This window comes from Solanum dulcamara, chromosome 8 (genome assembly GCF_947179165.1).
Source record: "Solanum dulcamara chromosome 8, daSolDulc1.2, whole genome shotgun sequence".
NCBI lineage: Eukaryota > Viridiplantae > Streptophyta > Magnoliopsida > Solanales > Solanaceae > Solanum > Solanum dulcamara.
The window spans coordinates 59,028,980-59,173,158 of NC_077244.1; the positions used below are offsets into that span (position 1 = coordinate 59,028,980).

At 34.6% G+C, this 144,179-nt stretch overlaps 6 protein-coding genes and 1 non-coding gene across 7 annotated transcripts; 4 read left to right on the forward strand and 3 right to left on the reverse strand.

Annotated features, from left to right (window-relative positions):
• Positions 1-58,137: 58,137 nt before the first annotated feature.
• LOC129900877 (uncharacterized) lies at positions 58,138-63,999 on the reverse strand. The gene is made up of 4 exons (XM_055975952.1): positions 63,439-63,999; positions 62,711-62,860; positions 58,866-59,180; positions 58,138-58,735 (listed from the first exon to the last, which is right to left on the reverse strand). Exons 1-4 carry the CDS (start codon positions 63,907-63,909, stop codon positions 58,325-58,327), a joined length of 1,347 nt encoding a protein of 448 aa, XP_055831927.1. The 5' UTR covers positions 63,910-63,999; the 3' UTR covers positions 58,138-58,324.
• A 13,388-nt stretch (positions 64,000-77,387) lies between these two features.
• Positions 77,388-82,811, forward strand: LOC129900515 (F-box protein SKIP16). The gene is made up of 5 exons (XM_055975503.1): positions 77,388-77,770; positions 78,691-79,413; positions 79,521-79,739; positions 81,179-81,285; positions 82,482-82,811. Exons 1-5 carry the CDS (start codon positions 77,567-77,569, stop codon positions 82,558-82,560), a joined length of 1,332 nt encoding a protein of 443 aa, XP_055831478.1. The 5' UTR covers positions 77,388-77,566; the 3' UTR covers positions 82,561-82,811.
• On the forward strand, positions 81,929-82,030 carry LOC129901946 (U6 spliceosomal RNA). The gene has a single exon (XR_008770021.1). It is a non-coding gene; the product is annotated as a U6 spliceosomal RNA (small nuclear RNA).
• Positions 82,812-86,593: 3,782 nt separating the features above from the next.
• Positions 86,594-93,686, forward strand: LOC129900857 (probable transcription factor PosF21). Its single transcript, XM_055975936.1, has 5 exons — positions 86,594-86,808; positions 87,107-88,151; positions 91,373-91,505; positions 91,818-91,902; positions 92,995-93,686. Exons 2-5 carry the CDS (start codon positions 87,460-87,462, stop codon positions 93,396-93,398), a joined length of 1,314 nt encoding a protein of 437 aa, XP_055831911.1. The 5' UTR covers positions 86,594-86,808; positions 87,107-87,459; the 3' UTR covers positions 93,399-93,686.
• Positions 93,687-98,110: 4,424 nt separating this feature from the next.
• On the forward strand, positions 98,111-105,599 carry LOC129901657 (protein ENHANCED DISEASE RESISTANCE 2-like). The gene is made up of 3 exons (XM_055976903.1): positions 98,111-98,215; positions 100,757-101,719; positions 105,119-105,599. Coding segments are annotated over exons 2-3 (948 nt in total). The 5' UTR covers positions 98,111-98,215; positions 100,757-100,772; the 3' UTR covers positions 105,120-105,599.
• A 1,810-nt stretch (positions 105,600-107,409) lies between these two features.
• On the reverse strand, positions 107,410-109,187 carry LOC129901373 (RHOMBOID-like protein 13). Its single transcript, XM_055976525.1, has 2 exons — positions 109,061-109,187; positions 107,410-108,791 (listed from the first exon to the last, which is right to left on the reverse strand). The coding sequence occupies exon 2, from the start codon at positions 108,662-108,664 to the stop codon at positions 107,849-107,851; it is 816 nt and encodes a 271-aa protein (XP_055832500.1). The 5' UTR covers positions 108,665-108,791; positions 109,061-109,187; the 3' UTR covers positions 107,410-107,848.
• Positions 109,188-115,876: 6,689 nt separating this feature from the next.
• Positions 115,877-117,528, reverse strand: LOC129899498 (endochitinase PR4-like). The gene is made up of 2 exons (XM_055974489.1): positions 117,055-117,528; positions 115,877-116,446 (listed from the first exon to the last, which is right to left on the reverse strand). Exons 1-2 carry the CDS (start codon positions 117,494-117,496, stop codon positions 116,034-116,036), a joined length of 855 nt encoding a protein of 284 aa, XP_055830464.1. The 5' UTR covers positions 117,497-117,528; the 3' UTR covers positions 115,877-116,033.
• Positions 117,529-144,179: the final 26,651 nt, after the last annotated feature.

The following is a 144,179-nucleotide window of genomic DNA, read 5'->3' on the forward strand; positions in this document are numbered from 1 at the left end:
ACATGCATCATTTCATTGTATTGCATTGCATTGCACCTTTCTGCTTGATCTGCTAGTGTTTCCTACCACACTCTAGGCTATCATTTAGAGTGTTGAGGTAGCTGTTACATTCATCTAGCGGACACCTCTTACTCTTTTATTATGTTTTAGTCCTATTCTAGAGACAAAGACATTGTGACTGTATTTCCTTTCATATTTTGACAATGTATTAGTGGCTTGTACACGTGACAACTAGTCTTGGGGAATTTTGAGATTATTTACTTGTTTTTGACTAAATTAAGCCTTGATTTTTCTCATTTACTTCCGTATTTACTTTCCGTTGGGTTTTAGGTTGACTTATTTTGGTGGGTTGCGATGAGTGCCATCACACCTAGATTCAGTTCGTGACAAAGTCCTATCATGTCAGGGCAATAATTTGGGAAACATCTGACTTTAACGGTTCATCCTCTCCTATGTTTGGCGACGTAGTTATTGGGTTTGAGTTATTACTTACTCTTACCTAATTCGGTGTTCGATACTCCTCCCAAGACTCAAGCTCATACGACAATCAATCCAACTCAAACCAAATCAGTAAGTTTCTTTTGGACTCTTTTCAACTCATTCGTTCTATCAAATCAATCCTTTTAACCAATCAATTTCCCAATCATTCTCAAATATTTAGTTAAGAGAGAATTTAGACAATCATTTATGACAACATTCAGAACTATCAATTCGTCATCACCATCAATAATATCATTATTCTCACATTACAATCACAATCAAACATTCACAGTTCAAGTCTTTTGACTCAATCTTAAGGTGTATACAATTCAATATCAATCAACATGCTACTAGGGCTTAAGTAAACAAGTAGTTCAAATCATGAGTTCAAGGAATTTATTTGTAGGAATCCATATTTCATCAATAAATAGTAACAACATGTATATTTTTAAGACAAGAATTTCTCAAGAAACACAATCATGGAGACTCAATCCGTACACAATCAATCTATCAGAATCATGTGCACATGGAGGAATAGAATCTATGTTTTAGTTCAACCCTTACATACCTAGACACGAAGAGAAATTCAAGAACTCAAAGACCTTTCTTGAAGAACTTGAACCCTAGCCTTTCTCCTTTTCTCTACTCCTCACTCTCAAATAATCTAAGTGTTAATCAGAGTATTATATGTACAATTTACTAATAAGGAACTTAATTTAGTCATAAAACGTCAAGATTTTGATCTAAGATGGATGGAAAAAGACCAATTTACCCTCATTAAAATCATGAAGTTTGTCGCCTACGAGTTATCATTACGACTCGTAGAAATGTCTACGGGTCTCTATCTTCAGTCGTGGAATTGGGATGGAAAATGTTGGGGCCTACGACTCATATCTAAGAGTCATCAAAGACTCGATGAGTCGTAGACTCAACTCATCCTACAAGTCCTTGAAAATCAGAGAAAACTAAGTCTCTGAACTTTTCATACGAGTCATTATTATGACTCGTAGACTCTTTGACGGGTCGTCAACTTGACTTGTAGAAGTGACATTCAGGGTTTGGAATTTGGCTAAGTGTCAGGTGATTCTACGAGTTATTTCTACTACTCGTGATCCTTTCTACAGTTCGTCTTGTCAACTTGTGGTCAAAGTACTAAGGCTTCTATTTTTCAAAAGTCAAGCGCAACTTTACGACTCATTCTTAGAGCCATTAATGTCTTTACAAGTCGTAACGTCAATTCGTAGGAAGGCTTTTAAATTTCAAAATGCCACTAAGTATTGGGAGGATTAGCGAGTCGTCTCTACGACTCGTAGAAACCTTTACAAATCGTAAAGGACATTCATGGTCCTCAAACTCAGTTTTCTTCCTGAACTTTTCTCATCGTCATTGAGCCTAGTTTAGGGTAGGATAATACGGGGTGTTACAAGAATGTCGATTTTGGTGTGGTAGCATAGTTCATTTGCATTCATGTAGTTTCAATGAATTATGAGGACCAGTTTGGAGAAAACTCCACTTTAGCTTTGTATTAATTATGTGTTGACTTGTAGCCGTTTTCATCACACAAGATCCATTACAAAATATTTATACTTTATATGTAAGATATGTTTTACACATATAAATAAGTGGAATTTTCATAAATAGCTTAGTCCTAAAACTTAATTGGTCGAAATAGCTATTATTTAGGTAATTTCATTTCGTAATTGTAGCTATCACATCTGTTTGTATAATTCTCTACCAATATACAAATTCATTTGTATAATTCTCTGGCAATATACAAACAGAGTAAGCATATGTAAATTCTATATTTATATATTTTAGAAAGTTGAATTTTCATAAATAGCTTAGTCCTAAAAATTAATAGGTCGAAATAGCTATTGTTTAGGTAATTAGATTTCGTAACTGTAGCTATAACAGTTGTTTGTATAATTCGCATATTCGTTGGTATAATTCGCTTCCAATATACAATCATTTTGTATAATTCGCTGTTACTATACAATAAGGTAAGTATATACAAATTTTGTATTTATATATTTTAGAAATTTTTCAGAACTTATTCAAATCGAATGTATCAACATTATAATTATATACATGCTAGGGTAAGCATATAGAAATTTTGGATTTATTCAATTAGGATAACCTGAATTTGTACAAATAAATTCTGAATTTATATAATTGGGAGCTTAATTATACAAATTCTGGATAACTATAGCTATGTGGATTAATTACTGGAAAAGGTTAGTGGTGAGTAGGAATTAACTAAAACTATAGCTATGTATATTAATTAACTAGTATATGTTTGCTAGTTCGTGTCATTTATTTTCCCAATAAGGTGGATTTTTCATAAATAGCTTAACCCTAAAACTTAATAGGTCAAAATAACTATTGTTTAGCACCTTTGCAAAGTCTAAAACTTAATAAAATTCATGAAATATTTCGTACATTTGCAAAGTCTAAGTTTGTACGTCGATGTTATCTCTGTGTAGTTGCTCTACGTACGTGGAATTATTATTAAAAATATATGTATTTTTTGACATAAGCTAATAGATCATATGTATCGGTACAGTTACCAACCATAAAATTAACAGACACGCACAAAAATTAGCTCCAACACTTGAGAAATTATTTTTTCTAATTGTCTTTATCAATGAAAGTGTATCAAAAAAAAAGTCTTAAACTAACAAGTATCAGTGATTTAGTGGTAGAATAATACCTGGGCGTCAAGTGGTTGATATTATCCCTCCCGGACCACAACTTTTTTGTTTAGGTACTAACCTCAATTGCATTTTCAAAGGGTACATTTTATAATTCTGTAATTTAAGAAAATTGATGAATTGGATTTTGTCATTTTTACAAAATATATCGAATTCGTTGATTTTTTAAAAAATCTCCTTGCCAATTAACCAATGGACTCTGCCGATCTCTTATGAGGTACTTGTATTATTCTTTTTTGTCAATTGTCACTTGTAGTCATTAAGAATCATTGCAAAAAATGTTGTATTTAGCTATGAATTTGTTTCGTGGCAAATAGTTAACTACAAATTTTAAGTCGTCACTATTTAACACCTTGCATATTTTGTGACAAATCTTTGTTGTCACTAAATCACAAGTTGCTTAGAGACAATAAAATAATTCTCACTAATTATTTATATTATTAGTGAAGAATATTAATGTAACAATTAAATATAAACTTTTATAGCTAAAGCTTATACCATTTAACTACAAACTCTAATTTGTCGCTATTGTAACAATATATTTTTAAACATGAAATTTGTTTGAGTCCAAAAATTAATTAATTTTAAGACACAAAATAATTTGTCACAAATCACATCATTAGCGATGAAATAGCGTGTCATCGATAACTCTAAATTCGTGGCTAATTGTATTCAATAAGTGGCTCCAATTTATTTTTTGGTGGGAAACTTTAGTAGACAAAACTTTGCTACGAAATTTTATATTTTGTCACTAAAAGTATGTGTCTTATATATTTAAACATGAAATATAATTTTTGTCACTAAAAATAAATAATTAGTGACAAATTTCATGTCGTAGCTAATAAATTCGTAGCTATATATCATATTTATTGTAGTGCGATGTTTTGTGAATGGAACGTCTTTCTTTAGGTTTTCTTATCATATTTGAGAAGGAGAAGATGAGGTAGTTTAGAAGAGATGATTATGTTAATCCAAATTTATAAGTGGTCACATTTTTTTAGATTGGATCTATAAAGCAGCTTCTAGGTATGTGCGTGGCAAGTGCCCTATGTAATTTTTATTAGATTCGTTAGAACAATTAAATTCTACCAAAACATGTGTTACATGTTAATGTTGATCTTACATTTTTTTGATATAGATGAAACGCCCTAGTCGCATATATGTCTTGCATTTTTCTTTTGGTACAAGTATTTCTCATTCATGCATGTTAATAACTCACAAAATATTTTCAGGGGCAAAATAAATGTGTTGTGTTAGTTGTATTTAATGATTTAATTTAGCAGGATTCTCCTAAAAATGGTACTTAATTTAGCATACCCTCCTAAACAGGGGATTTGTAGGACCCTTCTGAACATGGGATTTAGTTTAGCAGGCTCTCTTGAAAAATGGGATTAGCAGGACTCTCCAGGAATATGAGACTTAATTTAGCAAGAATCTCCTGGAAAATGAGATTTAATTTAGCAGGACCCTCCTAGAGAATAGGATTAGCAAGACCCTTTTTAAAAAGGGGAATTAATTTTGAACAAACCTCCTGGAAAATGGGATTTAGTTTAGCAGGTCCCTCCTGAAAAATGGGATTTAATAGGACCCTTGTAGAAAATAAGATTTAATTTAGTAGGTTCCACTTGGAAAATAGAATTTAGCAGAACCTTCCTAGAAAATGAAATTTAGTAGGACCCTCTTAGAAAATGGAAATCAATTTAGCAGTACCCTCTAGGAAAAAATGTTAGCAGGACCCTCCAAGAAAATGATACTTAATTTAGCAAACCCTCCTAGAAAATGAGATTTAATTTAGTGGGACCCTCCTGGAAAATGAGATTTAACAGGTCCCTCCATGAAAATGGAATTTAACAGGACCCTCGTAGAAAATGGGATTTAATTTAGTAGGACCTCCTAGAAAATGGGATTATCAGGACCCTACTAGAAAATGAGAAGAGCAAGACCCTCCTTTGAAATGAGATTTAGTTTAGTAGAACCCTCCTGGAAAAAGTTTAGTAGGACCTTCTTGGAAAATGGAAATAGTAGGACCCTCCTGAAAAATAAGATATAGTAACCAGGACCCTCGTGAAAAATGTGATTTAGTTTAGCCGGATTCTCTTGGAAACTAGGTTTGGCAGGACCCTCTTAGAAAATGAGATTTAGAAAGCCCCTCTCCTAAAACTAGACCCTCCTAAGAAATGGGATTAGCAGGACTCTCCTAGAAAATAGAATGCAACAGGACCCTTTTGGAAAATGAATTTATTGTAGCAGGACCCTCTTGAAAATTTGGATTACTCGGACTCTCTTAGAAAATGAGATTTAATTTTGTAGGACCCTCCTGGAAAATAGGATTAGCAAGACCTCCTGAAAAATGGGATTTAGGAGGACCCTCCTAGAAAATAGAATTAATAGGCCCCTCCTGAAAAAATAGAATTTAGCAGGACCCTCTTGGAAAAAAAGGGATTAGTGGGATCTGAAAAAGGACATTTAGCAGGACCCTCCTAAAAATGGGATTAACAGGAGCTCCTTGAAGATGGAATTTAACAGGACTCTCTTGAAAAATGGGATTTAGCAGGATTCTCTTGAAAAATGGGATTAGCACGACCCTCTTGAAAAATGGGATTAGTAGAATCCTCCTAAAAAATGAGATTTAATAGGACCCTCCTAGAAGATGGGATTAGCAAGACCCTTCTAGAAAATAGGACTTAATTTAGCAGGACCTTCTTGGAAAATGAAATTAGCAAGACCTTCATGAAAAGTGAGACTTAATTTAGTAGGACCCTTTTGGAAAATGGGATTAGCAAGACCATCTTGGAAAATAAGACATAAATTATTAGGACCCTCCTAGAAAATAGGATTAGCAAGACCTCCTAAAAGGTGGGACTTAATTTAGTAGGACCCTCTTGGAAAATGGGATTATCAGGACCCTTCTAGAAAATGGGACTAGCAAGACCCTCCTGGAAAATGGGATTTTGTTTAGCAGGACCCTCGTGAATAATATGAATTAGTTTAACATAACTCTATAAAGAATGGAGTTTAGTTTTTGTAATCAAAATCCATGTGGCTGCGTTGCAACAAAGCTCGAGTGCCACTCAAAGCTTCGATATACAATATAAGCACCATCTTTGATTCATATTCACAAAACTTTACTTATTTAAACTAGGAAAAAAATTGTTCAATTATTGTTGTTTGCTTTGATATTAGGAACCCCTATAGGGAAGAAGGAAAATCCACATTTCAAGCTTAAGAGCTCGTTGAAGAACAAAGTCAACATTCTATATTAAGTAGCAGGAGCCCACCTGAAGTATGGGGTTCACTTTCAACTTTAGATCAAAATGCCTATCTCATCACTTGGCAAGAAATGAAGATTCAATAAAAGTTACATAGATAGGATCTTGTACTTGTATTTTCTTCTTGTTTTTTATCTTTCATTTTAATGTAACAATCGTAGCCTCGACGAGACCTCATTCAACCTCAAACTTATCTCATCATTCTATCTTCTTGAACTACACCTGACTTGATTTGCTTATAACCCAGGATGCTGTCCAAAATCAGGACTCGGTCACATCTTTACTTCTCTTTTCAAAAATGATCAGGTCAAAACTTGTCTGGTTGTCTTCTTCTTTGTCTGAAAACTCTTCATGTTTCCAGTCAAAAGGGCAATGTGTTTATATTTAGTTTTAAATATCTATTTTTAATCTAATATTTATTTCAATTTTAATTTAATTTTTTGGTATATTTTACTTCTGTTTTTTAATGTAATCACCCATTAAAGCTTGGGTGAGCTTTTATTTCTTAATAGAAATCAAAACAGGAGTGGGGCATAACCTAACCTCCTTAGGAAAAAACAAGGATGAAAAGACATCCCTTTACATAAAAGGGGAAGTTTTTGGCTTTGCTATGTACCAAAGTTCCCCTATCATATGAGTTCAACTAATAAAAAAATTGTCTTATCATATTTAAAACTTCCATATGATTTGGTGTATCATCCTACTATACAAAAAGTTTTTTTGGTCTCCATATTTACAAGAGCACCTACTCTTCCATAGTTCCCAGATAACCAACATTGGGATTACATGAACCACCATTTTACGAATTCCGTTTTTAGCTTCCATATTCCACCAAGTATTTAGGAGAGTTATGATGGTAGAAATCTGATGGAATATGCCCAGCGATCTTCCAAAAAAACTCCAAAGATATTCAGCAGCCTCACCTTCTACAAAGACATGTTGAATGGTCTCTGTTGTGGAATCTCGACAACAATAGCAGAGCGATGTAAGTTGATTATGTTGGCTTCTATGTTTGTTTAAAACTTCATCAAAAGGAATTCTTTCTTTTAGTATCTTCCAAGTATGAAAATATAACTTAAATAGGAGATGTTTAGTCCAACATTTCTTCATCATATCATTTTTTGCCTTTTGATCCTGGTCTTCATCCACGCTGACCTATTAGAAAAACAACTATCATTAGTAGGATTCCATATAGGAATATCATTTCTATCATTTTTTAGCAATTCTGATAGAACTTATATGGTGCACAAATTATTCTGGGAAAAGGTTATTGAGTTTTTCAATATTCCATGTCCCATTACATATAAACGCAGCCACTTGAAGTTTACCACATTTGGTAATATTATCAAAATAACTAGACAAAGGACCAAGTCATGTCCAGTTATCCCACCAAAAACTACTATTTCCCTTATGAATATCCCAAATAATACTATTCTCAGCATCTTGTTTGATCTTCATAAGTTTCTACCATTCATGGGATTGCCCTGATCTCCCTTTCTTTGAAAACAACATGCCCTCTAGTGCAATACTTTGCTTTAAGAAATTTAGACCAAAGTGAATCCATGGTTCTAAAATTTCACCATCTCTTTGTAGCTAGAGTATTGCACATATCCAGCAACTTTCTTATTCCAACCCATCTTTCTTCCACTAGAAAGCTCAAATTTTTCCAAGACACCCAATGTTGCTTGGTTTTTCAATGGAGGATCTCCAGAAATACCTAGAAAAATATTTCTCCAAGAGGGCAAAAGTCCCTTTAGGAGGACACACAGCAACAAAAATGTGAGTTGGGATAGCCTGAAGAACATGTTTAATCAAAATTATTCTACCACTATAGAACGATAACTTACCCTGCCAACCTCTGAGCCTATTTAACATTTTGCCAATGTAACTATTTTTTTTACCAATATAAAGAGGGAAACCTAAATATGTGAGGGGAATTTTTTCTATGAAACCAGTGAGGAGCCTGAGTCTATTGATTCTATAAGTAGACACTTTAGAATTAATATGAAAGAAGCTTTTCGTACCATTAACCAGTTGACTAGAGTTTATCTCATACTTCTTGATAAACTTCATAATGAGATTAATAGAATCTGAGTTACCACTGCTTAAAATAATAAAATCACCAGCATATGCTAAGTGGTTAATGCAAGGTCTATTAGGATTCATGGAAAAAGGAATAAACTTATCATTGGTAATTAACTTGTTAAGCATCCTAGATAGGACCCAAGAGGCTATGATAAAAAGGGAAAGGGATAAAGGATTCCCTTATTTCAGACCTTATTTTGAGTTAAAAATCCAGTTCTGGTACCATTTATGATAATGGAGTACCAAGCACCTAAAACAAGTCTCCAAATCAGATTAATAAAAAAATTAGCAAAACTTTTAAAACAACCAACAAAAAGTCCCAAAATAATCTATCATATGCTTTAGTCGTATCAAGTTTAATAACAACATTATAACCCTTGTTAGGATGGGAGATGCCATGAATGATCTCTTGGGCCAATAACACATTGTCTGTGATAGACCTCCCATTGACAAATCCACTCTGATTATCAGAAATAAGTTTTGGCAATAGAGTATTCACTTGTAATGACCTTGAGGGTCATTTTTAGAAATTTGTATGAAATTACCATTTTATCCCTACTGTTAGTGCTCCTGAGTATTATTTGTTCAATTTTATATGGTTGAATATGTTAAAGTCTTAATAGTTGGTGAATTGAGAAAATTCTTGAGTTTGATAAAGTTAAGATGTTAAAATATGGTTTTCAGTACCAAGCAGAGCTACGGGTCTCAGAACAAAATTCCGTCAGTTCCATCAGCTCTGGAATATGGAAATTAGACTAGAAGAGTCGTCAGAATTAGATTTGGGGTTGATATGTGAATTTGATGTCTCAATTTGAAAAGTTTAGTTTTAAATAAGCTAAGATTGACTTTGGTCAAAAAATTGAGTTCAGATTTCGGGTCAAGGAGATCTCAAATTCAAAATTTGATAGTTCCATTGAGTCCAGAACATCAAATTTAGTAGGAGTGCATATTTGATTTTTGTGTACGGGATTCCAAATGAAACCCGAGGGCCCATTCGAGGATTTTTCTTAAAAGTTGGACTATTATATGGTGCAGTCATATTTCCTTTTCCACATTCGGAGAGTGTTTCCGCATTTACTGAGTACGATTGTTCCTTTCTCCGCGTTCGCAAAGTGTGTCCGCATTCGTGGTTACAACCTTTTCCTTCTCCGCTGTAACACCTCTCAAAATTTTTCCAAAGATTCGGACCCTTCTTGTGTTGGGGAGGGGTCGAACCCGAGTATTTTGAAGTATATTCGTGAATTAAGATAAGTCTCTAAGGGACTAAGCAGTGTTAGAGGTGATGTGTGGTCACCAAGGACCCCTAGGACCAAGCTAAGACCAAGAAGGTTCGTCGTAGCTAAGTTTTAGGACGAGTTTGTTTGAGGAGTCGACTTCTAACGACCTTATCTTTTGAGAGATGGAAATATAGGTGGCCCACAACCTATTAAATTAAAGGTCGTCGAGTCTTCTTTCCAACGCCACCAAGAATGTAAATTTTGGAGTTCGGAGTCGAAAGATATGGCGATCCTAAGATGAACGAGCACAACAGAGATTTTCAGGCCTGGGGTTCAACTACTGGAAATCTGGGCTTGGCGCCGTAGTGGCGCGACGCGCCACTATCGCGCCAGGAACATGCCTCAGTAGTTTGTCCCCTAGCGCGACGCGCCGCTAAAAGTTGTGCAGGGTTTTTCAGGCCAAATTTCCAGAACCTAGAAAATATGGCCTTGGTGCTATAAGGGTACGACGCGCCACTATCGCGCCAGAAATATGCCTCAGTAGTTTGGTCTCTGGCGCGGCGCGTCACTACGAGGTGTGCAAGTTTTAGGCGTAATTGGCCTAGCGCTGCAATGGCGCGACGCGCCACTATCGCGCCAGGTGCGTTTTTACCTATTTTTCATAACTTTTGAGGAGGGGCAATTTGGGAGCTTACCCCTGATTATATATATGTTACCCTTGGTCTTTTGGGAACACATTTTGCAGCCTCACTCTCTCTCTAAAAAGCCCTAGGAGCTTTTCTCTCTCTCTCTTCTTCTTCTCCATTTCCAACAAAAAGAATCCAAGAGCTTCAAGATTTGAGTCCTCCATTGAAGACCCAACCACAAGGTTTTCTTCAAGTCTTCACTAAGGTATGTAAGGCTGTCCAAAATATGGGCTAAGTCCACCCATGTGCCCTACTCTTGCTTTGAGGTTAGATGTCCATGAAAAATGGAGTTTCTTGGTGTGGTTCATGTTTGAATGAGTTTTGTCCCCTATTTATTTAATGCCATATGTATTGATGTTGTTGAGCTAAGAAATTCCTAAAACCTTCATATTAGTATGAGTTGATGGAGATGACTTGTTATTATGTTTTGTTGATCTCTTTAGCCAAGTGATTATGTTGCTTAAGTCATTTTCCTTAAATGTGTTATTCTACTTGAATTATTGAGCTAAAGTCATAGAGTTGTGATGAGTCTTGAGGAGATGTCATAAATGCTTACCTAAATGAGGCTTGATTGAGTTAATTGGAGGATAGAATTGACGAGTGGACAAGGTCCTAAATGAGACTTGCCATTATGACTTAAATTGAGTTAATAATGAGGATAGAGTTGATGAGTGGGAAATGTTCCACATGAAACTAGCTGCGAGGGCTTGTTTGAGATGATTGGAGGGAGTCTAATGAGCATAGAGTCATAAGAGGAGTATCGAGCACCAAAGCGGGTAAGAGTATAGTCCATACTCGAACCCTAGAAACTATGCCGCCAACGTAGGTAGGGATGGAACCGTTAAAGTCGGATGCTTCCCATAGGATCAAACCATTAAAGTCGGATGTTTCCCATTTTATTGTCTTGAAATGATAGGACTTGACTAATCGATGGTATCCATGATTAGGGAGGAGTTCATGCCCTGGCAAGGTATGGACGGACGTGGAAACAACGTCTGATTGTTGTACTATCACCGGCTCATAGGGGATGGTTGTCGGTTAAGAGAAACTCCCATTTAGGCCTTGATAGTGCTCCGTGTTAGTTGAGTTAAGTGGCTTATGAGTTAGTCCTTTTTAAACTATTCTTGTTGGACTTAGGACATTTGAGTGAGTTGTCATTTATATATGTATGAGTTGAGATCCTGAGTTGATATTGATGTTTTCTTAATGTGGTTTCATCCGGCCATTTTACATACTCTTACATTCCATGTACTGACGCCATTTGGCCTGCATCATTTCATGATGTAGAGACAGGTACTAGAGATCATCAATCGGAGCTCTATTGAAGATCCACATACACTTCCAGCTAGTTGGTGAGTCCTCCTAGTTCCCGGAGGATATTGAGCCTTCTTGTACAGTTTTGTTTTCATTTCTTTTATTTTTATTGTTGGTAGCCATGGACTTGTCATTGGCACCTTTTAGACTTGGATAGAGGCTTCATAGACTGGAGTATGGGGAGGTTGAACGGTTAATTCGAGAAGTCTTATTATAATTGTTATTGAGTTGATGAATGCTTGGCCTTCAGCCTTCGTATTGCAAATAGTATTCCATTAATTGAGTTTCCGCTAAGAAAATGTGATTGAATAAATGTGTGACTGGACCAGGTGGTTCGCTTAGAGGTCAGAAATGGCCTTCAGGTGCCGATTACGTCTAGGGTACCCTCCCGGGACGTGACAAACATGGTATCAGAGCCCAGAGTTCAAGTGTCCTAGGGAGTCTATGAAGCCGTGTCTAGTAGAGTCTTGCTTATGGGTGTGTTGTGCACCACACTTATAATTAGGAGGCTATGAGACATTAGGAATTGTTTCACTTCTTTCATACTCTGAATTCGTGCGATGGAGTTAAACTCTATGAAACTTCTCTTCTAATTCGTGCGTTTATACATTACAGATAATGCCTCCTAAACGTACCGCTAGCTAAAGGAATGTTGATAATGCAGGGATGCCACAGTCAGAGGTACGCCCAGCAAGGGCTAGAGGACGACCTGCGAGATATGCGGAGACACCTCAAGTGCCTGCTACTCCGCCTGCACTCAAGTCAGAGGCAGAATTCCGAGGGGCGATTGTCATGCTCACTCAATTAATGGCTGCCTGGAATGGTAACCAAAGTTTGCCGGCTCTCAGCTCTAGTTCCCAGGAGCCATCTGCTGCCACTAGAATTAGAGACTTTCTGAGGATGAATCCACCAGCATTCACGGGTTCTAAGGTTGATGAAGATCCCCAAAACTTTATTGATGAGATGTGGAAGATTCTGAAAGCTATGCATGCTATGGAAATTGAGGGGATCGAGTTGGTGTCTTATCAACTCAAAGATGTGGCAACTATTTGGTATAACCAATGGGAATAAGGTAGGGGTGAGGATGCTGAACCTGCTAGGTGGGATGAATTTGAGGGAGCCTTTCTTGACCACTTCTTTCCTCGAGAATTGAGGGAAGCGAAAGTAGAGGAGTTTGTAAATCTGAAACAAGAAGGCATGACTGTTAAGGAGTATAGCCTGAAGTTCATCCAGTTATCCAGGTATGCTCCAGAAATGATCCCAGATGTGAGGTCGAAGATGAGGAAGTTCATCTCCGGATTAGGGAGGCATGTGAAGAAGGAGTGCAAAGCAGCATTATTGATCTCAGATATGGATATTTCCAGATTAATGGTGTATACCTAACAGGTGGAGGAGGAGAAAAGAAAAAAGACAAAGAAGAGCACATGAGCAAGAAGGTAAAATCAGCAGGCCAGGAGAGTAAACAGAGGCAAAACAAGGGCAACAGGTCCTTCTTCCAAAAGAGGCCTTCCAACTATGCCTCATCTACCGCCAGTGCACCTATGCCGCAGAATAGGTTTGATCGGCAGGGTCAGAGTCGCCTGAATTTCAGACCCCAGGGCTCTCAATCCCAGGCCAGTGTAAGTCAAGGTACAAGGGGGAAGCCACCATGCGGCAAGTGTGGTAGGCTCCACTTGGGAGAATGCAGAGCAGGAAGAGTTGGTTGTTATAAATGCAGCCAAATAGACCATTTTCAGAGGGAGTGTCCAACAGGGGGAAACAGAGTCTAGCATTCTACCACCGCACCGCTGGCTAGGGGTAATCAGAGGGGCACTACTTCAGGTACGAGTGGAGGTACAAACCGCCTATATGTCATGGGTAGTCGCCAAGATTAGGAGAACTCTCTAAACGTCGTGACGGGTATGATTCGAGTTTCTTCTCTTAATGATTATGTGTTGATGGATCCAGGTGCCACCCTATCTTTTGTGACTCCTTATGTGGCTAGTAAATTTAATAAAGTTCCTGAATATCTTCGTGATCCCTTTTGCGTAGCTACTCCTATCGGTGATTCTGTCTTAGCTGAAAGAATTTATAGAGGTTGCACTGTGTCGATCCATCACAGGGACACCTTGGCCGACCTAGTTGAGTTGGACATGGTCGATTTTGATGTTATTCTTGGCATGGACTGGCTTTATATCTGTTATGCCTCTATTGATTGTAGAACTCAGGTTGTCAAATTCAAATTCCCAAATGAAGTTATCATAGAGTGGAGGGGTAGTCCTGTTATACCTAAGGGTAAGTTTATTTCATACCTTAGGTCCAGGAAGCTAATCTCAAAAGGGTGTGTTTATCACATTGTCCGAGTGAAAGATGACAGTATTGAGTCTCCATCCCTTGAGTCAGTTCCGATTGTCAATGAGTTTCCGGATGTCTTTCCTGAAGATCTGCCTGGAGTCCCTCCTGATAGGGAGATTGACTTTGGGATCGATATTCTTCCTGATACCCAGCCTATCTCGATTCCTCCATATAGAATGGCCCCAACTGAGTTAAGAGAATTGAAGGAGCAGTTGAAGGACTTATTAGATAAGAGATTTATTAGGCCGAGTGTCTCACTATGGGGAGCTCCGGTCCTATTTGTTCGAAAGAAAGATGGGTCCCTTAGAATGTGTATTGACTACAGGCAGATGAATAAGGTCACCGTAAAGAACAAATACCCTCTCCCCAGAATAGATGATTTATTTGATCAACTTCAGGGTGCCACGTGTTTCTCAAAGATAGACTTAAGATCCTGTTACCACCAGTTGAAGGTGAGAGAATGTGATATTCCGAAGACTACTTTCTGGACTCGTTATGGCCACTTTGAATTTTTGGTCATGTCCTTTGGGTTAACAAATGCCCCCGCAGCTTTTATGTATATCATGAACAGAGTGTTTAAACCATATCTCGATATGTTTGTGATTGTATTCATAGATGATATTTTGGTCTACTCCAAGAATGAAGAGGAGCACGCCCATCATCTTAGAATCGTCTTACAGACTTTGAGAAAGCAGGTATTGTATGCAAAGTTCTCCAAATGTGAATTTTGGCTTGCATCAGTGGCTTTCTTAGGCCACATCGTATCTAGAGATGGTATTCAGGTTGACGTTCAAAAGATTGAAGTTGTGAAGAATTGGACCAGACCCACATCCCCGATGGAGATAAGAAGCTTCTTGGATTTGGCTGGCTATTATCCAAGGTTTGTAGAGGGATTCTCATCCATATCATCACCATTGACTAAGCTGACTCAAAAGAAGGCTTAAGTTCCAATGGTCCGATGCTTGTGAGGAGAGTTTCCAGAAATTGAAGGTCAAGCTAACCACTGCTCCTGTTCTAACTTTGCCCGATGGAACAGAGGGCTTTGTGGTTTATTGTGATGCATCCAAAATTGGTTTGGGTTGTGTGTTGATGCAAAGGAGGAAGGTGATAGCATATGCTTCCAGACAACTTAAGGTTCATGAGAGAAATTACCTAACTCATGACCTTAAGCTGGCGGCTATGGTGTTCGCGCTTAAAATTTGGCGCCACTACTTGTATGGAGTGCATGTTGATGTATTCACCGATCACAAGAGCCTGCAATACGTCTTTAGCCAGAAGGAACTCAACCTGAGGCAAAGGAGATGGCTTGAGCTACCCAAGGACTACGACATGAGCATCCTCTACAACCCAGGTAAAGCTAATGTTGTTGCTGATGCTCTTAGCAGGTTGTCTATGGGTAGCACTGCCCACGTGGAGGAAGGAAAGATCGAATTGGCAAAGGAGGTACACAGATTAGCCCGATTGGGAGTTCATCTGGAAGAGAACAATGAAGGTGGAGTTACGGTTCTGGATGGGTCTACATCCTCACTTGTGGCAGAGGTAAAGGAGAAGCAAGACCAAGATCCCATCCTTCTCCAATTGAAGGGAGTCGTTCACAAACAAGAGGTTATGGTTTTTACCCAAGGGGGAGATGGTGTATTGCGGTACTAAAATAGATAGTGTGTGCTAGATGTCGATGATGTTTGAGAGAGGATTATGGCCGAAGCGCATAGTTCTAGATACTCTATTCATCCGGGCTCTACAAAAATGTACCATGACTTGAGGGAAATCTATTAATGGAGTGGGATAAAGAGAGATATTGCAGAATTCATTTCCAAATGCTCAAATTGTCAACAAGTAAAGGCTAAGCATCAAAGGCCTTGTGGTTAAGCTCAAAATATAGAAATTCCAGAATGGAAGTAGCAGATGATCAACATGGACTTTATCACAGGTCTACTGAGGTCCCGAAAGCAACATGATTCCATTTGGGTGATTGTGGATAGAATGACGAAATCAGCTCACTTCTTGGCGGTTAAGACTACTGACACCGCAGAAGATTATGCAAGGTTGTACGTTCGGGATATTGTCAGACTGCATGGGGTTCCCTTGTCTATTATCTCAGATAGAGGAGCTCAATTCACTTCCCAATTTTGGAAGTCCTTTCAGAGGGGATTGGGTTCGAAGGTGAATTTGAGTACGTCCTTCCATCCCCAGACAGATGGCCAAGCAGAGCGCACCATTCAGACATTGGAAGATATGTTGAGGGCATGTGTGCTTGACTTCAAGGAGAATTGGGACGACCACTTACCCCTCATAGAATTTGCATATAACAATAGCTATCATGCAAGCATTCAAATGGCTCCTTATGAGGCCTTGTATGGGAGGAGGTGTAGATCGCCCATTGGGTGGTTTGAAGTTGGCGAAGCCGAGTTGATTGGGCCCGATTTTGTCCATCAAGCCATGGAGAAGGTGCGAGTCATTCAAGAGAGTCTAAAGACAGCCCAAAGTCGCCAGAAATCTTACACCGACGTGAGGAGGAGAGACTTAGAGTTTAAGGTGGGCGATTGGGTATACTTGAAAGTGTCGCCCATGAAGGGCGTCATGAGGTTTGGAAAGAAGGGGAAACTTAGTCCTCGATACATTGGTCCTTACAAAATTTTGAGATGGATTGGGAGTGTTGCTTATGAGTTGGAGTTACCCTCAGAGCTAGCTTCTATTCATCCGGTGTTCCACGTTTCGATGTTGAAAAAGTGCTTGGGCGATCCCTCGTTGGTAGTCCCTATTGATAGCGTTGGAATTAAGGATAGCTCATCCAATGAAGAAGCTTCGGTCCAAATTCTTGATCGCTAAATTCCCAAATTGAGGAACAAAGAGGTCGCCTCAGTCAAGGTCCTGTGGAGGAATCAATTTGTTGAGGAAGCCACATGGGAAGCGGAGGAAGCCATGAGATCTAAATATCCACATCTATTCGTGCCTACCAATGAGAATGTTGAAGGTAATGCCCATTTCCTTGATTTGAATTAATTTATGCATTTTGAGTCTTGATTGATAATTGATTGAGAATTTGATTGATTGAATGACTGAGTTTTGATTGTGATTTGCACCCCGAGTCTATTCTTGATTTCTCGTCATTCGAGGACGAATGATCCCAAGAGGGAGATAATGTAACACCCCTCAAAAATTTTCCAAAGTTTCGGACCCTTCTTGTATTCGAGAGGGGTCGAACCCGAGGATTTTGAAGTATATTCGTGAATTAAGATGAGTCTATGAGAGACTGAGCAGTGTTAGAGGTGATGTGGGGTAACCAAGGACCCCTAGGACCAAGCTAAGACCAAAAAGGTTCGTCGTGGCTAAGGGATGAATATGCCCCTCCTACCCAGTCTCAGCCCCACTTTCAGTCGCTCGTATGGAGTAGTACCTAGCTTTCATTCGCATTCGAAGAAGGGTGGGAGGTACCTATGACAACACTACAGCTCTAGTACCTCCTTCCACTACCCTTGAGGTAAAGATGCTCCACCGCCAGTTGCGATAGGAGAAAAAGAAGAACATAGAGAGGGATTGTTTGATGGACAAGATATGGAAGACTATCAAGGTGATCTTCTCTTGCGTCGCTCCCCAGAGGAAACTCCCCAGGCTTGATCCGGTGGATTTCAAGTAGTTCCTTTTTCTGAATAAGGTCTTGATAGGAGAGTACACCTCGGAGGAGCTTGACTCGAATGATAACACTCCCCCTCCCTCTAGGTAGAAATACTTTTTTTGATTTGGGTTTGCCCTGTTTAGGCATGTAACAAACAATATTTCTATTTCCTAGATAATTTTCTTATGTTCTTGCAAGCACGCGGATGCTAGAATTTTTAAATTTTTGTAGCCGATAATGAATGTTAGACTACTTATAACTTACTATTCCACTGCCGAGCACTGATTGGAATATGAGAATTAGCCAATATACAATTCGGAGTCAATAGGAAGAACAGGAGAGATAGAGCTGAGATTCTGTCTGTCCCTATACCGCTCTGGCAGGAGATTTCTCGCCCTCACAGGATTATCCCGCCCCAGCGGTCTTGACAAGGCCAGTTTCTAGGAAACCATTTCCTGGGAGTTCTCCCCATTCCTAGGATTCTTTATTGACCCCAGGGTCATGATTTAGCCAGAACCTAACTTTGCTAGTTAAATTCAGCGAAGTATATCCTAGAGTCGAACCCAGCACTACACATACAAGAGATTTTACCCATTATCTTGTCATAACAACTGCATACCTCAAAAATATGCCTACTAATCATATTACGGATTATCATTAGACCATTGTGTTCCACTAGCATGACTCTTTTTCTATCAGAAGTTCATGAGACATCAAGTAATTATATCTCCTGTGATTTAAAAATCCCAATAAGTGCATTTCACACATGGACAATTATTCAGGCAACATCTAGCACATCGGCACATTATATTATACCCACAAGCAGACTTCAGACATCATATTATTCATATCAATACACCTCACACGCTGTCAGTCAGACATGTAACACTCTGCACATAATCACAATTCAAAGCTACACTACACAAGCAAGTCAAAATTATTAAATTAATTCGCGTCATGGATGATCAATAGTTAATCATCTATGCATTTATCAGCCTCTAAGGCCAGATATCAATTGGAACCTTGTGGGTTCCAATTTCTCCTACTTGTATCCCTTCATCCGCGACAACAACATCAAATTTACTTCGTTGAGATACCAATAAGAGTCCAAAAATACTAATTAGACTCAAGCCATGCCGCAAGTGACAACCGCCCGAAAGAAGAGAAGAAATAGAAGAACTTCCTAAAATGCTTCATAGCTTCTCGAGGATTAGATGTGGACATCAACACACCAATCTGTAAGAGTCTATTCCATACTTCTCTTATATTGGGGGAGTAACCTGGGATCTTATACTAATTTATCATGACCCAATCCACCGGGCTATGTTGTCACCCACTCTAATGCCTAAATAGGATAACCCTCAATTCCAAACTGATTAAATTGTGCGGAAGTTTAAAAAAATACCATTAATAGCCTAGAAAGTAGTGAAGTCACTGTAAATTAATTTAAAACTCCATGGTTGATTACAAGAAATTGAGTTAAACAAAACTAGGATTTGAACTTCTAAAATAACTAACACCCCCAAAGATCTAGTCTAAATAGGTACCGGAGCTACTAAGATAGAGTATGTACAAAATAACCAATGACACAGCTCCACCATAAAGAAGGAAGAGTATAAGTTGTTGAGGACCGTCTTCGTCTTCACCTATCAAACATCATTGACTCTACAACAATATTATACCTAGTGGCATAGTAAGAGTAGTATCTATACAAAAACAACACGTAGTAGTAGGCATGATCGGTCAACTTGATACCCACCGCATAATATAGAGGAATACACAAAGATAAAACATGCACTTAAAGAAATGCACCGCCAACCTTCTATGCACAACTCTTACCACTCCCAATAACCTCCCAATGTTTTTCAAGCCTAACACTTGTCCCTTCTAGGCTACCAACTCTAATACAGATCCTGGCCTAGCCCTTCTATCACATAAAGGAGTTCTCAAGATACACATTACCACAAGTATGTTATGCTAACCTTCTAGACTCACAAGACCACGTGCCAACAACGCATCCCTTAACCCCGCTTCCACTGCACAACAAGGCTTTACCAACCTTTCTAGAATAAATTATCTTCACAAGATAGAACCTAGTCACTCCATCACCACCCCCTCTAACACTTTTGACCCTCACTATCACTCACAACAACATAATCACAACCTAATTGAATTCTAAGTCACTAATTTCCAACTTAACAACACACCAACTACTCTCCATTCAACCATATGCAATCTCACACCTATATCCATGAAATACAATAGACAGCCATAATATAGTCAAATAGATAATATGCAATCATATCACAAATATAGAATCACTTGAACTTCTAGTCCTTAATCTAAATCATTTTACAGAATGGGAAAGATTAAGAGCCCGTTTGGATTGGCTTTAAGTTGGTCAAAACCAACTTAAAGCCCCTTTTCAGCTTTTGGACGTGTTTGCCTAATGCTAACTTTAAGCCAGAAAGTTCTTAAAGTCAGTCAAAAATGAAAAGTTAGGATTCCTAACTTTTTTTTTCTAAATGCTTAAAGTCATTTTCTTTGACCATGGAAATTACTTTTATATCCTTTATATTTTAACTAAATTCCCAAACTACCCTTTTTATTCTTTTAACCCTAAAATTCACATAATTTTCCTCATTTAAGCACTTTTATCCAAACACTCAACTGCTTATTTATAAAAATAACTTTCAGCAATTTAAAGTTCTAAAAGCACTTCATACATAAAAGTTACTTTTTTTAAGCCCATCCAAACGGGCTCTAAATATTGTTATGTCAATCCTTCAGTCCTTACACATGTAATCACATTATTTCACGAAATGACAGTTACCAAATAGTTCTTTATAGAACCATTAACACACACTTGATCCTCTCATGAAAACCACACATAAATCGTTAGTGTGTCAGAATGTGAAATCCAATCCAATAATGTGTTAGAAAGTGATACCCGATCCAATAATATGTTGGAATGTGACATACAATTTAATAATGGGTTGAAAGGTGACACTCGATCATATATGCATCGAAATGTAACACCCAATACAATTAATCACAACCAAATTCAAAATCATAATTAAAATAAACAGTCTCACGTAGTTACATAGCCAATTAATAGGTTCATAGTATACAATTTTCAACATTTATACAATTTCCCACATTTAGTCATTTCATTAGGTTCACTATTGGTTCTCCTATTCTCATGCAGGCATACACTCAATGGGGTAGTGAATAGGCATTAATAACATAGATGGGAGAAAACAAACATCACCCACCCCTAATTCACGAGATAATTCTTCCTCATGCAGTATACATCAAATTTATTAGCTAACATCACAAATATAACTATCCATACTCTGTGCCCGAAGTCCTAAACTTAAAATCTCCTGTCAATTACCCTTATATTAAGCGATGGGAACAAGTTTTAAGCTACTAAATTAAGAAAACCTAGTCTGCCTGGGCACCAAGCAGCTATAGAGAGGTATTGTAGCTTCAATCCTAGCTTTAGAACGATGGACAGTGGGAGCATGCATGAAATTCAACCACCGTAGTTTTTGTCCTTCCTAGGTAACGACTGTTTGGGTCGTTATAGTAACACCCGATCCAATCAACCACAATCACAATTATAATGAATAGCCTCACATAGTTACAACCATCAACTAATAGGTTTATTGCATGTAATTGATCACAAGCAGTCATTTCATTAGGTTCATTTTATCTTTCCCTATTCACATACATACATGCATACAATGGAGCAATTAACAGGCATGTAGGACATAGATGCAAAAACAAACCATCACTACCTTGAAACTAATCCTGAATGTTCTTACAAGACTTGAGCCTTACCTTTCAAAGTCTCTCATCTTTTTCTTGGTCTAAAACAAGTAATTAATACAAAGGATCATTAATTATGGCCTAATTTACTCGGATCATAACAAAATACTAAACCTTGGCCAAACTCATAATCCTAATTTCCAACTAGGGATTTTCCCATGATTAATTTTAAACTAAAACCCTCCCCAAGGATTACTAGCAAAGATTCTAGGTTCTAAGAATTAAAATACGAATTAAGGAAGTAATTAACTGACCTTTTGCGCGAGAATTTATGGAAAATTGAAAAGAAACTACCCTAGGTCATCTTTTAGCTCTCAAGAATGAAGTTCACATAAATATAATGTTATAATGTTTTGGGACTTTTTCGTATTTAAGTCGCGACTATCCCGCCATGGTGGGCCCTATCCTGCCACAACAGCCTAGCCCTAGTAAGATTAATCCCGCCCCGATAGTTTGAACGGGAATAGAACCTCAAAATTTATTTCCCAAGCTCCTATTTTGCCACATGCCCCCAAACCATGATGTTCTAAATTCAACCCTTCACATCAAGATCAATTGTGGAAGTTCTACTCGCTCGAATTTGATTCCGTAAAGTATTATCGACTCATTATTGTCTTGTATTGTCTATCAACTGAAGTGATCAAACTCAAAATTAAATCCCCCATCCATTACCATACTACCCTAGACCTCACCTGACTCAGATTTCATCCAAGTCTAGCCTAGGCTCAAAATTTCTAAGCCACTACTCAGAAGTTTTCTGGCCCAAATTCCTCCCCTGTTGGTTTATCCATAATGATGGGAATAGGTCGTTATGATAGATACCAATTTATCCATCACTCGTCCTTGAGTGACAAACTAGGATAAAGCAAGAATAGAGTAGTACTCGAATCGTCAAACAATTGAAGATACTTATCTTGCATGTCCTTCTCGTCTTCCCAAGTAGATTCCTCCACTAGACGATGCTTCTGTTGAACTTTCACTAATTTAAAATCTTTGGGTCTCAGCTTCCGTACATCGCAATCTAGAATTGCAACTGGTTCTTCCTTATACCGAAGATCTTTGTCTAACAAACCTGAGTCTCACTTGATGATATAATGTCCATCCCCATGGTACTTACTCAACATGGATAAATGTAATACAAGATAGACTCTAGATAGGCTAGGAGGTAAAGCCAACCTATAAGCCACTGGCCCTACACAGTCAACGATCTCAAAGGGGACAATGTAGAAAGAACTGAACTTGTGTTTCTTATAGAATATCATTAGCCCCTTAATGGGTGACACTTTAAAAAGGACTTGTTCACCAGCCTGAAATGCCATGTCCCTTACCATACAATCGGTAGTCTCCTTTTGTTGACTCCGTGCTTCTAGAAGCTTGTCTTAGATGCTTCTTACCTTATACTGGGCATCCTTTACGAATTCGATCACCAAAGGTTGAACATGACTTTGTGTTTGAGGTTCCTTATGACCCGAAACCACATCCAATACACTTCAAATTCCTATGAAAAGACTTAATATCCACGCACAACTTAGAAGTCATAGGGTTCTGACCTATATTCATACGAAGAATGGTTCGCATCTTAGCTTAAAAATTTTCTGGGTGTTACATCTGGCCTAGGCTCAAAATTTTCAAATCACTACTCAAACATTTTTTGGCCCTAATTCCTCCCCCGTTGATTTATCCATAACGATGGAAAGAGGTCTTTACAAGAAGTCTATACTTTCTCCGTACACCTAAAATAAAAGAACTAGCCAAATGAGATTTGCGATAAAATAAGTAGATGCGTAAAAAATAGAAAGAAGATATATTGATGATACAAAGTATATGAAATATAATTATTGTTTCCATAAATCTGAAATGTTTTTCTTTGCAACATCTATGCATCTGGTATTTAGTTCCTTCCCAACCAAGTGTGATTGCTGTATTTAACTAGTTAATTGAAACAAGTCACCTCAATAGACAAGGCAAATTATCTTTTCTCAAAATTGTAGATAAGTAGTCATACAAATCAAAGGGTTCATTGATTGTGTAGTTAATTATATGTTCTTTCTAGTTTTGACAAAGATCTTAATTTACATCTAAGATATTTTAGATCCAAATCTAACACATGAGAGATATTTGAAAAAGGTCATTTTTTAAAAATGTAATATATGAGACTGCCTCAAACATGTAAGGCCACCAAAATCATGATTTGTGCAAATAAACATGTCAGACCACCACAGTAATACCATAAAATTTTCTAAGCTAAAACTCGAACCTTTGTCCATATGCATTTAGGCTCATACTGGATGACTCCTACTTGCGCATGGCTGTTAAGATCAATTCCTAAGTGTGGAAAGTATTTTGGAGATGAATTAAGGTCATAAGAATCCTCTAGTAAAAATTTGAGTTTAAAATTTCCTTACAAATTGAGTTCCGATGCATTATTTTACATGGGTCAAATTTAAACAAGCATACCTCTTATAATATGAAGAGGTATGTGTCCCATAATCTATCTAATTAAAGGTCTTTGAGACTTCTTTCCAACGCCGCGCCAACCTCTCATCAATTTGTTATCCAATTCGAAAGTTATTATCATTTTAGTTTTGTTAGACATTGTGTCTTAGACGTGTGTTTTGCTGGCGTTGAACAATTCTAAATCGGAGAAACACCGGTTGAGGAAAAAATTAAAAGGTTTTATATTTTGAACATGTGTTTTCCTGGCATTGAACAATTTCGGATAGGCATTTCACCGGTTGAAATGCCCACCGATTGGACATCGAGAAATCTGTTATGTTGGAAAAGACGGTTTAAAATTAATTTCAACTTTTAGTGAAAAAATCAATTTTAGAAAAATAAGAGTCGCCACTTAATATTTTAAAGAAATTAAGAAAAACTTAATTTAAAAGACTTTAATAGATTTAAGTCTTAAAAATTAGAGAAAATTGATAAGGGTTCAAATTTCCACTTTGAAAAGGTGTTAGCACTCAAAATGGCCGCTAACGTGCGGTTATCCGACGATTTAAAAATTATTTGACTAATTTTAGAAAATAACTTGTAAATAGTAAAGATAAATATGTTTAATTGAGTAATAAATCAACTCGAAATACTGGGATAATTTATCAAGAAAATATACTCTATTAAATGACTAAGTAAAGGAATTTTAAATATATTTAAAGAGAAGTAGTATATCTAATATATTTTAATTAAATTAAAAGCGATTAAAACTTTGATTAAACAAGGAAAATCACTTGAGCCATTTAGGGAGAAATCAATTTAGAGAAAGACACTTTAAATTCAATTGATTTGAAAGAACATCAACTTAAAACCTTTAAGATAATTTGGAAGAAAATTTGATTTGTCAAAATGTCTAAATAAAAGAAAATACTTAAATGAAATCATTTTTAAAGAATAAATTAACAGAAAAAATGATTTCTCTTTTAGGAGAGTTCAATTAAGTTAAACCAAACTGAATCAACTTCTACGCATGTATAAATAAAAATAATTAATTAAATAAATTATTGCAACCCGAATTAAATATAAATGAATAAAGTATGAAAATTTGGCTCAACGCTTAGTTTCTGTACGTCTGAACTAAGTTATTCGGTCACCTGCATTTTGGGCCTTAGGCTCAATTCCATTGTATATTGCGGATGTATATACTCCATTTATCAGAGTATATAGCATTATTTTCATGTAAATTAGACTGTATATACACCAAATATTGCCTATTTTCAACTCCAGAAACCTATAAATCAGCATCCCTTTTCATTTTTTTAAGAGGATGAGTCGGAAAAAAAAGGGTATTTGGGCTCTGTGGCTATTTTCGGGTGACTTAGACAACAAATTTGAGGGCGATGAACTCCTTGAACCCACCAAGAAATGAGCGAAAGAACTTTAAAAAAAATCGAAAATCCGAGACTCAAATTTTTGTGATTTGTTTTTCTCCTTCTAATTTTTTTGTTGTAGTATTTTGTTCTTGCTTTTTTTGTGTGTGTGTTCTTCTTGTATGTTTTTGAATGTTGATGAATATTTTTTCTTTGATATTATTGTTCATCCCTTTTTTTGATGAAGAGGGTGAAGGGATTTTTAAAAAAAGAGTGAGGTTGGAGGGAGTAATGATAAGGTTAGGGATTAATGATGGGTTTGGTGGGATGAAAAGGGGAAAAGGAAAAAGGAAAAGGAAAAGGGTGGGATAGAAGAATGATGATGTTTGGAAATTTAGAAGGAAAAAAAAAGAGGTTTAAGTGGGATTGTGGGGTGGAAAAGAAAAAGGAAGAAAGGGGTGGAGTTAGTATTGTATAAGTATAATATATATGTATTGTAGTAAGTTAGTGTTGGGCCAAAATTATTATAGGAATTAGGCTTGGTGTATAGGTGTTAGTATGTTGTAGTAGTGTAGGTTATTATTGTTATTGGGCTTGTAAAGAGTAGGATAAGAACATTGGTTGGGATGACTTTGGGCCCGAATTTTGGCTAAAAATGACTTGAAATTTGGTTAACGCTGTAGTGAAAAAAAATGGTTAGATTTGTAAGGAAAAATGGTCAAACGAAAATTGATAACTTAGCCAATTAAGCTTAACAAAATAACCAAATTGATTTAATTGTGAATTCAGCTAGAAATAAGATAAAACGAATCGACAATAATTTATTAACGAACTTCTTAATTCTAACGAAATGAATTAATTAACTCAGTTATAAATTAATTAATTTAAAAAATATAAGCTACTAATTTATGAAACAATAAAATTAAATTATTTTTTTAATCATTTATGAATATCTATAGAAATGAATAATTATATAGAAAATTATATAGAACTATATATAGATCATTAAAAATTATAAGAATGACAAAAATTTCTTTAAAAATACACTTAAAAATATTTTGGTACTTTATAAAAGTAATTACTTCAGATTGTTTAAAATTGAAGAAGCTCAATAACTAATATACGTTTGTGGAGGGTCAAAACTGGGCGTGAACAACTGTCCATTTCTTTCGGTAAAGTCGATGAAATAGATCCTGGATAAAGAAAATTGACAAAACTAATTTTGACCGACTATATTTTTATCATCCATAAAATGGTTTGGTATGAACTTTGGGAATTATGGCCGGACCCCGGTATCAAAATTTCTACAATCTCATGCTATATGAGAATTCACATCACTTGTAGTTCAAGACACTTGATTTGGTGCATGAGTTTGAAAGAATACAAAAGCTATTGTGGTGTCGAATTATGGAGAAACCAGAATGCTCGGAAATGTGATAAGGAAGTTGGAGTACAGTCAAGTTTTCAACATCGAGCTTGCCTACATATCTATAAACATGGGAATTAGACTATTTGTAGTTTGACTCAATTGGTTGAAAAGGAAATCTTTTACGCTAAGATAACCTTCAGTTGGGAGGAGTGACAAATAAATCGAGTATGAATAAGAGGCTTGCAACCTCTTAGACATGAATATGGTGCCCTTCACACCCATAACTAACAACTTACATGGACATAATTTCAATAGCTCTTGGTGCATTGTCACTCGGATTAGAAAGTTACTTTCGGTGAGCGTCGAAGTTTTTCGGATGTGAAATTGAAACTGATAAACCTTAAAGAAATACCCACATGCCTTATAATAGGGGTGTGGTTTGATTGTGGTGGAATTCGCCCCTCAACTTGTGTCCTAAGTGTTTGATACTCCTCTTCGGACTATGTCTCAGTTCGCTACATCCCTTTTGATGTCGTTCGCACTTGTGGTTTGTTTAATAATTCATCCTCTTGGATGCTCTCGACAAATACTAAGATAAACATCATTAGTAGAAATTGTAATTAAAATTAGGAAAGTAGTGTTTTCACTATGATGGCATGTCAACCTCATCCGATTCTGTCATAGAACAAACAAGACACACTTTCAAAATTGAGATGATTTATAATATATTTCCTGAATGTCAGTCTCCTTCAGTTTTGATGCAATATATGTTGATTTTATAGATGCAATATGATGATAGTTTTTGGCAATATAGTATGATGATGATGACTTTTTCGGAAATGATATAATGATAGCCCTTTCGGCAATGATATAATGATGGCCCTTTTGGGAATGATATGATAATGACCCTCTTGGCAATGATATGATAATGTCCCTCTCGACAATGATATAATGATGGCCCTTTCGACAATAATATAATGATGGCCCTTTCGGCAATGATATATAATGACCCTCTTGGCAAATGATATCACCACTTTCGGTAATATAATATGAATGGCCCTCTTGGCAATGATATGATAATGGCCCTCTCGCCAATGATATAATGATGGCCCTTTTGGCAATGATATATTAATGACCCTCTTGGCAAATGATATCACCACTTTCGATAATATAATATGAATAACCCTCTGGTAATAAATACGATAATAGTGACTCATTAGTAGGAATGATGATGCTCCATTGATAGGATGATGATTCTCCATTGGTAAGATGATGTTGATCCATTGATAGGGCGATGTTATTCTATTGATAGGATATAAATTGATTTTCCATCGATAAGATATAAATGTGTGTCCATAGGTAGGACAAATGGAGATCCATTGATAAGATGATGGTATTCCATCGGTAGGATAATGATATTCCATCGGTAGGATGTACGTTGCTCCATTGATAGGATATAAAATGATCCATTGGTAGGATGATGATTCATTGGTATGATATATGCTAAAATGAATGCATGTCCATTGGTAAGATCTATAAGAATGATCCATCGGTAGGATATAAATGTGTGTCCATTGGTAGGACCACTAAAGATGATTCATCGGTCAGATATAAATGCATATCCATCGGTAGGACGAATAAAGATGATCTATCGGTAGGATGATAATGATATTCCATCGGTGGGACATTTGTTGTTACATTGGTAGGATGATAATGATATTCCATTGGTGGGACATTTGTTGTTACATCGGTAGGATAATGATGTTCCATTGGTAGGATATAAATATTTGTCTATCGGTAGGATGAATAAACCTCAATTTGCAGGATGATGATAATCCATTGGTACGATGTATGTTGATCCATCCATAGGATATATGTACATGTCCATCAGTAGGAAGAATAAAGATGATCCATCAGTAGGATGATAATGATATTCCATCGGTGGTACATTTGTTGCTCCATTGGTAGGATAATGATTTTCCATCGGTATGATATAAATGTGTGTCCATCGGTAGGATGAATTGACATCCATTGGAAGGATGATGATAATCCATCGGTAGGATGTATGTTGATCCATCGATAGGATATATATGCATGTCCATCGGTAGGACGATTAAAGATGATCCATTAGTAGGATATAAATACATGTCCATTGGTAGGATATTTTGGCAAGTTGCACTTCAAACCCTCTTTAATGTTTAAAGAAACTTTCGTATGCCCGTCAGACGTCTTTAGCTCTGGAAAATACAATTTGATGTCATTATAGATGCCTGCATGTCTTGAAAGTGACTTTTTGTCTATTCCTGATCACTTCAACATTAGTATGCAAATATCATCCTCATTTTTGAACACTTTATATTCGTTGTGGATCATGGTTTGCTGGAGATTTATGAGGCATTTGTTTCTCATATTTTGAATTACTTAAAACTTCAATGACCTTTCCTATATCCATAGAAAAATTATCAATTTTGGGAAGTTTTTATTCCTTTGACTTCTCCGTATTTTTGAGTGGAGAGATATGATGATATTTCGTCATCCTTATAAACCTGCATTCACAAAAAAAATTAGTCTTAATGAACTAATCTGCGTTGATTTCTCTGGTTGCTTGTTCCTTGTCTTGCTATCTTCGATTGCTTGCCCTGATTCTCCACTTCTCGGTAAATGTAAGACAAAAGTATATTTTATGAAAAATATTTGATATATTAAAAGCTTTTAAGAAATATGATTTTTTTAAAAAGAAATTTGGTAAAAGGCCATTGCCAAATATCATGTCACGCATATCTTAAATGAACGTCCTTGGTTTGAAGCTTTGAGCAAATTTGATAGCTCATTCAGAGAATTCTGAGGATCCTTCAGTCTCATTACATTCTTCGAACTCATAGTCGTTCGCTTTGTTTTGTTCATTCAGCTTGTGACATGACATGATACTGACAGGTTTTAGACTATTTTTTACTGAAATCATAAACAAAACTTGTTAAATAGCAAAGTGTATTTAAAGCAAATTTTCACAATAAAGGAGGCTTTATTTGAAATAATAAAATACAAACTTTGGCCATGGTCATGGACCAATTTTCCTTTTTTCAAAACACTACAATGGGAATTAAACCATAACGAGGTAAAAGTGACTAAAGGGTGATTTCGGGCATCATCCAGACTACCACCATTTTTAGAGATAACATAAAATCCGTCTTTGTCTATCCAGACGAGTGAGGAAGCAATAGAGGATTGGATGTCCAATTAGGCACTTGCTCCCTCGTCTCAGCATCTCATATGCTTCACGTCTTGATCATCACAACATCACTGACTCCTTCCCCTAGACCAACATTATTGTCACACTTTCGCACTGAAAAAGACTGGTACACATGAGGAAAAAAGGCTTTTTAAGATTGTCAGACTTGACTGCGACTATCGCCTTATCTGTATACCAATCTTTTCCTACTTCAATCATGTTAATAGTCACCCCTCCATGATTCGGCGGGGGATTATTATTGACATTGGGAACGGCAGTTTGATCTATCAGGTCTTGAATTTTCTTCTTCAGGTTGATACAGTCCTAGATGGTATGTCCAGCACCTCTAGAATGATACGCACAATAAATATCTGGTCCGTCAAGTTTCGAATAAACATTGATGTTCTTTGGATCAATTGTTTGTATCATACCAGCTGCTTTTAATCACTCAAAAAGCAGTGTTCTGCTCTCAGTCAATGGAGTAAAGACTCGACGAGGTTTATTCTCAAGGTTTGGGCGAGGAAGGTTGTCATTATTTTGTGGAGGTGGGGGTAGTTCAGAGGATTTTGGCGAGTAAGTATTGGTGTGTGGAATTTTGGGTATTGCGGAGTTAAGTAGACAAGAGGGGAATTTTGGTAGTGTGGAGCTGGGTAATTAGGAGGCAGAGTTTGGTAATTTGGTTGGATGTAGAAAATTGGGTAGGGGTTTTGTGGAGCTGGGTATAGATTTTGGAGGGTGAGGTTTTTCTGAAGCTAAAATTGGATGATCGATTTGTTCTTCTATCAGGCTCATGCGAAATAAAGAAAACATCTTCTTTTTTTCTTTTTGAACAAATCTGAAGATCCAGCTTGGACAGCCACACGGGCAATATTTTAAATCTTAAGACCGTCTTCGATAGTCTTACCTACTTAGACTACCTCAGCAAATTTTGTTCCCACGAGCAACAACATCCTATCATAATATTCAGGCTCTTGGATGCGTACAAAGACTTCGATAATCTATTTTTCAGTCACGGGAGGTCGAACTCTGGCAGCCTCTTTTCTCCAATGATAGGCATACTCTCGGTAGCTTTCATTAAACTTTTGTCTAATTCTTTCTAAAGAGTAACAATCGGGGACGATCTCTATTCACACCCAATTTTGACCCTCCACAACGCAAATTAGCTATTGAGTTTCTTTGAATTTCGAACATTTTTTAAATAATTAGCTTTTATAAAAACAAAGATATTTTCATGTTATTCTTAACTATTTTTATTTTTTTATATAAATTTTAGTATAATATACATATTTCTATATAACTGTATCTTTGATCTATTTATGTAGTTATTCGAAAATCATCTCAAAAATATTTTATTTTTAACTAAATACAATGTTAGTTAGGTTAGTTTAATTATAGTTTGCATTTTGAAAATTTTCATTTTTTCTAAAAAAAAAATCTCAATCCCCCACATTGAAAATTGTATAAAAATTTAAAGTTTTTGGAGCCTATATAAAGGCTCATATTCTTATTAAGAAGTGGGAGGTTTTTTAGCCACCCCAAACTTAGAAATTTTCTTAACTTGGCTAGGATTTTGGACTCTTGTCCCCAATTTAAAAGTTGTGAAAATTTCTAACATTCAATCTATATTTTTCTTCAAGGAAAATAGGAGATTGAAGTCGAAATTTAGACTAAGAACATTGTTCTTATAACATCGAACACACGAAGGTTCGAGTCTAAAGTTTTAATCTTTCTTTTTTTGTGGATTTGAATTTCGTCAAGCTCTTAGGTGGTGGTGAAGTTGTCTTCCGCTCATCGTCTTCAGTCTTGCTGCCCGGAAAGAGGTAAAATCTTTTTTCAACTTTATTTTATTTAATTATTTCATGTTTTATATTTAGTTAATTCATAGTCTTATTTTTTTTAGTTAGCATTTATTAAGAATAATTAGATTAATGATACATTTGTTTATAGTTAGCATGTGTTAGAATTAATTAGCTATCATGTGTTAGAATTATTTCATGAAAGATCTTAGTTTTATTCATTATTTTTCCAAATAGTTTTCTTTGACAATATAGATTTTCATGTTTTTAATTTCTTCTTTTAACATGATTTAGATAACAAAAATATGCTTAAAGTTATTATTCAATTAGAACTTTTATGGCCTAATTGATTTAATTCTTTCTTTAAAATTTAAGCTAGTATAGCGTATATACTAAATCTGTGTTCTTTAGTTACTTGAATATATTTCTTCTTTCCTTTCCTTTGTCCACATATATGCATGTTGTTAGTCACTTCTAGGATGTTCATCAATTTGATAACTTAAAATATCATGATATGTTCCTTGGTTTAGCTTAAAATAAGTAAATGCTAATGTAATTTTATTTTGATTCATGTGATATCAATTCGAGTCTATCTTTAGACCCCATCGTTGCATATCGTTGAGTTTTGAGTCTCCCATCATCTTGTTTGAATTGCTGAAAAGTTGATAAATGGAAAAAAAAGGTAATATTCATTATTTATATATTGATATTGGGCTATATACATAGAATACAGTTGGAAAACAATGTCCTATACACTGATATATAGTATCTATATAGTCTGGTATGCAAGAAAATAATTTTGTATACACTGATATATAGTATATATACAGGCTGATATACAGTGATATACAACAGATACAGGGAACAAACAGGTGGTATACTGTGTGTATACAGTTTGATATATAGAAATAAAGTTGTATACACTGTATACAGTATATATACATTCTGATATACAGTGTGTATATAGCTACGATATACAATGGAATTGTGCTTAAGCCCCAAAACGTAGATGGCCTAACAGCTTAGTCCAGGCGTAAAGAAACTAAGTGTCAGGCAATATTTTCATGTGTTATTTATTATTTACCATCCCCAGACCCTACGATGTGGGATTGCACTGGGTTGTTGTTGTTGTTGTTGTAATAATTTATTTACTTATGTTATTTATGCTTGCTTAGATATTAATTTTAATTTATTTTTAACTTAATTAGATTCCCCTAAAGATAAACCAATTCATTTTAATTTACTCTTTAGATGATTTTCTACCTTTACTTAGCCATTTGGTAAGCTTTACTTTTTTTATACATGTATATTACTTTAAATGTTTAAGTTTGATCATTTTTTTTCAAAAAATAATTTTAAAGTCTTCGTTTCCTTTTAAATTAATATTTTTAAAAGTTAATCAAATGATTTTTAAATCGTCGAATAACCGCGCGTTAGCGGCCACTTTGAATGCTCAACACCTTCTCAAAGTGGAAATAAGAATCTCTTGCTTTTTTCTCTAAATTTTTAAGACTTAAATCTGCTAAGGTCTTTTAAATTAAGTTTTCTTCATTTCTTTAAAAAATTAAGTGAAGAATCCTCTTTTCTAAAATTGATTTTTTCTCTATAAAATTGAAATTAATTTTAAACCGATATTTTTAGTCATAACAGAAATGGCAACTCCGCTGGAAAATTTAATAGGTTCTAACCATTAGATTTGATTACTTGACTATGTTTGTAATAATTTTTATTTATTTTTATTTGTTTAAATTTCACAAATTTTAACTGTTGCACTTCATGGCATTAAATTCCGTCAAATAACAAATAGTTTGCATTAGGATTAAGGACGGTTATGTAGCCACCTGCGGCTGTTCTTCAGAAAATAACCATTACTTCTTGAATTAATAAACGGGTAGTTGGTTCGTGGTCGTCCATCTCCGTTTATTATATTCAGCCCGGAGTTTGTCCGACTCGGATATCTAGTCTCTTTTCAAAACCCACTCTAGTCCACCGAGCGTAGAGAGAAACCAAAATCTTAATTTAGTGCATTGGTCTAAGACGATCCAATACCCAAGCGTATGGGGCCCATTAGAAATACCACATTGAGTCCAAAATGGCCCTCAACCTAAATGGACGATCATACATATGTGTTTAAATTTGAAGTTTGTATAAGTCGTTTAACAAACCATTGTCCCTCGGGGTTGAAAGTTTATTTTAATAGCTTAGTCTAGTCAAAGAAGGATCTTCACAAGCTACTACTTCATCATTAAAATGGGTCAATTTCTGTCCATTTAATCTTTTTTCACCATTGGTTAGTTTGTATTCAAACAAAGCAAAATTTATATGTTCAGTTCTTTGTGTGATATTTTGCATTAATTATTACGAACATGGACTAATACTTTGGCTTTTGAGTTATTCTTCTTTTTTAGGGAGAGACTAATTTATGTCGGAAATCAAATTTGCTTACTTCTCAAAGATCGAGGGTTTAACAAAGTTGATTATTTTTTCTTTTGTAGAGGCTATTATCAAAAAACATCTGCGATAAATGATTGGATCTCAATTTTGAGAGGTCGACACTCTCTTCCTAACTAAGAAGTTTTTTTTGTACATAGGAGAGACGATATTATTTCAAGAGAGGGAATCATGGCAATTCCAAATCTACTGCAACATTCAACCACAAACTTTAACCTTAATCTCTTTCAATTCTTTAATCTAAGAAAAATCATAATCCTTTCTCATATGGACCTTGCAGGGACAAAAGGTTCATGGGAAATAACGATTACCTTAAATTTCACAAGACACCAATACACAGCCTGAAAGATAAATCGGGGGAGTCTTTGACTATGAAGTCTTACTCCTATATGTTGTTACTTATTTTTTTATAATTGCTCCGCTTTCACACTTTTCTCATATATTTGCAAGAAAACTATCCCCGACAATAGTCGGGATGGTTATAACAATGTATGATTCTCTTGAATAGTTGGAAGAATTCAAGTCATAAGAGACAATCACCAAAAATAACACAACTAGTGATTCCTGCAAGAAATTGGAAGAACACACTAATGTATAATCTCTTAAGAATATCTGAAAAACAATACAACAATAGGTGTCCTCATCGATGGTTGAGAGAACACGAAACGTGTTGGGGAAAATAGGCAAAAGACACTCCCCAACTGAAGATGTCAACGAACACTAGACTTATAAGACGTCACTTTGAGTTTTTCTAAATCTTTAAATTATTTTATATATCATATCTGCAAGAACTACGCACACCTGATTCTCATCTCAGTGAGATACGTAGGCATCCCTTCTTGGGTTTGATATTTCTTTTTATATATATAATAACTTATGTACATATTTTAAGAGTCATATCTTCTTGATTGGGACGAATACAGTTAGGACATGCGAAATATTCAGTATGATGAAAATGATTGGGTTTGTGGTAAACCATAGCTTCTATTGGTATCTTTTATTTGTACTTTTGTGATGCTTGAAAATTCTCTTGCAGTCATTCAAGGTAAGACTAAAACCAACCTTATGGCTTCATGTGCATTGTGTGGTGAGCTTTAGATTAAAATTCAATTTCGTCGCACTATTGATCTAGAACTTAGCTAGAATGTTTGTTGAGGCAAAATCCTAAGTATATTTGGTTTGAGAAAGGATTGTAGGCCTTTTTTGACTCAATTTTTGCCTTTCAAAGCCTACCAAATAACATTAATCCCTAGTTTTTCCCACTTTGAGCCTAAAGCCCTTTCTTTGGACAACCACTTCTTAGCCCTTTCCTTTCTGAGTGCTTACATGCACTATCCCTTTTTTGGCCCAACCTCCTTGAGTGCACCGAAGACGTGCAAATTATAGAAGAAGATCCAACTTTGAAATTGCCAAAGGCAAAGGACGTAAAGTTAAAAAAGTAAAGACGACTTAAAAACAACTCTTACAAGGTCGATGTAACACAAAAAGGAAACTACTCCAACAAAAGAGGAGAAACCTCAAAAGGAAGGGGTGAAAAGAGAAAAAGCTCCAAAAAATAAAGACTTAAAAAGAAGTCAAAATCTAAGAAGGAGATAACAAAGAGGATCGGGCGCCAAAAGGCGTAATAATCATCAAAAACACAAATTCATTATGACGCTCAAGAAGAGATTAAATCACTTTTATCCCAAATAAATATCCTACCTGTCCTTAAGCCTACATTACAAGGCAATAACAAGCCCTACATGATCTCATTCCAAATATTCCCACATTAGTGGAAACTTACATGCAGGCCAAGCATATGGTATCACAGTTGCATGCATTGAACATTCTTGAGAGAGTGAGTGTACTTTGCAAAATTTCCTCAAATCAAACACTTTAGATATGTGTGAAATAGGACTTTCTTTATTGTAAGGGTACTTGAAACGTGAGAATTGGTATAATTCTAAACCTTTGTTGGAAGTAGGATGAAAAAAATCTTGTCGACCACTTAAGTATGTTTGAGGTACTACTTGAAGTTATAGGAATTACCTCGAAGTCAATCTCAGTTATAAGAAAGGAAATGAGAAATATATGAGAGAATCATACATTCCATAAGAATGTCAAAATTCTTTCTTCAGCGGCTCGAGATTTGTCAAGAATCTAACTGGGATAGAATTTTTGAGGAAGATCTCAAAAATTCTGTTAAGAATTGTCAGAAGTTCGGAGTCAACTCCAAATGATCTCCAACATTGCTAGAATGGAGCGAACATAAATTCAAGATGAGATCCACCGAGGCCTCGTATAAACTTTCATCAAAGAATGAGTCCCAACGAACATAAATTGTTCAAAAAAAATGATAACATGTCAAATCATCAAAGAGGATGACATTTGCATTTGTATTTGCCAAGAGGGTCATTTCATTTTCATGGCAATACCCAGAGGGTCATGCATCATTCAAATCATTCAATAGGATGGCATTGCATATTTATTTGCCAAGAGGGCCATTACATATTTATTTGCCAAGAGGGCTATTTCATTTTCATTTGCCAAGAGGGTCATTGAATTTTCATTTGCCAAGAGGGCCATTGCATATTCATTTGCCAAGAGGGCTATTGCATATTCATTTGCCAAGAGGGCTATTGCATATTTATTTGCCAAGAGGGCAATTGCATTTTCATTTGCCAAGAGGGCCATTGCATTTCCATTTGCCAAGAGGGCCATTGCATTTCCATTTGCCAAGAGGGCATTGCATATTCATTTGCCAAGAGGGCCATTGCATTTTCATTTGCCAAGAGGGACATTGCATATTTATTGTCAAGAGGGCCATTGCATATTTATTTGTCAAGAGGGCCATTGCATTTTTATTTGCCAAGAAGGCCATTGCATTTTCATTTGCCACGAGGGCCATTGCATATTCACTTGCCAAGAGGTCCATTGCATATTTATTTGCCAAGAGGGCCATTGCATTTTCATTTTTCAAAAGGGCCATTGCATTTTCATTTGCTAAGAGGGATATTGCATATTTATTTGCCAAGAGGGTCATTGCATATTTCTTTGCCAAGAGGGCCATTGCATTTTCATTTGCCAAGAGGGTCATTTCATTTTCATTGCATTACCAAGAGAGTCATGCATCATTCAAATTATCCAAGAGGATGACATTGCATATTATTGCCAAGAGGGTTATTTCATTTTCATTGCATTACCAAGAGGGTCATGCATTATTCAAATCATTCAAGAGGATAACATTGCATATTATTACCAGGAAGGCCATTCATATTATATTATCGGAAGAGGTAATATTATTGTCGAGAGGGCCATTGTATATCGATCTCATCAAAGAGAAACATTAGCATTTTCCAGCGTTGTAAACGCCTGTAGGGCATACATAAGGTGCATCAAATATCAGAGAAGATTTGAATTGCAACTTGCCAATGGATCATTATCCTACCAATGGGCATGCATCATATCCTGCCGATGGATCACCTTTATTCGTCCTACCAATGGACATGCATCATATCCTACTAATGGATCTTCATTCGTCCTATCGATAGACATGCAACATCATCCTACCAATAGATCATCATTCGTCATATCGATGGACCAACATATCCTACCAAATGGATTTTCATTCGTCCTATCGATGGACACGCATTTACATCCTACCAATGGATCATAATTCGTCCTATCGATGGACCAACATATCCTACCAATGGATTTTTATTCGTCCTACCAACGGACATGCATCATATCCTGCCGATGGATCATCTTCATTCATCCTACCGATGGACAGACGGTTATTTTGCCAAAATAGCCTACCGATGGATCACCTTTATTCGTCCTACCAATGGACACGTATCATATCCTGACGATGGATCATCTTCATTCGTCCTATCGATGGACACACATTTACATCCTACCGATGGATCACCTTCATTCGTTCTACCGATGGACATACAGTTATTTTGCCGAGTATTCTATTAATAGATCACCCTCCTACTGATAGAGCAGCATTATCCAACCAATCAATGGAGATTTTTCACATGCAAAGAAGATGAAAGAAAGTGCAAATGACATCAAAGAGTATGCAACACAACATGAAATCTTTTCTTAGCAGCGAACTGGGACACAGTCCAAAGAGGAATATCAAACTCGTAGTATCACCTACTTAGACTACCTCAGCAAATTTTGTTCCCACGAGCAACAACATCCTATCATAATATTCAGGCTCTTGGATGCGTACAAAGACTTCGATAATCTATTTTTCAGTCACGGGAGGTCGAACTCTAGCAGCCTCTTTTCTCCAATGATAGGCATACTCTCGGTAGCTTTCATTAAACTTTTGTTTAATTCTTTCTAAAGAGTAACAATCGGGGACGATCTCTATTCACACCCAATTTTGACCCTCCACAACGCAAATTAGCTATCGAATTTCTTTGAATTTCGAACATTTTTTAAATAATTAGCTTTTATAAAAACAAAGATATTTTCATGTTATTCTTAACTATTTTTATTTTTTTATATAAATTTTAGTATAATATACATATTTCTATATAACTGTATCTTTGATTACTATTTATGTAGTTATTCGAAAATCATCTCAAAAATATTTTATTTTTAACTAAATACAATGTTAGTTAGGTTAGTTTAATTATAGTTTGCATTTTGAAAATTTTCATTTTTTCTAAAAAAAAAATCCCAATCTCCACATTGAAAATTGTATAAAAATTTAAAGTTTTTGGAGCCTATATAAAGGCTCATATTCTTATTAAGAAGTGGGAGGTTTTTTAGCCACCCCAAACTTAGAAATTTTCTTAACTTGGCTAGGATTTTGGACTCTTGTCCCCAATTTAAAAGTTGTGAAAATTTCTAACATTCAATCTATATTTTTCTTCAAGGAAAATAGGAGATTGAAGTCGAAATTTAGACTAAGAACATTGTTCTTATAACATCGAACCCACGAAGGTTCGAGTCTAAAGTTTTAATCTTTTCTTTTTTTGTGGATTGGAATTTCGTCAAGCTCTTAGGTGGTGGTGAAGTTGTCTTCCGCTCATCGTCTTTAGTCTTGCTGCCCGGAAAGAGGTAAAATCTTTTCCCAACTTTATTTTATTAATTATTTCATGTTTTATATTTAGTTAATTCATAGTTTTATTTTTTAGTTAGCATTTATTAAGAATAATTAGATTAATGATAGATTTTTTTATAGTTAGCATGTGTTAGAATTAATTAGCTATCATGTGTTAGAATTATTTCATGAAAGATCTTAGTTTTATTCATTATTTTTCCAAATAGTTTCCTTTGACAATATAGATTTTTATGTTTTTAATTTCTTCATTTAACATGATTTAGATAACAAAAATATGCTTAAAGTTATTATTCAATTAGAACTTTTATGGCCTAATTGATTTAATTCTTTCTTTAAAATTTAAGCTAGTATAGCGTATATATTAAATTCATGTTCTTTAGTTACTTGAATATATTTCTTCTTTCCTTTCCTTTGTCCACATATATGCATGTTGTTAGTCACTTCTAGGATGTTCATCAATTTGATAACTTAAAATATCATGATATGTTCCTTGGTTTAGCTTAAAATAAGTAAATGCTTATGTAATTTTATTTTGGTGCATGTGATATCAATTCGAGTCTATCTTTGGACCCCATCGTTGCATATCATTGAGTTTTGAGTCTCCCATCATCTTGTTTGAATTGCTGAAAAGTTGATAAATGGAAAAGAAGGTAATATTCATTATTTATATATTGATATTGGGCTATATACATAGAATACAGTTGGAAAACAATGTCATATACACTGATATATAGTATCTATATAGTCTGGTATGCAAGAAAACAATTTTGTATACACTGATATACAGTATAAGCCCGTTTGGATTGGCTTTAAGTTGGTCAAAACCAACTTAAAGCCCCTTTTTAGCTTTTGGACGTGTTTGCCTAATGTTGACTTTAAGCCATAAAGTTCTTAAAGTCAGTCAAAAATGAAAAGTTAGGATTCCTAACTTTTTTTTCCAAAGTGCTTAAAGTCATTTTCTTTGACCATGGAAATTACTTTTATATCCCTTATATTTTAACTAAATTCTCAAACTACCTTTTTTTATTCTTTTAACCCTAAAATTCACATCATAAGCACTTTTATCCAAACACTCAACTGCTTATTTATAAAAATAACTTTCAGCACTTCATACATAAAAGCTACTTTTTTAAGCCCATCCAAACGGGCTCTATATATACAAGCTGATATACAGTAATATACGGCAGATACAGGGAACAAACAGGTGATATACTGTGTGTATGCAGTTTGATATACAGAAATAAAGTTGTATACACTGTATACAGTTGTAACACCCCTCAAAATGTTTCCCTAAAATTCAAACCCTTCTTGTATACGGGTTGGGTCAAACTCGAGTATTGAGGAGCATATGCATGAGTTGAGATGAGTCTTTGAGAATTTGAGCAGCGTTAGAGATGAGGTGGGGTCATGAAGGACCCCTAGGATCAAATTAAATCCAAAAGATTCATCGTGGCTAAGTTTGGGTAGGAGTTCGCATAAGGGGTCGACTTTTAACGACCCTATCTTTTGAAAGACGACAATATGGGTGGCCCATAACCCATCAAATTAAAAGTCGTTGAGTCTTCTTTCCAACGCCACCAAGAATATAACTTTTGGAGTTTGGAGTCGAAAGGTATGACGATCCTAAGATGAACTAGCACAACAGAGATTTTCAAGCCTTGGTTGCAATTGCTGGAAAACTGGGCTTGGCGCCGCATTGGCGCGACGCGCCACTATCGCGCCAAAAACATGCCTCAGTAATTTGGGCTCTGGCGCGGCGCGCCACTAAAAGTTGTGCAGGGTTTTTCAGGCCAAATTCCTAGAACTCAGAACAATGGCCTTCGCGCTGTAAGGGTGCAATGCGCCACTATCGCGCCAGAAACATGCCTCAGTAGTTTGGTCTCTGGCGCGGCGCGCCACTACGAGGTGTGAAGGTTTTAGGCGTATTCAGTCTGGCGCTGCAATGGCACGACGCGCCACTATCACGCCAGGTGCGTTTTTAGCCTATTTTCAGAACTTTTGAGGAGGGGTAATTTGGGAACTTACCCAAGTTATATATGTATTGCCCTTGGTCATTTTGGGATCAAAGTTTCCAGCTCTCTCTCTCTCTAAAAGCCCTAGAAGTTCATGTAACACCTCTCAAAATTTTCCCCTAGAATTCAAACTCTTCTTGTATACGGGTAGGGTCGAACTCAAGTATTGAGGAGCGTATACATAAGTTGAGATAAGTCTTTGAGAATTTGAGCAGTATTAGAGGTGAGGTGGGGTCATGAAGGACACCTAGGATCAAATTAAATCCAAAAGATTCGTCGTGGCTAAGTTTAGGATGAGTTCCTATAAGGGTCGACTTATAACGACCCTATCTTTTGAAGGACGTCAATCTGGGTGGCCCACGACCAATCAAATTAAAGGTCGTCGAGTCTTTTTTCCAACGCCACCAAGAACGTAAATTTTGGAGTTCGGAGTCAAAAGATATGACGATCCTACGATGAACTAGCACGGCAGGAATTTCATTTTTGGCCTGGGTTGCAACTGCTGGGGAAATGGCCTTGGCGCTGTAAGGGCGCGACGCGCCACTATTGCGCCAGATACCTGCCTCAGTAGTTTGGTCCTTGGCGCAACGCGCCACTAAAGGTTGTGCAGGGTTTTTCAGGCTAAATTTCCAGAACCCAGAAAAATATGGCCTTGGCGCTGTAAGGGCACGACGCGCCACTATCGCGCCAGAAACATGCATCAGTAGTTTGGTCTCTGGCGTGGCGCGCCACTACGAGGTGTGCAGGTTTTAGGCGTATTCAGCCTGGCGCTGCAATGGTGCGACGCGCCACTATCGCGCCAGGTGCATTTTTAGCCTATTTTCAGAACTTTTGAAGAGGGGCAATTTGGGAACATACCCAAATTATATATGTATTACCCTTGGTCATTTTGGGATCAAAATTTCCAACTCTCTCTCTTTCTAAAAGCCCTAGAAGTTCCTCTCTCCCTCTCTCTTCTTCATCTTCTTCTTCTTCTCCATTTTCAACAAAGATTTGTCCCAAGAGCTTCAAGATTTGAGTCCTCCATTGAAGACCCAACATCAAGGTTCTCTCCAAGTCTTCACAAAGGTATGTAAGGCTATCCAAAACATGAGTTGAGTCCACCCATGTGCCCTACTCTTGCCTTGAGGTTAGATGTTCATGAAAATAGAGTTTCTTGGTATGGTTTATGTTTGTATGAACTTTGTCTCCTATTTATTTGATGCTATATGTATTGATGTTGTTGAGCTAAGAAGTCCCAAAAATCCTTCATGTTATTATGAGTTGATGGAGATGACTTGTTGTTACGTCTTGTTGATCTCTTTAGTCATGTGATTATGTTGCTTAAGTCAATTTCCTTAAATTTGCTACCCTACTTGAATGGTTGAGTAGAAGTCATAGAGTTGTGCCGAATCTTGAGGAGATGTCATAAATGTTTATGTAAATGAGGCTTGATTGAATTGATTTGAGGATGGAATTGACGAGTGGACAAAGTCCTAAATAAGACTTGCCATTATGACTTAATTGAGTTGAAATGAGAACCGAGTTGATGAGGTGGCAATGTACCACATGAAACTAGCCGTGAGGGCTTGTTTGAGATGATTGGAGGAGTTTTATGAGCATGCAGTCATGGGAGGAGTATCGAGCACCGAGGAGGGTGAGAGTACAGTCTATACTCGAACCCCAGAAACTACGCCGCCAACGTAGGTAGGGATGGAACCGTTAAAGTCGGATGCTTCCCTTGGGATCGAACCGTTAAAGTCGGATATTTCCTATTTTTATTGTCCTGAAATGATAGGACTTGACTAATCGATGGTATCCATGATTAGGGAGGCGTTCATGCCCTGGCAAGGTATGGACGGACGTGGCAACAATGTCTGATTGTTGTACTATCACCGGCTCATAGGTGATGGTTGTTGGTTAAGAGAAACTCCCATTTAGGTCTTGATAGTGCTCTGGGTCAGTTGAGTTGAGTGGTTTATCAGATTTGGTCCGGTCTAAACTATTCTTGTTAGATTTAGGGCACTGGAGTGAATTGTTATATATATACATATGTATATGAGTTAAGATCCTGAGTTGATATTGATGTTTTCTTGATGTTGTTTCCTCCGGCCATCTTACATACTCATACATTCCATGTACTGACGCCATTTGGCCTATATCGTTTTATGATGCAGCGACAGGTACCAGAGATCATCAACCGATACCCCGTTGAAGATCCACTTACACTCCCAGCTAGTCGGTGAGCCCTCCTAGTTTCCGGAGGATGTTGAGTTTCTTGTATAGTTTTGTTGTTGTTGTTTCCTTTATCTTGATTGTTGGTAGCCATGGGCTTATCATTGGCACCTTCTAGACTTGGATAGAGGCTTCATAGACTAGAGTGTGGGAAGGTTGGACTGTTATTTTGAGGAGTTCTATTTTTCTTATTTTGTTGGGTTGAATATGTTTGGCCTTCGGCCCTGAAATGTGAATAGTATGCTATGATTGACCCCTCGTTTGGGTGAGTGTGATTGAATGATGAGGTGACTGAATCAGGTGGTTCGCTTGAAGGTTAAAAATGGCTTTCAAGTGTCGGTCACGTCTAGGGTACCCTCTCGGGGCGTGACAGTTCCTCTTTCCCTCTCTCTTCTTCTTCTCCATTCTCAACAAAGATTTGTCCCAAGAGCTTCAAGATTTGAGTCCTCCATTGAAGACCCAACATCAAGGTTTTCTCCAAATCTTCACTAAGGTATGTAAGGCCATCTAAAACATAGGGTGAGTCCACCCATGTGCCCTACTCTTGCTTTGAGGTTAGATGTCCATAGAAATGGAGTTTCTTGGTATGGTTTATGCTTGTATGAACTTTGTCCCCTATGTATTTGATTCTATATGTGTTGATGTTGTTGAGCCAAGAATTTCCAAAATTGAACCTTTATGTGAGTATGAGTCGATGAAGATGAGTTGTTAAATATGTTTTATTGATCTTCTTAATTATGTGGATTATGATGAAGGATGCTATTTTCTTAAAAATGTTGCTTATCTTAAATTGTTGACTTAAAGCCTTGGAGTTGTGATGAGTTTCAAAGATTGAGTAAATGGATAGAGGAAATGATTGGTTGTGCTTATATGTTGCTATAAATGTGCATTCAAATTTCTTTTGAAAGATATGATTGAGATTGACCGGATAGTATGATTGGAAAAGATTTGATCATGATAGAGTTGATGAGTTGACAAGGTTGTAATGAGACTTGTTGATATGATTTGATTGAGTTGATTGGATGGAGTTTTATGAGTATTGAGTCTTGGGAGGAGTATCGAGCACCGAATTGGGCAAGAGTAAAGTCCATACTCGAACCCAATAACTACGTCGCCAAACGTAGGAGGGGATTGAACCGTTAAAGTGGGATGTTTCCCCAAAATATTTGTCCTGACATTATAGGACTTGGTTGGATTGGATCCATGATTGGTTGATTCGTTCATACCCTGGCAAGGTATGAACGGACGCGGCAACAACGTCGGTTTGTTGTACTTTCACTGGCTCATAAGTGATGGTTGTCGGGTAAGAGAAACTCCCAAATAGGTCTTGATAGTACTCTAAGTCGGATTGAGTTGAATTGTATGTGATTGGTCCCGTCTAAATCATATTCTTGTTTAGACTTAGGGCACTTGATTGAGTTGTTATTTCCCTTGAGTTGAGATTCCGAGTTGATTTGATTTTCCCTGATGTTCGTTGTATTCGGCCATTTTACATACTCGTACATTCCATGTACTAACACCATTTGGCCTGCATCATTTCATGATGCAGAGACTGGTACTAGAGGTCATCAATCGGCGCTCCGTTGAAGATCCACATATGCTCCCAGCTAGTTGGTGAGTCCTCCTAGTTACCGGAGGATGTTGAGCATTCTTGTACCGTTTTGTTGTCATTTCCTTTATTTTGATTATTGGTAGTCATGGACTTGTCATTGGCACCTCTTGGACTTAGATAGATGCTTCATAGACTGGAGTGTGGGGAGGTTGAACGGTTATTTTTGAGGAGTCTTATTTTATGTGTTTGTTGAGTTGATAAATGTTTGGCCTTTGGCCCCATATTGTGAATAGCATTTTATTAATTAAGTTTCCGCTAAGAGAATGTGATTGAATGAAGGTGTGACTGGACCAGGTGGTTCGCTCGGAGGTCAGAGATGGCCTTCGAGTGCCGGTTACGTCTAGGGTACCCTCCCGGGGCGTGACAACAGTATATATACATTCTGATATACAGTGTGTATATAGCTACGATATACAGTGGAATTGTGCTTAAGGCCCAAAACGCAGATGGCCTAACAGCTTAGTCCAGGCGTACAGAAACTAAGTGTCAAGCAATATTTTCATGTGTTATTTATTATTTATTTATATTAATTCGAGTTGTAATAATATATTTACTTATGTTATTTATGCTTGCTTAGATATTAATTTTAATTTATTTTTAACTTAATTAGATTCCCCTAAAGTTAAACTAATTAATTTTAATTTACTCTTTAGATGATTTTCTACCTTTACTTAGCCATTTGGTAAACTTTACTTTTTTTATACATGTATATTACTTTAAATGTTTAAATTTGATCATTTTTTTCAAAAAATAATTTTAAAGTCTTCGTTTCTTTTTAAATTAATATTTTTAAAAGTTAATCAAATAATTTTTAAATTATCGGATAACCGCGCGTTAGCGGCCACTTTGAATGCTTAACACCTTCTCAAAGTGGAAATAAGAATCTCTTACCTTTTTCCCTAAATTTTTAAGACTTAAATCTGTTAAGGTCTTTTAAATTAAGTTTTCTTCATTTCTTTAAAAAATTAAGTGGTGAATCCTTTTTTCTAAAATTGATTTTTTCTCTATAAAGTTGAAATTAATTTTAAACCGTCTTTTTCAGACATAACAATCTCTATATTGTAAGCAAATCTCTTGATGAATTCCCTAGCTAGGGCATTCCAACAAGACCATTGTTCCATTTCTTGAGAGGTAAACCATTCCAAGGCCTCCCCAATCAAATTTTGGCTAAAGAGTTGCATCAACAAAGCTTCATTTTTTCTAACTCGCACGAGTTGGTCGCAATATGCTCTCAAATGAGCCAATGGATTTCCTGCAACTTATGGAGAATAACAAAACTCTTTCATAGCTTTCATAATCTCTTATTTTATGCTCTGCTTAGTCATATCTTCTTTGGCCCTCCACTCTCTGTCCTTCTCCTCATAATGGTCGAGTTCGGATAGGTGGTGTAAGACAGATGTGGTTCGGCATGAACTGGAACATGAAAAGTAGCTTTTGGAGGCAAAGGTTGAGTGGTAGGTGGATTTTGAGAATTTTTATCTGGAGTCTGGTACATAAGAGGAAATGTTTGAGAATGGTTGGCATTTAGCATTTGAAGGGAAGGAAAAGTTTGAGAGTTGTTGGCATTTAGGCCTTAAGGAGGAGGAAAGGTTTGAAAATTGTTGGCGTCTGAGCCTTGAAAGAGAAGCAGTGCTTGATATAGAGAGATAGCATGATGTGGGTTAGGATTGGTTAAGTTGATAGTTGGTGATTTTTGAGTCGGAATGACATGAGGGTTATTTGAGATATTTTCTAGAGGATATTGAGGATGAAGATGGAGCGGAGGCCTGCCTTCACCTGGAATTGGAGTGTTGGTGGCGATAGCCAAATTTGACCAATCTCAATTTTTCTGTATTTCAACTCTCATTTTGGTGATCTGTTGCACCAACTGTGCAATTAGCTCATTATGTTGCACCAATTATGGATCTCGTAAAGTATGGATGCTTGGCCAGTTTATCAATACAGATCAGTTTTGATTATCTATAAAGAAAAACAACTCGAAAGGTAAATATATTAGTTTTTGTAGAAGATAAATAATACAAGATATTACACACAAAGCAACAAACGCACAAGAGTTGCTTTATTCGAAGATAAACTAGCCCGGGGATATAGGAAAATGACTAAACAAATAGGATTTTGTCTATTCAGTTTGAGATTTGTGAATCACGAAAGTTGACATGTGTTGAGCCAAGGTTTCTTGCATCTTCACGATTGTATTTCGACATCTGTTGGTGTGAAATTTATATTTTCTTGTAAAAAATAAAAGGGAAAATATAAACTTTTGAAAGATTGGGACCGGGCCTTGAAAGACTGCCTACGTATGTCACAGAGGAGAATTTAGGCCCTACGTAGTTCAACTAACTTGAACCTCTTTTCAACTTGAGATGACAAATAAACCTTTTGCGAGAAAAGAGTAAGATTTAGGACTTTAAAGTTAAATTTAAATTTTGCAGGGAAACTAAAGACTCTAGGAGCATTTGGCCGCACTTTCAATAGTAACTTGATATTTGTGCTTAGGGGGATTTAGAAAAAAAAAATTAAAAAGAGTGGGCTAGAATGTCTTCAAGTAAAGCAACAAATTCACTCAAACAATTATGACATAATGCAGATAAACAATTATTGCGGGTCCTAAACAAATATGTGACCCTTTTGTGCCAAGGGTAGGCCTAACGATTTGAAGGATGTATAACGTCATTTGAAACATTCCATTCCAAAAAAAAACATGTTTTTATAAGCTTTATGAATAAACTGAATGGGGATGCATAATACGGAAAATGGGATACAAATAATCCGTCCAACGCAGGGTACAATCCTATACTATGCATCTATGGAAGATCCTTCATTTTTGATTTCTTAACATCTCCAAATGTCAACACCTTTTGGATGAAGTAGTAGCTTGTGAAGATCTTTCTTTGTTTAGAATAAGTTATTAAATAAACTCCCAATTCCAAAGGACAATAATTTGCCAAACGACGTATACAACCTTCAAATTTAAACACATGAGTATGATCGTCTATTTTGGCCGATGGCCGTTTTGGACTCAAGGTGGTCTTTCTAATGGGCCCAACACGCCTTGGTTGTTGGGTAAACTTAGGTCAATGCTCTAAATTCAGAAATTTGGCTTTGCTCTACGCTATATTGACTAAGAGTGGCTTTTGCAAGACTGGTAACCCAAGCGGACAACTCAGGCTAGAACTTACAACAACCATTGGATGCATGGCATATCAATAAATTGTCGATCATTTTAAAAAAGGGTTAAGTACAAAAAAGCTCAGCTGCAGTTCCGCAAAACCGTTCTTTAATATACCATACACTCAATCGGAAGATGCCATTAAATGTAAATGACAGTTTAAAATATAAATTAAACACATAATTGCGCAATTAAGGAAAGCAAGAACTACTAATTATTAAAAACCCAAATAATTAGTCAAATAAATAATCAAATTTAATGGTTAGAACCTAATTAAGTCCCCAGCGGAGTCACCATTTTTTTTATGTTGGAAAAGACGGTTTAAAATTAATTTCAACTTTTAGTGAAGAAATCAATTTTAGAAAAAGAAGAGTCTCCACTTAATTTTTTAAAGAAATTAAGAAAACTTAATTTAAAAGACCTTAACAGATTTAAGTCTTAAAAATTAGAAAAAATGGGTAAGGGTTCAAATTTCTACTTTGAAAAGGTGTTAACACTCAAAATGGCCGCTAACGTGCGGTTATCCGGCAATTTGAAAATTAGTTGACTAACTTTGAGAAAAATTACTTGTAAATAGTAAAGACAAATAAGTTTATTTGAACAATAAATCAACTTGAAATACTTGAGATAATTTATCAAAAAATATACTCTATTAAATGACTAAATAAAGGAATTTTAAATATATTTAAAGTGAAGTAGTAAATCTAATGTATTTTAACTAAATTAAAAGCGATTAAAACTTTGATTAAATAAAACCACTTGAGCCATTTAGGTAGGAATCAATTTAAAGAAAGACACTTTAAATTCAATTGATTTGAAAGAACGTCAACTTAAAACCTTTAAGATAATTTGGAAGAAAATTTGATTTGTCAAAATGTCTAAATAAAATAAAATACTTAAATGAAATCATATTTTTAAAGAATAAATTAACAGAAAAATAATTTCTCTTTTAGAGGAGTTCAATTAAGTTAAACCAAACTAAATCAACTTCTACGCAAGTATAAATAAACATAAATAAATAAATTATTGCAACCCGAATTAAATATAAATGAATAAAGTATGAAAATTTGGCTCAACACTTAGTTTCTGTACGTCTGGACTAAGTTATTGGGTCACCTACGTTTTGGACCTTAGGCTCAATTGCACTGTATATTGCGAATGTATATACACCATTTATCAGTGTATATAGCACTATTTTCATGTATATCAGACTGTATATACACCATATACTATCTATTTTCAACTTCGGGAACTTGTAAATCAGCATCCCTTTCCATTTTTTTGAAGAGGATGACTCAAAAAAAAGGGTATTTGGGCCTTCGTAGCTATTTTCGAGCAGCGACTGAGAAGACAAATTTGAGGAAGATGAACTCCTCGAACCCACCAAGAAATGAGCGAAAGAACTTTAAAAAAATCGAAAATTCGAGAGTAAAATTTTTGTGATTTGTTTTTCTCCTTCTAATTTTTTTGTTGTAGTATTTTGTTCTTGCTTCTTTTTTTTTTGTTCTTGTATGTTTTTGAATGTTGATGAATATTTTTTCTTTGATATTCTTGTTCATCCCTTTTTTTGATGAAGAGGGTGAAGGAATTTTTTTAAAAAGAGTGAGGTTGGTGGGAGTAATGATGGGGTTAGGGAATAATGATGGGTTTGGTGGGATGAAAAAGGGGGAAAGAAAAAGGGTAGGGGTAGGAGAATGATGATGTTTGGAAATTTAATAAAAAAGAGGGGTTTAGGTAGGATTGGGAGGTGGAAAAGAAAAAAGAAAAAAGGGGTGGGGTTAGTGGTATAAGTATAATATACATGTATTGTAGTAAGTTGTTGTTGGACCAAAATTATTATAAGAATTGGGCTTTGGGTGTATTGGTATTACTATGTTGTAGTAGTGTAGGTTGTTGTTGTTACTGGACTTGTAGAGAAAGAATGACAACATTGGATTAAGATGATTTTGGGCCCAAATTTTAGTCTAAGAAATGACGTGAAATTTGGTTAAGGCTAGAGTGAAAAAATGGTTAGATTTGGAAGGAAAATGGTCAAACAAAAATTGATAACTTAGCTAATTAAGCTTAACAAAATAGCCAATTTGATTTAATTTTGAATTCAGCTAGAAATTAAAAAAGACGAATCGATCATAATTGATTAATGAGCTTCTTAATTCTAACAAAATGAATTAATTAACTTAGTTATAAACTAATTAATTCAAAAAATATAAGCTACTAATTTACGAAACAATAAAATTAAATTATTTTTTTATCATTTTTGAATATTTATAGAAATTAATAATTATATAGATAATTATATAGAACAATATATATAAATCATTGAAAATTATAAGAATGACAAAAAATTCTTTAAAAATACACTTGAAAATATTTTGGTATTTTATAAAAGTAATTACTTCAGATTGTTTAAAATTGAAGAAGCTCAATAACTAATATACGTTTGTGGAGGGTCAAAATTGGGTGTTAACAAAATTATTTGTCGGTTTTAGTCCAATTTTTCTCACTTTTGAACACTCTTTCAAGCTCTATGAGTGGTTTTCTCTCCTTATCTCATCCTCTTTCGTCAAAGTAAGTCCTTCTCCATGGATTTCAAGCTTTCCAACTCAAATTCCTTCATCTATTCATGAATCATGGATAGAAATCTTAACCTTTGACCATAGCGTTTTCAAGAAACGAATCCAAGAATTTCAAGAAAGGATTTCTCTATTGTTCTTCTTCAAGTTAGAGTTCTTCATCAAGATTTGTATAGAGTTTAAGATATGTAAGGCTATTATAGTGGGGGATTTAGTTCTTCCTCATGCCTTCAGTTTTAATTTCAATTAGTATGATCAAAGCTAGGGTTTTTACCCCAAAGTCTATGGTATCAAATTTCCTCTATCTCCTATCATTGATTCTTGATTTTACCATCAAAATTATGGTAATATATATCATTAATGATTTTTGATTCATGGTTCATGATTATTTTCATATACATTAATTTCATGAAAGAAGCATGTTTAAGATTTTCAAGAAGTATTTTGAGAAAGTGTTCTTATTTTTAGTTTCAAGAGCATTATTCTTGTGAGTTCAAGAAAATATGTTTTCGTGATACCTATTGTAAAGATTATATTTTGAAGGAAGTTTAGTCAGTTCAAAGATTCGGTACGAAAGTTTACAACTCTCTTCATTATAAATAGATATGATTTTCAAAGAGAATTCTCCTTTATCATGAAAACTCATAACATCAATATGTTTCAAATAGTTGTGAGCTTAGTCTCACCAACAATTTACAGATTTGAGCAAAAACTCTCAGTATGATTTTAGTTATACTTTTCTGAATATTTTGGGAGGATTATTTAGCACCGAGTGAATGAGGGTTCTAGATAGCCCAAGTCCCAGAATTACATGTCATCATAGGATTATGTTTCACCGCTTTGTCAATTGACCATTTGGCCCTGATAGGCTCATATTAGAGAATCCACACTAGATAAATAGGTTCTATACCCTAGCAAAGTATAGGGCAGCCCTCCCTATATAAACTAGGAAGAAAAGAATCACAAGTTCTCCTTTTTCTTGCTTTTTTTAAATGAAAGAATAACAGATAGACAAATGTGCCGATTTTAATCGAATGTGATGAACAAAGAGAAGAAATGTATCAAAACTAATTATTGTTTCCATAAATCTGAAATCATGTTTTTGCAACATCTATGCATCTGGTATTCAGTTCCTTCTCAACAAAGTGTGATTGGCTTATTAAACTTGTTAATTGAACAAAATCAGCTCAATAGACAAGCCAAATTTGCTTTTCTCGAAAATTCAGATAAGTAGTCGCATAAATCAAAGGGTTCATAGATTGTGTAGTTAATTATGTGTTATTTTTACTTCTTACGTGAGATCTTTATTTATGTCTAAGATATTTGAACATTTGAGAGATATATGAAAAAGGTCATCTGTAAAAAATATAATATATAAGACTACCTCAAACATGTAAGACTAGAGTTGTGTATTGATCGGTTTGGTTCGGTTTTAAAATTTATCGTTTTGACTAATCGGTTATCAGTTTGTAAAAATACTAAACTATTGTACAACCATTAAGATATTGACTTATTGGTTATTGATCATTATCGATTTGGTTATCGGTTTAACCATTAAGATTAGACATAAAAATAATTATTGAAAATCACTTAGAATTAAACAAGGTAACAATCCAAACGAGCTATGCACATGAGTTGATAGATTGCATCTTGTCCAATAGCAAATACTAGCACATTGTAGAATAATCGAGAGTTTGAGACAATCAGAAATAAAAGTATGAAACTTAACACTAAGTCAAGGACTTTATATACCGAATGGTACAAATATAATTTATTAATTTACTATCGAATTATCGGTTAATCCGTTAAGAAAAACCTTAAACAATTAAGAATCGATAACCTGATATTAAAATAAATTAAAATTGTTAACAAAATCACTAAACCAATGACCCATTACCAATAAACGAATAACTTTTTTTGATTTGACTATCGGTTTCAGTTCAATTTTGAACAACCCTATGTAAGACCACCAAGATCATGATCTGCAGAAATACACATGTGAACCCACCACGAATATTTAACGCATGTTTTTATAGAATTTAATCATTCTAATGAATCATAAAAAATGCAAAGATCACACGTGCCACGCACGTACCCATAAACTACTTCATAGAAATAACTGTAGTAGATGTGACAACTTTGGATTCACACAATCCTCTTTTTTAAACCATCACCTCTTCTCCTTCTCATATAAGATAAGAAAACCTAAAGAAAGAAACGTCATTTTCAAAGTTTCACTTACTTAATTGCCTCTTCTTCTTGGCCACAATCAAAAATATATCTTCTTTCTTTTCTTGTTTGCCCAAATCTCGATTTGATATTTTTGTGTTCTAAGTTTTATTTTTTGTGTTGACTAACTTTTTAGGGTTTTAATAATGGCGATGCTAGAAAAAACAACGTCAAAGAATATGGGCGGTTGATCTAGCCCATGACGTTATTGATCCCGATCTAATATCTATGTTCGAGAAGTATGACCTACTTAACCTCATATTCCTCTTACGGGTTTGGCTTTCTGTGTTTCAGTAACATCAATGATTCTAAAGAGATTAAAGACGACCATCATGGATCCTTTTTTTATGGAATTCCTCGTAGGATCAAATTTGCAAAGCCAGTTTGTGTTTTTGTTTTTCTATTTCTTCTTTGTTTAATACGGATGGATTTTTGTTGTTTATTCATCAATTATTTGTTAAGATTTGTTAATAAAATTGTCGACGTAGTGCTTTTCAATCATGTGGAGGAATGTTCCCAAGGGGGAGATAATGTAACATCCCCTAAAAACGTTGTATACGATGTTTCAATTTTCGCCTAAACATGATACAGCCTCTGTATTTTGGGCATAACTTTTTATAGGAATATCCCAATTGAGTGATTCAAATTTCTGGGTAACTACAAGATCATTACCTACAACTTTTATGAATACCATATTTTAATATTCGGAGTTTAAGTAGGTCAAATAAATTAATTTTTGTAAGGTAGGATGCTGTGACGGAAATGAGTGTTTATAGAAGAAAATTCATATCTCACTGTAGGTTTATCCAAATTGGTTGATTCTTGAACGATATGAAACTAGACTTCCATATCTACAATTCTTATGAAGACACCAAATCCTAATAAGGAATTTATCTTATTCAAACGTAGCTCCCAAAAAGAGTATTCTGTCAAAGATAACTCATTTCACCTATCATAGAAAGATCTAGATACATTTGACATCACTAATGACATAAATTGTCCTCCATTTAATATCATCCATGACATCAATATATTCCACTAAATTTTCAGATTTTTATTTATAATTATTTTATTTACTGTTAGGTCCCTCTTTCCCACCTATAAATACCCACCTTATTTCCTCATTTTATTCATCAAGCTTTCTCAAGCAAATCTTCTCTCTATACACTTCTTTACACATTCTCAAATATAGTTTTAGTTCTTAGTAGTGAAGAAATACTATTTCGTTGATTCATATACTCCGGGTAGTACACAAAACGTTTCGGCGAGGAGAGAAGCTAGGACTCAAGAGTGTTCATTAAGTCTTTCGGTACCAACTAAAGCTTCGGTTTCCAGGTATGTAAGGCTTCAATGAGAGTATTCCTTCCACTCTCATGTCTAAATTATTTTGATTATATGATAAATTATATTTATTTTCTTTAAGATTTACTCTAAGTTATGTGGGTGTTTATCCATGAGTTCTTCCATCCATATAGTCCAAAATCTATTTCAATTAAGTCTCTTGATTTCAAGTAATATTTTCTTATAGTAATTTTTATTTTAACTTAATAGTATGAATTATGGTTAAATTAATGATTATTGATCTATTTCGATGCAACATAATTTCATATGTATGAATTAATGGTTTGCAAGTAATTCTTCTATTTATCTATTTAAAGGTTCTTGAAATTCATGGTGGGTTGTTTAAATCATGATTTTTAATTAATGAATTTTAAAGTATTTATGTATATTTATTTACATACATATTTGCAAGTTGAAGTGATTTGATCCCACCTAGTTTTACTATGTTTTTAACAAAGTTTGACTTGAAAGCTTTGACTCCAAATGAATGTTTATAAAAGCAATATCTATGATCAAAAGGGAGTCTTATGAAATAAAAGAATGATGAAATGATATGAATGATGGATTCTTTATGCAATAAGGAAAATTCTTGCATATTTGAATTACCAAATGTTTTAATGAGCTATTCTATCGAATATGATATTTTGAATTCTCAAGCTATATGTTATGACTATTTTGAAGTATTAAACTATTCTGTGGGATTGACTTAACACCGAATGGGTCATTGAGGTGGGATTCGGTAAGGAAATCCTAGTAGCAACCCCTTGTCTCATTAACTATGTGCCAACATAGGAGCCCTTGTAGGCTTAGGCTAATGGATCCATAAATAGCCCTTTAAGTTAAAGTTAAAGAAATGAATGAAGTTGATGGAGTTCTACCTGGCAAGTAGTCTCCCCGACCAACGTAGGGGGTTATGTTGGATTCCATGTAATAGCTCGCATGGTCTTAAATGTCGGTTATGGTTAATTTCCCACAAAATGAATGTTTTAAAGGATATATATATGATTTATTATGCATACATTAAATTATGTTTCATATTACATAAATGTTTTAATGTTTCCTCAATGTTCATGCATCCTTACATACTTAGTACATTCAAAGTACTAAAGCATACTCTTTTGCCTACATGATATCACCATGTAGGGATCAGTGCTCCTCCTCGTTCTCCTCCACGTGGCTAGTTGAGACTTCGTTTGAAGACTACTTTTGGTGAGTTCCCATGTTCCGGGAACAATACTCCTTTATATTTCTAACTTATAATATGTTAAGACGTTTTACTATGAAATTTCTTCTATTATGATTGAGGGTGAGCTAGGGACTTGTCTTAGCCCCGTTAAATCAAATAATTAGAGGTATTGTTGGACATATGTAAGTTGAAGATTTATTATGATTTCCGTTTGTTTATTTATCATCATTACCTATGAAAGGCTAAAAGAATGCTAAGAGGCTTGTTTGAGGTACTTTCGGGTTCCTCATTCGCCATGTCACGTCTAGGCCCTAGGCTTGGGTCGTGACAAGGAAGTCCTTACCTTTCTTCACACTTAAAATAAAAAACAAAATTAATCAAACGAGATTTGTGATAAAATAAGTACATGCATAGAAAATATAAAGAAGATATAGATGATATAAATTAGGAAGAAAAAAATCACAATTTTTTTCTTTTTTTTCTTACTTGTTTGTAAATGAAAGAATAACAGATAGATAAATGTGTCAATTTGGATCGAATAAGATAAACAAGGAGAGAAAAATGTATTAAATATAATTGTTGTTTTCATAAATCTGAAATTATTTCCTTTGCAACATCTATGCATCTGATATTCAATTCCTTCCCAATCATGTGTGAATGGTGTATTAAACTTGTTAATTGAACAAAATCAGCTCAATTACAAGGTAAATTAGCTTTCCTCGAGATTGTAGATAAGTAGTCGTACAAATCAAAGGGTTCCTTGATTGTGTCGTTAATTATATGTTCTTTTTAGTTTTTACAAGAGATCTTGATTTACATCTTATATATTTGAGTTCTGAAACTAACAAAAGAGATATTTGAAAAAGGTCCTTTTTTTAAATATGTAAAACATGAGACTGCCTCAAATATGTAAGACCACCACGATCATGATCTGCACAAATATAAGCACGACTGGATAACTTAATCATATTTTTGGAGAAAGAAACTAGAATGTTAACCAAATGCCTCTTTTTTGCTTCTTTTGTATGAAAATAATTTCTTAAGTTGAGGGTCTATCGAAAATAATATTTTTATCCCAGAAAAGTATAGATATAAGGTCTGCGGCCACCTCACTCTCCTCTCCTCAGACCCTACTTTTCACTGCATTGTATAGATTCTTAGTAGGCGTGTTTGGCCAGAGGATCTAAAACACGATTTCATGCTTTGATCTGAAATTGCACAATAGCTAATATATATAATTTAATTTTTGAATGGAAAAAAGAAAGAAGACAAGAAGATAAACAAATAAGAAAGAAAAAGGCAACAAAAAAAAGAGTTAGTCGTTGATGTCATGCTAATATAGCAGATTTGACTATACTGCGAAAAAAGGTGAAAATATTTATTGTTTGGCATCAAAGTAAATGGACATTTATGTTCTTTTTCTAAAGATTTTAGCCTGTTTGGCCAGGTAATTGGAAGGCTAAAATTAAAAATTAAAAAAAAATTGAAAAATTAAAGTGTTTGCTCAATTATTAAAATAATTTTTAAATTGAAGCAGAAGCATTTTTTTTGAGTTGGGAAGAAGCTAAAATTTTCTGTTTTAAAAAAATCATAAATTATTTTTTTTCAAGACAAAAGTACCAATACAATTTATAGATATCTATCAATATATCATTTGTCAATTAATTAGCATATCTCATAAATTAGGTTAAGTTCCATTTAAGGATTTTATTCTTTATTTTTAAAGAATAAATTTTTTATTTCATTTTACGTTTTGTTTTAGTTTGTGGAATGATAATTTAATTTATTTGTCTTGATATTTTTAATTATATTTCAATCATTATGTTAATTTATATGAGTATTTAATATTTTTTTTGATTTATTTATGTATAATATTGAATGAGAATTTGTAAATGTATTTTTTAATTAAATATAAAAAAATTAATTAAATTTTATATAGTAGATGTATAAAAATATTTTTTTGTATAAAATAATGTTAATATTAAAAGTGCATTACATATTCTTTTTCATAGTTTAACTCTCAAAAGCAACTATTTTAAAAAAATCAATCAAACACAATCTGTTTATCAAAACCACTTTTCAAATGAATGTTTCCATATACAAATTGCTTTTTCCAAAAAGCACTTTATTAAAAAATCTATTTTAATAAAAAAAAAATGTAATTTTTAGCCGCTTGGCATGGCTCCTAATCAACTAGTTATAGACCAAAAACTAGTTTGAGCCAAAGTGTCATATTCTTAAATTCTTCCATGTATAAGAGACAATATTCATATTCTTTTTTATTATGGAAAAGGGTCAAATTTATCTCTCAAATGAGACTACTCGTAGAGATAGAGAAAGAGAATAGGCACTAGTTTGAGCCAAATTCACAGGTAAACCCAGTTTGGCTATAAAATACCAACTTATTGTAAATCAAAAAGGGAAAAGGCAGCAAAATAAACCCAAATCCCATAAATTTCCAAAATGAAATTGAAAACTCTTAAGAAAATAGGTTAAAGCATCTTAACATAACTTAAAATAGCCTATCTCCTATATTTCATAATGAGAGAAACTGCAAATCAAATGTGATATATAGACCATGCATTACAACTCTTCATATAAGAAACTCAAGTTTCAACTTTCAATAAATAGGTATTCAAAATTGATGGCAAACAAATATGACAACAGGGTCTGAGAATGCATTGCATTTCATCGGCTCTCAATGTCTGAGGTTACTTATAAAAGTGAATCTACCTTCCTCTTCTCTTCCTCCTTAGACTTGGAAATACAAGTGGAACAGGAAGTGTAGCCAACAGTACCTTTTTCTCATGAACAAACTTGCAACCTAAGTACTCATAGTAAGGCCGCAATGCTACAGCATTCATTCTCAAATCTTTGGCTATATCAGAAGGATCACTACGAAAATCATCAGCAAAAAGAGTAAGCACCAACACATAGTTGATAAGAAGATTTTTTTTCTCTTCCGGCAGCCTTTTTGAATCTGAAATAGCAAACATTGAAGAGAACTTCTGGAACAAGATGCCAGGAATCTTTTGATGCTTTGCTGATGATACACCATCCATAGAATGTTTATCCTTGAACTTAACAAGATGAGTAATGAATGAAAATATGCCTGCCAGCCTTTTCTTTTCATCTTCGTCCTACAATAAAGCAGGTGAGTTGTGCATGCTAGATAAGGAAAATATGAAACTGTTTGATCTAAATACGACTCAAGTGTTCACTGCTAATACAAGCAAAAGATAATAATATGCAATTTTAACCATTTAGTACCTGTATATGTTCCAATTTGTAGGATCTGTTGCAAACAAAGCTTGGATAAAGATCAGGTGTCATTTCTGCTCCAGCTTCCGTGAGTTTAAAAACATCCAAAAGATAATCCCACTCTCCTTTGGAAATAATCCTGTCTAGTGGATATGCCAACTCGGGTGTCGTGGCATCTAGATCATGAGGTGGTACATTCCGAGCACTGTCTATTGTAACAGCTACTTCAAGAGCCTCTTTGTTTATTGCCCCGGCTATATTCCTGTCAAATTCCTCTTGATTTCCAGTATCTTCTTGTTGACGTAGGGAATCAAGCTTCCTAGCCTGGAAAGCAAAGACCAGAACTATATAAAGAAGAAAATACTACTACTACTACGAAATCTTGATGACAAATTTATCTGCAGAGCAATTTATCTCTTCTTTCTTCTACACGGTCATGTACTTATTCGGAACATATAGCTAACAATGACAGCCAGCTTTGCTTTTCGAAGATCTTTATTTCTTTTTTTGGTAGTTTCTCGGTAAATGCATTGCACGTGTATGCCAAGTCATAAAGTATGTATGCGGCTTTGTAAGATAGTATCAAATATTTTTAAAATTAAGCTTTGAGTATATAATTAATTAATTATACACAAAAGAATAAAATATACGTCTCTGTGAATGATCAATTTGAATATCATTACAAAATTACCCAATAGTAGATATGGTAATTACAATAATGTTGATTGTTGTAGCAATTGTTTTCTAGCAAACATTATACAAATTTACATTGGATTCAAGATTCAATCATGTGTTGTTTATTCTGTTTCGATCACCACACTAATTTGTTGTTGCTATTTCTTATTTTGTCGATTGTACATTGCTTTTCTTATTTAACTGAAATGCTTTTTTTCATTGCCTTAATCGTTTTCTTCTTCTTTCACTTGGATTTGACACACTTGAGCCGAAGGTCTTCCGAAAATAGTCTCTCTACCTCCACGAGGTAGTGGTAAGGTCTGTGTACACTCTACCCTCCCTAGACTCCACTTAGTGGAATTTCACTGGGTATGTTGTTTTATTCAAGATTCATTCAGTCGAGAAAAAAAAATTCAAATAAGATTCTGTTCTAAACAAACATCAAATCTTAAAATTTTGTTCCAAACTAACACCGAACTCTGCAACAAAATAACTACAGACAAAAAATAACTTTGTTATCATGTAAAACCTCCCCATATACAGGATGTTGACTAAGGAGCCAAGTTTCTTCAAAAAGGTAACAACTTTTTTGAGGGAAAAAGGTTGAATATTAGTTGATAAAATTGTCAAAGTCTCAAAGATAAGGGAAAAGAACATATATGTTAATCACAACTTTAAGAATAAAAGGAATATTAAATGATTTCAAAGAAGTAACATAAACATCAATTGAATAAAACAAAGATACACATAGATTAAGGAAACATATAACCTTTTAATTTGGAGTTCTCACTTTTATAGTAGAAAGAAGGTGTATTTTCTAAGTTAGAAACCTCATTCATTGTCTATAAAGTCACAAAATTACATCACAGCATTCTTTACCATAAACTTTGCTAATCATTGCTAGACAAATTAATAAAAAGGGCAGTCCGGTGCACTAAAGCTCCCGCTATGCCCAGGGTCCGGGGAAGGGACCCTTCATAAGAACCAAGATGAAGTAGAGATGTCAAAATAAAAATTGTTGGAGTTTGTTCAGTACCCTCACTGATTTTAAATTTAAATTCAAATCCAACTCTAATCTTCAATCTTACAACTTTACGCATGTTTTAAGAAAAAGACTACTTATAGTCTATAGATACCAGTTCCTTACAAATATTCAACCACACTAAAAGCTGCTCAGGATACTCTGGCCATTCAATAATTTCAAAGATTCTTTAAAGCATGATCTCTTAGGCCTCATTTGTATGCACTTAACAGAGGTCTGAATTTGTACGGTTCAAACCTTAGGTCATTAAGTGCATTTGTTTACCTTACATATTTGGGAAAACATACTCTAGGAAAACGAGCTCCTTAAAAATGATAAAAAATGAGTTCCCTAATGGAAGTAGAGAAAGCAAGCCCTATTAGTGACATTCAACATTGATTGTGTATCTTCACCCCCACCCCCATATCCCTCATCCCCACCGTCCCACACCCTTACCTCCTTAACCCCATCTCCCATAGTATTTGTCTAAATTATATACAAATGCTTTTAGGATAATAGTTTTTGCATACCTACCAAACACAAGAAAATAAATAGGAAACCTACGTACTTTCAAGGAAACATTTTCCTTCATACCAAACACACCCTTAATATCACCAAGTGGTATTTTTATATGAATAATTTCACCGCCACTTTTATCAACAATCACCAGCCACCACCATTAACCACCTCTGCCGCTTTGCTTTATGGAGAGCCCTAATGTCATTAACAAGGAGTGGAGCAAGATCAGGCTACCCTTAAGATCACTCACAAGATCTGTAGTAATGGAAGTCTCACCGTCATCAGTGTCTCAATGGATAGGTTACAGTAGCACATTACAAGTTGCAAAACAAGGTCCAAATACATCTCATTTTTTTATTTGTTTTTGTTTTCATAATTAATGAGTCTGCTGTTAAGTTTTATTAGTAACGTTAGTTTAGTTATCTTCAGGGACTAAACACAATTGATTTAATTGAAGGTTATATATGGTCAGTTGAGTAACATGGGGAAAATAGAACTAAACAATAAATCAAGAACTGAAATAGATGAGTTCGACAATATAAGCTCAGAGAAAGTCAGGTTCAATTGATGCAAAGCTCTTCTATTATCATGCTGTAATGTGCAATCAGACAAATCTCTATTTCGCTAATAGGAGACTATTAGGACACAGAAAGCACCTAGTGAAGACCCCATTATTATTTTACCAAATATATAGCATGAGTTATCTGTGAGACTAAATAGAACGAATTGTTAAGTCCTCAGGAAGAATTTTGATCAAAAGTTAATAATCTGCTACAAACAACAGAGTTCTTTAAGAGAAATGTGCAGGATATATACACCTCTTGATGAAGACTTATGTAAAGAAGTAACCATGCTAGGTGATCTCAGTACTTGTACTTGGAGAGTGAGATTGCTCACTGATGAGCGTCAAATTGCATAAAACTAATGTTTGTATATTAAACTTAAGAATACCTCACCCAAAAAATAACACCACAATTGATAATATACATACCAGAGATTCATGGAAGTCTCAACAGATAAGAATGATTTCTGCCAAGTAAACAATAAAGGAACTTACAAGTTGATATTTTGGACATAGGTATCTTCGAGGATTTAACCAGGAAAAATAAATAGAACAAATAGAGCAGCACCGAAATTCTGGTGATCAAGTACAAAAAATGGGTAAGAAAAGTGATAAGGGAAGACAGCTGCTTGGTGAAAAAATACTAAGATATCGAATCTGAAGTCGATAATGGAGAAGATGAAACTCTGTTACTTTCTCAAGAAAAAATGGAGAAGATGAAATTGAGAAGATAGACATGGGAGAATTGATTTCTAAAGACGGAAACTAAAAGGGGTATTAGAGATGCCTAAAGACGTGACAATGAAGACCAAATAGAAATTAGGAAAGGTTATTTAATTATGACACAAGGGTATTTAGCTTAAGTAGGTTTATTAGAATGGTATTTAGGTAATTTAACTTTTAAATTTGGGGTTCCTGCTTATATAATAATATACAGATAGATAGACAAACTTTTTCTCTTCCACAATTTATCTTTGTCATTAAAATAAAAACTATGAATTTCAAGCAATTGAAAAGTAGAGAATCCACAATGTTATTTATGTCGGTCAAAGATTACGGAAAATGGAAGGAGCATACCTGTCGTATAGACTTCTTTGATGAGTACATTTGAGTTAACTCTCTCATTTTGTCATTCCTCTCTTCTACAGTGAGTTCTTGCTTGGCCGTATCTGGATCTTCTGTTTCCGGTACTTCTGACCCTCTAACTCTAGGTTCCAACCTAATTATCTGTGATCATAAGACAACAAATATGAAAGAGAATAAGATATTGAAGCAGCTATTACACTCATCATCTGTCCAAAGTTAATGAAAATCAGGATATACAAGATCACAAAAACTATGTATCATAGCCTAGATAATGTCACAATTATTGGTTAGACAACAAACTGAGTTTATGTGTAAAGTAGAAAAACTCTCCAGTTTCTAAGCATTTCAAAATGGTACGCACACTGAAACTTCCTTTGCAAGAACCCTTGAGTAAACAAATTCGCAACACATAAACACTACGCAAATCAATGCAAAAACTCCCTGTTTTATGATCACATTCAACCAAAACTAAAAGAATGCCACTAGGCCACATATTTGGGTGCAAAAGTTCCTACTGTTTTACTCAATAATCAAATATAAATAACTTTCGGAATCGAATTCACCTTGTTTGCTGCAGTGGGGATAAATCCTCAAATAAAATGGCTTCTTTCTACTCCCCAATCAAACACAATAACCAGATACAAAGTAAATCAACAGAGTACACTAAAACAGAACTAATTCCCATGATAAAATACCTTCCAATCAACCAAAAATATTACCTTGTTTCCTGCAATAGGAACAATCTTGAGAGTTTGGGTTTCCTTATCCAGTACCCCAAGCGAGTAAGTACACAACTGAGCCGATGTCGCCTCGCCAGAATAATTAGTCCCAACAAAATCGACCTGCGACCCATTAGGGCTCACCACAAGCTGTAATCGATTACTTCTCTTAGCATTCCTATATAACTTAGTACTCAATTCCTCAACACCGTCGTTGTTGTTCCTTAAAGGGTCATAACCTGACGGAAAATAACCAACAATCGGAGAAATGTTATTAGGATTTTCAGCGATTGCTTCCATTGTCACAGTATACTTCTCCTTCTTCTTCTTCTTCGTGTTCTTCTTAATCGATTTTCCTTCGTCAATATCTTGGTGTTGGGAGTTTTGTGTTTCATCATCGTACATTTTGCCTTCTCCTTCGCTAGGGTTTTGGTCCTCTAGCTTCGTCTTCTTTTCTTTGTGTTTAGCCATAGTTGTTCATAAAGGAATGAGGAAGAGCGACAAACTTATAAAGCATAAACCCTACTGTAATAAGTAGTGCGGAATAATAATAAATAAAAACTACTAGGATAAAATAAAAAAAATAGTTGAGTTTATTGAAAGTGGTCCTTTTTAAGTACTCTTTATTATAGATTTACTAGAGGTTGATAATAAATAAAAATTATTAGGATAAAATAAAAAAAATAGTTGAGTTTATTTAAAGTGGTCCTTTTTAAGTACTCTTTATTATAGATTTACTAGAGATTGAGCACCTTTATCGTGGTCGAACATCATAATTATAAAATATATATATATATATATATATATATATAGCAACAACTTTAATCCTTTATTATAGATTTACTAGAAATTGAGCACTTTTATTGTGCTTGAATATCACGGTTATAAAAAATACTTTAAAAGTACTATTTATTATAGATTTACTAGAGATTGAGCATCTTTGTCGTGCTCGAACATCATAGTTATAAAATATATATATATATATATATTAAACGAAGTCTCCTTTGGTCATTGATGTGCAAAAAGTTGCAATTTTGAGTTTGGTATCCCAAACTTTGTAGATGATCATTGAGAAGAGATTAGAGCTCTAGATACTTATACTTTGAGAGTGAGATTGCTCACTGATGAGCGTCAAATTGCATAAAACTAATGTTTGTATATTAAACTTAAGAATACCTCAACCAAAACAGAACACCACAATTGATAATATACATACCAGTGATTCATGGAAGTCTCAACAGATAAAAATGATTTCTGCCAAGTAAACAATAAAGGAACTTACAAGTTGATACTTTGGACATAGGTATCTTCGAGGATTTAATCGAGAAAAATAAATAGAACAAATAAAGCAGCACCAAAATTCTGGTGATCAAGTACAAAAAATGGGTAAGAAAAGTGAAAAGGGAAGACAGCTGCTTGGTGAAAAAATACTAAGACACCGAATCTGAAGTCGATAATGGAGAAGATGAAACTTTGTTACTTTCTCAAGAAAAAATGGAGAAGATGAAATTGAGAAGATAATGTTGATTGATCTTTTCAGCTCGTCTGATGTAAATTATATATTTTATTTTTTCTTTATATTTTTTTATACTATCATAATGTAATGTGATGAATTTTTATTTTTATTTTTTTAATTCCATCACCTCTTTAATAATAAAAATATTTAGAGATTTTTTGTCAAAGTCATCCCAAGTATACATAATAGCATTTTTTCGTTTATTTTTTTAGTATACATAATAGTGTGTTCTAATTTTTATATTTTTTAATAAAAAATCAAAAATTAACCGAACTGTATCAATATCAAAGAAAAATCGAGATAATGAAACAGTTTTGAAAAGTCTAATTTTAATTATAAGAAATAATATAATCAAAAAAATGATATAAAATAAATTTCATAAAACAACCGTCCGAATAATACTATTGACACCCCCTACAAATATCAAATGATACGAATTGAAATATGTGGACGCAACAAATAGATAAGACATTAAATAAAATAGGGTTATGAGGATTAGAAATAGTAAAAAGGGAAAGTTAAGGGGTGCTTGCAGACGATTTTTCACTATTAGGAAACCAAACCAAGTAAGAACATGCTAAAAACTACTTATTTCTAGAAGCACTTTTTTGAGATAACTTTTCAAAAAAGTGATTTTAAAAAATTAATAGTTTTTTTGATTAATTTATTTTTAAAATATTTTTGATAAGCAGATTGTATTTGACTAATTCTTTTTAAAAAGTGTTTTTAAGAATAAAATTACAAAAAAGGGAAAATATCATTAAACTTTTAATATTAAAGTTATTTTATATAGAGAAACTATTTTAAATATCTTTTATTAAAATTTCAATCAAATTTTTATATATAATAAATTAAAATGTACATATTCAAACTTTTTATCAAGATTATGCATAGATAAATAAAAACAATATTAAATATTGATATAATATTAGCATGATGTTAAATATAATTAAAAATAGCAAATAATAATATATAAATGTAATAAATAACTAAATTATAATGTAAAAATAAAATTCTTGCATGAAACATAACCAAACTTATGAGATATGCTAATTAATTAATAAGAGATATTGATAAATACAAATATATGGAATGGATATTTTGGTCTTGGAAAAAATATTTTGCTGCTTCAGCTTCTATTTTTTTTAAGAATCAAATTTTTTTAGCTTCTTTCCAATAATAAAAAAATTGTTTTGCTTCCATTTAAAAATAATTTTACTAATTTGTCAAACACTTTGATATTTTCAAGAAAAGTATTTTTTTCTCAAAAGAAATGCTTTTGGTCTCCCAACAGCAATGCCAAACTGGCTCTAAGTCAATTTTTCAAATGTCGGAATCAAACCAAATGAATCAAGAGCTTATTTGCATTTTCTTGGGAGGCCAAAACACTTTTTTTTTTAAAAAAATAAGGTATTTTGTCAATCAGTAAAACTACTTTTAAATAGAAGCAAAAGCCGTTTTCTGTTGTTGGAAAGAAGGTAAAAAATTATGTTTCTTAAAAAAAGCAGATGCAAAAAAAAAATCAAGACAAAGTACCCATATCGTTTGTATGTATTTTGTAACACCCCAATTTTTTTTTGCCAATACTCGAATCATTTTTCATGTGCATATAGGATCGAACTCGGTGACTTCTAGTTGTATATATGAGTTAAGATAAATTCCTAAGTATTTAAAGTGTATTAGATGTGTTTTAGGGTCATAAAGGATCCTTAACATCAAGCCGAGTCCAAAGAATTTCTATCGGCTAAGTTTTTGTATGAGTTCGTATAAGGGTCAACTTCAAATGACCATATCTCCTAGAATATAATGAATTGGTGTCCTATAACCTATCAAATTAAAGTTCTTTGAGTCTTCTTTTCAACGCCACCAAAATTGCATTTTTTGGAGTTTGGAGTAAAAAGTTATGCCCAGTCAAATAGATAGGTGCGCGACAAGTCCGCGACGCGGACCTGTCGCGGACTTGCCCATTTTTTCCAAATTTTGTTTTTTTGTCGACCAGAAAGGTGCGCCACAAGTCCACGTCGTGGACTTGTTCAATTTTCCAGATTTTGTAGGGGCATTTTGGGAAAATTACCTAATATGTATATATACGAACTTGGAACGTTTTGGAGTCAAATTTTGTAGTCTTTCACCTCCAAAGAACCTTAATCTTCATCCTATTCTCTCTCAAATCATCTCCAACAAGATTTGCCCTCAAAACTCAAGGATTCAAGCTTTCCATTGAAGACCTAACATCAAGATTTCTTCAAAATTTATTCTAAGGTATGTAAGGCTGACCTAAAATATGGATTGAATTCTTCCATATGCCCCATAGATGTGTTGAATGAAGATTGTGAAAGGCTTGAACCTTCTATGAAGATTTTCTTAAAATTTTTCTAAACTCAAGAATATTTTTATATACTATTAATTGATTGATGATTTTCATAACTTGAATTCTTGAATAATTATCGTTCATAATTATTTCACAAACCGTAGTTACATATTGACTACAATGAATTTTTGTATATAAATTCATATGTATTGATGGTGTTCTCAAGTTGAGTTTTGTTGAGAGTATGGATTCATGTATTCATTCATATGAACCCAAGATGAGATTATTTTTTTTGTTATAAATTATCTTGAGGTTGAGATTGATAGTTTTTATGTAAATATTGCTTTCAAAGAGAGATGAAGTATTTTTGTTAATCAGTGTGAATGAAATTGAATATAGAGATAAATGGGGATTTTGAAGCAAGATGTTTGATGATGATGTGAATGATGGTTATCTTTAACATAGGTAGAATGATTGATGAAGAGTTATGTTGATGATGATGTTTGAGATGAAATGGATTGGAGTCTAATGTGACTACATAATATGTAATTTGCATAATTTGATTTGATTGGAGTCATATGAGTATAAATGATTGTTTAAGAAGGAGTTTTAAAAATAATTTGTGAACGTTTTTTGCATAAATTATTTATGCACTATTTTGAGTTTAAAGAAATGATTATTTTCATCTTTAATTTAGAAAGAGATTAAACATGAGCTGAGTTTGAAAAGTCTTTTTTATTATTATTTTGAATATGAGTATAAATGAGTTGAATATTTTTACATTAAAATGTCTATTTTGAGATTGAGTTGAGGAATTAAAATTATGTTTTAAATGCATTTAATATTTACTGCATTCATTGAGTTGAGATTGTATCAAATTTAAAAAGAGAAGAGTTTGATGATTGAGATGAGTTGATTGAGTTTTGAAAGAATGTCCAATGAGACCAGATTGATTGAGTTTTGAAAAGAGTCCAATGAGACTAAATGAGTTAATTTGAAACTAAGTCCAAATAGACTAAATGAGTATTTTGAGTATTTTTCTCACCTGATAGATATGAGTATATTGAGTCTTGGGAGGAGTATTGAGCATCGAATTGGGTAAGAGTATAGTCCATATTTGAATTCCATGAACTACGTAGCCAACGTAGGAAGAGATTGGACCGTTAAAGTCAGATGTTTCCCATTTCATTGTCCTGAAATGATAGGACTTGATTGATTGATGGATCCATAATTGGTTAATTCGTTCATACCTAGGCAAAGTATGGACGGACGTGGCAACAACGTCGGCTTGTTGTACATCACTGGCTCATAGGTGATGTTTGTCGGTTAGAGAAACTCCCAAATTGAGTGGATTGCGCATGATATGATTGGTTTGATTGTGATTGAGTATGATTGAGTTGAATTGTATAATATTACTAAATTCTAATTTGCATATCTATTGAGTGGAGTCCTTTGAGTTTATTGTTGAGTTGATTGTATATGATTGGATTGGATTGGAATTGTACATGATTGGATTGGATTGTATAGAATTGGATTGGATAGTATGTGATTAAATTAAATTGGATTGTACATGATTGGATTGTATATGATGGAATTGAATTATATATGATTGGTCTGTGTCTAAACTGTGTCCTCACTTTAGACTTATGACACCTTGATTGAGTCTCTCTTATCTTTATGACTAGAGATATTTGAACCGGTATTGTTCTATCTTGACACATGTTTCAATCTGTCATATTACATACTCGTACATTCCACGTACTGACGTCCATTTGGACCTGCATCATTTCATGATGCAGAGACAAGTTTAAGAAATCATCAATAGGCGCACCGTTGAGGATCTGTTCACACTCAGCTTATTAGTGAGTCCTCCCCTACATTCGGAGGACACCATTTATGTTATTCTTGAGTTGAATTTAGTCTTTTCATTCTGATTTGAGGTAGCCATGAACCTGTCATTGGTACCAAATAGATAGTAGTGATAAAGACTTCATAGACTAGATAGTGATGAGTCGATTGAGTATTTTATTTTCTTGAATTGTTCTTGTCAGACTATTTAATGACATAGATTGGAGTTCGATTTGTTGTCCCTTGGCCTTTCTTTATTGAGTAAGATTGATGATTTGAGTTGCCCACTAAATTATTTCTTTATTTTAAGCCTTCCACTGATTGATTGCATGAACGGATGTATGATTGGACTAGGTGGTTCGCTTGGGGACCAGCAATGGTCTTCGAGTGCCGGTCACGTCTAGGATACCTTCCCGGGGCGTGACATATTTACTAATAACTCCCTTGTTAATTAATTAGCATATCTCATAAGTTTGATTGAGTTCCATTTAAGAATTTTATTCTTCATTTTTTCACAACCAATTCTTTATTTTATTTCATGTTTTATATGTTATTATTTTATTTCATATTTTATATATTATTATTTTATCTTTTGATTTGTGGAATGATTTTTTAATTTATTTGAATTGACGTCTTTAATTATATTTAAATTATCATGTTAATATTATATCAATATTAAATATTTTATTTGATTTATCTACGTATAATATTGATTTAAAAATTTTATATGTACTTTTTAATTAATAAAGATAAAATTTAATCAAATTTTATAATAGATATTTAAAATAATTTCTCTCTATAATATAATCTTAATATTAAAGAGCGTTGATAGCTGTCATTTTCGTAATTTGACTCTCAAAAGCACTTTTAAAAAAATTAATCAACACAATTTGCTTATCAAAAGCACTTTTCAAATGAATCTCAAAATACAAGATATTTTTTTTTTCAAAATTCTTTTTTTGATGAAGTAAGTGAGATTTCATTAAGGCATCTAGTAGATGCAAAGATACAAAAATGGGATCTGTCAACTCAGTAAGAACAAAAATCTTATAGAGCTAAGGAGCTGACAAAATCCAGATAGTGATCTTAGTTATTTACGGGGAAAAAGTTAGCGCGGCTAAAAAGGTTAACCAAACAACTAGCCTTAAGCATACAAATTGGAGTTAAAACTCCATCGAAATATCTCTTGTTTCTTTCATTCCAAATAACCCAGAAAATACAAGTTGGGGTCATGATCCAGATTTTTCCGATGGATTTTCTAACTTTCATAGAGCTTCAACTAGTGCAGGCATCTTTGATATTGAACGGCATGGACCAACTTATACCAAAAAGTGCAAGGAACATGTTCCAAAAGAGTGTTGTAAAAAGGCAGTGAAGCATAAAGTGGTTGATGCTTTCTGAAGTTGATTGGCACATGTAACACCTATTGATCAGTTGAAATCTTCTTCTCATAAGATTGTCTTGAGTGAGGCGTGCTTCTTTTAAGGTTGTGCAAGTAAAACACGAGGCTTTAGGGGGAAGTTTAGTCTTCCGGACTAACTTCCAGGGCTATAGATCAATCATCATCTTATTGAAGCTCTATTGTTCATATCCTGCCTTGACTGTGTATAGATCTTTACTGTTAAAGTCCTATTTTAATTTATCACTGCTTTGAATGTTAATGTCGCAGTTCTCCAAATTTTTTAGCAGATTCAATAACTCTTCAAATTTCCAATCTTGCAAATTTCTTCTTAGGTTCAAGTTTCAAGAGTTGTCATTCCTATACTGAGCAATACAATAATTAAGATGTCTGATGATGTTAAATATATTTGGGAAGTCTTCTTTCAAAGTGGAGCCTCTTGTCCATTTGTTTAGCGAGAATTTGATATGGTTTTCATTCCCTACCTCAAAGTGAATTTGTTTGAAAAAATTCATCCCACAAATATTAATAGCCTTTCATAATTCAGTTCAGTAGGGAAGTGTGGATTGTTTTGTGCACCATTGGGCGTTACTGCCATGCTTAGACACAATTACCTTTTTCCACAGGCCAGTATCCTCCTCTTGAATAAAGCTCCAATGCCACCTCATAAGCATACACTTGCTATGAATAGCAAGATCTTTGATACCAAGGCCACCAAGATGTTTGGGAAGAGTGACATTTGACCACTTCACAAGGTGTAATTTGTGAGATCAACTGTTGCCATTTCATAAAAAGTCTCTCCTAATTTTATTTAGACGCTTAAAGGCTTTGTTGGGAATTGGAAAAAGAGACATGAAATATGTTGGGATGCTATCCAACACACTGCTTATTAGAGTCAATCTTCCTCCTAGAGAAAGGTATTGAATTTGCCATGTAGCCAATATTTTCTCAAATTTCTCAATAATTCCATTTCAAATTTCAGTTGTTTTGTGTTTGACTCCCAAAGATAGTCCCAAATAGATTGTTGGGAAATTGCCAATAGTGCACCCCGTAATATCAGCCGGCTCTACCAAATTTGGCACCACATAAGATAAATATCACTCTTCAACATGTTAATATGAATGCCTGACAATGCTTGAAAAATCATGAGGGTGGGGTTAAGGTAGAGAATTTGTGATTTTTCTGAAAAGTTATTTTAATAAAAGTGTTTATAAAAATAATGATTAATTTAAGGATTCAAAGAAAAGTTATTTTGTACTAGATTACAAACTAAGAGTGTAAAAGATTAATATATATCGTAAATTTTTATAAAAAATATACATGTGCATATCTGTAATATAACTTTTAAATATGTATTTATATAGGCTGTTTGATTCAATTTTTTAAAAACTATTTTTGCTTAAAAGAGAATAGACTTAACAACTCATACCTAGAAATATTTTTTAATTTTATCTAAATATTATAAAAATATTTAAAAATACTTAAAATAAGTCAATTTAAACAAATTCTCAACATCTTTTTTGGGAAGTGGTAGGTTATGATGAGAGTGAGGCCCAATCTTATCAGATTGCCTATATAAATTGGAAAAAATAAAACTTTTGGGTGAGTATCCTTTTTAGACAGTATTAATTTAATTTTATTAAGGATTTGCTAACCGCCACAATTTGATGCAATTTGTTTAGAAAACCCCTCATTATACTGTCACCAATTTTGCTTCTTTTGGTATTGGACTCAAAGGAGTGAATAGACTTATTATTAATTGTTTATTTAAAATAATAAGAAGAAAGAGATAATTTGTTGATCAAAGATAACAAAATTCTCTACCAGCTGCAAATATTAAAGGCATAAATTCATAAATATACCATTTAACTTGACTTAATTTTATATTTATACTTTTCAATTTAGAGTATGTACAAATAGACATTTAAATTTGTATAAAGTTGAACAAGTAGACAAATGAATAGTACGTGGTATAACACACATAGGACTCAAATTGCCATGTAGGATGTCACGTAAGACACGTGTGTTTATTTGTTCAACTTTATACAAGTTTAAGTGTATACTTATGCACATCAAAACTCAAAAGTCAGAGGATATAAATGTCAGTTGAGACCAAATTAAATGACATATTTACATATGCCAACATTAAAACATTACTTTCCCAATTTCAAATAGTTAAAGCCTCAAAGGTCATATTTCAGGTCATTGAACAAATTTAAATCAAAATAAATTCATATAAATTGAAATACAAACTCAAAGACTCTTGAATTTATTTTTTAAAATAAGAATCTTATAAATTATAAAATTATAACATTACTATTTTTAAAATAAATATTATTTTTACTCAGATGTTTTTATATTTTCTTATTTTTTCCGATATTCCAACTTTAGATATTATTTGATGAATGAGTTGTATCTTTGAACTTTGCACACGTGGCAGATTAGTGGGCGTGGAAGAAAATTGACAAACGGTTGATAGGCTAGACTACCAAGTTGGCAAGCTGAGAGCGTTTGATCATATATAATTGTGAATTTTTTAAATTTCTTTTTTAAAATAAAAAATGATATTTGAAGTAAAAAATTTTAAGTTGTGTTTAGCATAAACATAATTGGAGTTACTTTTTATTATTTTGTGAATAATTTGAAATGAAAAAAAAATAAAAATGCTTTTTTATTATTTTTTAAATTTTTTAAAAATTTTAAAATTGAACTTCAAGTTCAATTTTGAAATGTTATGATACAAAAAAAAAAACAATACAAAAATCCCTGACCAAACTTGATTTAAAGGTCTGCATGTCAAATAAAATATCCTTTTTGGGAATGAAAAATTACAAGATATACTATACAAATAAAGAATATTCCAATGAAAAATTTTTGTTTGTAACTGGGAGGTAGTGACAACATCTCTATTTTTCCATCTCAAGCCTCTAGGCTTAAAATCAAGGTCTATGCCTATTGAACTTCCATTCCTGGCTGTTTTTACAGGAAAAAAAAATCAAAATTAGTAAGTAAGCTACACTTGTGAAATTACCAAACTACACATTTTTTATTATCAATAGAAGATGTTATGTATCAACCACAATTCAGTTGAAAACTAATACAACAATCTTCAATGTATCAACCCTTAATCTGTTGAATATGTCGAATGGTTATGTATCAGTTATTCTCATGTATCAGATTCAAATTTAAGAGGAAAGTTTATATATTAGATTCTTATGTATCAAGTTTTACTGCTTCTGATACATCTACAACTTATATCAATACAAGGGTACAATTCTCACAAGTGTTTATTACGTTACATAGCAAAAAGTATTCAAAGTTGGTGCTGCTGTTACTTCTTCTTTTTGTTTGCCATTTGCTGCAACTGAGAGGTAGTGACAGCATCTCTATATTTCCATCTCAAGCCTCTAGGCTTAAAACCAAGGTCTATGCATGTTGAACTTGCATCCTTAAAATTTGAATCTATTGGTAGAATTCTTTGACTTGAAGTCCCTGATTGTTTTTACAGAAAAAGAGAAACCAAAATTAGTAAGTAAGCTACACTTGTGAAATTACCAAACTACACATCTTTTATTATCAATAGAAGATGTTATGTATCAACCACAATTCAGTTGAAAACTAATACAATAATCTTCAATGTATCAACCCTTAATCTATCGAATATGTCGAATGGTTATGTATCAGCTATTCTCATGTATCAGATTCAAATTTAAGAGGAAAGTTTATGTATCGGATTCTCATGTATCAAGCTTTACTACTTCTGATACATCTACAACCTATATCAATAGAAGATGTTATGTATCAACCACAATTCAGTTGAAAACTAATACAACAATCTTCAATGTATCAACCCTTAATCTGTTGAATATGTCGAATGGTTATGTATCAACTATTCTCATGTATCAGATTTGAATTTAAGAGGTAAGTTTATGTATCAGATTCTCATGTATCAAGCTTTGCCTTGTAACAGATGGTCCTACCCACATACAATCCTAACTTCTCCCTACACAATTCTTGTATTTCCCAAATCTTTATAGATGATTGTTTAATTATTTCATTCTTGAATTTGTTTCCTAGGAATTTACTTGTACACATTTTATTCTTATTTGATGGAGAACACTGATGTATGGAATGGTAGTTCCTGATCAAAAAGTTATCAGAATCTCTATCAATTGCACCACAACACAACCATTTGCATTTTTCTTTGAATTTACATTTAGCCCTCACTCTATGAATTTCATTAGGCCTTAACTTAATCTGATAATTATTTTCTACTGCATAATTTGCCAAAGGCTTTCTAAATTGTTAGCATTTTCAAAAATCATTTCAAGTTCAAAAATAGCAATTTCACATTCAGCATCATACCTGACCGTTTTACTCTTCCTTCTTCCTGGTTGATCAACACCCCTAACAGCTTCTACATCTAGCACACATGTGCTATTATCGCTATCACAGTCTGAGCTATCAATATACTCTTCATCTCCTCCTAATCTGCCAACATATCTATCCTTCTTATTTTTTTTCAATATCTTCAAAGCCTCTATCAATACCAGTTTCACCTACTGGTATTTCTTCAGGTACTTTCTTTTTTCTCTTAGGATTAGAATTTCTTTTGTTCCTCCTTTCAGATCTAAAGGATCTCAATTCTTCATCAACATCTGAACCATCTTCATCAGGAATGACATTTACATCTGAGTCACTACTATGCAGATCTGATTCATTCACATATGAAAAATTCTCAGTCTCATTCACATCTGAAACAGCCTCATTCTCCACATTTCCAACATCAACAGAGTCTGGCCATGCTAAAAGACCAGCTGGAGTTGGCAATTCCTCTAACTAATCAATTTTATGGACCACATAAACATGAAAGTCATCACCATCTATTAAGTCTTTCACATAGTCTAACAATTGAATATTAGAAGTAACTTGGACAAATTCATTGCTAATTTCATTTTGACAGTAAAAACCATTCACATTTGTGTACCCAAGGTCTTTAGTGTATGAAAGAAACTCGACAAGGCTAAAATGATCTTTATTAATGATAACGACAAATACATCTATTTCTCCTCTGTAAGTAGGGTTAGGGTCTGCGATAACATGACCCCCATGATGAAAACATGTCAATATATAGTCGTTCATATCCCAAAAAGAAGACCCCAACACAAGAAAATACCCCGAAAGCCCCTTACTTTATCAGTGCAATTTCCAAAAAAAAGCCTAGTTAAAAAATGCTAAAAGAGAGTGGAAACAACCAGAACATACACCTTCTTCTTCAACAAACGAAACATGCAAACACAAGAAGTAGTTGATAGAAATGTCAAAAAGCCTGGATTGAAGTTCACCCTTGCAATCTCCAGCACTTGATTTCAACCTTTAAACCTGAAAATTGGCAACATAAACTAACATAACAGTTAGTACTAACTAAGAATTGAATGAAAATCAAGAAAGATTGAACTTTCATATTCTTACCTAGGGTTTTGATCGGTGAACTGAAGAAGATGGGTTTTTGAACTGAAGAGAAAATGGAGAGAAAATAGAGTTGAAGATCAACTTTTGAGCATTTAAATTTAAAATTAATATGACGTGTAAAGAAGACATAGTTGACATGATATAATTTGTCAACTAATCCATGTGGACGAAATTGTAATACATGCGCTTTAGTCCAACAACAGATTATTTAAAAAGTGTCAAGATGACACATTCGACCCTTACATAAGGTGTCTAAAATGAACATTTCCTGGTTTAGGTATCTAAGTGAAAGTTGGTGCCAACTTTAAGGGGTCACCGATGAATTTTGCCTTTTTTCTTGTCTGATAAGGCTTCTTTGTCTGTTGGTTCTTCTTCTGCATGTGTTACATTTTTTTTTATATAAAAACAATTGAATGGTAGCAATCTAACTAAAGATTTTAATAATTTTAATGATATATGATTGAATTTACATAGGTTAGAGGCACAATTAAATAAATATCAATACATTACATAATTATTTATGTAATATTGATACATAATTATACATATTTATACAAATCAATATATTACATGTATACTATATAATTATTTATACATCATATATACATGTTTATACATCATTTATACAATATTGATACACGTTTATACAATATTTATACAATATCGATACATTACATATACACTACTTAACTATTTATACAATATCGATACATCACATAACTATTTATAAAAAACTTGATACATTACATATACACTACTTAACTATTTATACCATATCGATACATTACATAACAATTTATAAAAAATCGATACATTACATATACACTACATAATTATTTGTATATTATATATGCACATATTTTTACACTATTTATATAATAGTGATAGATGAAAAAAATTTCATGAAAAAAGTTTTGAAAAAAGGGATATTTTTTATTTAAAAAAATGCAGCAAAAAAAATAGCAAAATATTTTTTATTTTTTTAAAAAAATCAATTCCGCAAAGAAAAAGTGATATAGAAAAGGAAAGAAAATAAAAAAAGGCCTAATGGTCTTGGACCGAAAAAAGGAAGCGAACATTCTTTGGCCCAAGTAAAATAAGATTTGAACAATGAAAATAGATGATGAGTGCCTGATCGAATTGATGAGGTCATGAGCCCTGTAGTGTTAAGCAAAAAAGGTCTAATGATCTTGGGTCGAATTGAGCCATGTAATATTTAGTCCATGATTTTTTTTGATTATTTTTTATGTAAATAAAAATATAACTATATTTTTTATAAACTAATAACTTTTTTGTATACATATAAAATTATCCTATTTTTTTATATATCAAATTCAAACTTTAAATTTTTAATTAAAAATACTGCTTACAAAACTGCGGGGTGATTGTTGTCTTATTTCATTTTGTAACCTAACAACCTATACGTAGCGCAGAGCATATGACAAAGCCGACTGCTTTAGTTCAATACAAAAAAAGAACTCTACGTAACTAAACCAGCTTCTCTCTTCTCTTTTATCTTCATTCACTTTGGCGTTTCTGTAATCTCCGGGGGCCGGCCGTAGACGGCGGAGGAAGAGAAAAGATGGATCTAGAAAGGTTAGGTGGGCTGACGATGCATATAATCTTATCAAAATTGACGCCTCAAGATGCTGCATCTGTAGCTTGTGTTAGCAAAAGGTTTAGGGATTGGAGCTCTGATGATTTGCTATGGGCAAGATTCTGTGCCGATGATCTTTACCTATCTTCTCCAATTGACCCACTTGGAAATCCCATGCCATCTTTCAAGGTACAGCTAGCTGCTCAATTTATGCATTTAACTGAGGTTTTAGTTGATTGTAATCTTTTTCGTCCTAAAAAGAATTATGGGTTAGGTTACGAATGTGATTTTATGGTATCGGAATGTAGACATTTCTTGAATTTGAAATTAGTACTTTTTTTATAACTGTAGCAGATTCGGAATTTTCACTGAAGGTATTCGAAAAATAAAAATTTAGTGTATGAGATTTGAATTTGGGACCTCGAGGTGAATTTTGAACCCTCAATCACTAAGCTAATCTCTAATCTTATGTTCAAGATGTTCAAAATTTATATATATACATAATTTTTTTTAAAAATACCTTATGCATACTATGTAATTTTTTGCGAGGGGATCGGGTGAAACCCCTGGGCACCCTCTAGATCAGCCTCTGTGTCCGGGCAGCTTGCGCTCCTCGATTAATTTTACGGGATACCTTACCAACTTTCATCACCCATCAATAATAGGTACTATCAGATAACTCTGTCCACCAAGGTTAGAATAAATGGAAAGAAATCACCTAGTGTTTTGTCTCTGCTGGGATTTGAACTAAGACCTCATCGTGCTCAACCTGGTTTATTGATCACAAGGTCATAACCTTGGGTGCTTTTTAGAAATAGAAATATAAAGGAAATTTCTAAAAATGTGATAATTTATGAACCGTTTGATTCATCGAATGGTGATAGGGTTGTATAAAATGGGATGCAGGGTGTAAAGAATTGTAAGCATTCTTGAGCTGATAATCTGCTTGTACTAGAGTAGCTTTTATCAACAATCAAACCCAAAATAAAAAAGAAGAAACAACAAAGAAAAGTAAGTCATTATATGAGATGATCATCTGAATATGCACCATTAGTGTGCATTCCTGTAACACTTTCTGACATCTTGGCATGTTTATGTTTTTTACTTAGGCATCTTATCAAACATGGCGGGAGGATTTTAATTGGTACCCATGGCCCTTGGTTACTCGAGTTAAAAGATGTTGGGACAGGCTAAAAGAGTGGCTAGCCATAAATTTCCCTGAAGTTTTGTCTACATTGCGTAAAGGTGCATCTGAGGAAGAAATACTGGAGTTGGAGAAGAGTTTGAAAGTGAAGCTGCCTCTACCTACTAGGGTTCTCTACCGGTTTTGTGATGGTCAGGAACTAACAAGTGAGGAGTCCAGTGGAAGCGTGCCTGGGAATTTATTAGGTCTCATGGGAGGCTACTCCTTTTATGACCATCTGGTGAATGTAACTTTGTTGCCTATACATCGAATGATAATAGAAACTAAAGAAATTATCAGACATATCGGATTAGGCAATCGATCTAAGTATGTTGTTGTGGCAGCCTCTTGCGGTTACAATGAAAAGATTTTCTTTCTGAACTGTTCCATTGGTCAACTTTATGTTGGTACAAGGAATCTCACAACTGATGGAGAAATGATTCCTTGTGTACCGAGTACCTTGATAAGGTCGGTGCATAATGTAAAAGGAACTCAACAACAAGATGCCATGCTATTGTGGCTAGAGGAACATATCCGTCGCTTGCAACATGGCGTGATCAAAGTCCATAAAGAAGGAAAAGTGAGAAGTATCAGTCTTTTTCCAGAAGAGCCTCCACTTTGTTCTCTTGCTGTTACAAATGGTGTAAAGGTAATTGTTCTGACTCCATGGAGCAAATAAAATAGACATTGCTCTTGTCAGTTGTTTCTGGTTTTAATTTCATTCTGTAGACTAGACTGATAGTTAAATCATGTCAGGTCCGTGCTTCTTCTGTGTTCGTCCCAGAATTCAGTATCATTCAAGATAAATATGAGAAGTTTTTGTTTGCTTATTCTATCCGCATGTCTCTTTCACCTGAAGGATGCATAATGAATGGGATGACCTTCAATTCCTGCCAACTATATTGGAGACATTGGACCATCCGCTGCAATGATAATATTGTAGATGATGTAAATGGAGAAGCGGTGATAGGAAAGGTATCATTTTCGTTAAGTTTTTTGACGAGGAAACCACCCTTATTAATTAAAACGTTGAGCTTCTGCTGTTGATCATGTTTCTTTCAACTGTTAGCTTGTTAGCAAATTCTTTGTGGGCACCTCTCTCATGTGAAGTGCCAGTATATTTTTTCTTCTTTTCCAAAAACAACAAAAGAATCTACTGCCACTTGGGGATCTTCCATTTTGTTTTTAGCTCCAGCTAAAGAAAGACTAATGATTTACTTTTCTCTGAAAAGGATAACAAAACTTGCTGGAAACAAATAATAGACGAGATGATATTCTTGTTGATCAGATTACATAAAGGACTGATTCAAATAATATTTTCTGTAGTAACCTAGTTATATAGCTATCTTGATTTTGCGGAAGGATGATTATGCATTGGGTTATGAATCAGTCTCTTTGCATGTTTTCTGTCAAACTACAGAAGCTGTAGAAAAGATGGAAAGACAGCCCAAAAAGAGACATATGAACTCTCATGGAGTGTAGGAGTTCAGACTTTCATAACCGGGGTTTATGGAACTATTACAGATAATATAGTTATGATAAGACTGATAAATAGGTTTTATTTGTTCGATAACTTCCTTTGGTTTTCTTCTAGACAAAAAAGGAAGCTACTATGGTAAAACTGTAATTTTTTTCAGCCTGGAACGGCAAAGCAAATGATACTTGTCTAGTTGAGGCTGAAATTTATGTGGTCTTTTCAGTTAATGGCGAACATGGATTTCCTCAAGTCAATTGGGAAGTATCTTTACACTGATCTATTAAATCAGTTAAGATGTGTTAAAGAAATATGGAAACCAGAGAGAGAGAGGGGGAGAGAGAGAGAGAGAGAGAGAGAAGTTCTCATACTTCTCTGTCAAACTTCTGCAGAATAATTTAACTCAACTTAAACATCAAGGAACTCCTCCCTTGATGAACAGCTCCAGGCTCTTTTCCTTCCCCAGGGGTGGAAAATGGTGGGATGATTGAATGGTTGTTGACTTTTATTTTTATTTTTATAACGATTATATGATTCTTCTCTGTATTCTGTTGACCTGAATAGTTTCAACACTATATCAGTATAATGTTTTGGGAATTAAGATGAAATCAGAACACAACAGAAAGAAAGAGCACAATGTTGAGGGTGGAAGTGTTGATAGGAAATGGTGGTGGGAAAACTCTTCTGGAACAATCAGATTTCCTTGTGTTCATTTACCACACTCATTGTTGTGTTACTTTCTCCTTTAGCTGCACCATTGACCTCTTTTGACAAATATCTAAAGCTTGATGAGCTTCTTCTTTTTTCCCTAGAGATAGTTTAACTAAGGGAGCTGGTGCCTTTATTTTCTAGTGTAATGTGCATTATTGTACAAATTCGCTGCAGACACTGTTTGTACCAGAGATTATCTAATTTTTTGCACTTCTGATGATACTTGCAGTTTCCACTGCTACGACCGGGGGAGGAAGAATTTGTCTATGAGAGTTGCACATCACAATCATTTTCACCAGGCTCGATTGAAGGAGCTTTTACTTTCGTACCTGGAAGGTATGTCACATCACTGCAATTGGTTTACCATCAAAATGACATTCTATCGGTTGTTCCCATGGTTTATCATTACACCTTCACATGCACCCTAGTATGGATGGTAATAGCACTTTCATGTATACACCCTTTTTGCATGGCCAACCTGTAGATTCTAATCGATTCTTATTTTAATCCTGAAATGATACAATGGTTATGCACTCTTACCAGGACTTTTAGCTTCATAGAAAACATTACTTGAGATCCCCCCCCCACCCACACCTTCACAAACGAAAGGCATAGTGATCTAGTTTAATAGCAACTTCAAGTATGTGTCCTTGGAGTGACATGATTTGACCTGAATAATCAGGTGAGCATTTTCTAGGCTTTTAAGCTGTAGGGCAAAGTCGGTTTGTTGTGTCGAGCAGAACAGACCATATTGATACAGTCATCCAATTGTTATATTTTATATCAGAAGAAAATAAGTGAATTTGGCAATGTGTTTTTTCATTGATTGAAGGCAATACTCAGATTTGATCTAGGAAATTAGGATCTGCTTTTCATTCTAATGCTTTTTGCAGAATACTTGTATTAGGCTGATTGATGTTAACCCTAGTTCGTCTTGGTCTGCCTGCTGCATACTTCTCTTCTGCCTTTTTTGTATTTTAATAATGGTTGTTCGATAATAAGATTTTCCTCCTCGAGAAATGATTAGCATGGTCCCTGATCAAGGATGACATGCACAAATCGAGATCTGGTTCAAATTTTTGTTGATTAAGAAAAAAAATCCATTTCAGTAAAGCGTTCATTTGCTCTCACAAACTAGGTTTGGAGAAAAACTTGATATTTCAGAGCATAACATGTTTTACAAAAGCATGGTCAAAAGCTTTCGCAATGTGATAGTATTTGAACTTTATTGAAGCTGGACTATTAACCTTCAAATTGTAGGAAATCCTTTCTGAATTCAGAATTTGAAACCTCCAATGCTCTATCCTTGGTCCGGAGGATTCTACTTTTGCCTTTTCATTTTTATCCTTTTGTAGCGAAATTCGTGTTTGTTATCACTTTATGGCTCTCTTTACAAAATTTAATTGGTTGTTACTTTGTGATGGCTTTTTTCTTTTTGTATATAGAGCAGTCTACGTATTTGAAAGAGTTGGGGTTTACATTTTGCTTGGCTGGATACTAAGAACATTACTGTATGTACCCTTTTTCCGCAGATTAGCAGATCCAAAAGGTAGTCCATTCGAAGCTGTGGTGTCAAGATTTCCCCTTGTGGTGCCGGACTATATTTTCTGATGGAACTCATTCGAAGTCCACTCTTCTATGCTATGCGGTTGTTTTTGTAGTGAATAAGCACTATCTTTGCTCCTGTTATTTAATGTGTGATTTTTTTCCTTTTCCCCCTTCCTGTTGTGCTCTGCTTATAGTGTTTCTTCGGTTTACTGTTATGTTCTTTTCCTGTGAGGATAAAATTATTTGGACTCCGGCCGATGTACTGTCTTGTAGTAAAGGATATAACATGTAATGCCAAACTTTGTGTTGTGCTACCCTTGCTCTTCCCCCTGCCTTGACTATTCATTTGGCTGTGTCAAAACTGTTACACACTTGCAAATGTTGTGAGCAAGGAATGCTGTATATAGTCAGCAACAAATTTAGCCTCCAGGGTTAATGCCAAAGCCACAGGGTTAGCTGATGAACAATTGGACTATCCATCGGTTATGACCTAATCAGACTTCCAGTTACACTACTTAGATAACAGACGTGTCAATATTTCTGGTGAAGCAAATAGATGGAATTGAAAGCCTGACCAAACAGATATATCACCTATCCTTTTCCCATCTTCATTTGTCGTCAAAAGTTCTTGTAAATCAGGATTTTGAGTTCTAAATTCTGCACTTTAGAGTGAAAAACATACCTAGTAGAATTCACAAGAGGGGTCTGAGAAAGAGTGAAAATTGCACAAGCAGAAAAGACGATGGTGATTTTAAGTTCATGAGAATCTCGTTTCAAAGCTCTTGGCCTTGATTACTAACGACGACAACAACATATCCAGTGAAATTTTACTAAGTGGGGTCTGGGGCGGGTTAGGTGTAGATAGATCTTACCACTATTTTGTGGTGGTAGAGAGACTCTTTCCGAAAAACCTTAACTTAAGTAAAAGAAAAAGAAAACAATAAAGAAAGCATAATAGTAAATATGAAAAGCAGTGTGACGTCTATATGATAATTAGAATATAGTACACAATATATGGCGATAGATAACAAAGGCAAGACAACACTCTACCCCTATTAACATTTTACCATAATATGCGACCTCCACTCCTATTTACTACTATTTCGAGTCCCGTAGTCTTGGTTACAAAATGACAAATGCAAACTTACAGTTGTGCCGATCTCTACAATATCCAAAACATGTCCAATCTTATTTGCCATTAAGAGTTTTTAGCTAAAATTGTCCGTTATATAGGTCGATTGTGATCATTTAAATATGACTTTGAACATATTGAGTTTCTTAAGTTCACTGAAGTGGAACACCCTTTGGCCCAACTAACTTAACGAACTAAAAAATTAACGGCAATTATTAAAAAAGGCAAATCAATTGACTTTCTGTTGGTTTTTTCTTTTTTGCTGAAAATCAAGCTCAGTCGTGTTTTTATTTTTTTTATTTTTGGTGCTTAAAAAAATCAAATATAAAATCGACTGAATCACTCAATTTTTTGAAATATAAAATCGACTGAACCACTCAATTTTTTGAAATATAAAATCGACTGAACCACTCAATTTTTCGATCAATCCAAAAGTCGATCAGTTTTGCTGTGTTTTTTGATAGTCATCGTTATTTTTAAAATTTATGTGTTGGTTGGACCAAAGATGCTTTGCTTTAGCAAATTTAAGGGATTAATGATGCTCAAGGTTAAAATAAAGGATTGAAATAGACCGACTTGTATAAATAAAGGACTATTGACTAAAAACTTCAGCAATTAACACTAAACAAGTTCAATATTATAGCACTTAACAATGTTTGAATGTTTATTTCCCGCCACTCCTTTTTCTTGGGTATGGTTTCTCATTCAATATATTTTTTAGGATTAAGAACAATTTTGTTTGAAGAATTATTTCAGTTCTTTTTTACTTATAGAAAACAGTAAAACACTTTAAATTTTGTTTGAAAAATAAAATTGATTGAGGAAAACAGAATTAAATGTAAACATGTTTAGTTTTAGAACAAACACACATAAAAAAGAAATAATTAAATGAATAAGCATACAACATAAAATTTGAAAATAATCTAAGAGTTAATATATTATAATGGGAGAGTGTCTCTACCTTAATTAAAAAAATTGAATTTAAGGAAAATAAATAAAAAAAGTTAATTAGAAAGCACTTTACTCTTGTAGTAGATTTATGTGTTGTAAATTTTAATTAATCGAATGATTAAACTTCAAAAAAGTATTAAACTTGAAAAAATTCAGCAAATGAGCAGTTGAAATCACAATAGCCTCACATTCTTGTATCTAATTGAACTTCAACCTGTAATTTGTGTGACGAAAAAACAATTATACTAGAGAAACACACATCTAAACTATCCCATTTTTTGAGTTTAATACTTAAACTATTAAAAGTGTGAGTTTCATACATAAACTATCACTTATTAGTTTGAGAAACACACATCAGTAGTGTGTAATACACTCTCTCTATTTTTTGCAAAAACCTTGCCACATGGATAAACTATTTCATCTTGACAAAAATTAAATAAACTATTAATATTAATTAAAAGTCAAAGATTAAAGTATTTTTAACCTAAATTTTTTTTAAAAAAGAAATTATTTTTTTAAAAAAAGAAATTAGTTTTGCAAAAAATAAAATTTAAAATATTTTTCTCACCCACTCTACCACCCCCCCCCCCAAAAAAAAAGAATAATCCCCTATCCTTTTATTATTTAAGATTTCTTATATAAAATATCTTTTAAAAAATTCGTATTTCATCCCCTCCCCTACTCCTTCCTAAAAAATATTATTATTTTATTTTTATAAAAAAATTAAATTATACCCACCCCATCTAACCCTCCGCTCTTAATTTATTTTATTTAGTTTATATATTTTTCTCGTTTTGAGTTAAATATGTACATATATTTTTAGAAAAATACTTTTTTCTACTTGCATACTTTGATATAAGAGAAATAAAAATTATATTTTAAGAAAAGTCTTGCGTCAGATAAAAAATACTTTTCTAAAATCATATGTATATATTTAACACAAAATGAAACAGGGGGAAAATTTAGAAACGGAGGGTTAGGTGGGGCAGGGTAGAATGTTTTTAAAAAAATTAAAATAATATCTAAATTATTATTTGAAGAGGTTTGGGGGATGAATGTGGAATGTTTTGTCCATGTGGAGTGTGATATGAAATATTTTGTCCATGTGGAGTGTAATGTTACAATTTTTTGTAAATGAAAGAGAGAGTGTAATACACACATCATGATGAAAGTGGAATAAAAGAGAGATGTGTGTTTCTCAAATTAATAAGTGATAGTTTAGGTATGAAACTTACACTTCTAATAGTTTAGGTGTAAAACTCAAAAAAGAGAAATAGTTTAAGTGTGTTTTTGATACTTATCTCATTGTACTATTTTCATCGTTTCATATTAGTTGTCAGTGTTTCTAAAACTATTTGTTTCAAGATATTTTTTTCCTCCATTTTTACTTGTCCGCTATACTTAAAATAAATATCTATTTACTTGTCCAGTTTAATAAACTAGGAGATAACTTATCACTTAATTCATAATTTATCTTTATTATTAACAATAGTTACTCAATGTATTTTTTAAAATATTAAATTTATTATATTTAACATAATGATAGTGTAAAACTCTCACTCTATTTAATAGTACTATTTCAGAAATGTGTCCAGTTAATATCGGACAAATAAAAATAAATTGAGAGATTATTTATAAAAAATTTACAAAATCAAGATAAAATTATTTTTTTTATTTTTTTTTTAAAATTATTATTTTTGAAAGTAAATTATAATAATTACATTGAAAAGAGTTAAACGTAAATTAGTAAAAAGAAATTATTTATGAACTTGTGAAAGGAAATCAACAACTAATATATAATGAAGAGGTAACACTTTTAACTTACGAACGCATGAAAGAAATTGGGACAACTAATATATAATAGGGAGAGTAATCTTCTTTTATTTACGAAAGTGTGAAACGAATTATGATAACTAATATATAACGGAGAGAGTAACATTTTTTGTTTATGAAAATGCGAGAGAAATTGTAACAACTAATATTATAAGACGGAGAGAGTTAAACTATTTTTTTTTGGGAAACAGAATAAGATAAAAATAAATAAAATTTGAAAGCGTCGAAACATGTCCTCCCTGTCCGAATTTATAGTATTTCCATTCTCACACACAGATTTGCCTCTTTGTTTATCGTCTCTCATCTCCACAAAGCTTTTCCCTTTTCCCTTTTCCCTTTCCCATGTGAAAAAGCTGCTTCATTCTGCAGATCTAATTTCAAAGCTAATCGAAACCGTGTAAGAATTTACCCCTTTTTCTCTTCCTTTTTTTTTTTTAAAAAAATAATAAATTCGTATTTGTTTTGTATTTTTTTTCATTTTCTTTATCACCCATCTCTTTGATTTGTTGCTCTGTACTTTTTTTTTTTGTGTGTGTTAAATTGAGAAATGGGTTTTTAATTTCTTTGATCTTTGAATTCTGGGTTTGTGTTTTTTCTTGAATTTATGCTGTATAGAATTTCTGTTTATCAGAATTCCATCTTTGTATTATAAAGTTTTGTGGGGTTTGCTCATTTTTTGTTTTCAATTTTCAGAGGAAATTGATCTGGGACAAGCTTGCTTGGTATTTGAGGAATCTACAGGGTTTCAGCAAGGGGTTTTATCTTCCGTTGTACCTAAGTGTTGTTAAAGTTATTCGGTTTCGGTGGAATTTGAACACCCCATGATTTTAAATGCAGAGGATAAAGCAACTTGTATTGTGATTTATGGTTTTCCTGCTATAAAGTTCTTGCTTTGACTTGTTGAATTTTGGGTTTCTGTTATTAAGGTTCTTAAATTTTGAGTATATATATGTGCGGGATGTTGGGTTTGTATCTGTGCTGTTAACATTTGAAGATCATTAATCTGAAGGGTTGGGGTTTATTCTGTTTGGACTTGGAGGGCTTGTATGGATAAGGATAAGTCTTCTTCAAGCCATGGAGGTTCGTTGCCTCCATCCGGGAGATACTCATTATTTTCACCTCCTAGTAGTAGTTCCAATGTAAAGTATGAACAACCTGGATTAGTAAATTTACCTCCATTAGGACCTGGAAATGCTTCAGAATCAGGTCATTTTGGTCATGGTTTGTCGGAAGATTCAAGCCTGTTTAGTGTTGATATAAGCCGAATGTCTGATAACCCACCAAAAAAATTCGGTCACCGACGTGCCCACTCAGAAATTCTTACTCTTCCTGATGATATTAGCTTTGACAGTGATCTTGGTGTTGTTGGACTAGATGGACCATCTCTGTCAGACGAGACTGAGGAGGACATCTTCTCAATGTACCTTGACATGGATAAGCTCAATTCTTCATCTTTGTCTTCTGAATTCCAAGTAGGTGAGTCTTCTGCAGCAGTTGCAGCTTCAGGTTCATCACAAACACCAGCAATGGCTTCAGGAATAAATAAAGTGGCTCCTACTGTTAGTGAGAAGCCAAGAGTTAGACATCAGCATAGCCAGTCCATGGATGGTTCAACTACAATCAAGCCAGAGATGCTCATGTCAGGAGTGGAAGAGTCATCTTCAGCTGAAACTAAGAAAGCCACGTCTGCTGCCAAGCTTGCTGAACTTGCTCTTATTGATCCTAAACGTGCCAAGCGGTAAGGCTTTATATGGAAATGTTGTTATTCATTTACTATAGCAGTCTCTTTCATATTAATTTAGCTTGGCCTTGCCATTGCATTTTGCTTTACTGGTACTGCTTAGGATGAAACCGTTACATGGAGGTCTGGTGGCACACTAGAGTGGCCCAAACTATAAGCCTCCTAAATGTGTTCTGGATGTCTAAAAAGGTTTTAGATATTATGCTACAGTGTTGTTTTATGAAAGCTTGCTCTGTTTGATGATAATCATTCATTTTGCTGGTGGTTAGGCATTTTATCTGTATTTTTCCTAGCTTTTTGCTCCTTGAACCTTTCAGTTTTTGTTTAATGAAGCAGTTCTTTATTGAACTTCTAAAGGTCTGCCTGCGGCTTCTTCTGTCATCTTTTGTTTTTTAAAAGCTGAAAAGACAGTGAAATTATGAGAGTTACAGGAAAGGAAAATTAAAAAGAGTAAACAGACCAGGCCCTTCTGTCCCTCTACTCTATTTGTCCCAATAAGTTGTTCTTGCTCCCCCGAGCATTTCTTTTCTATTTCTTGTCTTCTCCAGTTCTTCCTTGAGCCTACATCAGAACAAGTTCAGCTCCCTAAAAGCTGGAGTTCATTTATGGTGAATCCACCTCTAAATACCAAATTCCTGATTTCTTGGCTCCTCTTAAATTAGCTAAAGTTGACCTCTGTTGTTGGCGACAGAAGCCCACTGCCACCACTGCCCCTCCCTTGCCTTCTTGGCAATTTAAATTTATTGATAAGAGGGAGGGTGAAGGGTCAGGGAACATATGAGATTGAACACCCAAGGGTATGACCTAGTGGTTGATCATGTGGGTGCAAACTTTGGAGACCAGTCCTAACAGAGACAAAAAATACTTGGTGATTTCTTTGCGTTTGCCTATGCCTTGTTGACTGAGTTACCCAGTACGGTGGAAGTAGCAAGTAGCCGGTGAAATAATCGAGGTCCCGACATGCTTGCCTGGGCTCCACCTTTATGGAAAAAAAATATATGAGATCGAAACTATGGGACCCTCCGAGGAGTGTGAAGCAGGCAGTTGTACTGGAGTGCTAATGAAGAGAGGTAAATCAATGGTGGTGCATATAGGGAGACTGTGTATTGTCCTTATAGGATTAGAGCCTAATATAATTCAAATGACAGTAGACATTTTTCTTTATAAGGTTACTGGCTTGCACAGATTACAGAAAAGTTATGGGATGGCTCAATGTCTTAAGCTTGATTTTGTTGACCTAGTCAAACTGTTCTTTTCCGAGTCCCGGGCCTTGTTTGCTCAGCGACTTAGTAGTAGGCTAGTAGCTTCATTATGTTTTTGTTTTGTGGGAAAGCTTAAATGTTTGGTTCATTGCAGATGAAACTATACAATTACTTCAGTCTCGGTCTTTCTCCTGGTATTAAACTAAGGCTCTTTTTGTCTTTTCCTTTCTTGTGCCTTTCTTTCTTAGCAACATTTTTTAAATGGACTTGAGGGAACTACATTTCAATGTAAAGTGAGAAAATTTATTAATAGGAGCTGAATAGCAAGAATGTTGTTTGTTACGGACATCTAAGTTTAGCGACTATACTTGTAAATTAAAAATGGTATTATAGAATATTATCAAGATGAGTAAAATAGAGACTTCACACTGCTTATATGCATGTTAACTAAAAACGGTTTTATAGAGTATAATCAAGATGAGTAAAATAAAGACTTACATTGGTAATATGCAATAAATCAAGTATTGAATACAAAATTGTTTACCAACTCCATAACTGGCAAGACAAATTATAAGAACAATGATCATGTCTGAACACCATTACAAACAGAAAATTATTTTGAAATCCTCGAAATCAATCTATAAGAAAATACTAAATTTTCTTCCAAAAAGTAAATTATAGAAACTAGTACCACATGAGCACTGAGAAGTATAAAAAAATTATACACATGAAGTATGTATGCTCTCAAGCTAGTGGTTCATTCATTAAATCAATAAATGGAGAATAATTGGAACTTACAAAAAGGAACTTAAATTCAAGTGAAATTATGTATTGTTTTTTTTATGACTAAAACATAAGAGCTAAAAGAATGAAGGAAGTGGCCCCGAGGCTTAGTTCAAGTTGAAAAGATTGAGGGACTTGTGACTTAGGTCATTGCTTCAAGCCTTGCACCATGCGAACTAAGCGTGTCATTTAAATGGAAAAGGGTAGAGCCTGTTATTCCTGAGTTTCGAAGGGTGCAGTTGGTCCTAAAGGTTGGCCCCAGAAAAATTTCTCTGTCGTTAAAAAAAATGAAGTGGTTAATTAGTACATTTAGTCAAACAAAACTGTAAAATATGTCAGCTCCGGAAAGGATTACTTACCTTTTAAAAAATACTGTAAAAACATTTCTAACCCAAATTTGTAATGGCTTTTGTTCTTAAGAAGTTAATGTCGTTCATCTTCAACAAGTTCTACTCATCGTTCCATTTTATTTGAATGATAGCTGTATTTCTTCTCCTCAACATGAAATCACATGGCAAGAAGCAAAAAATTGTGAAAATTCTCTAAAATATATACAAGTTTAAATAAATATTTTCATATTCAGATTATTTTAAGAAAATGATATATATGATATATATTATTGGCAGTTTGGTTCGGTTTCTTTTTGATATTTCTAGTTTCATACCAAAACAAGCCAATTATTATTGTTTTTTGTTCCTCAGCACCAAACCAGAAGTAAATTTTTCTGTCGGTTTGTTGTTTCAGTTTGATTTTTCCAACACCCCTACATCTCACAGTAGTGCTTAAGTCACCTTTGCATCTCTGACAACACTAGGTGAGACAAAGGTGGATGGTTTTAAAATTCTTATCAGAGAAAAAGGTGGATGGTTTGTAAACACAGTCCTTTTACCTTTTGGCTATGCTATTTCTTCAAGTGGTGCTAAGATTTGCAGTCTCCAGTCTGAAACTATTTCTCTGCGTATCCAAGAGGCTCTTTTTTCTTGTCTTTTGCCCTCTTTTTGATCAGAAAAAATGTTAATTTTGATAAAGACAGTTGCTGGTAAAAAAGTTTCTCAGGGCTATGTAAAGTCTTCACAAAGCTTTCTGAAAGTATTCATAGTCCATTGATGTAGGCAATCTGCTGTTTTGAGGTGTTTCATGTTCCTTGAATTTGTTTTAATTTGTCTGATATGGCTGTTTAAAAGTTAAGCCAATTTGTTAATCATCACTGTATTTGCTTATGCTGTGCAACAGGATTTGGGCCAACAGGCAGTCGGCTGCAAGATCAAAGGAAAGGAAAATGAGATATATAGCAGAGCTTGAGAGAAAAGTTCAGACTCTGCAAACGGAAGCAACTACTTTATCGGCTCAGTTGACCCTGTTGCAGGTGTATATCAGTTACTCTCATTGCCCAGTAATTGTTTGTGTTCTTTCCTCTTTTTATTTCTGTTTCTTTCTGTTATTGGCAATACGTCGAGTGTGGTTGAAGTGATGGAAGTAGATAAGTGTTTGGTCTAGAATCTTCAGCATCTGCTTGCACATGGAAAAATGTACAGATATATCTATCTTCAACCTTTTTCTCATGTATAAGCTATAACATAAGACTATTGGTTTTGATATGCTTGCTTCTTTTTTTTCCACATGAAACAGAGAGATTTGGTTTTGATATGCTTGCTTTTTTTTTCCCCACATGAAACAGAGAGATACAAATGGCCTGAATGCTGAAAACAGTGAACTTAAGCTGCGTTTACAAACAATGGAACAACAGGTGCACTTGCAAGATGGTAAGAATCTGAGCATGACTTCTTTAAGGAACTTTTTGCCCATAACCCACCTTCTCTTTTTATCTGTCTGAATAATGGTTGCCGTTTCTCAATGGCATCTTGAGTGTCTTTAGTTCAACTGATCAATCATTCAAGATTATTCAAACCGGATTAATTGTCAACCGCAAGTTAATATCTGGCTGTATTTAGGTTTGGTTGGTTTCAAGAATTTCCTCAATTTCAGAAGAAAGTAAAATCAATTTTGATATACTTCATCATTTTCACATTGGGTATGGTATTGACGTTTTTGTGGTTAAAAATACTAGTAATTCTGCCATATATCTTATTGTACAGAAACCGAGACAACATGAATTCTAGTTTGACAAGGCTAAACATAGTTTGAGTTTGGACCTGGTTGATGTAGATATAGGAATATTATATACAGTCCAATATTTTTAAATTTAGTATTTCCTTTTTGAATTCTAATAGTTTGGTAGTGGGGGTTAGATGCATAATTCAGATGTTAGAACTTAAAAAGCTTTTGTTTCTCATAACATTATACTGTGGTTATAAAAGTGAACATTGAGTAATTCATATAGTTAGTGTCATGATTGATGCCCATGTATTGGGTAATAATCTGTTTAATCCATAAATCTGGATAATTATATATGTGTTAAGAAATATGAGGAAGTTATCATAAGGTGTTTAGGAGACACCAATAGGCTACATCACCTTGTAAGGCCCTTGACACCATAGAAATATTCAATGATCATATTTCAACCAGAACCTTATTTTTTTGCTCTCCGTGAACAATTGTATTTTGGCAGGTAAGAACGATTTCCTAACATAATTTTCCTTCTCTTCTCAAAATTTTCCTCTCCATAATCTCTTTGGCGTCTTCGAATTTCTTCAGTCGAATTCTGGTTGCAACTCTATGTGGATAATGGATTTAATACATAACCTAGGAAAATACTTACCCAAGATTGCTGGAGTTGCATATGTAATATTTCTTGGATAGGAATTTGTGAATAACTAATTCATCTATCAATTATTTGGAGTTTTGTCTGGAGAGTTGCTAATAGATATTTTGGTCTGTTTCTTCTTCATATGTAGCGTTGAATGATGCTCTAAAGGAGGAGATACAGCATCTGAAAGTGCTAACTGGGCAAGGCATAGCAAATGGTGGACCTATGATGAACTTCCCAGCATCCTTCGGAGGCAATCAGCAGTTTTACTCTAACAACCAGGCAATGCATACGTTGTTGGCTGCACAGCAGCTTCAACAGCTGCAGATACATTCTCATAAGCAACAGCACCAGTTTCAGCAACATCAGCTACACCAGTTTCAGCAGCAACAGTTGCAGCACCAGCAACAGCAACCTCTTATGCAGCAGCAGCAGCAGCAGCAACAGCAACAAGATCAACTGTCGCAAGCAGGAGATGTGATGTCTAGAAATTCGCTTTCATCTCCTCAAAATGACAATGCTTCTGCTGTTAGTTTTGTAGCAAAGGATTGAAAGCTGGTGGCCAGGCAGTAAAGAGTTGGTATATGTTTAGAAATCATCATGTGTTCTCATCTAGCTCACTTTTGTGTTTCAAAATCATCATGTGTTAAAACACATCTAGCTCAAGTTTCTTTCTTTTAATTAGCTTCTTCATCTGCATTTTAGTATTTTGTAGGGTCATTTAACTTTTAGTTGAAATTGTTCAAATCCCATTCTATGTATGTCATTTTGTCAACTATCAACATGATTTTCTTCATGTTACCAGTACTGTTGGTGGTAGTTCTTTTTGAACATCAAGCACTTGTCTCTCTCACACTGTCGAGCTTACATAACTACGAATAATGTTTCAAACGCTCTGGGCGATCTTGGAAGGTAAAATTCTCATGGTGCGCCTCAATAGGTAGGACCTACCAGTGGCGGATCCAGAGCCTAAACTATGGGTTTAGGAACTCAATAGCTTTTGCTTAGGCATGTATATCTGTTCACTAAATATTTGAGCGTGAACTTAGTTGATATTGTAATCGGCTATCGCTGTACATAATACTGGTTGGTTCCATCTTATAATTGTCTCTTCTAAATTTGTTATGATTTTAGAAAAAATGATACACGAAATGTCCAGTTATTAGTTAGCTTCCAGAAGTTAGTTAGTTAGTTATAGGGAGTTAGCTAGAACAGAGCACAGTACCTGATGTAACAAAATTAGTTAGAAGCAGTTATCAATTTAGATTCTTTCTAAACTCTATTAAAGAGCATTGTATCATTATAGATTGGAAAGGAATTGAATATACAACTACATTCCCTATTTAATTCTGTTTCTTCATCTTCAATCTTTCCATTACCATAGCTGAATAACTCGAGCTTCTCCGTCAAGCTCCTGTCCAACTGGTAAGACCTCGGATTCCTTTGAAAATCCCTACATTTTAGCTAACAGTGGTATCATAGCTTGTAAACTTAGCAACGATGGCAAAAAGGTACTCGATCCAAGTAATGAAGCACCAGATTCAAATGAATTGCGTGATATGATGCAGCAACTGCTCACAGAAGTAGGTACTTTGGCTGGGAAGGTTTCTTCTCTGAAAAGATTAGATCAAGCTGTGGTGGACTTGAGGAATCAAGTTACAGCTGGGGAAATTAGGAGGGAAAAATCACCATTGGAAAGGGAGGGTGATCCTGTGCGAAGGGAGTAATCAGAGGATCAAGAAAGGAAAAACAACTTCCACTCTCACCATTCAAATTTCAATCGATGGTCAAGAATGGAGTTCTTAAGGTTTAATGGGGAAGATCTCAGGTCATGGTTGTTTAAAATTGATCAATTCTTTTCTATGGAAGGAGTTCCAGCAGAGGAGAAGGTGGGAGTAGCTGCTCTACAGTTAGAGGGTGAAGCTATTCAATGGCACTTGACTTTTATGAGGTACATACAAACAATTCCTACAACCTGCTACTTGGAGTGAATATGTTTTGGCTATGGTGGAAAGGTTTGGGATTGACTTTGATGACCCTATGGAAGAGATCAAGAAGGTTAAACAGACTGGGAATGTGAAGGAATGCCAAACTGTGTTTGAAAGGAACTTGACAAGAGTGAATTTGTCACAAGAAAATGCTATCTGGATGAGGAATGAGCTGAATATTGCTGTGAAGGTGACCAATCCCACCACTTTGGCTCAAGTTTACAGAAATGTAAGATTACAAGAAGCTTACCTAGCTGCAGTTAGACAGCCTGTCCAAATAGTTGTATCTGTTGGAGATAGAAGAGACAAAAGACATATCAGAGATGGAAGTTGTAAGGGAGGAACCAGACATACAGTTTCATGAAGAGGACAGTAATCAATTGGAATTGGTCCAACCTGTAGAACATATGAAAATCTCTATGCATGCACTAAATGGATCATTAGGTTACAGAACCTTGAAAGTGACTGGTTATCACTCCAAGAAGGGGTTAAACATATTGATAGACACTGGGAGCTCTCACAACTTCATTGATCCTGAGTTGGTTAGTCAACTACGATGTGAGATCAAGTCTACTCCACCTCAATTGGTTGTTGCAGCAAATGGCAACATGAAAGTGGACAAAATGACTATTATTACTTGGTTACTGCAGAGAGCTGAATTTTCAGCTGATTTCTTCTTGTTACCACTTGGGAGTTGTGGAGTAGTGCTGGAGATTCAATGGTTACTAACTCTGGGGGATATCAAGATGAATTTTAGGAAGCATTTTGGTACAAGGGAAGGAAACATTTACTCAGGGGAGCTGGCAACTAGGTACTAACTGCTGGTCCTGGAAAGTTAGCAAGACATTCAGGTAATCAATATCAACTCTGCATGATTCAAGTAATGCCAGTAGGAAGTGAGGAAGTTAAGGCAGCACACGACCCAATTAAGGAGAAGGATAGTGAAAGTAATCCTAGTCTTTTGGCATTGTTATCTGAGTTTAACAAACTATTTGAAGAACCTGTTAGTTTACCAGCTTCAAAAGGTGTATTTGATCACAGAATTGTGTTGCAAGATGGGACTGAACCTATGAACAAGAGACCTTAAAGATATCCTTCAGTTAAAAAGGATATCATTGAAGGGTTAGTTCGACAAATGCTAGATCAAGGGATCATTCAGCCTAGTTGCAGTCCTTTTACATCTCCACTTGTATTGGTAGGGAAAAAGGATGGTTCATGGAGACTGTATGTAGACTACAGAGATTTGAATAAGTTTACTGTGAAAAACACAAGTTTTCCATTCCTATTGTTGAGGATCTATTAGATGAATTGGGAGGATCCAAGATATTTTCCAAGATAGACCTGAGGTCTGGATGTCACCAATTGAGAATGGCATTAGAGAGTGTGCCCAAGACTGCTTTCAGAACTCATTTAGGGCATTTTGAATACTTGGTGGTGCCTTTTGGCCTTTCAAATGCCCCAGCTACCTTCCAGCGTCTGATGAATTTTGTATTTCATAAATATCTCAGGAAACATGTACTTGTTTTCTTTGATGATATTCTGATTTACAGTAGAACTATGGAAGATCATGTTATACACTTGAGGTCTGTTTTTGTAGAGATGGTTAAGCATCAACTCTTGGCCAAGAGGAGCAAGTGAAGTTAATTAGTTAGTTACAGGGAGTTAGTTAGTTAGAACAGAGCACAGTACCCAATGTAACAGAATTAGTTAGAAGCAGTTAACAATTTAGATTCTTTCTCAACTCTATTAGAAAGCATTGTATCATTACAGATTGGATGGGAATTGAATATACAACCACATTCCCTATTGAATTCTATTTCTTCATCTTCAATCTTTCCATTCACCATAGCTGAATAACTCGAGCTTCTCCGTCAAGCTCCTGTCCAGCTGCTAAGACCTCAAATTCCTTTGAGAATCCGTGCATTTTATCTAACAAAAAAAGTTAAGGGGTTCTATGATTTTAATTTTTTAAGTTTGGAGTGATTTTCACTCCATATCCTCTCGTCATCAAGACTGCTGTTAGGCTAACTCTTCTGAGGAAGTGAATGGCAAAATCTAAAATGCATATATTTTAAATAAAAGGGTGTTAAAATTATAATATTTCAACAAGAAAGCATCAAACAAGTGTGGAAACCTCAAAGGGAATTTATATTTGAACAGTTCAAAGAGTAGTGTTGTAGACAAATTAAAAAGTATTGACGGCCAAGGTCATTTTGGGACCAAACCATTGACGGTAGTGTGTTTTTGGACTAAATTATTAATTGAGGGCATTTTGTTCAATTTCACATAATTTAACAACATTTTGGACTTTTTTCGAGGAATATATTCATTCAACATATTCAAAAGTCATTACATAAGAAGACTAGCCTAGGCAGCATAACACCCATTCCGTCTCTTTTCAAAGCATAAATACTAAAGATGGAGGATTGGGAGTGGGGGGTGGGTACAAAATCAAAATTTCAAAAGTATCTAGTTCACATTTATTATTGGCTAATTGATCCGCAACTTCATTAATTTCTCGATATATATGCTTTATTGATGTCCCTTCAACTTTAGATTATAGATATCTACAACAACAATAACAACTCAGTGAAATTCAAAGTTGTTAATATCATGTTTATCAGTTCATTGCAATCAATCTCTATTACAAGAAATAATAGATTTCTTTGAAGAGTTATTTTCTAATCCGTGAAACAAAGCAAGTGCTTCCATATAGATATTTGAAGCATGGTGTGTTTCCATACTGAAATCCAAGATCCATATTTCTTGTTCCTATCTCTGAATATCTAGGTTTATAAATTATGTTTTTCAGCGGTTTTCCTTGATTAATTCAATTACCGTACCATGCATTAATTTTTTTTATCTCCACTTTCCCATTTAATGCCTTTTTTCTATTTTAAGTGATAAAAGGAGATTACGAAAGAAAATAATCTTAATTAAAGAGATTTTAAAAGAAAAATAATAAGAGGGTTCTTTAAAAAATAATATTTCATTAAGATAGTGTTTAAAATACTTTTTTTAAAAATATTTTTGATCCAAAAGTAATAATAGATGCATTTTTGGATTAGAATATTAATGACATGGACATTTTTTAACAAAATTATGGCGAGCAGAAATATTTTTGAACCAAATAATGAATAAAAGATATTTTAATTCAATTTTACGTAGTTTAAATATGTTTTTGACTTTTTTCAATAAAATAATAATATTATTCAAGTTAATATATTTGCAATAGAAATATAATCTTGAATTCTTTTCTATGAAGATTCAAAAAATATTTTTTTTAATTCCCATTAACAGAACAACTTTATTCCGTGTTTTCTCCTTCCATATTGACAATTCCATTTTCACGATCACAAGACCTGATCAAAGACGTTAAAGGTATGCTGTTTTTTTTTCTTCTCAATTTCATCAACTTATACTTCTTGTAAAATTAGTTTTTTTCTTTTCTTTTAGCTCTGTATTATTTGTACAAAAATCGTTTGTTGGATTGTGGGTATTTTAATATAATTGGGAAACATAACAGGAGAAGTGGGGTTTTACATTTTTTGCAAAATTTAATCCTACAATTTGACAAAAGGGGCATGTAATAGGTTTATGTGCTCTCCTAAATGCTACATGTAGTGGGTATTTCTTGGAAAATTGAGTGTTATGATCCAACTAATTTTACTAATTAAATGGAACTCAGAACCAAGGAAAAATGTTTTCCAGCAAAAAATATTATCTTAAAAGCATTTGTATATAATCTATCTAAATACTATGGGAGGTAGGGTAGGGGAAGTGGGTGGTGGCGGAGCCAATGTGTAGCTTATGAATTCGGACGAACGTAGTAGCTTTGGTTTAAATCCTATATTTGTCTTAAGAAATTTATTCAATACGTTCAAATTATTAATTTAGAACCCAATAACTTTAAAGAACTAGAATTCCGAACACATAAATTTCAAATTCTGCCTGTGTCTCCAGTGGTGGAGATGAGGGCTTAGGGGTGAGGTGAAGATGAGGTGTGTTGGAGGGGTGGGACTTATTTTCCCTATTTCTATTAGGGAAGTCATTTTCCTCATTTTTAAGGAACTTGTTTTCCTAGTGAAAAATGTTTTCCAAAAATTTTGACTCCTCGGTACTGAACACACCTTATGTTATAGCTTTAACTATACTATGCAATCTCTCTTATTTCCTTTACCCAAGTAATCTATTTGCATTTTTGAGATTTGAGTTAACTTTTACTTTTCAAGGGAATAATCTTACAATGGATATAGATACTGATATTGTACACAGATATGTTTAAACAATATGACCGCTGAATAATGTAACGCTGATATTTTCAAGGGGAAGTTTCTGTAATATCCTTAAATCTCTGCCCCAACCGCCAGCTCTCTCAATTGTTGTGCTTGTTGAAATTTCACTAGTTCCATTCTGAGAAGTATAGTACTGAAAGATGTAAATTGGATTCCTGTTGGATGAAGTTTCAAAATGAAATCCCGTTCTTTCTTGTAATAAACAAAAAACAACTGACAACATGAGGGATTCAGTGTGATCAACTCCCAGAAAGTCGCCCATCCTAGGAAAACGAATTCATCTCAGGTTCACATGTTTCATAAATGGCTTAGATTTTTCAAGTTAAGTTGAGAAAGTAGTAACTTACAGATTATGATCAGATAAGACGATACCATCAGTGTTACAGTTTTGGAGTTTTGGTCATGTTATTCCATTTTTTTTGTGGTAAGATTATGGATAATGATGTATTAGGAAAGTTTAGGCTTGCATTGCAGGTGGCTTTTTTGCTTTATTTTTATTTAAATCCACATGAATATTTTTCAATTACGGAAAACTTGGTCCTATATTTTCCGTTAGTAAAGAGAATCAACTTCCACCACAATATCACTGGAGGGAATGAAATTGCGGTCAGATAAGTGAGTCCGATTCTGGCTACATAATTGGGTGCATATACAAGTATTAAAGTTTAGCAGCTGCATCTTTGAAGAGCACCTTTTGTATTGAACTAATTTGACATGGAAAGAAACACCTTGTAATAGACTGCAATTCTCCTAGACTGCAAATAGCATGCAACTGAAATAGTAACAAATATTGAGGTCATATGGCAGCCTTTTTTTTCTGAACTTGCATTCCTGTCTCGGGAAGTCAAGGTCCATGTGTTTTACCAGTGCAACTTAAGTATGTTAAAGAAAATGTTGACTGCAGTTTGACAGTGAAACCTCCTAGCGTCTTTTCTTATCAAGAATGTGAGGGGTAAAGATTGGATGACTTAATGAAAGACTAATCTAGAGAAATTTTAACAGATTTTAAAAGCATGACTGTTATGAAAAAGAATAGGCATTAACTTACTAGTAAAAACTAGATAGAGCTGACTCAGATATAGTATCCATGATGATAAAGAAGTTAAAGGAGGACACTACTTGGTTCTGGAAAGAAATAGTAATTTCATCAGATGTATGTTAGCCTATGAATTTAAAGGGACTTTAGATACTATTATGGTATGTTACTATATTTATTGATCAACTTAAAGAAAATATACTATTATGGTTGGTAAATAGCGTAGAATCACTGGCTGTCTCATAAGTTGAGGCTTTATGGCTAGACAACATCTTGATGATGCAGCGGAACATGTCAAATAAGTGCATGAGTGAAACATGCACATTGTGATCATCTATTTTTGTCACAGTTTTGGCATGGACCGTTGTTTTTACATTTTTTTGTTCCTAATAGTAGCACTTATCTGTTAATATTTTCAACCCTTTTGAATTTATTATTGAGAACTGGTAAGTTTGAGGGGAGCTAATCTGCAATAGTTTTACATTCTAGCAACTTTGAACTAATGTTTTTGGTATATCAGTTCTAATTTATTTCAGAAACAACATCTGGTAATATATTCCTTTGATCATAATCTAAATTGGTGTCATGCAGATTGTTTTCATTGCACATGGCCAATCTTGATGGAGATAACGAACCAGAATGGATAAAGAGGGTGAAATCAGAAGGTGCCATTCCCCTTCTGGACCCAGATAATTGCTCAAATGGGTGGGCTTCTCCACCAGGGAATAGTTTCATGGTGAGAGGTCCAGAATACTTTTCAACAAAGGTTAAAGTTCCCGGTGGTGAATTTCTTCTGAAACCTCTTGGTTTTGACTGGATAAAAGGTCCTAAAAAGATTTCTGATATTCTGAATAATCCAAAACACCGTATCAGGGGGGCTCTTCAAGATGAAACTCCAAGTGGTTGCAAGCCCTTTATTTGGGCTTTCAACTTGCAAGTTCCTAGTAAGGAAAATTTCAGTGCTGTTGCATATTTTGTGGGTCTCGAACCCTCCCCTGAAGGATCTTTGATGGAGCAGTTCTTGAAAGGAGATGATGCATTTAGAACTAGAAGGCTAAAATTGATTGCAAATATTGTTAAAGGACCTTGGATTCTAAGAAAGGCAGTGGGGGAGCAAGCTATATGCGTAATTGGCCGTGCGCTGACTTGCAAGTACTGTATAGCAGATGACTTCATAGAAGTAGATATTGATATAGGATCTTCAGTGATAGCAAATGCAATTGTTCATCTCGCATATAATTATATATCAACTCTTACTGTTGATTTAGCTTTCCTAATTGAGAGTCAAACCCAATCAGAACTTCCAGAACAGATTTTAGGAGCAGTAAGATTTTCAGAACTACAGACCACTTCAGCAATGCTAGTTGAAATGCCATCTGATGGGAACATTGGAGAGGTACTTCCTTCTTTCCCTTCAAGGATATGGAAGTCATTTGGGCACAGTTTCTCCCACCTTGTTCAGACAGATACTCAAGATGGTAGCTCCAGCTCCAGTCCCTCACATGTAAAGGGGGATGTTGATAATGGTTTCTCTGAAGAAGGGACCAAAAAATGGTAAGCGACCTTACACTTTAAGAGCACTTCATCAAATACATGACCTGATGAAAGAAACTGGAATTTCCCTTCTGTTAGTTTTACTTTTTCCCTGTTTAAGTTTGACTACATTTTTTACTTTATATAAATACTTACCATGGTAAAATAAGTATCTTTTACACTGCTAAGCATGACAACTACAGAAGTTTGACTCATCTTTGTTTGATCCAAAAATTGCAAAACCCTGTTTCATGGTTAAACTTCTGAGTTCATGGTTTATTTTACTTTATACACTAAAGGTGGTATTCGCGACCTCCATAACCTTCTATCTAAGTCATGTCCGGACCAACCTACAAAAACGAAACGGTCCCTCCGTAAACAGTCATCCATGATAACAAATAAAATGCTCCTCGATCTTCAAAGAAAACTGACTCCTTCTACTCCTCCTTTAGGATAGGATCTTCCTTGGTCCTCCTTTCACCAATGGTCTCACCATTTTCTACTAGTAGTAGTTTGCGCAAGGGACTATCCTTTCTATCACTTCGCTCTCATTTGGTCTCTTTCTTCTAAAAAACAAAGCAAAGCAAAGCGCATGGCAAAGAAGCATCCAGCTGATTGCCCCCTTCCGCTCAACCTTTTTTCGTTGTGTGAATATGGTCTTAGTCTGTATGGGTATTTTTGGCACCCGCAATAAGTCGCTAGTCGAAGTTTTAGACCAATCGCAATTCATCACCATCTTTCCCGCCACCAATTGATAGCTGACTATTATATAAGTGTTGACCTAAGCCCCTGCGCAGGGGCTCGGCTCCTGAACTGTACGTGAGCTATCTCGTACGGCTCTTCTTAAGAACTTGATGTCGTGAAAGAAGCACTCTGGATAGGCGTACTTCGACAGGGCCTCCGAGGCAAAGTATAATGTAGATATCATGAATGTGAGCTACAGGATACCAGGCCGAGAAACCCGAGCAACCATTCCCCCATGTGCCAATCACTTGCGCATCTTGGGCCTCGGTACCCAACTCAGCTGGAGAGGCCTAGCCTGATCTGAGAAGTGCTAATTCGGTTTAGATAGACTACATTTAAGAATGCCACCACCCCAGGAATCAATAAGAAAAAAATGTTAAGTTTCAGATGAATGAGTGATTCGAAAGGAAAGAAGATACCTTTCTCGCTCAGCGCCTAAAGCACACTATGCTTTGCTTCAACAAATGAGAGTTTTCGGTGGAACTGATGAACCACACAAACTGGTTAGATGCATGAGATAGAGGGCTCATACTTGCTGGCGCGACTATGTTGTGCAAGGGAAGGAGCCTAAATTGACCCCCTTCTTTTTTTCTTTAAAAGAGCAGTAAGGAGTAAGGAGATTAAACTCTTGGATGAGACTAGGAAACTACCGACCATTCCGACACGCCCTTGACCTATTTTGATTTTGGTGTTTCATTCATTATGAACTAAAAAGTGGTTGGCTGATTATTGAGGTCTTAAAAACGTCATAGAATTCATGATTGGACATTCCACTTTTGCCTTCAGCAAGTAGGTGACGCGAATCTATGCTTTGTATCTTTCAATTGGATACCAATTTCTTGGATGCGTTTGAAAGCCTTGAAATGACTTGCAGAAAAAATAAGGGTTGGTCAACCAACCCTTGACGATGATGTAGTCATAGTGTCCTCAGAAAGCTAAAGCAGGACACAACTTTCTAAGGACATGACCTTAGATAGGAGGTTATGGAGGTTGCGGATTAGGATAGAAGATTAATAGGTAGTTGAGCGATCCTCATTTCCTAGCAGGATAGGCTTGCTGGTAGGTTGGTGCACTGTACCTGCTTCCCAGTTTATACTGGTAGTAGTAGCATTTTTCTCGTAGTTGCATGTCTTACGACTTTTGTTACTCCATGTTATTTACTATGCTTCAGTTATCACATTAATTGGTTATTGTTATTGCTCCTCTTTTGAATGCTATGGTAAGTTTTTCCTATTAATTTCTATGTCCTCATTACTCCTGTATTTTTTTTTGCTGCTCTGATGTTTGTTACTCAAGCCGAGAGTCTTTCGAAAATAGTCTCTTTACCTCCTCGAGGTTGGAGCAAGGTCTACATATATTCTACTCTCTCGAGACCCCGCTTATGGAACTACACTGGATTTTTTTGTTGTTGTTGGTTGTACAAAATCTTGGTATCTTACCATGGTAAGATGATGTCCATTTTTATATTGCTAAGCATGGCAACTAGTAAAAGTTCGGCAAATCCTTCTTTGATCCAATTTGTTAGCACAAAAATTAGTCTACTTAGGGGCTGAAGCTCTTTTTTTGTGGTGGTGCTGATGTTACATCCTTGCCAGGGTTACTAAAAATAAAGCACAAGAGGATTACAATTTTGGTTTAATTCCGTAGAATTGAAGGCTCCCAGTTTTTCCTCTTCCTGAGAATTTTGCTCCTGTTAATTAAAAGTGTCTTGAATGGTAGTTATGATTGCTTTGAGCAACACTATTACTTGTTTTATCCTTGTTCTGAATTTCCTCTGATTTCCTTCCACCCAGCCAATGCGCTTTTAGAAAATTTCCACTGTAAGTTTGGATTCTTGAGTTCATGTCGTCTATAAAGCTCAAACTCGTTGCATCATGGTTTTAAATCATCTTGTATGGGTTCATCTGACCAGCTATGCATCCAGAGTAGAATTTACATACCTTATCATCCTTCTCTCTTCTATTTACCGGTCCACAAAATGCTTTAATTCATTTGAGATGCTTCCCTCATGTATAGTGCCAATGGTTGTAGTAACTGTCTCATCTCATGTTTGCAAATGACTCCCAATGAGTTTAATAGCCAAGCCTATCTACGTGGCATTTCTACCTATTTCAATGTTAGATATCCTTCATGTATCAAGTCTCTCGTCCAATAGTCTACAAATAAAATCCACGGGAATTGTAATAATTTGCTAAATCTTTCACAATTTTATTTTTCAGATAAAGATGTATTACATTTCTCAGAAACATTTGTATTTACTCATTGTTTAAACAAAAACATGTAGGTCGTATGTAGGTGCTAGCGTGCTGTTTTTGTTTTTCAATTTCTTGTACATCAAGATTAGAGTTTGCTCTCGATTCACATCCTCTTTTCAATGAAGACAACATCGTTAATTTCCATGCAATATGTCCCTTGCTCTCTTCGTATTCTTCATTAAACGGTTCTCTCTCTTCATATTCTTCATTGGACATTTCAGATGAAATGTTACTCAAGTTATATGCATTAAGGATATTTTTTTCTTAAAAAAATAATTAGTTACTGTTTTCTAATAGCTTTAATGAATCCATATATCTCAGTTTCCTCTGTATTCTGAAATTGAGTTTTCGTATCTACAGATTGGACATATTCTTATGGCATAATAAACTGATACATCTCGTATTCATTTGAACTTTGTAGATATCCACACTGTAAATATGATGCATTTCCTGAAACGTTCAATGGCTCCAGGCTCGGGGAATTCTATTGGTGGTGTCTCATATTGTTGCTTTTGATGGCTACGTTCACCACTATTTATAGCTGTAGAAATTACGTACTACAAACATAGGTATACGTCTCTGGGGGCGATTTAACGACATGGAACTCCAGTAGCATTCTTCACTATTAGCCTATGCCATTTTCTCTTTGCTTTTTGGAAAAAAGCTAGTTGCCCATTCAATTGTATTCTTGATATTGATTTTTATTTTTTTATACAATTGCTTGGTAACAATAGGTTACTAATTTGAAGGGGGTTGACTGATTACACGTCGTTTCTTTTCAATTCTTTTTCTCTTCAGCAACACCAATTTGTTTAAGGAAATATTTTGTCAGATTGCAGGTGGGATATTTGTTGCAAAACTAATTGTGATTCCATATTAAGATGCTGTGAATCTCGATTATGAAGTTATTGCATTTTAATTTTTAGATGTTTCTTCAAATGCTAGATATTAATTTTAGTTGAATGTCTATCAACAACAACTTCTCTAGGGGTAAGGTTGCGTACACTATCCTCCCCATACTCCATTTATGGGACTACACTGGGTATATTATTGTTAATAATAGATATTAATTTGAGTGGTATTGTATTGTGACCAGACAGGACATGATGCAACTTCATATTACCCAAGAGATGACTTAGATAGGAAGGTGTGGAAGTCATGTATTAGGGTAGAAGGTTAGTAGGTAGTGAAGTGTTATCTTGTTGTTCGAAGATTTAGGCATGTTTGAGTCTTTCGTTAGTACTAGTCGTATGTATTTCTTGTTGTTTTTTCTTTTGATATCTATCATCATATATTGTTTATTGTGTTTTGATTATCACATTATTTTGTTGTTGCTATCGTTCCTTTCTTGTAGGCTCCGCAATGCTTTCCTTATTAGTTGTTATGACTGCTTCACTATTTTCTTCTTCTTTTACTTGAATTTGTTGCACTTAAGCCAAAAGTCTTTCGAAAATAGCCTCTCTACTTCCATGAGATAGTAGTAAGATCTACATATACTCTACTCTCCCTAAGCCCCACTTGTGGGATTCCACTCGACATATTGTTGTTGTATTGCCACTTGCCAAAGAGAAATTAATGAAACTTATGCATATGTTTGTGCAAATTAACTAACATCAGCATATCCATTTTCAGATCTTTGCAGAAGTTAATAGTTAATATGGAGGTGAGGGTAGGAGATACGAGCGTGAGGTGGTGGGGATGAAGATGAGGTGTGTTGGAGGGTGAGAGCACACGATCAATATGGAATATTGTGGAACTTGTTTCTCTTGCTTCCATTAGAAAAGTCATTATCCTCAATTTTAAGGAACTTTTTATTTTGAACTGGTAACATTTTCAATTTTAAGGAACTTATTTTCCTAAAAAAGTGTTTTTCAGAAATTTCGATCAAGGATTCATGAGAAAATTGGAGAAAAAATTCTAGAAAATATTTTCCTCCATACCGAACACACTGAGAAGAAAAACAAAAACAAAGAGAGAAATAAAAGACTCTTAAATAGTCGCTCCCATGAGGGCAAGCTGAAATTTACATGATTCAAAACGCAGTTCCAACTAGTTCAATTTTTTTTTTTTTTTTATGATAATCGAAAATCCTCCGGCATCTAGTGGGCAAACTCAATGGATAATGAGCCCGCTTCTCTACCTTCTCCACTTGAGTAGCAGGCTTTTGTCTACGACACAATTCTAACTTGTTCAAATTATGGTCAAAGGTTGCAAAACTATGACCTTTCAAAAGATCTAAGAAAAGCAGTTCCACCTTGTTCTGCTCAATGAAGGTAAAGGGATGCTACCTGCTCAATCTTTCAAAGATATAGCAAAATATGACCTTCCAAAAGATCTAACAAAAACAGTTCCAACTTGTTCACTCAATGAAGGTACAAGGATAGTACCCTGACCCAAAACTAGCTAGTACAAGGCAAATATGTAAGAAATAGTTCAAGATACCAGAAGGCGATCGCGCCCCAAATTTCATTCATAAACAAAAAATTAGACAGTTAAAGCAGTGCCTTTTTCCCTTTGAAGGCTATCTTCATACTTGACAGGACTCTCTTTTTCTTGACTAGGTAGTGAAGGTCCCCATGTTTTCTTTGTTTCCTGTTTCTTTCATTGGAGGGTAGTAGGGTGGGGCAGTGGTACAAGCACAGGAGCACCAGATAGAGGAGGGAAAGAGGAAGATAAGTAATTAAGATTGAAGCTTTGACAGTATAAACAAAATCCATGAATTTACTTTTGACATAAAATAAGCATTATAATGGAACAGAAATTGGCAACAGTAAATGTAATTGTTCAGTACGTAGCCTAAACAACAGGACAGAAATTCTTTTGAGATTTGCAAATGTCATACTGCTAAATCATTTATAATGCATAGATCGGACACAATGGCTAAAGCATCTAATCACAACAATTCAGTGTTAAGTGGAATACATCATGGTTCATCTATAAAATGTAATGACAACTTTGCGCACCACACTTATAAATGACAGTGGTTACCTAAACAGTTGGTTCACTAAACCAACGGGTGTTTCAAGAACCAATGAACATATCATGGGTAAATGATGGTTTTGGAGGTAACATATCAACAAGTCATCCAGCAAAATGCCAATACTAGAATTACGTTGTGATCCCGGAATAAGCAACGAAATCCTTCCAAAAGCTATACAAGATCGGCACCAACATCTGGTAATGTACTCATCTGTAAACTTCTACCATTTCCAGCTGCGAAAAAACGAACAGACGGCAAAGACGGATCCGTGACAGGTTCAATCTCAAGAAAGTTCAAATCAAATGTACCAGACTTTTTCAAACTGAAAACAAACACAAGCACAGTCCATCCCAGCATCGTAACTGCCCAGTAATTGTTCATCCCATGTATCAGACCCCAACCAACAGCATAACCAACAATAATTCCCGATAAATGTCCAATAAAACTAGCTTGAGGAACAATAATAGAAGTGAATATGAGCGACTCAAATGGCGCAAAGCTGATGGGAAGTGAAAGAAAACCAAAAAGATTCAACTTTGACGATGGTTGCTTGACTGAAAGAATTGTCATCCACCCAAACACCACACAAGAATATCCAACAGCAGTAACTCTCCGAAAATACTCTAGCTTAAATCGCTGAATCAAGATATGGTACATTCCGAAGACAAGCATGCCAGAAAGAACAACCAAAACCAGTGTATAATGAAGATAATACTGTACACCAAGACCTAAATGTCCCAACTGTTCAACAACTCCAAGACTCCAAAGTGCACTCATATTGAAAACAAGATGAAGCACACTAATATGTGAAAATGCTGATGTTATTATCCTCCAATAATGACCTTCCAAAGCAGATTCATAGCTCAAACCAACATGTGAATAACCAATATTTGACTTCTGAATATAAAACCAAATTGCACTACATATTCCAATTGCACAACTTGTTGCTGGCTTCTCCAATATCTCATAAAACAATGGTTTCCCCATGTGAAGAAACCTGTTACTCCCTCAGCAACTCACAAAATGCTTACAAGAACACAACTTCCTCCTCTTTTTACCTTCTGGGGGTTATGCAATTAACCAAATTCAACATGAATCCTCATAAAAATTGAATCTTGAAATAGATACAGAAAACCCCAAATCAGAAAATCAAGAATCTTGCACTTAGGACTAGTTTATTGAACGCCAAATCACATAAAGACCCAAATCAGTAAACCCAACTTCAGAATTTCTTCATTGCAATCTTATTCAGATCCAATATAACTAAGATTCAAGAAATCCTTGTACCAAGATCAATCGAGCTATCAAATTTTCAATAAATTTAGAGATTGTAATGGTATCCCAAATCTAAAACAAACAAGATTGAATTGTATGAATACTTACAGGTTCTTGAAGAAATTTTGATAGAAAATCAATGTATTTAGGAAGAGGGGTTTCAGTTGTTTCCCTTGTGAAGCAGAGTCGAGACTCCTCTGGAGTGACATACGCAAATGGGAAAATTACAATTGTGATCCCTCTCTTTTATGTTTATTTTTATTGAGACGTTCGTGAATACATATTTAAATATTATATTAAAATTTAAATATTAAATAATTAAAATTATTTAATCTTTTGATAGTTAAATATATATAATTTTGCATTATTATAAATAAAGATGCTAATATATATTGTGAAGTCTTGAAAATTGTGGGAGATTGTAGAGATAATTCACAGTATTATTGAATTTATGTATAAAATATTTTTCACCCCTAATCCTAGCTTTCCCTCTATTATTTTGTTTTGAATTGCAACTCATATCAATGTATTTATTCTTTTGCTTCATGTCATAGTGATATTTTGGTTCACATTTGAATTTTGTACCTTATCATGTTATTATATTTCAAGAACATCTTATATTTTATATTTAGCTTTATTGTGTAATTTAGTATTTCGTTCGTTTCAAATTATGTTGTACATTTTTTTTATGTTTCAACAAACACTGTCACAATTTCATATTAGAAATAATTTGACTTTAAATAATATTTATAGTCACTCAAATATATATAGCTTATTTTAGACCACAACTTTTAAAAGTTTTTTTTTTCTTAAACTTTGTATCAATTAAATGATGACATCTCATAAATTGAGACACAGAGAATGACATTTAGCATAATCAATATAGATGCTCATGGGTGCCGATCATTAGGGGTGTTCACGGTTTGGACAAAAATCGACTTAAACCAAAAACAAAAATAAATTAATTTTTATTTGATTTGACTTTACATTTTATAGAATCGATAATATTTGGTTTGGTTTTGGTTTATTGATTTTCTTCAAAAAATAACTGGATGGAGCCAATAAATTATATACATATTTTTATAATTATATATACATAATGTATAGTTTTATGAATAATTTTAAATATCTTATATAGTTTTTCATCAAAATTTATTTTTATTTATTTATGAAAACAAAAAAGACTGTTCCTATCGAAAAAAGGATTAAAACCTTAAGGCTATTGCTATATGGAAAAAAAGCAATATAGTCGTCGTTATTTAGAGTGGTCATATTTAATTTAATAATGTATATTATATTTAATTTTAATAATTTAAAATTGATTAAATTGGTTTGATGTTGGTTTTAACTGATAATCCATCCAGATCGACCCATAAACACCTTATCTATCATGACGTAAGTGCAAAATTTGGATCGTAATAGTTATGAGCATTACACTATTATTGCCAGAAAAAAGTCAAAATATTTTTAGAAGTTTTTAAAATTACAATCACAAAATACACACTCTATTTTGTCCAAAAGAGATATTCACCATCACATAAATCATCTCATTTTAAATAGAAGAAAATTCATTTAGCCTACACATCTTATTTTCTTTCCTTTTCTTTCTTTTGGTAAGATTATATTTAGAATGGTAACTAAATCTTTATGTATCACTACTAGGAAAGTGGTTGTGTTGTCCTAATATAATAAATAAATTACTTGATAATCTTTTCAAATTCATTTCACACTGCAACAATCTTAAATTGAAGTGATCCAAATATATATATATATATATAAAGCAAGATAGGGGGATAAGCATTTGTCCAAATTAAACTACATCTCATCACAAATTTGTTGCACACTTTTTATCATGGCAATGAGGAAGGCATCCATCACATTGTTTTCCATAGTTTTTATCACAATATGTATTTACCACTCTTTTATTTTCTCATTTAAATTGAAATCATAAAGTTTCATATATGTTAGTATGGTCAAAGTCATAATTGAATTGTATATATTAAATCAGTAATACAAAGTCGACTTCATATTTGGGATTCTGAAATATAAATTCCTTTTCACAATATTATTCCTAAAAACCTTTGATTTCAAGGATTTGTTTAATCAAATCCTATTTTGATTATATATTTTCAACATGTGATCTATCAATAATACTATATGATAATGTTTTTTTTTTTTTTTTTTTTTTTTTTTTTTTTTTTTTTTTTTTTTTAAGGTTTGCAGAGTGAACCATGCAAAACATCTAAAGGAATGTTCTGAATTTTGTGGTAGTGCGACCCCTCTTTGCTATAATGGACATTGTATTTTGTGAGGCTAATAGCAATACTCAGGCTGGAGCTATTAGAAAATTTTTACAACATAATTAATTAGAATCTCTGATTATACACAAAAATGATTGTATTATTAAAAAAATTCAGATGTTAGAAATAATAAAGATTTTCAATAGTATTGAGAATTTAATTTTTGTCTACTTTTTCGTCTATTTTTTTTTGTTTCGAATTTAACTTCTTATATATCCTGTTCATCAAGTTATGATATTTTTGACTTGAAATATAGCAAGTGATATTGGATTTGTAATACTAATTTTAAAACTGGAGAAAGAATTATTCTCCGGTTTCAAATCTTTATGAAGGTTATTGACCTCCAATATTTATCAAAAACTTGTTTTTCATCATTTTTTTTTGAGTTGTTTTAAATAAATAAAACAATGGAGTAGGAAATTACAAGGCTGAAATGGAATCCTCATCCAACAAGGTAAAAGTTCGTAATATATATTTACCATTCAAATTTTGACGAAGAATTTAACAACAAATTTATTGACCATTTTAAAAGACTATTACTATTGGAAAAAGAGCAATCTAGTCGTCATTATTTGGTGGTCATAACTAGAGTCATAATTATTCTAATTAATGAATATTATCTACATTGGAAAAATGAAAGATTTTCTAGTAAAATTGATATTCATACCCTTGAAAGTCACGAAAATATTTATAGTTATGTATTAGAATGTATCTGGATTCATTTTATGTGTCTAGGTTTCATACTTAATAGTATTATATAGAATATCTTAATAATTATTTCTTTTATTTCCGTGTATAATTAATAAACGAATCAAAATCGATAACAATTAAATTGATAAAGAAAAATTCTATTAATCAAAATCGATAACAACCAAATTGATAAAGGAAAATTTACATAGATATATTATATTAAAAAAATATTTATCATTTATAGCAATAATTTTTTTCACAGAAAACTTATAATACAATTTTAATACATATTATCGAAATAATTTATAAAGCACATTTAATACAAGTTTTATTATGGACAATACATTTATCCCAAACTTTATTACACTTATAATACATTGTGTCAATTTCTTACCAAACATGCATAATATATTTTAAAACACTTATAATACATTTATATTGCATGCATAATTCACTTTTAATACATGATAAATTTATCATAGTATTGCTATGTACTGCTATAGATGGTAATAAATAAAAAGTATCGCTAAAATCAGTAATTATTTATTAAAAAGTGTTCACTCAAATAATTTTTCCATTGATAAATGTATATTATATTTGATTTGATTTTAATAATTTAAAAATCAATTAACTTGGTTTGATTTTGAATTTTGACTAATAAATCATTTCATTTTAAATAGAAGAAAATTAGCCTACACATCTTTTAATTTTTCTTTCCTTTTCTTTAATTTCTTTTGGTGAGACAACATATTATTGATTATATTTGGAGCAGTAATTAAATCTTTATGTATCACTACTAGGAAAGTGATTGTGTTCTACTTATTGTAATTAAATCTTGACAATCTTTTCCTACTTATTTCAGATTGCAATAATCTTAAATTGAAATGATTCAAAAATCTATATAAAGCAAGAAAGGGGATGGGCATTTTGTACAAATTGAATCATAAATTTGTTGCACACTTTTTATCATGGCAATGAGAAAGGCATCCATCACATTGATCTCCATGGTTTTTATGTTACTCATCACAATATGTATTTATTCCTCTTCTATTTATTCCAACAACCATTTTAAGGATTATTTTTTAATAAAATGCATATCAAAATCCTATTTTGATTATTTTCAAGATGTGATCTATCAATAATACTATATGATAAAGTTTTTTTTTTTGTAGGTTTGCAAAGTGTGGAAAGTTCAACCTTGATAGGTGAACCATGTCAAGTATCTGAGGACTGTTTTGAATTTTGTGGTAGTGCAACCCCTCTTTGCTATAATGGAGTCTGCATTTGTACTGTAGCTAATAGCAATAATCAGGCTGGAGCTATTAGAAAAATTTTACAATATAATTAATTAGGAGTCTTTGATTGATTATATACAATTGATTGTACTATTGAAAAAAATTCAGATAGAAAAATAATAAAGAATATTTCTAATAGTGATTGAGAATTTAATTTGTCTACTTTTTTGTGTATTTTTTTAAGGGACGATTTCAAATATATATCATAAATTAATTAGTTTACAATAAATATAGTCATGTTTTATTTACATAAAAAATAGCCAAAAATCATAGAAAATATACAGTGACTATACAATATAGCTCGTCAAAAGTCATAGAAAGTATACACTGACTATACAATATAGATTACTTATATATGAGCTATACACTGAATTTACATTATGATACATTCTATACATAAAATATACACCAAATATATATCAAATATACACCGAATGATCATTTTTTTGATAATTAAATGGCCAAATAACCATCTACTATAATTATCCTTTTTTTAATTTACTTTTTGTTTCGTATAACAATTTAACTTTTATCATGTTCATCAAGTTATGATGATTTTGACTTCGAAATAAAGTAAGTGGTACTTTGATAGATTAAAGCAAGAAAAAAAATGGAAAGGTTTTTGGATTTGTAACACTAACTTGAAAATTGAAGTGAAAGGACAAAGTTTGGGGATCTTTCTTCCCTTTTTTTTAAAAATAAAGTAAGATAAAATAAATAAAAATTGGAAAAGGGGATTATAAAGTGGAATTGAACCCTCATCCAACTCCAGATTTTGACTAAGAATTTAACGGCAAATTTGTTAACCATCTTAAATATATTAAAATCCCAGAATAAAAAAGCTGAAAAAAATCTTAATTTGGGCATGAAACAATAACACACTTTTTGAATCCCTTATTTTGAAACCAAAGTTACACATTCTACTATATAATTTTTGGACTAACTAGATTCTACTAAATCCCCTTCATTACATGTATATCATACCTCAATTTTAGTTTAGCGTGTATGATCAGTACCAGTGCCCTTAACCTATCTCCAAGTAATTCTAATGGATCTTGGGCTTGAAAAATATGAATTGGATTCGTCTTGTCAACTAACAAAGTTATCTAAATGTAATTGAGTTTCATTTAAGTCATATAATTTTGGAAAAACTAAGTCCATACTCCATAAAAATAAAATAATTACAAACAAATACTCCTTTACAATTCATACCCCCAAAGCATGAGATTCGCGAGCAAGATACCATCGTAATATCAATATACTGACATAGTATCATTGAAACTGCTTCAGTCCTTAATGCTATCACCACAGTATATCTATATATTGTCATGGTATCATTGATGTCTACTTCAATCCTTCAGCTATATCTCCATAAAACCATCATATACTGGCATGATATCATTAAGGATCATCATCATATAATCAGTAACACTCCTCAAATCATGTACGATATCATCGCAGTATGTGAATATCAATGATGCCATCACATAATATCATATATAATAGCATGGTATCATATATACTATGATGGTATCATAGAGGTTTTCCTAAGTCATTCAATATTACATGAATAATGCTATCATAATATATTCGTATGTTATAATGATATTGAAAATCCTTAATAAGACACTTTTAAAATCATCAATGATACCATAACAATATATTGATATCTTATCGGTATCATATAGTATTGAACTCTTTTTTTAAGAAATAAAAATAAAATAATTAGGAGAAAATTATTAAAATCATAATCTTATTTATTAAACTAATTAGTAAATATATTCTTTGTGATACTCCGTCGGTATATGGACACCATATCGGTATCATATAGGATTGAGCTTAATCCTCTATGATACTTCATCGGTACATGACACTGGTATTATGTAGGATGGATGCTGACGTTAGCATGACATCAGCGCGCGAATTTGAAAATAATTAAAAGGGGTATAGGGGTAATTAGTTTGGCCGAAGGGGTATATAAAGAAATTATCTAGGAAAGGGGTATGAAGTGGTAAATAGTTTGTTTAAAGGATGCATTTTGTGTAGTTTTCCCTATAGTTTTAATAACTTAAACCTTGATCTACCTTTATTAACCAATAATTTTACGTGATTGACATATCATGAATTTAAGATTTAATTCAAAACATGATATTGATCTATCCAATAAAACATTAACGTCTATTTACACCCCAAATGATTAGGTATTTATTCACCCTGTATGTGCAATAGGAGAGTTTGTATATCTTGAATACCTGATCCTTAATCACGACCTACTGCCTTAAAGAATCAAATTTTTTGAGGATAAATTGTGAAAAAAGTAAATTAATAAAAGAATTTTTACGTGAAAAATTAAACTCCTTGCTCAAGGGATGCAAAAAAATAAAATAATTGTCCCACGGACCTTACCTTTACCCACAACAATTCTCCATAATTGTTGGTAATTAACTCTTTAACTCTTCAATGACTCTTTGTAGGTATTATGTAGCCTAAGACAAATCAAATTATGTAATAGATCTACACGCCTAAGACAAATCAAATTATGTAATAGATCTACACGCCTAAGACAAATCAAATTATGTAATAGATCTACACGCCTAAGACAAATCAAATTATGTAATAGATCTACACTTCAATAGTACTATTTATAATTTGGTACATATAATTTCTTCATTCATATATATAAATGAAATAACACTTTCCATTACATTACTAATTATATTTCTTATATAGGAATATTAAAACAACTAAATCTCCATTTTCTGACTACTTATTACATAACCTTTTTCAATAATTCTTCTAACAAGTGAGATTTTCCCCAGTGTCTACACCAAGTTGCTGGCAATACTCAACATAATATTGAACCCTTCTAGCAACAGGCTCAGGATTGCCACCATTACACTCAAGAGGACCATTAATAGCTCGAATCGTTGCCCCGAAACCTTGGCCAGAAGCTAAGAGAGGATGGCAAGTGTTCATCCAGTACCACAAGCCAGTTTTGAATGCTATAAGACTATCTCTAGCCACGATATCAGGGTCGTTTAGGCCATCGAACCCGATGGCTTTTCCAGCGGGTCCATAGTTGAAATTCCATGATAGTTGGATCGGTCCTCGACCATAATAACTCTTGCCGTAGACACAAGGATACTCTGAGTTTGTCCTATCACAATAGTCCCTAGATGAACCATTTATCTCATTTATGTAACACATTTCTGCATTAAGTGAAAAAAGAAACTATAGTGTTTGTTATCATATTGTCCATGATCAAAATAGTCATTTCATTTGGACTAAAACAAATTAACATTTCATGTCTCTAGATTGTCTTCCATAGTATTTTCTATAGTGACCAAACAGTACAAAATTATTTTATTATAATTCTTTTTAGCTACAAAATCATTTTATATTGTCAAAGTATAGTAGTTAAAGTCTTGTATGTACTCCCTTAGATACGTTTCATATTAGTTATCCACGCATCATTTATATAGAACAAAGGGAGTATTACTCTACACGTGTCATTTATATGACACTCTTTTCTTTTAAATCTATTCTAACAAAAATAACACATTCTTATATTTGAAAACTCTTTTAAACTTTAAAGTTACAATTTTGCGCTTAATAACATGTTCTAATAATCCTAAAAGTTTCTTGGCTATGTACCAAAATTTCTTTCTTTTATTTTAAAATTTTGCTCAATCAAACAACGTCATATAAAAATGAACATAATTAAATGGCATAACAAGACAGATCCAAGAAAAAACTTCGTTTTCGATCAAGATACTAAAATTAAAGCATATGATAAGTTGTAAGGAAAATGACTTACGTCCAGTCTCATGCGTGACATGAGCAAAGAAAGCAGCAATTTCGCGCTTATTATCATCAGAAGAAGAACCAACAGTTGCAAATTTAGGATAATACTTTAAAGCTTCAAGAAACACAGATCTTGTGTAAAATCCTTTGCCTTCACATGATTTTGAAGAAGCTTGATTTGCAATTCCATTGAAGAATGATTCACTAACAATATCAGAAACTCTATTATTATGATGATGATGATTGTAATTTTTCGTCGAAGAAGTATAACAAGGCCCTCCTTGACAGCCCTGTCCACAATAAGAATTCCCACTGCCACAATAACCCCATCTACTGCAGCACAGTCCTATTCTACATCCACAATTTTGTGCCAACATCAATTTTGGAATTACAACTATAGTTATAATACAAATAATTAATAAGATCAACTGATTTCTTGAAGAAAAATTAGTCATTTTAAATTTGGAGAGGATACAAGAGACTTGTTCTTTGATGGTACTAAATGATATAAGTATTTATAGAAGCAACAAAAAAGTTGAATTATTATTTGAGATTCAGCAATTTTAGTGTGAAATACTTTAGGTATAGGTACGTTTGATTTTTAATTATTTTCGGTGTTGCAATAAATTAGGAAGGATATAGTTATGTCACAACTCATAAGGTCCTACAAACACGGATTGTGGTGTAGTGGGGGGACTGTTTCATTCTTAATCAGAGATATCATGCTCAAGCTCTGAATATGGAGAAAATTATGTTGGGAGCACCACCCCCAAAATGGATCCTGCAGTACACGATTCAAATTTAATCAGGACTCTAATGCAAATATTGGATACTGAATGAAAAATCAAAAAAAAAATCACAAGGTCCTAGCTTATCCATTAAAAACATTACTTGGTCACAAGAAATCCTTGACGCTTTTGATAATTGAAAGGACCTCCTTAGAAGTTTTTAAGAATTAATTTTAAATTTTGTCATTTTGTTAGTGAAATTACACTGGATGTATTATTGTTTGTTGTAATTTTAAGTGCTCTTTTATTTGAGGTTGTGTGCACTGCCAAGTTTTGTTTTTTGTTAATTTCAATAATGTTTATAATTCATGAATAGAATTTTTATGACATTTATAATAACTGACATATCGAGACTCTGACTAAAGATGAAAGAGTAATTATCACTCCATCACATTCTTTATTACTGAAAAAAAAAATGTTGCCTATATTACAATTGATGAAAATGATCTAATAGTGTAAAAATTATTTATACGGATAATATATAATACTTAAAGTATAAAAAAAATAGTTTCATATCTATGTTGGAAGCGTTCCTCCATCTTTAGTTTACTTCTCCAAATTGAATTCCTCCTACTTTTAATCTTGCCAATTTTAACTTTGTTGAAGTAAGTTTGAATTTTAACAATCTATATATATATATATATATATTCAACTCTAGTATTGATTACTTTTGTGAGTTAAAAACACTAGTCACTAAGCTTGGAACTAAAGCAATTAAATGTAGCCTGGATAGGCAATTATTTCATAGGGTTAATTTCAATGATTACATATGCCATTTAACAAGGTGTCATTTTTTTTTTCTGATTTCCCATTTGATGTCTTCCGATATTCATGTGATTGATATTCCGACTGATTTAGATTTACGTTGCGTAAAATCTATTTTAAAAAAAAGTGCTTGCTAATAGATTTTTTTTATACTCAAAATTTAAATTCAAATTTTCTAATTAAAAATAAATAAAGAGAAAATTGAATCTATTTTATCTAACTCAACACAATCCGGAATTAACAAGTTGTCTTGATATTGTGAAGACTGGTAGAGGGACAACTTTAATAAAAGTAATATTAGTGGGCTTCACTGGATTTTCACGCAAGTATCATAGAATTGCCTCAAATCATTTAAAGCAATCAGATTATCTTTGTAGGTAAGTGGAGTTGCTCAATAATAAAGCTGTGGATTCGAATCACGATGGAACAAAAAGGTGAGAGCTATTAAAAAAAAAGTAAAATATATATATATATATATATATATATATATATATATATATATATATTTTATCTCCAAAAAGTGTATGGCGTATTGGATTGTTGTAATATTTCTATTTATAATCAGCAACCTTGAGTTAAAATTTTGAAAATGAAAAATATTTTATTTTTCATAAGTGAGCTTAATTATTCAATATAAATTTGAATTAGTTTGAACCTTAGTAGTTTTTGTCCAGATCATATATATTGTCTATAAACTCAATTATTATTATATATTAACTTGGGATCGTTTTAAAAACACATAGAACCTTAAATCTTGAATTTGCGTCCAGAAAAAAAACATGCATTAAACTGGTAAAAAATCTAAAAAAGAGTTCTAATATTAGGAACAGAACATGAAAGGAATTGTATATAGTTCTGACTTCTGCTAATAAATCAAAAAGGCAAAAACTTAATAGATATTAACTTCTTAAATATTAACTATTTCTACTTATTTCAAATAAAGAAAAAATTAATAAGAAAAAAATTTATTTAATTTTGAAGTTTTAAATATTAGAAAAATAATTTACGATAATTTTGTTCAGTGTAAAATTTATACTTTAAAGGATAAAAAAAATCAACTAATATTTTGTGAGGAACGTATTTTTATATAAATAAATATATTATGTTGTGTACGTCATTCAAACATAATTTGACTATATCAAATTTATATTATCTTATGTAATATACCAGAGTTATCGGAATAATTCAAACCATTAAGACAAAAATCGAACGAAATTAAATTATTTTTTATTCGAATTGGATGACATTTTTCAAAATCACACAGTGAAAAATTGAATAATAGTATACACCCCTACTCAGTGACATAATAGTCAGTACGAAAGGAAAAAGTGGCAAAATTTTCTCAAAAAAATGTTCTAACTAATATTTTGTTTTAAATTAAATGTGTTTACCTCTAATTTAAGATGTGAATATTGAAATACTAAATGTTAGGAGTGGTATTAAGTAAGAAATAATCACGCTTATCGAATGTCAAGTTAACAGTTTACTAGTTATTAAGTTATATCATATTTGAATTACTTCGTTCCTCTTAATTTGTTGTGTTACTTTTATTTTTAGTCAGTTTTAATTTTTTTTACTATTTTCTATATTTAGTAGCTATTTAGACCTTAGTTCTAATATTTAGAGGTGATAAAATTAGCTCATAAAATCATAAATCGCTCAAGTTTGATTATTGACATGCCCATTTATTAGATAAATTCATTTCAACTCATTAAAATTTGTTGATATCTAGCATAAATTAACTCATGAGATCTTATCAAAATACAACAACAACAACAGCCCAGTGAAATCCCACAACGTGGGGTTTGGGGAGGATAAAGTGTACGCAGACCTTACTCCTATCAAGGTAGGACGGCTGTTTCCGAGAGACCCTCGGCTCAAAAGAAGTATAAAAAGAGGTCAAATAAGGCTAGGAAGTTCAAAGCAATATGGGAAAGCAAATAACGAATAACGCAAATAATGAAAGCGTCACAGATAAAATAGAGTAATTAAAGTACAGAAAGTAATAGAAAGATAATAACAGAAGTCAGAGCACAAGAAATTATACTGCGCTAATGTGCCTACTAATACAAAAGAATAACGAGAATGTGTACTAGTCTTCTACCCTAATATGGGTCCTCCATACCCTCATATCTAAGGTCATGTACTCGTTAAGCTGTAACTGCGCCATGTCCTGTCTAATCACCTCTCCCCAATATTTCTTCGGCATATCCCCACCTCTTCTAAAACCATCCATGGTCAACCTCTCACACCTCCGCACTGGGGCATCTATGTCTCTCCTCTTCACATGCCCAAACCATCTCAGTCGCATTTCCCGCATCTTGTCTTCCACCGAGGCCACTCCTACCTTGTCCTGAATAGCCTCATTTCTAATCCTGCCACTCCTGGTACGCCCACACATCCATCTCAACATTCTCATCTCGTCTACTTTCATCTTTTGAACTTGAGAGACCTTAACTGGCCAACACTCTGCCCCATATAACATAGCCAGTCTAACCACCACTTTGTAGAACTTGCCCTTAAGTTGTGGTGGCACCTTCTTGTCACATAGCACACCAGAAGCGAGCCTTCATTTCATCCACCCTGCCCCAATACGATGTGTGACATCCTCGTCAATCTCCCCGCTACCTTGCATGATAGACCCAAGGTACTTGAAACTATTTTTCTTTTGGATGGCCTGGTCACCAAGCCTAACTTCCGCGCCAACCTCCTGAGGTATCTCACTAAACTTGCACTCTAAGTACTCTGTCTTCGTCCTACTCAGCTTAAACCCTTTAGACTCCAAGGTTATCTCCAATCCTCCAGTTTAGTATTAACTCCGCTATGAGTCTCATCGATCAGGACTATGTCGTCCACAAAAAGCATACACCATGGCACCTCACCTTGAATTTGTCGCGTCAATCCATCCATCACCAAGGCAAATAAAAATGAACTAAGGGATGATCTTTGATGCAACCCCATCACAACTGGAAAGTGCTTTGAGTCCCCTCCTACTGCCCTTACCCTGGTTTTGGTACCCTCATACATGTCCTTGATCACCCTAATGTATGCCACAGGTACACCTTTATCCTCCAAACATCTCCATCGTATCTCTCGTGGAACTTTATCGTAAGCCATTTTTAGATCGATGAATACCATATGTAAGTCCCTCTTTCTCTCCCTATACTGCTCCACCAATCTCCTCATAAGATGGATGGCTTCTGTAGTTGAGCATCCCGATATAAATCTGAACTAGTTCTCTGAAATAGACACGCCTCTCCTAACCCTCATCTCCACCACTCTTTCACATACTTTCATAGTATGGCTTAGAAGCTTGATACCTCTATAGTTATTGCAGCTCTGGATATCCCCCTTGTTTTTCTATAGAGGGATTATTACGCTCGACCTCCATTCTTTGGGTATCATTGCAGTCTTAAAGATGAGATTAAACAACCTAGTCAGCCACTTCAAACCTACCAAGCTCGCGCTCTTCTAAAATTTCCTAAGAATCTCGTCAGGTCTGGTCGCTCTTCCCCAGCGCATCCTACGCACAACACCCTTAACCTCTTTGACCGTAATACTCCTGCAACACCCAAAATCATGAAGCCTCCCTATATGTTCCAAATCTCCCAACACAATCTCTCTATCCCCTTCTTTATTCAAGAGTTTATGGAAGTACGACTGCCATCTCTATTTAATGAGGGTATCCTCTACCACTACTTTTTCATGCTCATCCTTAATGCACTTCACTTGATCCACATCATGTGCCCTTCTCTCCCACGCCCTAGAAAGCTTGAATAATTTTCTATCCCCGCCTTTCTCTTCTAGTTTAGCATAAAAGGCGTTCAAAAGCTTCCGTTTTTACCGTCGAAATCGTCGACTTCACCTCCTTCCTCCCTATATTATAAAGTTCCCTATTCATCCATTTCTCCACCTCATCATTGCTTTTTATCATCTTCGCATACGCTATTTTCTTTGCTTCCACCTTCCCGTGCACTTCTCTATTCCACCACCATTCCCCTCGATGCCAGCCACGACTACTTGTCGAGACTCCCAAGACTTCCTTTGCTACAACCCCAATACAACTAACTGTCCTATCCCACAAAGTATTTGCATCCCCACTACTATCCCAGGGCCCCATATCCTTTAATTTCTCTCCCATCTCCAGAACGCTAGCCGTGGTCAAACTCCCTCATATGATCCTAGGTCGGTCATCCCTGACCCTCTTCTTTCTCGTCATCTTGATCCCTAAATCCATCACCAAGAGCTTATGTTGGATCGTAAGGTTGTCGATCGGAATGACCTTACATTTTTTGCACAGACCTTTATCATCCTTCCTAAGGAGTTAAAAATCTATCTGAGTCTTAGCCACCACACTCCGGAAGGTTACCAAATAGTCCTCCTTCTTTGGAAAACTCGAATTGGCTATCACCAACCCAAAAGCTCTTGCGAAATCCAAAAGTGAAACTCCTCCTCCATTTCTGTCCCCGAAGCCAAAGCCTCCATGCATATCATTATACCCTCCCAAAATAGACCCAATGTGCCCATTGAAATCCCCTCCCACGAAAAGTTTCTCAGTAGGTTGTATGCCTCCCACTAACTTATCCAAATCCTCCCAAAAGCGTCTCTTATCCTCCTCGCCTAAGTCTGTTTGTGGCACATAAACACTAATAATGTTCAACGTGATCCCTTCAACGACCACCTTTATCGACATCATCCTATCAGTGACTCTCCTAACCTCTACCACCTGATCCCTTAAATTACTGTCAACTAAAATGCCTACCCCATTCCTATACTTCGATCTACTAGAGAACCAAAACTTATACCCGTCTACCTCCTTAGCTTTAGAACCTACCAATTTGGTCACTTGTACACAAGCTATATTAATCTTCCTCTTCTTTAGAATCTTAACTAGCTCTATGGATTTTTCCATCAACGTCCCAATGTTCTAAGAACCTATTCTCAGTCTAGACGCTCCTTTAACACACTTACCCTTCCTTAACCTCGTTCTCATCCCTGTCCCCATCCCCGTCCCCGTCTCTGAGCGAGAACATGACCCTACTCTACCATCACTATCCAAAGCCACAAAAACGCATATGAACTAATAAAATATTCAAAGGTTTAAAGTAAACAAAATGTAACTACAATTGTATGAGCAAAGAGTAGATATGGAAAGATATGGAAATCGGAGGTACCAACTCCAGTTGAAATGAACCTGGTTGCCGACGGAAAATACTATTTAATGAAGCAATATTTTGTTGAGGAATTTCGTCGAACACCTTCAAGGCACTGTCCACGGTGCGGACTTTGGGCAATATGCAGCAGAAGCAGCCGAGCAACGAACCAGCAGAAGAAAATCACAGGAGAGATCAGTGGAACAATGAAAAGAGAAAACCAACTTACTGTTCCAACTTCCAACACCCGATCAATTCCTCTACCACAGAAGACACATAGTGGATCTGCTAATCAAAAAGACAAAAACTCATGTCTTCTTCTAAGCTGAAACAAGACAACAAAATCTAAAGTAACAAAGCACAAAATATTGTGCTGATTATAATACAATATGAAAATAATATAGTTATTATTTTTTGAATATTTTATTTAATTTGTCGTAGATCAACGAGATGGGGCGTGCAAAACTGAAGATGGAACTAATAACCAAAGAGAAATCAAGGAATGCAACATTCAAGAAAAGGATTTTGTGTTGATTATCAAAATATTGTGCTGATTATCAAAATACAACAACAATAACAACCCAGTGAAATCCCCAACATGGGATCTGGGGAGGGTAGAGTGTACGCAGACCTTACTCCTACCAAGGTGCTGATTATCAAAATATTTCAGAAAAAAGAATTTTTTTATTTGATATGTTATATATACCTATAATAATTTTTTTATCAAATCCTAAAAATTAATGAAAGAACAAATAAAGCAATTAAAACTTAATAATAATTTTTTTAGACCATGAAAAAATAACACAGCATGACTTCTTATATTTTTAATTGGCAAGAAATAGCACCTTTTTATTTTTTGACATAAAAAGATTTTTAATATTTATATTTGCATTAAATAGCCTAATTCATATCCTTGAAAAGTGTAACTGCTTTATTCTCTCTCTTATATCAACATATAGTAACTAAAAATTTACTCCTAATTTATTAAAAGATTCACATTTATTATTTATTGGAAAGTGGATTGTAAGTTTAAATTCATTTAATTGCTTGAAAGTTGTGTTTTATTGGGAAGTTGCCCTTATTTTACTCAATTTTTCAACACACGTTTTCAGTGGCTCTTTGTTCTGATTATTTATATTTATTCTTTCTTCTTACATTAAAAAGATTCTGAGTTACTTAACATTTTTTCAGTTCTTTGCCTAATTTTTTTTGGAATTGAATGTTGTATTTATAGTAGGCAAAAATTTAGGAGGTATTAATTGATTTGAGTGTCAATTACCATGGTTAAGAAAGTTACCTATAAGATTTATCCAAAAAAATGGATTCTGATTTTGATTTTGTGGATTCTCCACCCATAAGTTCAAATTTCAGCCATGCAAGTACATCTCAATATCTGTTTCGTAGGAAAATTAGGACAGGAATAAAAAACGTTCATGTTACGGATAAACAAGGTAATTTTGATAGTAGTGTTGCTAACAAAGTTATAGAAAAAAAGAATTATATCTCATAAAGTTGCTAGAAGGAGAATGATTGTTGAAAGTGAGGAGGAGGAAGAAGACGATGAAGGAAGTTCGTCTGAAGAAAAGGTTGTAATTCGAAATCGGGATGATTTTTATAAAAAAAGAATTCGTCTGAAGAAAAGATTGTGATTCATAATGAAAATGACACAGCATGACTTCTTATATTCTTAATTGGCAAAAATAACATCTTTTATTTTTTCGGCATAAAAAGATTTTTTAATAATTATATTAGCATTAAATAGCTCAATTTATATTCTTGAAAAGTGTAACTGCTTTATTTTCTCTCTCTTATATCAAGACATGGTAACTTAAAATTTACTCATAATTTATTAAAAGACTCACGTTTGTTTTTTATTGGGAAGTGGATTGTAAGTTTAAATTCACTTAATTGCTTGAAAGTTGTGTTTTATTGGGAAGTTGCCCTTATTTTTCTCAAATTTCCAACACACATTTTCAGTGGCTATTTGTTCTGATTATTTATATTTATTTTTTTCTTCTTATATTAAAGGATTCTGAGTTACTTAACATTTTTCAGTTCTTTGCCTAATATTTTTGGAATTGAAGGTTATTGTCACGACTCAACCCCATAGGCCGTGACTAGTGCCCGAGCTGGTCACTCGTATACATATTTGTTAGACCTCGTCAAACTAAAACCAAACACAATATGGAGGCTTTGTGAAAATAAGACGTCATCTCAAGCGTTACATACATGTATCAGGGTAACATGTTTCCTGAGGAGTCACAATCAATTAAAACATCATCATACACGACCCGACAAGGTTTTCACTACGAATGGGAATGTCCCAAAACATAAGTCATATAGACACAACCGAACACATATACACACCACCCACACATATGTCTATAGGCCTCTAAGAGTATCAACAGTATCCTATGGCAGGAAAGGGCCCCATCATACCCCTGAATAAACATATATACACATCAAAAAGGGTCTGTATCAAAAGTATAGACTTCGGAACAAAGGAGCACTCCAAGACAGCTGAAAAGAAGTGCTAAGCTAGCGGATCACCGAAGCTAGTATCTGTACATGCGGGCATGAAACACAATCCCTCGAAGAAAGGGGGTCAGTACAAGATATGTATTAAGTATATAAAGCATGAGATACCATAAAAAAGATCATAACTGAAGTAGAGAGTCCAGGAGACAAGTATGATAATCAAGAACTCATTGTACCTGTGCCTTACGAAACAAATCATGCATATCATTATCATATACCGTACCCGGACGGTTATGGAACTCAGTGCCATAATCGTATCATCATATTATTATATACTCATATACATATACTATACCATACCCGGCCCTCTAATAAGAGACTTAGTGAATAAAGTCGTGTACACGTATACCGTACTCGGCCCATCGTAGGACTCGGTGCCATAACCATATCATTGCATCATCATATTATTATATAGCGTACCCGTCCCTCTAGTGAGGGACTCGGTGGATAATGTAGTAAAATGTGCGTGATAACATACCCGGCTTAGAACTCGGTGAAAGATGTAATAACAGTATGCACGAGTAGAGAAGTGAGTAACCATATGCATTTAGATCATCATTTGAGACTCAATAGATAAGTAGACTAATCAATACTTGAGTATCAGGGAGATAGTCATGTTTAGTATTCTTTGAATGTCATTATGAAATATATTAGATAAAGCTTCAAGGATCATAGACACATATCAAGATAATACAAGACAACTTATAAAAGTTAAGGACATTAATCATTATAGTGTCTTTAAGATTAGGGAATTTCACATACCAACTACTGTCCAACATATAGAAGACTCAAGGACAGTATCTCAACTACTTTAAGAGTTTTAACATCCCAAAGTAAATAAAAATCATGAATCATACTCAGAACCTATGAATGGAATTACCCCAAAGCTCATATCATATATCACTCATATCTAAGACATGCCAAAAGAAAGAAGGGATAGTTTTACATACCTTCAATGCTTATCCGTAACACAACACGTATACGCTGCCCGTAGTGTCAACCTATATTAAGACGTTAAGAATTGTGGTTAAGCTACGAAAAGGTTTCAAAACGTACTCCAATGTTAGCAGCTCATTTTTAGAAAATTAGGCGACATTTCCCTTATATTCAAACCAACTTCATAATGATCAACTCAACATTAACAACCAAACGTTCAAGTACTATAGCGAGGCTATTCAAGACAAGACTTGAGAACATTCCGAATAGCCCCTACAACATTCTAAACAGCCCCACATTCACAACATTCAATGGCAATTCACATACGACTACCGCATATTCAAGTTATCTTTAATGATCCATAGTCTAAACGTTTCATCGAGACAACTCTACAACAGCCCAACCAACATACAATACAATATATAACTTTAACTATCATTAATCTTCCAAGCTCAACAAGAACAACAACAACATATCAAAACAACCTCCAATTAACCACGTAAAGAAATGCCCGATACTCTCATGATCACCTACAAACACGCCAAGCAAACCACCTATGATTCTTATACGTTATTTCATACAATTTTTTCATCTAATTTAATGGCATATAATAGCAGCCACACGACAGCAACATCACCCATTCAAATGCAAGAAAACTTTGTTAACATTACACCAAGTTCTACCATAGCCCACAAACAATTACAACTTCAACTTTAACCATTTAACCCCTTTATCCTCATCACATAATCCACGACAACAACAACTAAAATACTAATTAAAATCAGCTTACCGAACTCAATTAAAACAGCCCCTACGACTTCAATAATATTCCAACGCCATCATACATAATTTCATACATCCAATTCACTTTTACACATTCACAACACGTTCAAATCCATCCTAAAACATATAGAAAATGATTAACTCTTACCTTAAAAAATTGGCTTCTTAAGTTGGCTGAAACTTGTGGATTACACGTTAGGCCTTCTTGCTGCTCCAATGATTAGTCACGTTGTAAATCACCTTTAATTGATCGAAAAATACCTTAGAAAATTAATGTGGGGATTAGAATTTGGGACCTTGATTTGCTCAGCCATGGCCGTGAGTTGCCATGGATTGGACTCTCTTTCTTTATCTCTATGTTTTCTAAGGTTGAAGATGAAAGAAATGAACTTCTTAGTCATCACATTGGATATATATATGTTGCCTAGGGGTTGGACACGTGTCCACCCTTATGACATGTGTCCATTGTTGGCATGTGTCCCACTATCATCCACACACCAATCAAATCCTTCCACATGTCTTAGTGGGGCCCACTTAGTGGTTTAATTAAGTTAGTTAATCATAATTAATGACGAAGGAGGTATTGGGTTGAGGAGAACTACAGATGTGTGTAAATCTCTCCAGTTCAAGCAATGGTGGATCTTTAGAGCTAAACCAACGTTGTGGGGTGAGTTCCTTAGAGCCAAATACTGTCAGAGAGCCAACCCCATCAGAAAAAAATTCTATTCTGGCCAGTCGCTTGTATGGAAACACATGATGCACAACAAACACATTGCTGAACCTCACATTCAATGGAGGTTCACTCGGGTTCGTGTTATTTTTGGTGGGACAATTGGCTAGGTAACGGCCCCTTAACCAACTATAGGCAGGAATTGGGAAATGCAAGCAATGCGAGGGTGGCTGATTTTCTTATAAATGGGCAATGGAACATCGATATGCTAAATTAGTTGGCACCAGCGCAACTCGTCCCTCTCATTACTTCTTCCACAATTCAGATGCAAGGAAACACACCCAATCAGGCTATTTGGAAGCCTAATACCAATGGGAACTTCACATGTTCCTCGGCATGGCAGGTTGTCAGGGAACACTGGACCAAGACATTTTCCGACTATTACACTTGGCACAAAAACATCCCCTCTAAATGCTCCTTTTTGTTGTGGAGGGCTTTTAGAGGCAAGCTGCCAACAGAGGAAAACCTAACTGCATTCGGCTATGATTCCACTCCATGTTGTTGCTGCCACATTCCAGATCCGGATACCATAGAGCATATTTTCAGAACTGGCCAATTTGCTAGGAATATTTGGCGCTACTTCTCAGATTCCCTAGGCATAAGGCATGAAGCCACACCCCTCAAACCTCTTGTTATGAGTTGGTGGCTTCGCAAGTACCGCACAAAAGCTCACAAATTTATCCTCCACTCCACCCCAATATTTATATGTTGGAATTTGTGGAAGAATAGGTGCACGAGCAAATACGGGGGGAAGAGTTCTAGTTTGGCGAGATTGAAATTTGCAATTTTCAAGGACATATCAAATCTCCTTAGAGTCGCGTACCCCTATATCCATTGGCCCTCGAACTGGATCCACACCATCTCCTGTATAGATAAGTGTACTCATGAGATGAAGATCACCCAAGTCTCGTGGATTAAGCCACAACTAGATTTCGTCAAGCTGAACACTGACGATAGTGTGTTGGGTAATCTGAGGCCAACTGGGGGGTGGAATCTTAAGAGATCACATAGGTAAACTCATCTTCGCCTATGGTGCATTCAAAAGGGCTTTCAGCACGTTATCCTAGAAGTTGACTCGGATTTGCTCACTAAATGGATCAATCATCAAACGAAACCTTCGTGGAGCCTTCACCAGGTAACTCATGACCTTGTTGTTATTTCCAAATTATTTGTTTTCTTTTCTTGCAAGCATGTATATAGGGAGGCAAACTTCACTGCGGATGCTCTCTCCAAGCACAGTCATATTCTTACCACTCCAGGCCACTACACCACCCTCCAGCAGCTACCTCTTGGTACTCGAGGATACTACATGCTAGATAGAGTCGGCCTGCCCAGCTTCAGACGGAGGAAGACCAAACGGATTAAAAAGCCTCCATGATCTACTATTTCATTTTGCACCCTTGGATTGAGCACCCAATTACAGTGTTCTCCCCTATTTATGCTTTCCTAGTTTCTTTGTGTCGAGAGGAGTCCTCTCCTTTAGGTGCATAGTTTTTAGGTTTTTTTTTCGTGTGCATGTATCGGGGATGAGTTGGCTGACCTTAGTAGGATGGCTGGCTTATGAACCACCATAGGATTGGAGGTTAGGTCTATGCCCCCTCCCTGTATTTTTTTCTGTTTTATGTATAATACAGCTTGGGGGTGAGCGGCTTAACCCCTGGACGTGCACGAGAGGTGGGAGCCTCGTGTAGTGTCTATTTCTTTAAAAAAATCATAATTAATCATTAATCTCCACTTAATTCCTTCTACAAGTTTGCAAGTAGGTGCATCACCTACTTGCTCTTTTCATTTAAAATGCAGCCCACATATTTCAAGTAGGTGTACCATCTACTTGCTCTTTTAGTAGGTTAGCAATTAGTATTACCTTAAGAACCTGTGTGATCCTTGCTACTTAAGCTAGACGTGCAATCAAGTAGCTTAATTATGTAAGACATCCAAACCAGTAGCTTAAGCAAGTAGGTCGATTATTATGACAAATTATTTGGCCTCGAATCCCTTCCAAATCCTTCCAAACCTATTTCAAACCATCACCACTCACCTAGAACTAGTCTATACAAAATATGAGGCATTACATCCTCCCCTTCTTAGGATTATTTGATAACTTCATGTATAACATAGATCACATGGCAGCGTTAGAGGAGCTTTAAAATGTCACAATGTATAAAAGTACGAGATATAACAATTGTATTTATAGTTGGTGAAAATTTAGGAGGTATTGATTGATTTGAGTACCAATTGTCATGGTTAAGAAAGTTACCCATAAGATTTATCCAAAAAAGGAGATTCTGATTCTGATTTTGTGGATTCTCCACCAATAAGTTCAAATTTCATCCATAAAAGTACATCTCTATATATGTTTTATAGGAAAAATCGGACAAGGATAAAAAATGTTCATGTTACGAATAAACAAGATGATTTTGGTAGTGGTGTTGCTAACAAAGTTATAAATAAAAAAAGAATTATATCTCATACAGTTGCTTGAAGGAGAATGATTGTTGAAGTGAAGATGTCACGACCCCAACCCGCTGTGACTGGCACCCACACTAACCCTCTAGTGGGAGAACCATTTTTCCCAAATTATCAACTTATGAGATAAAATGGATAAATACTTGCAAGCAGAATAAGACTGAGCTCCCATAAACTTTGCAAAATAATTTTAAAAACAAATGGAATGCGAAAACATCCTAGGAACTGAAAGTTGTCATCCGTATCAAAACTCTAACCAAATGTCAATAAAATAAAAGGGAAACACTCCCCAAAAGAAGTCATATTATTAAACGATTGTCTGAACATCTAAGTCTCGGATAAAGGACTTAGACAATGAGAAAGTCCACGGCAGCATGACAGAATAGCTCACCCTTGGACTTTGAACAAGCTTCTACTCTTCTAAATGAGGTCTCTCCGCAGCTAGTTGAATATGCCATATACTCAACAAAAGTCAAAGTAGGAGTAGTATGAGTACACAAACAATGATGTACTGATAGAATCACGCAGTTAGGAGTAAGTGGATCATAGACAACTAAATCCAACACAATAGACATATATATATACAAAATAAGTCAACTAATCTCAAGTTCAACCATATTAAGGCTGCTTATCGGGCGGATAATTTGACTTAACAATTTGGTCTATCTTATATCGGTTTTAAATTTACTAATTTGCTAGCCAACCAATAAGATACCGGTTAGTTTGGTAACAAATTAGCAATTATCAGATGATTATCGGGCAGTGTATCGATTAACCTCTAATCTCTATGATACCTTTTTTTGATGAACGCACCTTACAAAAAAGATGACTTATTTTCACTATTTTAAAAGTTGTGAGTCAGGGCTTCTTTACGCCTTTACCTCTTTTAAACCTTAGTGTTTTTTTGAGTTTGGTGACTTGCTCTCTATTTTTTGAGGCAAAATATATAATTATAGAAAAGTAAATAAGTTTTTTTGGCTTTATGAGTTTAGCCTTTAAGAGTTAGGACTAACAAAGGAAAAATATATAATTACTCTTATATATTATGATAAAATATTAAATAAGGCTAACAACAACAACCCAGTGAAATCCCACATCGTGGGGTCTGGGGAGGGTAGAGTGTACGCAGACCTGACTCCTACCAATGTAGGACGGCTGTTTCCGAAAGACCCTCGGCTCAATAAAAGACATAAAAAGGGGGTCAGATAAGATTAAGAAATTCAAAGCGCTATAGGAAAATAAGTAACGAAGGCATCACAGATAAAATAGAATAATCACAAGTACTGAAAGTAATAAATAGTAACAGAAATAGCAGAAATGAGAGCACAAGGAATTGTAATGTGCTAATGCGCCTACGAATAGGGAAGAATAATGAGACTATGTACTAGCCTTCTACCCTAATGTGTGCCCTCCACACCCTCCTATCCAGGGTCATGTCCTCGGTAAGTCGTAAATGCGCCATGTCCTGTCTGATCACCTCTCCCCAATATTTCTTCGGCCTACCCCTACCTCTTCTGAAACCATCCATGGCCAGCCTCTCACATCTCCGCACTGGTGCATCTGGGACTCTCCTCTTCACATGTCCAAACCATCCCAGTCGCATTTCCCGCATCTTGTCTTCCACCGAGGCCACTCCTACCTTTTCTCGAATAACCTCATTTCTAATCTTGTCACTCCTGGTATGCCCACACATCCATCTCAACATTCTCATCTCGGCAACCTTCATCTTTTGCACGTGGGAGACCTTAACTGGCCAACACTCCGCCCCATATAACATAGCTGGTCTAACGACCACTTTGAAGAACTTGCCCTTAAGTTGTGGTGGCACCTTCTTGTCACATAACACACCGGAGGCGAGCCTCCATTTCATCCATCCAACCCCAATACGGTGTGTGACATACTCGTCGATCTCTCCGCTGTCTTGCATGATAGAACCAAGGTACTTAAAACTACTTCTCTTTTGGATGGCTTGGTCCCCGAGCCTAACTTCCCCGCCAACCTCTTGAGGTGTCTCACTGAACTTGCACTCTAGGTACTCTGTCTTGGTCCTACTCAACTTAAACCCCTTAGACTCCAAGGTGCGTCTCCAATCTTCCAGCTTAGCGTTAACTCCGCTACGAGTCTCATCGATGAGGACTATGTCATCCGCAAAAAGCATACACCATGGCACCTCACCTTGAATTTGTCGCGTCAATCCATCCATCACCAAGGCAAATAGGAACGGGCTAAGAGCTGATCCTTGATGCAACCCCATCATAACTGGAAAGTGTTCTGAGTCCCCTCCTACTGTCCTTACCCTTGTTTTGGCACCCTCGTACATGTCCTTGATCACCCTTATGTACGCTACAGGTACACCTTTAGCCTCCAAACATCTCCATAGTATCTCTCGTGGGACTTTATCGTAAGCCTTTTCCAAGTCGATGAACACCATATGCAAGTCTCTCTTCCTCTCCCTATATTGCTCCATTAGTCTCCTCATAAGGTGGATGGCTTCTGTAGTTGAGAGTCCCGGCATAAATCCGAACTGGTTCTCTGAAATAGACACGCCTCTCCTCACCCTCATCTCTACCACTCTTTCCCACACTTTCATAGTATGGCTTAGAAACTTAATACCTCTATAGTTGTCGCAGCTCTGGCTATCCCCTTTATTTTTGTAAAGCGGGATCATGATGCTCGATCTCCATTCTACGGGCATCGTTGCCGTCGTAAAGATGACATTAAATAACCTAGTCAGCCATTCCAAACCTACCGAGCCCGCACTCTTCCAAAATTCTCCAGGGATCTCGTCAGGTCCGATCGCTCTTCCCCAGCGCATCCTACAAACAGCATCCTTAACCTCATCGACCGTAATACTCCTACAACCCCCAAAATCGTGACTCCTTCCTGTATGTTCCAAATCTCCCAACACAATTTCTCTGTCCCCTTTGTCATTCAAAAGTTTATGGAAGTATGACTGCCATCTTTGTTTGATAAGGGTCTTCTCTACCAATACTTTTCCGTCTTCGTCTTTAATGCACTTCACTTGATCCACATCGCGTGCCCTTCTCTCCGGGGACCTGGCTAGCCTGAATAATTTTTGTCCCCACCTTTCTCTTCTAATTCAGCATAAAGACGTTCAAAAGCTGCCATTTTTGTTGTTGCAACCGCCGACTTCGCCTCCTTCCTCGCTATCTTATACAGTTCTCCATTCGTCCACTTCTCCACCTCATCCTTGCTCTCCATCAACTTAGCATACGCCACCTTCTTTGCTTCCACTTTCCCTTGCACTTCTCCATTCCACCACCAGTCCCCTCGATGCCGACTACGACTGCCTGTCGAGACTCCTAGCACTTCCTTTGCTACAACCCTAATATAACTAGCTGTCCTATCCCACATATCGTTCGCATCCCCACTACTATCCCAGGCCTCCATATCCTTCAATTTCTCTCCCATCTCAAGGGCACTAACCGTTGTCAAACTCCCCCATCTACCTAAAATAAAAGTGTAAGTATGGTAATTCTTAATGGGTTAACGGATTATCCAATAAAGAAATTGAATAATCCGCCCCCACACCAATAAGCTATTTATTATGAAATTTTAATCCGTTCTCCAATTGTTTATTCGATACCAATTAGCCAATAAATCAATTTTGCGGTAGGCTTATCGGTTATGGTTTGGTTTTGAAAACCCCTAAACCATATTCAGAAATATCACAACTCAATATCTTCCACATGCTATAAATTCACACAAGGGTCCTCTCAAGGTACCTACAAATAATCAACTTTGTGTCAGAATGTGACACCTGATCTAAATATATATCGAAACATGACACTCAATCCAATTATGCGTCGGAATGTAACACTCGATACTATTATATATCGGATCGTGACACCCAATCTAAATATACCACAATCATAATACATTCAGTATTTACGGCATTATATCACCAAGAACAGGTTCATCACAAAAGCCAGCTAGCAGTTGATCATTTTACACATAATCTAGCATGTTTCCCTATTCATATACACATATGCATATCATGAAGCAATTTAACAAGCATATGAAATACATATGGGAAACTAGACCATCACCTACCTCAAATTCAAGCTTCAACAACTTTACAATGCAAGAGCCTTCCCTTTTCGGGTTCGTTCTTTTCGTTCTTGGTCTAGAAACAGTAAATACATATAAAGGATCAACACAATGGCCTAACTATAATGAAATATAATACAATTCACATTCTAGGCCAAACCCATGATTCTAACTCCACCTTAGGGCTATTTTCACCATTAGTTTTTAGCTCAAATCCTCCACCAATGATTACCAACCATAGTTTCTATGTTTTAGGAACTAAAAGATGAATTTAGGGAGTAAAATCCTTACCTTAAGTGTGGGAATATATAGAAAATTAATGAAAACCACCTTAGGTCGCCTCCTGAAGTCTTAGGAACTGTTTTTGCAAAAAAATACCATTTTGGTTTTTTTTCCTGACTTAAGTCACGTCTGCAAGCCCCTATTTCACAACATACCCTCTTCCCAAGAAGTATTAAAATATACCATTTATGCTAAATTTAATTTCGAGAGTTTCACTCGCTCGAATGCGATTTCACAAAGCCGTAAATGCTCCATATCGTATTGGCTATCAGCTTATCCAATCAAATTAGAGATTTTACCTCCCATCATTCACATGATTACCCTAGACTTCAGTTGACTCAGAATTTGTCTAAGTCTGGCTTAGGCTAAGTTTTTTCGAAATTACTATCCGAAGTTTTCTGACCCAAAATCCTTTCCCATTGGCCTATTCTTAACGATGGGGACATGTCGTTACAATAGATACTAATTTACCCATCCCTCGTCCTCGAGTGACTAATTAGGGAAAACAATGCTAAAATAAAGATAGAGTAGTACATGTTTTGTCGAACAGTTGAGGATACTTGTCTCGAATATCTTTCTCATTCTTTCAAGTAACTTCCTCTACCGAACGATGATTCCATTGCACTTTAACCATATTGATATCTTTAGTCCTCAACTTTCAGACATCACGATCAAGAATTGCAACTGGTTTCTCCTCATAATGAAGTTCCTTGTCTAATAACATCGAGTCCCATTTAATAATGTAGTCCCCATCTCTATGGTACTTTTTCAGCATGGACACATGGATCACCTGGTGTACCCCAGGCAAGCTAGGTGGTAAGGCCAATCTATACGTCACTGGCCCTACACAATCAAGAATTTCAAATGGGCAAATATAGTGAGGGATGAGTTTGCCCTTCTTGCCAAATCTCATCACCCTTTTAATGGGTGACACTTTTAGAAGTACTTTCTCACCAGCCTCGAATGCACATCCCTTACCTTTCGGTCAGCATACTCTTTCTGACGACTTTGAGCTGCTAGAAGCTTAGCTTGGATGCTTCTTACTTTATCCTGAGCATCCCTCACCAAGTCTACCCTAATGGATCTACTTCCCCAACTTCAAACCACCCTATGGGAGACCTGCAATCCCTCCCATACAGGGCTTCAAATATGTCATATCGGTTTTGGAATAGTAGTTATTATTGTAGGAGAACTCATACGGGGATAATAATTTATCTCAATATCCCCTAAAATTGATTACACATGCCCTCAACATGTCTTCTAGCACTTGGATAGTCCTCTCTGATTGCCCATCTGTCTGTAGATGGAAAGTGGTGCATAAGTGAGTTGAGTGCCCAACTCTTCATACAACTTTCCCCAAAATTTAGAAGTGAATTGCGTACCACGGTCTGAAATGATAGAAAGAGGCACTCCGTGCAGCTTTACTATCTCTTTCACATAAATCTTGGCCAGCTGTTGTGCATTGTAGTCCACTCAAACTGGGATAAAGTGCGCTGCCTTTGTTAACTTGTCAACCACTACCCAAATGGAGTCATACTTCTCTAAAATCTTGGGAAGTCTCACCATGAATTCCACGACTATTCTCTCCCACTTCCATTTAGGAATGGGCATTCTTTGGAGCAAACCTGAAGGTCTTTGTTGCTCATATTTTACCTGTTAGCAGTTCTGACACTTGGCTACATATGCAGCTATGTCTTTCTTCATACCAGGCCACCAATACAACTGTTTTAAGTCTTGATACATCTTAGTCACTCCCGGGTGAATAAACTATCGTGAACCATGAGATTCATACAGGATTCTCTAAATTAGTCTATTTATCTGAAAAACACAAATCATTCCCCTAAAGTGAATCACCCCACATGCATCAAGTGTTGATTCTTGAGCCTTGCCCATCAACATTTTTCCTCTAATTTCATTTAAGTTAACATCTTCAAATGGATTGGTCTTGATCTTTTTTATAAAAGTGGTCCTTAGATCAACTCCAACCATTATTCCACCTTTCTCTAAGATGCTTAGCCTGATAAACCTGGCCTCCAAGGCCTGAATTTCTCTAGCCAGGGGCTGCTTAAGGGCTCCCAAACAAGCTAGACTGCCCATGCTAACAAGTTTCTGGCTCAATGCGTCTGCCACCATATTAGCCTTACCTAGACAATGCATCAAACTTAGCCTCATAAGCAGCCATTGATAACCTCCCCCTTCTCAAGTGCCATAAAATCATCCTTCTTTCTGTCCCTCAAAGTACGAGGCACATACTTTTTCAGAAATAGGGCATGAAACTTAACCCAAGTAAGTGGGGGCAACACTGACAAAAGATATTATACATAAGCCCTCCACCACTGTTTGGCCTTACCCTGCAGCTAAAATGTTACAAATTCTACTCCATGCTGATGCACTATACCCAACTTATGCAACCTCTCATAGAAATCAAGAATAAACTCAAAAGCATCTTCACTTTCAGTACCATGAAAGATTGGAGGTTTGAGTTTGAGAAACTTGGTGAGCATATCATGCTCAATACCAGTTATTACCGGACCCATGAATGGTCTGTTGAAGTCATCATTGCTTACCCTCATCTGCTAGTTGAGCTGCAGTAGCAATAGGACGAGCAACAGGAGCTGGTGCTACGGGCATGGTGGGAATGGCTCCAGTATCGGCCAACTCACTCAAGAATGTCATAATCTACTGGTCTAGTGTGGGGTCCATAGGGGGAATACCAATAGCCCCACTCCGGGTATCTTCTTCCAGCTCAGTATTTTATTCTTCTTCTCCAACTTCTACATCTCCATCTAACTCTTTCTAGAGAGCAGGAGGGGCCTCGCCTACGGGCACCTCCTCAATCGGAACCTCCACTCTGGTAGGTGTTGTTCTCCCTCTGCCCCTACCTCACCTTCCTCCCCTGCCTCTCTCTATACCACGCCCTTGAATGGCTGGCTCTTCTTTTAGCTCTACTAGAGCTACGGGCCTGACACCATTATAGCGAATGTTGACCATCTGCGAATAGGAAAGTGAAAGAGGTCAGATACTAATTTGGATCATCAGATACTAATTGGAATCAAGTTATAGCACAAAGGAAAGAAAATAATAAAACTTTTCCTAAAATCCTATAGTCTCTAGAAGAAAAGTATAAACGTCTATGTACTGTACCGTAAGACTCTACTAGACTTATTTTGATACGATGAGATTTATGAACCTAGGCTCTGATACCAACTTTGTCACGATCCCGATCTTCCATGACTGACATCCATACTAACCCTCTAGTTGGAGAACTATTTTTACAACCCAAATTATCAACTTATGAGATAAAATAGTTAATGACTTGCGGAAGTAGGTATAAAACCAGAAGAAGATTGAGTTTCCATAAACTCAGCAAAATAATTTAAATATCAAATGAAATGCGGAGAATCCTAGGAACTGAAAGTCGTCCGTACCAAAACTCTAACCAAATGTCAATAAAAGAACAGGGAAACACTCCCCAAAAGAAATCATACTATTAAATGATTTTCTGAACATCTGAGTCCTGGACGAAGGACTTAAACAATGAGAAAGTCCACGGCAGCATGATAGAATAGCTCACCCTTGAACTTTGAACAAGTTTTTACACTTCTAAAAGAGGTCTTTCCGCAGCCGGCTAAATATGCCCTTTACTTAACAAAAAGGCAGAGCAAGAGTAGTATTAGTATACAAAATAATGGTGTACTAGTAGGATCACGCGGTTAGCGAGTAAGCGGATCATAGATAAGTAAATTCAACACAATAGGCATATACATATACAGAATAAGTCAACTAATCTCAAGTTCAACCATATTCAGTAATATCACAACTCAATATCTTCCACATGCTATAACTTCACACAAGGGTCCTCTCAAGAGACCTACAAATAATCAACTTTGTGTCAAAACGTGAAATTCGGTTCAAATATATGTCGGAACGTGACATCCGATCTAATTATGTGTCAGAACGTGCACCCAATCCTATTATGTATCGAAATATGACACCCGATCCAAATATACCACAATCACAATACATTCAGTATTTACAGCATTATATCACCAAGAACGGGTTCATCACAAAGCAGGCCAGCAAGTGATCATTTCACACATAATCTAGCATATTTCCCTATTCATATACATATATGCATATCATGAATCAACTTATCAAGCATATGAAACACATACGGGAAACTAGACCATCACCTACCTTAAATTCAAACGTCAACAACTTTACAATGCAAGAGTCTTCCCTTTTTAGATTCGTTCTTTTCGTTCTTGGTCTAGAAACAGTAAATACATATAAAGGATCAACACAATAGACTAACTATCATTAAATATAACACAATTCACATCCTAGGCCAAACTCATGATCCTAACCTCACCCTAGGGCTATTTTCCACCATTAGTTTTCAGCTCAAACCCTCCCTCAATGATTACCAACCATAGTTTCTAGGTTCTAGGAATGAAAGAATGAATTTAGGGAGTAAATCCTTACCTTAAGCGTGGAAATCCATGGAAAACTGATGAAAATTGCCCTAGGTCGCCTCCTGAAGCCTTAGGAACTATTTTGTAGAAAAAGACCGTTTTGGGGTTTTTCTTCAACTTAAGTCACGTCTGCCCCGCTCTGGTGTGACCATCCCTATATGGCGGGAGAAATCTCACTCTGGCTGGTTACACAAAAATAGAGAGATCGTAGTTTGAGCTTCAAGCCCCCATTTCACAACATACCTTTTTTCCAAGATGTATTAAAATATACCCTTCACTCTAAATTCAATTATTGAGTTTTACTCGCCCGAATGCGATTTCGCAAAATCGTAAATGCTCCATATCATCTTGGCTATCATCCTATACAATCAAATTAGAGATTTGAACTCCCATCATTCACATGATCACCCTATACTTCACCTGACTCAAAATTCCTCCAATGCTGGCCTAGGCTAAGTTTTTTCGAAATTACTATTCGATATTTTCTGGCCCGAAATACTTCTCCATTGGCCTACTCCTAACGATGGAAACAAGTCGTTACAGAGGAGGAGGACGAGGATGAAGATAAAGGAAGTTCGTCTGAAGAAAAGGTTGTAATTCATAATTGAGAGAATTTTTATAAAAAAGGAATTCGTCTGAAGAAAAGGTTGTGATTCGTAATAAAAAAAATGGCACAGCATGACTTTTTATATTCTTAATTGGTAAGAAATAACACCTTTTTTTATTTTTTGGCATAAAAAGGTTTTTTAATATTTATATTAACATTAAATAGCCAATTTATATCCTTGAAAAGTATAACTGCTTTATTTTCTCGCTCTAATATCAAGACATGGTAACTAAAAATTTACTCCTAATTTATTAAAAGACTCACATTTATTTTTTATTGAGAAGTGGGATTGTAATTTTAAATTCATTTAATTGTTTGAAAGTTGTGTTTTATTTGGAAGTTGCCTTTATTTTTCTCAAATTTCCAACACACGTTTTCAGTGGCTCTTTGTTTTTGATTATTTATATTTATTCTTTCTTCTTACTTAAAGGATTTTGAGTTACTTAACGTTTTTCAATTCTTTACCTATTTTTTTGAAATTAAAGGTTGTGTTTATAGTAGACAAAAATTTAGGAGGTATTGATTGATTTGAGTATCAATTGCCATGGTTAAGAAAATTACCCATAAGATTAATCCAAAAAAAAGGGATTCTAATTTTGTTTTTATGGATTCTCCACCCATAAGTTTAAATTTCAATCATGCAAGTACATCTCGATATTCGTTTCTTAGGAAAAATCGAACAGAAATAAAAAAAAAGTTCATGTTACGGGTAAACAAGGTGATTTTGGTAGTGGTGTTGATAATAAAGTTATGAACAAATGAATTATATCTCATAACTTTGCTAGAAGAAGAATGATTGTTGAAAGTGAGGAGGAGGAAGATGAAGGGAGTTCGTCTGAAGAAAAGATTGTAATTCATAATCGAAATGATTTTTATAAAAAAGGTGCTCGTTTGAAGAAAAGGTTGTGATTCGTAGTGAAGAAATGACGTGGCATGACTTCTTATATTCTTAATTGGCAAGAAATAGCACTTTTTTATTTTTTCGGCATAAAAAGGTTTTTTAATATTTATATTAGCATTAAATAGCCTAATTTTTATCCTTGAAAAGTGTAATTATTTTATTTTCTCTCTCTTATATCAAGACATGATAACTAAAAATTTACTCCTAATTTATTAAAAGACTCACGTTTATTTTTTATGGGAAAGTGGGTTTGTAATTTTAAATTTATTTAATTGCTTGAACGTTGTGTTTTATTGGGAAGTTGCCTTTATTTTTTTCAAATTTCCAACACACATTTTCATTAGTAGATCTTTGTTTTGATTATTTATATTTATTCTTTCTTCTTACATTAAAGGATTCTGAGTTACATAACGTTTTTCAGTTCTTTGCCTAATTTTTTAGACTGAAAGGTTGTATTTATAGTAGGCAAAAATTTAGGAAGTATTGATTGATTTGAGTATCAATTGCCATGGTTAAGAAAGTTACCCATAAGATTTATCCAAAAAAGAGATTCTAATTCTGATTTTTTGAATTCTCCACCCATGAGCTCAAATTTCAGTCATGTAAGTACATCTCGATATCCATTTCGTAGGAAAAATTGGATAGGAATAAAAAAAAAGTTTATGTTACGGATAAACAAGGTGATTTTGGTAGTGGTGTTGCTAAATATGTTATTAAAAAAAGAATTATATCTCATAAAGTTGCTAGAAGGAAAATGATTGTTGAAAGTGAGAGGAGGAGGAAGATGAAGGGAGTTCGTCTGAAGTAAAGGTTGTAATTCGTAATCGAGATGATTTTTATAAAAAAGGAGTTCATCTGAAAAAAAGTTTGTGATTCGTAATCGAGATGATTTTTATAAAAAAAAAAAAGGACAGTTGGTTTACTATATATACGTTGGAAAGAAGCAAAAACTTTATACCCTAATAAATGTTGCTAATTCATTTGAGCTAATTTATGCCTAATTTTTATGAGTCCATTAAATGCTAATTAATGTTGGGGCTATATGTTGCCAATTATACCTAGCACTTGTCTATATATGTTGTTTCCTCACAGCATGACTTCTTATATTCTTAATTGGTAAGAAATAACAATTTTTTGTTTCTTTTCTTTTGTCGGATAAAGGTTTTTCAATATTTATACAACCATTAAATAATGCAATTTATATCCTTGAAAAGTGTATCTGCTTTATTCTCTCTCTCTCATACCAAGACAACAACAACAACAACAACAACAACCCAGTGAAATCCCACAACGTGGGGTCTGGGGAGGGTAGATTGTACGCAGACCTTACTCCTACCAAGGTAGGACGGCTGTTTCCGAGAGACCCTCGGCTCAAAAAAAAAAGCGGAAAAGGGGGTCAGATAAAGTTAAAAAAATTCAAAGCGCTATAGAAAAATAAATCACGAAGGCATCACAGATAAAATAGAGTAATCAAAAGTACTGAAAGCAATAAATAGTAACAGAAATAGCAGAAATGAGAGTACAAGGAATTGTAATGTGCTAGTGCGCCTATGAATAGGGAAGAATAACGAGACTATGTACTAGCCTTCTACCCTAATGTGGGTCCTCCACAGCCTCCTATCTAAGGTCATGTCCTCGGTAAGCTGTAACTGAGTCATGTCCTGTCTAATCACCTCTCCCCAATACTTCTTCGGCCTACCCCTACCTCTTCTGTAGCCATCCATGGCCAACCTCTCACACCTTCTCACTGGGTCATCTGTGTCTCTCCTCTTCACATGCCCAAACCATCTCAGTCGCATTTCCCGCATCTTGTCTTCCACCGAGGCCACTCCTACCTTGTCCCGAATAGCCTCATTTCTAATCCTGTCGCTCTTGGTGTGACCACACATCCATCTCAACATTCTCATCTCGGCAACTTTCATCTTTTGAATGTGAGAGATCTTAACTGGCCAACACTCTGCCCCATACAACATAGCCGGTCTAACCACCACTTTGTAGAATTTACCCTTAAGTTGTGGTGGCACCTTCTTATCGCATAGCACTCCGGAAGCGAGCCTCCATTTCATCCACGCTGCCCCAATACGATGTGTGACATCATCGTCAATTTCCCCGCTGCCTTGCATGATAGACCCAAGATACTTGAAACTACTTCTCTTTTGAATAGCTTGGGCACCAAGCTTAACTTCCACGCCAACCTCCTGAGGTGTCTCACTAAACTTGCACTCTAAGTACTCTGTCTTGGTCATACTCAGCTTAAACCCTTTAGACTCCAAGGTATGTCTCCAATCCTCCATCTTAGCATTAACTCCACTACGAGTCTCATCAATCAGGACTATGTCATCCGCGAAAAGCATACACCATGGCACCTCACCTTGAATTTGTCGCGTCAATGCATCCATTACCAAGGCAAATAAAAATGGACTTAGAGCTGATCCTTGATGCAACCCCATCCCAACTGGGAAATGCTCTGAGTCCCCTCCTACTGTCCTTACCCTGGTTTTGGCTCCCTCATACATGTCCTTGATCACCCTAATGTATGCCACAGGTACATCTTTAGCCTCCAAACATTTCCATAGTATCTCTCTTGGAACTTTATCGTAGGCCTTTTCTAAGTCGATGAATACCATATGCAAGTCCCTCTTC

Excerpts from the sequence above, each read along its gene's own strand:
- LOC129900877 (XM_055975952.1), bottom strand. The coding sequence starts at position 63,909 with ATGGCTAAACACAAAGAAAAGAAGACGAAGCTAGAGGACCAAAACCCT. Across the intron at positions 62,861-63,438 it reads TTCCTATTGCAGGAAACAAG|ATAATTAGGTTGGAACCTAG; the intron begins GTAATATTTTTG and ends TTATGATCACAG. Across the intron at positions 58,736-58,865 it reads ACAAATTGGAACATATACAG|GACGAAGATGAAAAGAAAAG; the intron begins GTACTAAATGGT and ends GCTTTATTGTAG.
- LOC129900515 (XM_055975503.1), top strand. The coding sequence starts at position 77,567 with ATGGATCTAGAAAGGTTAGGTGGGCTGACGATGCATATAATCTTATCA. Across the intron at positions 77,771-78,690 it reads ATCCCATGCCATCTTTCAAG|GCATCTTATCAAACATGGCG; the intron begins GTACAGCTAGCT and ends TTTTTTACTTAG. Across the intron at positions 81,286-82,481 it reads TTTACTTTCGTACCTGGAAG|ATTAGCAGATCCAAAAGGTA; the intron begins GTATGTCACATC and ends CTTTTTCCGCAG.
- LOC129900857 (XM_055975936.1), top strand. The coding sequence starts at position 87,460 with ATGGATAAGGATAAGTCTTCTTCAAGCCATGGAGGTTCGTTGCCTCCA. Across the intron at positions 88,152-91,372 it reads GATCCTAAACGTGCCAAGCG|GATTTGGGCCAACAGGCAGT; the intron begins GTAAGGCTTTAT and ends GCTGTGCAACAG. Across the intron at positions 91,903-92,994 it reads ACAGGTGCACTTGCAAGATG|CGTTGAATGATGCTCTAAAG; the intron begins GTAAGAATCTGA and ends CTTCATATGTAG.
- LOC129901657 (XM_055976903.1), top strand. The coding sequence starts at position 100,773 with ATGGCCAATCTTGATGGAGATAACGAACCAGAATGGATAAAGAGGGTG.
- LOC129901373 (XM_055976525.1), bottom strand. The coding sequence starts at position 108,664 with ATGGGGAAACCATTGTTTTATGAGATATTGGAGAAGCCAGCAACAAGT.
- LOC129899498 (XM_055974489.1), bottom strand. The coding sequence starts at position 117,496 with ATGACTAATTTTTCTTCAAGAAATCAGTTGATCTTATTAATTATTTGT. Across the intron at positions 116,447-117,054 it reads TGTCACGCATGAGACTGGAC|AAATGTGTTACATAAATGAG; the intron begins GTAAGTCATTTT and ends CACTTAATGCAG.